The sequence below is a fragment of the Neomonachus schauinslandi genome, chromosome 3 (genome assembly GCF_002201575.2).
Source record: "Neomonachus schauinslandi chromosome 3, ASM220157v2, whole genome shotgun sequence".
NCBI lineage: Eukaryota > Metazoa > Chordata > Mammalia > Carnivora > Phocidae > Neomonachus > Neomonachus schauinslandi.
The window spans coordinates 71,350,038-71,494,216 of record NC_058405.1 but is presented as its reverse complement, the minus strand read 5'-3'; the positions used below and the strand labels follow the sequence as shown (position 1 = coordinate 71,494,216).

The following is a 144,179-nucleotide window of genomic DNA, read 5'->3' as shown; positions in this document are numbered from 1 at the left end:
AGCTAGATATATGCCTCCTGTTCTTCTACCTTAGGTCACAGTCCTGCCCTCGGGGAGTTACTTCCCATGGTTCTGTCCTCTGAATCACCCTTTCTTTGCTACAAGAAGTGACTCATGTTCACCACTGAATAGCTTCCTTAGCCTGCTTCCTGCCCATATAAGTGTGAGGGTCTAGAGGCCTTTTTTCATTTTTGAATCATCTCTGCCCCTCTTAGTTCAGGCTGATGGTGCAGTCACCAGCTCGAACTCACAAACACATTGTGGGTTTCCTAGGAATCGTGTGGAGTTTACAAAAGCCACACTCACAGATATTTTTGAGACAGGACCCTGTCTGGTTTGGGCTTAAAGTTCGGATTCTGTGTGGCACTGTTAACGTTCTAACAAATCTTTTGACTAGCTGAGAGGTCTAGGAGGCACACCCTTAAGTATTTCTGAAGTCTTAAAATAGAGCCATATCCTTGAGAGAATCGTCGGTCGTCCTACTTTGTGAATAACTTGCTCTCTGGGGAGGATGGGAATGTCAAGCAGTTTAATTTTGAACCTAGAAAGTCCTGGATTCTCTTCATTTTCTCTAAATTATATCTGAAACCTACCAATTTCCTCTTTTTGCTCATTTCTATCTGCCCCTTATCACCCATGGCTAAGAGGATTCAGTTGACACTTTCAACAGCCTGCCTGAAATCTCCTTAGCCAGTTTCACTATCCATTAGTTATAAATTTTATTTTCCACATAACTGCAGGTGACAGCCTTGCTGACTTTCTACCCGCCGCACCTCTTGGGTCTTTTCTCTAGCTTCCAATAATGATTTTCTCACTGTCAGTAATTTTCTCACTGTTCTTATGGGCCCCACTAACCATCTTCCTGAGACTCTGGAGGCCATGGCCTGTTCTAAAGCCAATGTCATCTGGTTCAAGTTTTTAATGTCAACATCCCCCTCCTGGTACCCATTTCTGTTCTGGTTATCTACTTCTGTGGAGCAAACCATCCAAAAACTTAGTGTCTTAAAGCAGCAATGTTTTAGGTTTTCTCATTCTGACTGGTCACAGATGAGTGGTGCTCCCTGGGGGTTTTCCCATGTGACTGCAGTTAGATGTTGACTAGAGCCCATATTCTGATGTGGCCGAGGCAGCATGTGTAAGAGAGGTGAGAGCGAAAAGTCAGGGTTGAATCTTGAAAGACTAATGTGCCTGATGAAGGAATTTAAACTTTACAACATAGTCAGTGGAGAGTCCTGGAAGGATTTTGAACAAGAAAGTGAAGTTCTCATATCTTTCATAAGAGAATAAAATGAGAAGCAGTGTGGGCCCAGGACAAGGGATAGGCCAGGTGGAGGCTTGTTAGAAGCCCTGCAGAAGGCAGAGGCAGGGGCAAAGGAGGGGAGTGAAGAGGAAAACCTGATGTGTCAGGACAAAAAGTCATGTTGAGGCTCATCTGTTTTTTCCATCACTTCTGCTTATCTTCTATGGGAAGATAGCTTAACATATCCTGAATAGTACTTTGGGCAGTTAGTGGTTTAAGAATATTTAAAATTATGTGTTGGGTTTTTTTTTTTTTTTTAGAATTATGTTTTAATAGCCCAAATAGAGTCTTATTTTATTCCTAAGTCTTTCAGAGGATACTCTTGCAGATCAAAGACCACAATGCCCTCGTGTCCTTGTCATATTCTGAACTTTGTTCATACCCTCTGCTATTGACTTACTGCTGGATTCCCACTTTTGACTACTTCCTCCCCGAAACACTCTCATCCTTTCATGGCCACGACAACCCAGTCTCACTTTTCTTCTGTCTCTCAGCCTGCATCTTTCTGTCTCTGTCATGGGTGGTTCCCTCCTCTACTTGGCGGTGACATGTTGGAGCTACCGGAAGCTCCGTCCTAGGCTCTCCTCACTTCTCATTCCATACTCTCTTCTTGGAAACTTGATATTAAATTCAGTGGTTTCCAGCACTTCCTTGCTCCCATGACTCTTGTGACTGTTAGGATGGGGTTTGACTAGAGGTGACAGTAACTCAAAATACTATTAAAGTGCATTTCTTTTCAGGGAACCAGTCTCCTTCTGTCTTGTTGCCCTGCCATTCTCAACACTGGACTTTTACCTCATGCTCCAAGATGGCGTCTTGAGTTTAAGCCACCACAACCACATTTCTGCCAGCAGCGAGAAATAAAGCAGGAGGAAGGACACACTCTATCTTGTTAGGATACTTTATGAAAGTCATACTTGACATTTCCTATATTTCATTGGTTAAAATTTAGCCAGGCTACTACCCCAGCTCCAGGGAGGTTTGGAAATGTATGGTGGCCAGCTAAAAATTAGATGTTCTAATACTGAAGAAGAAGGGGTAAGGCAGTCTTTGCTATCATCTCCCAAACGCATCCTTCCAGGTCAGGCTTCTCTGTAGCTCTTGCCACTTTGGTATCCAAAGACACCTTAAACCAAATATCCAAGACTGAGCACATAGTCTCTCCCAAGCCTTTTCCATTTCCTGTGTTTCCTTTCTCAGGAAAGGGCACCGCACCATACCTAGCCGGGCAAGCCAGAAACCTAGGAGCCCTCCTTGATTCTTAAGGTGGATAGCATTGTTTGTTCACAATTCATCCTTGCCATGGCTTCTCTGGGGCAGTTTAATTCCCTGCCCCACTGTCTCTGTGCTTTGTCACTTGGCTGTTGGTATACGAGTAGACACTTTCTAGGCCTTGTCCAGCTAGAGGCTTGGAATAAACTTGTGTGTTTTCTTCGCTTGGCCTCTTGCCTTTCTGCCATCTGCCATGGAAAAACTTACCCCCAGGTAACTGTAGGTCCTAGAATAAGAGACACACAGACCAACGGTGACCTGAAGCAGAAATGCTCAACTAATCTACAGCCCTCTAACAAGAAAAATTAAGGATTACTGTAAGCCACTGAGAATGGGGGCTGTTTGTTATTCAACATCCCAGTGGAAACCATCGTAACTGTTGTTCCATTGTGGCAGGAACCTAATAAATGCAGTTACCTTGTACTTCCTTATCTGCTGCTTCAAGTCCTGTCTCTTTATCTCAGGTACATCTCTGGAATCCAGTCACTTCTCTCCAGCCCCAGTGCAACCATCGTAGCCCATGCTATGGCCACTTTTTGCGTGGGCCACTGCAATAAGCTCCCGTCTGGTCACACAGGCATTCAGCTCTGGCCTCTTGGAATTCAGCTCTCCACCCAGCAGCCCGGTTAACCTTTGAAAATGGCCAATCTCACTTATGACAGGGCTGGGCTTCACCACTATCTCCATCTGAGTGATTCTGTTATTCTCACCCCGGGACAGATAATGAGGGGGCTTTCCCAACCACAGCTTCACTGTACCCCATTTGACTATATCTAGGTCACTGTTTTATTGTTCTCTCTCAGGGGAGGGGACCGACGTGTGTCATGAGCCATTGAGCCGGGGTGGGGGGGGGACAGTTTGTGTGAGTTGAAAGGTGATTATCACTCCTGTGGGGCCAAAGATGGGTGAAGTGCAGGCGTTGAGAAAAACAGCTCCTCAGCCCCGGCCACCCTCAGACAGCACGCTCTCTCTCTGACAGGTATAGACAGCCTGCAGCTGTTGCTAGGTTCCCCCCTGGCTCTCTGATGCTTGCTGGGGCAGACCTGGGGCAGTGTCTCCATGCTGACGCTTCCCTCTGTGTGGTTTCTGCCGGCCAGGAAGGCCCTCTGGCCTCAGCACTCCTGCTGCTCATCACTTCCCTCCTCCCCCCGAGAGTCCAGTTTATTATCTACTCATTTAAGTGAACTTCATTCCCCCAATCTCTTCACTAAAAGTTCTGCTCTTACAAATCAAAGCTTTGACTTTTATAACTATTATCTCTGAAGTGAAAGTCAGTGGCTGAACCTTGACACTGTCTTTGTCTTTGCTATCCAGGAAAGCACAGTCTTAATTCTCCCCAGGAATAGATGTGCTGATTTAGAAATGCAAAAGAAGAAAAGCATAGCAATACATGAATATATTTGAAAATGTCTCAAGGCAGGATAACGCCCCTGCTCTTCTCCCACTTAAAACTCTTCAACAGCTTCTTATTGAACTTAAGATAAAGAATACAGTCTTAAATATGGTCCCAAAGAGCCTAAATGATCTGGCTTTTGCCTTCCTTTCCAGCTAATTGTCCGCCTAGAGGATTGAACGGCAATCACTCCAGACTGCTTTCTCTACCTTCAAGGAGCTCCCTCTCCCATTGGGCCTTCCTTCCATCCACCCAAGGGCCTTCCTCTGGGAAGCACCTCTAGACCCACCCAGCCTCTGTGGTTCTTCTGTGTAACCTCCTTTTATCTGAGGTGCTTCTTTCAGTTGCTGGATTATTTGGTTACTATCTCTCTCCCTGAGTCTGTAAGTTGCCAGAGAACTGATATGGCCTTATCTTTCTCACCACTGGTCTTCAGTGAATGAATGAAGAATGAATGAATGAGATAGATCAATGAATGGATGGATGCAGGGATGGTAGTTACTTGTTAAAGACGATCTTGCAGGGTGCCTCGGTGGCACAGTCAGCTGGGAGTCCAGCCTTGGTTTCAACTCAGGTCATGATCTCAGGGTTCTGGAATCAAGCCCCACATTGGACTCTGTGCTCAGCATGGAGTCTGCTTGAGATTCTCTCTCTCTCCCTCTGCCCCTCCTGCTCATGTATGTTCTCTCTCCTCTCTCTTTAAAATAAATGAATAAATCTTAAAAAAAAAAAATGATCTTGCAACTCTGGATCCTAATCCAATTTGGTCCATCACAGTGAACAATGAGCAGACCTGGCCTTATGAATGGCCAGAATATATAGAGGCCTATTTGGAATAATTTGAGGTGGGACAATTAAGTCCTTCTAAATCACCTGCTCCCACCCTTTGGAAGTTGTTCTTTGAGTTCAAGAATCTTCTACCAAAATTCAGATAATCCTAAAAGAGCTCAGTCTTCACGAACTATACGTTAGGCAGCTGAATTCACAGCTGAGCCCCAGAGATCAGGGGGAGTGCAGGGCAGGGGGGAGTCAAAGAAACGGAGAGGTGGGGAGGGATGCGGAGATTGCACACCAGACCCTGGAAGAGAAGTCAACCCATCAAAGCTGTCATCAGCCTCACAGACCTGCCAAGCTCTGACGCTTTTACTTTCATGCTTCATGATCCAGCAAAAAGTCATTTCGCTGTTTTGATTTTCTTGCTCCCCAGGAATAAAGATACAAAAACAAATAGGGGAAACTTCTTTAGGGGTCAATGGAAGAACATGGACATAGAGACCAAGTGTTTAGCATTTGAATATATCCACTTGGAAAGCTTCACTCATTTGTCTGTTTATTCATTAAGGAAACACTATTGCCAATCCTGGAGCGGGCACTGTACTAGGCATTGGAAACAGACAATGAACAAAGCAGATACTGTTCCTCCCCCACAGAATAGGGGGGACTTTCCACAAGGGCTTTTAGAGCAAAAGACATATGTTCTTCTGGGTCTGCCTGGACTCCCATGGCTTAGAAGTGTTGGGACATGGAGATCTGGGGAAAGTTGGGGGATATATTGCATTCCTGGGAGGCTCAGGGAGCTTTGAAGGGGAAAGGACGAGACATTCTCCTTGCCCCTCTTTCTTCGTTTTGGTGACAGCACAGGGGACGATGAGGGGAGAGAGGGACGAGGGTTGGATGCTGAACTCCAGGAAATGTCATCATTGTGGTTTGAGTGACTCTCGTGGCCTGATGCCAGCCTGCAGCTTTGAAGCTTTGCTGCAAATAGAGAAAAGATGCCTGATCGGCCAAAGAGGATTTAACTGGCTGGTGATGAGCATCAGTTAAATTTGTGGCATCTTGGGGTGCCTGAGTGGCTCAGTCATTGGGCATCTGCCTTCAGCTCGGGTCGTGATCCCAGGGTCCTGGGATTGAGCCCCGCATCGGGCTCCCTGCTCCGCGAGAAGCCTGCTTCTCCCTCTCCAACCCCCCCGCTTCTGTTCCGTCTCTCGCTGTCTCTCTCTCTGTCAAATGAATAAAATCTTTAAAAAAAAAAAAAATTGCCTCATCTTATCTCATTTATTTCCTTTTGTTCCTGAAATGCAATTTCTACCTTTCTTCAGTTCTGTAAGAGCTGGAATCTTCATGTTCTAGCATCGTACCCTTAATGAAATTCCTTCCACCCCTTTTCTTAATTGCAGTACACATCCTTTCCCCCAGGCCATCACGGAGGGCACGGGCAAAGTAAAGCCATCCTGCCATTGTGGTAACAGCCATGTGATCTCTTCCTAAGGCGCTGCATTGCTCTGAAAGATCAATATTCCTCCATTGGCAATTTCTGATAACGTGGTTAGTTTAACCAAATACAATTTGAAAAAGAAAAATGTGAGAACAACTGCATACTTCCAAGTTCTCCTTCATTTTCCTGCCCTCTGATGTTTCGTAGGCTTTTTCATGTCCTACCTCATCGCTGGCTGAGTGAGAAAGCCAAGAAAAGCTGGCCCCGAGCCATGTAGGAAGAAAGGCTGGGTTAGTCAGGGTCTCCTGGTTGTGAGTGATAGAAACGCAACTTGAGCTTGCCCAAGCGAAAATCATGTGGAAGGAGGGTTGGGGCATTTTAGCCAAAGGAGGTGAGAAGACTTCTGGGCCAAAAAACAAGAGATGCCTGCCTTAGAGGTCAAAAGTGAGTGGTTCCTTCTCATGCCCACCCTCACCAGTGCAGTTATGAGGATGATGGTGATGAAGCTGGAGAAAGAGGTTCTTGCTGTTTGGGAGAGGTGTCTGGGCTGAGGGCTTGAGAGTGGTTAACTGGGAAAATGTCCTCTTGCCCAGTGGTATGGGGCCCTGTCTTGGACCCCCCTGCTTGGCAAAAAGGACAAGCTTTCGCAAGAGCCGTTTACACAGGCTGTACCCGCTTCCTCACCAGCCCACTGCCTGAGAGTTTCCAGCCACTCCTCATACCTGCCTTTACTCGGAAACTGTGTGGCTCAGTTACTGACAACCTCCATGTTGCCCAGTCTAATGGACTCTGGTCTTTATGTTGCTCTATCAGACACACTTGACCACCTCTTCCTTCTTGAAGCACCATTCCCTTGGCATCGAGGACCCCCCACTGTCCTTGTTCTGCTCCTGTGGCACTGACCCATCTGTCATTCTCTCCTGCTGGCTTCTCTCCTTTTTTTCCCTCGATGTTGGACTCTGTCAAGGCTTGTTCTGGATCCCCTTCCAGTCTCTCCCTGGGCTTTCTCTTTAAGTAATTTCATTTACCGACATTTCCACGTAGATGGCTCCTTGGTATCTCAAACTTAATAGATAAGACAGGCCTACAAGAACCCTTGATGCACCCCCCTCAGTCCACATCTGGCTCTCTCTCACCCCTCAGTATGAAGCATCTGCCATCATCCACCTGATTACTAATGCCCCCCGAGTTACTGGGGACCATCCTTGACCCCTCGCATTTCCGTTCTTCTCTATCCAACCTAATAGCAAGTCCTGTTGGCTGTCCTTCAAACAGATCTGCTATGAGCCTGTCTCCCTCTGGTCTCCACCACAACCATCTGGGTCAAAGCTACTATCATGTTTGTTGTGGTTAATCACGTGGCCTCCTAACTGGTCTCACTACTTCCTCTTTAGCCTCTTTCAACCAGTTTTCCATGGAGTAGTCTTTGAAAGGCAAATTATGTCACTTCACTACTTAAAATCCTTCAGTAATGGTCCATTGCCCCGAAGATAAAGGTCAATATCATCTCCAAAATCCCCAGGTGCTGCCTCTTTTATCTCCTCTTAAGTTTATGACCTCATCCATGCCTGTTTCTTGCTCTCTCACTCTGTCCCAGCACACGGGCCGTCCCTAAATTCTTAGAATGCACAAAGCTCTTTCCTGCCCCAGGGCCTTTGCACTCACTTTTCCCTCTGCCTGGACCACTTTCCTCTATTGCCTGTTCATTGTCATCTTTGAGTTGTGACTCAGCCAAAATGTTACCTCCTCAGAAAGACTTTTGCTGATCACCCTATTCTCTGCTCTAGCACTCAGTTGTTTCCCTTCACGTACAAATCACCATTTGCAATTATTTGTTCATTTAATTGTTTATTGCAGCTCACATTAGACCATAAGCATCACAAGGACAGGAATAATAACATCTGTCACTTATCCTTAATGCCTAGCGGAACACCAGGCAGATCATATGTGTTCAAGGAATGGTTTTTGCATGAGTGCATAAAAATTACATCAATGATAACTAACAGTATGTCACTGAGGGCTCTAGTTTTGACTACTGAACTATAGATACTTTTGCTGGTGGAGCTTTTTTGGAAAATATTTAAATGATCTGGAATTGGGATCATGCATTGTCTTAAGATAAACTCAGAGAATTCTATGCTGGATTAATTTTCAAGTAGAACAAATCTACATTTCTGTAGAAGACAGTAGCGCAGACGCCTCTTCTATGGGAAGACTCTTACTCCAATTACAAAAGTTTCTAGTAAGTAGGATATGTGTGGAATACCTTTGAAATTAATATGGAAACTGAATTAGATTCTCTACAGGAAACAAAGGGATAAGGGTAAAGATAAAACTGAGATTCTCTTTGGGGGAATAAAAGTATGACTTTGCTGTCAGCAAAACCTTTCAGTTGCTCACTGCTATCCTCCCCCCAAAGCCCAAAAAGTTATTTTCAAAAGAATCCTTGGAGTTATCAAACAGGGAACAAGATTATTTGAAGATGGAATCTGGTTCATAGTTATCTTCTGACAATTTCTTAGACTAGTGTAAGTTGAAAATGAGCTTTCCCAGTAGCTACAAAAATTTCAACAAAAATACGTTCACCATTCAACAGTGACATCATTAGACCATTTTGTTTCTTAAGATTCAGATCTGAAAAGAAAGATCAATTATTGATAATTAAAAGTTCTTCCTTTTACGCAGTTTTTGCTTATTTTCCAAACACTTCAATGTTCATTGAGGTTGCCTAATAATTTGATGTTTGAATAATAAAACAATAATTATAAGTGCTTTTCCTGCTACTTTAATATGTTTATAATTTCTCTGATGTGTATGATATAAAATATTTGTTTTCACTGATTTTTTTATTTAATCAATTTTGCAGTCATAAAAATAGCAGTGTTAATGCCGGGGTGCCTGGGTGGCTCAGTTGGTTAAGCACCTGTCTTCAGCTCAGGTCATGACCTTGGGGTTCTGGGATCGAGCCCTGTGTAAGGCTCTCTGCTCAGCGGGGAGTCTGTTTCTCCCTCTGCCTTTGCACCTCCCCCTGCTTGTGCACTCGCTTGCTCTCTCTCTCTCTCAAATAAATAAAATCTTTTAAAAATTATCAGTGTTAATGCCAATACTTGATTATAAATCTAAAGCGATATTGACAACGTTGCCCACATTGTTGTTTTGTTTCAGTTCTGCGATCACTATTCTTGCCTGGCCCCAGCACCCTACAGAAGTGAGAGGAGGAGAGTGGCCAGCCACCGGGCACCCTGTTTATTTAATGATGCTTCACGCTGATTGGAAAGTTTGACCTTGATCAGGTTAGTTGATGAAGGTGTTCATAGCTCACCTGCTCTGATCTTGACCAGGGTGGTATGTCTGATCCAAACTGAGGTCATGTGGCTTTTCATTCAGAGGAAGAGGCTAGACCATCATGCAACATGTGGCAGGTGTCTCAATCACTGCATTACCCTATGGTGTAGTGGCATTGGGACTCTGCTAGGGCTTAGAGGGGTTAAGTAGTTTCCCCCAAGATCCCCCAGCTACTGAGTGTAGGAACCAGGAGCTGAACCCCTGCTAGTCTGACACCAAAGCGTTTTCGGCTCTGCCTCCCTAGCTCATGGCAGGAACCACCAAAAATTGTGCTTTTGCAAGAACACAGCCCCAGCCTGTCTAAGAGAAAAGGAATAAGGGTCAAAATGATTTGGTGTTGTGCTAGAACCGTGATGGAACTTCAGAACCAAGTCCGGGGCTGCCGAGGGTGAAGAGTGATCGCAACAATGGAACTGCTACCATTAGGAGGCACCCTCCCATCTGTAGCTTGCTCTTAGCCCAGTATAAAATGGAGAAGGCTCTGCTCTTTCTCACGCTTGCCTCCAAGGATGGTTAACCCACTGGGTGGAGGGAGGAGAACCTCATCTATGGGAACATCCACGGAGGCTTTCCTCAAGTTCAAATTCCCGTAAAATTTTAATGGCAGATGTTCCCGTTATTAATTTGGGTCGTAAGTCCTCCTGCTCTTACCCATAACAGTACTACTGTCGCTGCTGCCACTGGTGAAGGTTTTCAGACGCCTGACTCAACGGTCTTTGACTGCAGCTTCGTGGTAGATTCACGATCTGCTGAGAACATGGTGGTGCTTCGGAGAGATCTCTGATACGGGAGCGTGCATGACAAGTGAAAATGAAAGCTTTCATTGCTTACAGCGCTCAGCACCACAGAAGTCACCTTTTCATTGGTACTCTAAATATTTAAAATAATTAAATCTAGCATGAGAGGGGAAGGGTCAGAGGGAGAAGCAGACCCCCCGCTGAGCAGGGAGCCTGATGCGGGACTTGATCCCGGGACTCCAGAATCATGACCTAAGCCAAAGGCAGTTGCTTAACCAACTGAGCCACCCAGGTGCCCCTTAAAATAATTAAATCTAAATGATCACTGTATTTAGTTAAAGTTGTGTATTCTAACTACAACCTAGTAGGAACTTACTACCGACTTGCTCTAGGACATGCTGTACATGGTTTGCCTCATATTGATTTTTAAATAAAACTCATAGATGTGTTTGAATCAGCACCCATTCTTTCAGATTCCTGTGTTGGCTTTTGTTGTAGGCTTCAAATAAAAGCTAGTCGCTGCTCAATTGAATGGGTAGAATGTGCAAATAATAATTGACAAAACATTCATGACGCGTTAAAGTAAAAACCCTTTGGAAATAGAATAAAACAATAGTATGCACTGAAACTGTTGTAAAACACAGTTAAATCTCTTCAAGGTAATGGTAAATCAGAGGAGCTGTCACTCAATGTCTGAAATAAATGATACCAGCCTTTCTTAACCTAGGAGTTGATTTTAATGCAAAACAATTTGGCTCCACACCAAGTTACAATAAAATGCAAATGGTCATCAGGCCTTGTACCTTTCCAAGATTGTAGCTAAAGCCTAAAGAGGTGGAGTCCCACAGGCTTTCCTGGCAACACTCAATCGACATTTTAGGGAATTAAGCACCAATAAACCTGAAATCAATTTGGGTTTGTGTGTAAATTGTACGTGTTGAAAAAAAGTAGCATTGCTCTATGGGAGTTTTGGTTTTTTGTTTTTTATCATTGAAACCATGACATTAAGGAATATGGCTCTGCTGAATTCTTAAACGGAGGACTTTGGTTATTTTTGCATTTGTCAAAGGCATGACAGTTTATTCGAGCTGATAAAACTGTTCCTGTTCCCTTACGAGTTTAAAGAAACCGGACTATATAAACTACCAACTAGATCCAAAGAGCTACTTTTTTAAAATGAAGGCTTTCCTAGCAAACACTGGAAACAATGTAAAAATATATCAATAAGGAAAAATGTTAAAATACAAAATATCTCAGAGACATATAATTAAGTAAAAAAAAAATGTGCAGAATAATATATATAATACCCTAAGATTTATAAAAAAGAATCTTCTAGATGCATACATTCACAGACCTCAAACTGTAACAAGGGCTCCACGGGTAGAGGAAATGGTGGTGGGGCACAAAGGGGAGGGATTCGTGTATTATTTTGAAGTCAGCTGTTAAGAAGCAAGCAAAACCAAGTGCAAACAAACAAGCAAACAAGAACCCTGAGGATCCTAAACTAGTGACAGCTGTGGTAGTTTGCTTCTGCTGCCCCAACAAAATGGCACAGCCCGAAGCTTGAACAACAGAGATTTGGTTTCTCACAGTTCTGGAGGCTGGGGTTGCAGGAGGCTTGGTTTCTCCTGAGGCCTCTCTCCTTGGTGGCATTTCTTCCCTTTGTCTTCCCGTGGCCTTTTCTCTGTGTGGGTGCTCATCCCCGGGGCTCCCCCTGTATGTGCTAATGTCCTCTTATGAGAACACCAGTCCTGTGGGACCAGGGCCCGCCCTATAGGCTGCCTCGTCGCTTGAATCCCTTTTCTGAAGGTCCTATCTGTCTGCAGTCACGTCCTGGAGTCCTAGGGGTGAGGACTTCAACAGACGAATTTTGGGGGGGACGCCATTCAGCCCGTACCACAGGATGTTCATTTTATTTTATTTATTTTATGGGAATTCAGGCTGCTTCTATCAAACGCCACACAATTTTAATAAACCGCACCAGGACAGCAATTCCTCATGAACATTTGAACGCTAATTACAGCCTTACTTCAAGACATTTCCTAAACAATTTAAATCAAAACTGTACTCTTACCGTGACTGATTATTTGAAACTTCCAGTATTTTCATTTTAAATCCCAGACCAGACTGTGTTCCACAGCCTATCGGCTTCAACGATGACAATGTAGTTTTACACTATAGAGAGGCCAAAAGATACGCCAGAGAGGACTTTAAAAATGTGTCCGGTGGGGCACCTGGGTGGCTCAGTCCTTAAGCGTCTGTCTTCCGCTCAGGTCATGACCCCAGAGTCCTGGGATTGAGCCCCGCTTCGGGCTCCTTGCTCAGCTCCCTGCTTCTCCCTCTCCCTCTGCCTGCCTGCCTGTCTGCCTACTTGTGATCTCTCTCTCTCTGTGTCAAATAAATAAATAAAATCTTTAAAAATTAAAAAATTAAAAAAAAAAATGTCCTGCTAAACAAAATCTCAGATACTCCAGTCCCCCTCAGCTTCACTAACATGCAACTTAGGGGGCCCCTAGATCAGAATGACCAGTGTCCTTACAAAAAGGGAAGATTTGGACCCAGATGTGCAGACAGGGGGAGCCCCACGTGACCGTGAAGACCACCCTGGGGGTGATGCTTCTACAAGCCCCGGAGCGTCAAAGATGGGCAGCGAAGGCCAGAAGCTGGGAGGGAGGTTTGGAATAAATCCTCCCTCATCACCTCAGAAGGAATCAGCCCAGCCATGCCTTGATCTTGGACTTCTGGCCCCTAGAACTGGGAGACAATCAGCTTGTGTGTGTAAGGCACCCAGTCTGTGGTACTTTCTGACAGCTCTGGGAAACTGATACAGTGTATTATCAATAAACAGAGTGAAAAAGAGCCCTACGGAAAGTGTCCTCAGGCAGCAGGCATCCCTAGGACACGCGGTTTTCCGTCCTCCAAGTATCTGTCGAATGTGATTCTCTTCAGTGGCTTGTCCCCTGGTGGCTGTCTCTCCACATGGGCCCATGCGTGAGAGGAAGAAGGCCCATCTCTGGTGCCGCCCAGAGCGCCTTGTTCTACCTCTGGCGAATCAAACGTCTGTGTCTGAGTGCTGCTGAAGTTGTCATTCGCTTCAAGTCATGCCTACCCCAAAGAAGGCTTCGGGTGAGAAGACACGAGCTTTATACCTCAAACTGAGCAGCGCAAACTTCTTTGCAGGCACAGATTTTCAAAGAGCACAGCGTGTGTTCAGAAGGCTCTGGGGCCTTCTGGCTCTCACGCTTGTTTATCAGCTCAGAGACCATTCTCGACGCTTTGTAGCCACAGCTACATTTCTTACTTGGGAGCTGGCTTTTCCCCGTAGCAGTTTTGGGGAACTGAGATAGAGGCCCAATTTGCATTTGTGGCTCATGCACTCACCCCGTCCGCTTGAGAGCTAGGTTCTGAATGTTCTATTGCTTAGAAGTCAGGCGTTCCAGCAGCTATGGGTCAAGCACCACGAGGTCCCAATTTTAGGGGTGTTTTTTTTGTTCACAACGGATGCCTTGCCAGTAGCTGCAAATGCACCCGTAAGCAAAACACAGCTAGGATGGGTTCATTTAAAAAGGAGAAAAGAAAGGGAATTCACATCTTTTGAGCACGTACAAGGTATGGGTTTCTGTGCAGATATTAGCTCATTGAACCTCGACAAAGATAAAACCCACTTGGAGACTAGGTATTATATCTCTATTTTCACATGGAGAAACTGATGTTTAGAGAAGTTAAATTGTGTGCCCACATTCATTTGACTCGTTTGTGGTAGGCCGGGGATTCAAAAGCCACATCTGTCCAACGGCGGGGCCTGCGCCTGGTCCACATTAGCGACACGGTTATGTCAAGGCCGGGCGGCCGTGCAGACACGCAGTAGAAAAGCAGGCTAGAGATCGTTGCTGTAAATGGGTATAAAACAGAGCTGAGAGTTTCCAGGCAACCAACCAACAGATTGCTGGGCTCTCATCTGATAAATAGGTCAAAGCAATTCATCAAGAAAAAAGAGACTTTCTGAGAAATTCACTCAATGATCTTTTGTAATTATGGCAGCGATATAATTATGTCCGACCTCTCCCACCGCTCAGGAACTGTCTGATCTCCGTCCTTTGGATAGCGGGGGCCAAGACGGAGTGGGTGCAGGTGTGGGAGGTGACCAGGGAGTGGGGGCAGTGCGGGGAGGTGGGTGGCAAGCACTGGAAGCAGGGTGCCACGGAGATGCCAGGCCAGAGTCAGAATGTGTGTGTGTGTGTGTGTGTGTGTGTGTGCGTGCACGCGCAAACGTGCAAACGAAGGAACCAGTGCTTGGGAAGGTCAAAGCAGATGAAAATGGGGCAAATCTGGATACATCCCTGACCCAAAGGCAATCTGCTTATGTGTTTTGTTTATTTTAAGCAGCCGCTTTGGGGTACACGTAGAAAGACGTAGAAATAAACAGTCATAAACATTTTCCAACTGGCCACTGTTTACGTCACGTTGCACCAGTCTAGTTCTAGGAAGCCATTCCTGTGGGGGGCTCGAGTCATGGGATGCCACCCTTGGATGCAGAGCCATCGAAGGACAGCTGGGGCAAATGGGTATAAAAGCAGCTACGCATTTGCGAGGTTCCCGTGCCCGTGGACGGCCTGCTGAACATGTGTGCCCCAGGCTCCCAGGTTAGTCCTCGGTGGGGGCCCGTCCTTCCGGTGATCACAGAGCCTCTGCGGTGGCCCGGGAATCGGAGCAGCAGGGCCGTTGATGGTGTCATACTGGCCTCGTGGCTCTCCAGGTCAGTCACCCCGGCCCACTGGGGGACGCTCCTCAGCACTGACCTTCACAGAACCACGGGGGCCAGAGCCCTGTCGTCTGGGCCTGGTCGGCCGTCTCCTGTGGAGCACATACTGAGAGCTTGTCCAGGACCCTCACCGGCCAGGCCTGGCCTGTGGCCTTCAGAGCTGGGCGGACAAGCTGGGTAATTGGACACATGCACGCTGCTCACTTTGTCCAGAACACAGTGACCGCCCCGAGGAGAGATGGCCTTGTTAAGAAAGAGGTCTGCTCCTCATCACTCGGTGCCTGGCTCTGCCAGCAGCAGGGGTTTCCTCCCAGCAATTCAAGTAAACAATCCCACATGTGCCCAGCCGGCCTTGGGGGAAAGGTGTCGGGAAATCAAGATGCCACAGAATTTGAAATGAAATGTGTTTAAGAGCAGCTTGGCTCTCTTGACTTGGGAAGTGGCTTTTCTGCAAGGTTTAGAGTCTTAACAACTTTGGGCTCTGCTCACTCGGTCTGGCCTCCGTTTGGCAGAGGAAAGTGAGGGCTAGTTTTTCTGGGATCACAACTGGAACAGAAGAGCCGAGACCGCGACCAGCTCTGTCGGTGCGGTGCTCCCCTGTCCAGTGAAGAGGACCAGTGGGGACCACGGCATGGCGGGGGGAGGGGGGCAAAAGCTTCAGGGGAGACCCGGCTAGCTCTGGATCTGGAATTGGAGGCCCCGGGGAGACGGTTAGCCCCCAGGCACAGGGCAGGGGCAAGTAGGGTGCTCCTGGGGGGCCGGAGGGGAGGCCAGCCTGGGGCGAAGGGAGAAGTCGAGCTGAGTGGTATTGCTCAGAGGTGATGACTGCAGAACCCGACGCCCAGGCTAGCTGGGTAAGCGGAGGGCATGCAGGAGCACGCATTACTCAGAGTGGAAAGGAGAAGCACATTGCTTCCAAGCCAAGCCTCCGAGAAGGACTCCCTCGGCCTCACTGTGACCCTCGGCTCCAGGAGACCTGAGGCCTCTGTCAGGATCAGAAAGCTGCCAAATAAGACGCCCCCCACACACCAGGCAGTCACTGCTTCCAAACCAGAACCCCCCTTCCCACCCCCCCAGCCGCAATCCGTGCCAACACGGTGGATGTCCGGGCCCTGCTTCTCTTTCCACGTACCTCACTTCTGCATGGAAATGCACCGGGTGCCTCCGACAGGGGATGCCTAAGTCGAAGTGGGAAGCCGGCTGTGCAGGAGTCAGGAAGATGTGGTTTTAGCCTTCATTCGTGCAGCTGATGGAGGAACGGTAGGAGGGTTTGGGATGGATGTTGGACAAGCCAGTCCACAGTGTTCACTCCAAATGGAGGGCCTGGAGCCCCAGGACAGAGAGCCGTGCCTGGGAGCTTGGGTTTATGTGGTCACAAGTAAGCAGTTGCTGATGAGTGCTTGGCCAAAGGGGAGTCAGGCAGACAGTGAGGTCTTTTTTAATTTTATTATTTTTCATTTATTTAAATTTTAGTTACTGAACATATAGTGCAATACTGGCTTCTGGAGTAGAACTCAGGGATTCATCACTTACTTAGAACACCCAGTGCTCATCACAACAAGTGCCCTCTTAAATATCCACCACCCATCTAGCCCATCCCCCACCAACTCCATCAACCCTCAGATTATTTTCTATCGTTAAGAGTCTCTTATGGTGGGCGCCTGGGTGGCTCAGTCGGTTAAGCGACTGCCTTCGGCTCAGGTCATGATCCTGGAGTCCCGGGATCGAGTCCCGCATCGGGCTCCCTGCTCGGCGGGGAGCCTGCTTCTCCCTCTGACCCTCCCCCCTCTCATGTGCTCTCTGTCTCTCTCTCATTCTCTCTGTCTCAAATAAATAAATAAAATCTTTAAAAATAATAATAAATTGGGGCGCCTGGGTGGCTCAGTCGGTTAAGCGACTGCCTTCGGCTCAGGTCATGATCCTGGAGCCCCGGGATCGAGTCCCGCATCGGGCTCCCTGCCGGGCGGGGAGCCTGCTTCTCCCTCTGACCCTCCCCCCTCTCATGTGCTCTCTCTCTCTCTCATTCTCTCTGTCTCAAATAAATAAATAAAATCTTTAAAAATAATAATAAATTGGGGCACCTGGGTGGCTCAGTCGGTTAAGCGACTGCCTTCGGCTCAGGTCATGATCCTGGAGCCCCGGGATCGAGTCCCGCATCGGGCTCCCTGCTCGGCGGGGAGTCTGCCTCTCCCTCTGACCCTCCCCCCTCTCATGTGCTCTCTCTCTCTCATTCTCTCTCTCAAGTAAATAAATAAAATCTTTAAAAAAAAAAAAAAGAGTCTCTTATGGTTTGTTTCCCTCTCTCCTTTTTTTGTTTCCACCGTTCCCATATGTTCATCTGTTTTCTTTCTTAAATTCCACAATATAAATGAGATCATATGGTATTTGTCTTCCTCTGACTGACTTGTTTCACTTAGCATAATACCCTCTAGTTTTATCCACGTTTTTACAAATGCAAGATTTCATTCTTTTTGATGGGCAATATTCCAGTGTGTGTGTGTGTGTGTGTGTGTGTGTGTGTATGTGTGTGTCTATACACCCCATCTCCTTTATCCATGGATTTCTTTATCGATGGACAGTTGGGCTCTTTCCATGGTTTGGCTATTATAGCTAATGCTGCTACAAACATTGGGATGCATGTGTCCTTTCAAATCTGTATTTTAGGAAGCCAGTGATTTTGAAAAGACTTATCTAAAAACATTCTCCAGGGGTGCCTGGGTGGCTCAGTCATTGAGCGTCTGCCTTCAGCTCAGGTCATGATCCCAGGGTCCTGGGATCGAGCCCCGCATCGGGCTCCCTGCTCAGCGGGAAGCCTGCTTCTCCCTCTCCCACTCCCCCTGCTTGTGTTCCCTCTCCCGCTGTGTCTCTCTCTGTCAAATAAATAAATAAAATCTTAAATAAAATAAAAAAAATAAAAAAATAAAAACATTCTCCAGACTAGATTTGTCTCCAAGAAGTCTTAGGTAAAAGGACTGTGCAGGAGATCGTTGCTGTAATATTCTAAAGTCAAAGATATTGAGGGCACAGAGTGGGGGCAATGGGGGAGAGAGGAGGAGAATAGTAACTAACAACAAGTTGAGAATATGTGATGACTGACAAGATGGGTAACAAAATGAATCCTAAACTGTGCACAGAGACTATATCACCTGTCCTTGAACTCTTCAGTGTGTCCCCCAACGCCTGGCTTGTAGTAGGTGCCCAATGTATGATTAATGAGTGAACGAGAAGGATAAGTCAAAGATGGTGAGTGATTGTCAAAAGGCAGGTGAGCAAATAACTACTTAAAACAATGAGTCAGGCAGTGCTGCTCTTATCCCCTCTTTGTAACCAGTAGCCTGAGAAGCAAATAGAAAGAGCACTTTATAATGAGTCAAGGGGGAGACTGAGGAGCTTGAAGGATAGAGAAAGAGGAGAAAGTAACCAATGGAGCTGATTCTGCAGGAGAAATGAGAATTCTAGGACTACATCTAAATTGAGAGAGCAGCCTGAACCCTGAGGGTAGCCCCACGTGGGATTGTACAGCACCCCCAGCCAGGTGGAGGAACCCTAACTCTAGACACTCAGCGACACGCTGGCAGAGAGGGCAGGGTGGAGCTTCTCCACAGGGACTGCACGCCGCTGCAGCTGAGCTTTCTTTCCTTGATCCCCTACACCCAACCCCCGTTTCCTGCCCCCTTCCCCAAACTCCAGAGCATCACAATTAGAGAACTAAGGTCTATGTATAAAAACCAAAGGACCAGACATAGCTGTAAATCGAAATGCTGACACGGAAGGAAGACTTGCGGTAATCTCAGCAAATGCAAATGGAGAAGACACAATGTTAAAGCAAACAGGGAAGATAATAGACGTGGCGCAGACATGAAGATAATCCAACATAAGAATAATTGGTGTCCCTGAAATACAGGATTGACAAATGAAGCAGAAGATGTACTCAAAGTTACAAAAAAAACTTCCCAGACAGAACTGATCCTGCAGATTAAAAGCAAACTCCATGTTCCTGGAGATTTTCACACTATAGGCTTTGTTCCAAGGTGCACCCTGGAGAAGCTGTTGAACTGTAGGCATACATGAAGAAATCTCCAGGCATCCAGAAGAACACCATCAACTATAACAGAAACGGATGCGATGGACCTCTGAATGCCTCATAGCCGTCAAGGCCTTATAGGATGGATTAGTGTCTGCCAAGCTCTGAAAGAAAGTGTGACCTAAGATCATTATAACCTGTCCAGATGCCATTCAAATGTAAATGCAACAGACATCTTTAGACAGTATTAGGAGTCTTCTTTTAAAAAATTTACATTAAGACCTTACCAACTGATACATAAATCATGGTTTCAAAACAAACAAAACCCATCAAGGGTAAGGAAGCTCTGATAAAGGACTAACAAGTCCTTTATCAAAACTAAATAATTATGAGAACACGTAATTATAGGGTACAGTGTATGTCTTAGGAATCTGGAAAATACTGAAATTATCACACGACCTACAGAATTCAGAGGGGGTTGAATGGAAGAAGTATGAACATTTTCATCTATTAGAGAAAGGAGTCGATCAGTCATTCTCTGAAACTGATACATAAAGTTACAGAAATAAACAATAATGCAGCCTCTTCTTTCTTTCTCCTCCGTAATTGCTTTCTTTAATCCTACAGGGATCTTTGGGAAATAGCCCTCTGGTGCTGAAAAACTTTTATGTGACCTTAGTAATTCCTCCAGCTTCACTTCAGTTTATTTTGTCAAATGCAACTAAAATTAAGTACCTTAAAAATTAAAGACAGCTTCTATGATACGATCCCAAGTGTGTAAAAGTGATTTTGCTCATTAACCATCTCCACCAACTATATAAATATAAAATACTCAGATCATGTTCTTATTTATGAGTCATGGGCTTGAGGTCGTCTCTGCATTAGGACTGTTTGAATTCTTCATAATAAAGCATTTTTTGTTTGTTTTTAAAATCTTTAAATTTGAGTGTAGTTGACATATAACGGTACTTTCGGGTGTAAACATAGTGACTGGACAAGTCTGTGCATTCTGCCGTGCTCCCCACAAGCGGGGCTCCCATCTGTCACCAAACAATGCTGTTGTAACGTCCTTGACTGCATGCCCTGTGCATTGCCCTTCGTCCCCAGGACTGATTCACTCCATAACTGGAAGCCTCTACCTCCCACTCCCCTTCACCCATTTTGCCCATCCCTTTTCCCCTCTGGCAACCATCGGTTTGTTCTCTGTATTTATGGGTCTGAGATCTGATATTAAGCATTTTTTTAAAAACAAAAACAATAATTTATAATTTATTACAATAGAAAGGCTGGCGGGAGTTAGGCCAAGATGATGACTGGAGTTCATTCTGGGTGATATGAATGTGGATGATCCTTAATTGTGCAACCATCTTCATAAAAAGTCCAAAGTCCTTGGGAGGGCTTCCCAGGTCCCTCATGTCACACTCCCTGCAGACCTTTGCACCCTCCACTTTCTTCATTCTCCATCAGAGTCATGCATTCCCTGCTCGAGGCATAGTGAGCCACTCATCATTTCCCGGCCAGGTGGCCCACTCTAGTGGCCTCTTCATTTTTGTTTGCTCTGCTTGCGGCCCCCTTCCGCCCTCCCTCTCAGACGCTCCACCATGCTCCTTTTCCTAGATTATGCTTACTCCTCATTTTGAAAATCCTTTGTTATTATTTTTTATTGTGGTAAAATATACATGAACATGAAATTTTTCTTTTTAACTATTTTTAAGTGTGATATTAAGGGGCATTCACACCGTTGTGCCGCCATCACCACCTTCACTTGCCAGGACTCTTTTCATCTCCCCAACTTGGATTTCTGTCCCCACCAAGCACTAACTCCCCGTTCCTCCCTCCACTCAACCCCTGGCAACCTTTATTCTACTTTTTACCTCCACGTATTTGCCTATTCAAGGTCCTTCGTGCAGTATTTGTCCTTCTGTGTCTGCTTACTTCGCTGGGAATGGAGCCTTCTAGGCTCATCCATGCCGTAGCACGGATGTCAGAATGTCCTTCCTTTTCAAGGCTGAATAGTATTCCATTGAATGGAAATACCACCTTTTGCTTTTCCGTTCATCTGTTGATGGACATCCGGATAGTTTCCACCTTTGGGGGACTGTGAATAATGCTGAACACTGAGCTCTGATGTACAAATCCTACTCATTTAAAGATTCTACTTGGACATTATCTTCTCCCAGAAGTCATCCCTGATTTCCCTATTTGGGAATGGTAAATAGGGAATTTACCATTGTGTTCTTGTGATATCTTGTGCATAACCCTCATACCTCTCAGGTTGTACCGTAATTGCGGACATATAAGTTCTGCTTGTCATCTTCCTCCACTAGACTATTGGCTTCTTTAGAGCAGGAATCATTCCATTTCACTCAGGATCCCTGGTGGCTCACCTAATGCTTAGGACACAGGCAACACTCAGTTATATATAGAAAAGGGATTTATTGGCCAGGGTTGCAGCATATATCAGTAACACAGCTGGACCACTGATGTCAGAGAAGATAAGAATCCCAGACTTTCGAATATGCAGACCTATCAGAGTTCAGAACTGCTAGAGAAAGGGGAAAACAAAAATAAAAAACTAAACATAAAAGAAACAGTGAGATAGGAATCTCTGAAGATGTCATATCCCTGGGAGCTATTATGGTAGCAGCCCCACACCCACATTGCTGAGTCTTTAACATTTTTAAGAATTATCAGTTGCATAGTATGTTGGAGTTCTCCAGAGACACAACCAATAGGATGTATGTACATGTAGAGACAGGGATTTATTATAAGGAACTGATTCATGCAATTAGGGAGGCTGGCAAGTCCTAAGATCTGCAGTTGGCAAGCTGGAGACCCAGAGAAGCTGATCAGATTTGAAACCCAGGAAGGACTGTTTCAGTTGTAGTCTGAAGGCAGGAAAACAGCTGATGTCCTAGTTTGAAGGCCATCAGGCAGGAAGAATTCTCTCTCACTCTGGGGAGCTTTTTGTTCTATTCGGGCCTTCAACTGATTGGATCAGGCTCACCCGTATCACAGACAGCAATCTGCTTGACTCAGGCTACTGATCTAAATGTTAACCTTATCCAAAACCATCCTCACAGAAATACCCAGCATAACATCTGGTTACCGCATAGTCGAGTCAAGTCGACACATAAAATTAGCCATCACGCACAGCTTCCCAAGTCATACACGTGCCCAATTTTCTGATCCAACATGGGGGTGAGACAGGGAAATAACATTAGAAGAATGTGTTTGTCCTTAAAACACACATACAAGAATCTTCACGGCCTCGTTATTCGTAAACAAGAAGCAACCCAAACGTGCACCAACAGTAGAATGGATTTTTAATTGCAGTATGTTCCTACAACACAGATGCCCTGCGTCCTGCTGCCAGGAGCTAGCGATGGGGAAATGATCTGGAAAGAAAACACGTAGAGGCTCGGCTCCTTACATTCCATGGCTTTCCTTTCCTCTCACTTTTCTCTAGTTTTGCTTAACTCAATTTTAGAATATGATGTTCTCAAAATAAGATTTCAAGGCAATAATAGCACTCAGGGCCATTTGTTTCCTATTTTTAGATATGCTTTCCTAGGCAGCTGTGCTCATGGGTCCCGGCCCCTGAGTGTGATGTGTGACCTGAGTACACAGCCCTGAGCGCAGACTGAGGACCTCTGAGCAGCTCTCTCCACCTCCAGAGGGCAGAGGTCTTTCCCTGCAGTGAGGTTGAGGACTACAAGGAAAAGAGGAGCAGATACTCTTGCCTGATGGCACGAGATTCACAGCTGGGGTGGAAGAACAGCCCCTCAGGGGCAAGGGGGACAGGGAGACAGGAGTAAAAAGACTCCAAAATCTCTCGAGAGGCTGCACAAGTAGCCTGGACCCTTCAATAATATCAATGTCCTGAAAGACAAAAACCACAGGGGAATCCCCTGGGAGAAAGAAGACTAAAGTGATGTGACCAATGAGATATGTGATACTTGAGTGGATCCTAGATTGGGGCGGGGGACAGCTTAAAGGGTGTTACTGGGACAATTGTGGAAATTTCAATATTGGCTGTATTATAAGTAATATACTTTAAATCAGTTAAATTTCCTGAATATGAAAGGAATTTCCTGAATACTTCTTAGAAAATAGGTGCTACAGGATTTCGGGGTAAAGAGACACGAGATCTGCACTTCCAAAGGACTCAGGACTCACCCCCAAATCTTTGTTTCGTTGTATTCCATGTACCTATTTCTCTCTATGGTTATATAGAGAGAAAGCACATGTGGCAAAACGGTAACAAATGATGGTTATGTTGACGAAGGATATATGGGTTTTCACTGACCGTTTTTGCAACTTTTCTGTAGGTTTGGAATTTTTCAAATATAAAATTGGGGAAATTTTTAAAATTTGCATTCTTCATATAGTCAAGCATTTGACATTTTCTTACTAATTTCTTTATTCTTTATTTTTATCTATTTATGTATTTTTTGAGAGAGAGAGGGGCAGAAGGAGAGGGAGAGAGAGAGAATCTCAAGCAGACTCCAAGCACAGCATGGAGCCTGATGAGGGGCTCAACCCCAGAACCCCAAGATCATAACCTGAGCCAAAATCAAGAGTTGGACGCTTAACCGACTGGGCCACCCAGGTGCCCCTCTTAGTAATTTCTTGTATTGGTTTATGTGTCGAAATGTTTGAAATTGCCTACATGTCCATAATTAGGTGACTGGGTGAGGTGCAGGAAGCTCAGAGGTGGCCTCCACATCCCTAGTGCCCTGTGTGTGTGTTTCCTGGCGCGAGGTCCCTGTGTGTTAAATATTTCTTAGTTTTTATGGAGGTGTAACTTACATCTCGAAATTACATACAGTCAAGTACGTAAACCTTAAGTGAATAGTGTGATTAATTTTTACCTGTGTATGCGTGCCCTTGTAACCATTTCAAGATACAGAACGTTTTCAGCACCGCTGAAGACCCCCTCATTCTCTCTCCTAGTTAATAGCACCCCTTCCCAGCAAAGGGTGACATTATTCGGGCTCTGTCACCATAGACTAGCTTTGCCTGTTTGTGAACTTTATTTAAATGAGCTCATACAGTATGTATTCCTACATGTCTGGCTTCTTCCTTTAATAATGTTGCATGCAGCATAACAGTGGTTTGTTGTTTTATGCTGCTTAGTGATATTCCCTTGTAGGAATATTCCATAATTTGAAAATCCATTCTACTGTTGATGGACACTTGGGTTGCTTCTTGTTTATGAATAAAGTGGCTATAAAGATTCTTGTACATGTATTTTATGGACAAACACATTCTTTTCTGTTGGGTATTTACCCAGGAGTAGAATTTCTAGGTCACAAGATGGTTGTATTTTTAGCTTTGGTAGCTACTACAAAATAGTTTTGTACAACAGTTGTTCTAAATTACATTCTCACCAAGAATATATGAGCATTGCTTCAAAACCTTGCCAACACTTGATACTGTCATTCCTTTTAATTTTAGCCATTCTGGTGAGGGTGTAGTGCTATTCCATTGTAATTTTAACATTATACATTAAATGCATACATGAAAATGATATGCCTATAAAATGGAGTATTATTACATAGCTACCAACAAATGTGTTTTCAAAGAAGATTTAATACTCTGGGGATATACTTATGTTAAAGAAGAAAAATAATATATAAACTTGGTACATAGTCTGTTGTTTTTATTTTAATAAAGTGTACATACTAAGGAGGACTAGAAGAAGTTCACCAAGATACTCTAGTAGTTGGCTCTGGATGATTGGATTGGTTTCTTTTTCCTCATACTTTTCTGTAGTCATGAGATATTCTACAATGAGCAAATATTAATTTTAGAAACAAAAGAGAACAACAAAGAATATTTTCAAGAATAGTCTCTGCTTCAGAAAGTGAACCTCGATGTTCAAAAAATAAACTACACTTCTCTGGGCCTGCTCTGTCACCTGTCACATGAGCCCACATCAGGACCCTAGAATGGTGCTTGTCACCAAGCGAGCACTCAGTCAATGGCCACTTTCGAAAACACAGTACTTCTAGGACTGCAGGGGAGGTAGTACCCTCAAGGGAAGGTTCGAAAATGAAAGAGAACTTCCAGGTTGTGACAATACGGCAGATTTCTGCTGGATCCTGACAGGGTTTCTGGAATGAGGAGAGGAAATGGGGCACACGGGGATTGGGGATCGCGGTGAGGACACCGAGAGGGCTGTCTGGGCCTCCTTGTGGGGGTGAGCATGTGCGAGGGTCAGCAGGAGGGAGGGGGTCTGGGGCCCCCCTCCACTCCTGACAACAGGACAGGAGCGGCCGAGCCTGTGTTCCCTAGAATCGGGAAACGTGAGTGGTCTGGGTTCTGGGGGCTTGAGACCACGGGAGCTGGCACCTGATTTCCTGCCTCCACCAGCTCACTGGGCTTCCAATCCCACTCGAACTGTACTTACTCCCAGCCCTCTACTGCGCTCCCTTGTATTCTTGCTATTTAAGTGGTCCTGTTTTGGGTCACCGGCAGAAATTCAGGCGACTCCTCCAAGCCACAAGAGTGCAGCCTTGATTTGGCTGACGTGAGAGGCCCAGGCATCGATATTAAAAATATATATATATAAAAAATTCCCTCGGTGATTCTAAGGTGCAGCCAGGGTTGACAACCAGTGGTGTATCCCTGCCTTGTTCTTTTTTTTTCGAACACAGCAAACACGTACTTTTTATTTTCTGTCAACTCCAGCTCATTCCAGGCCTTTCTGACACGAGGTGCAGGGGTGTTGGGACACTAACTATCCCCATCTTTGATTTATATGTCCAAACTCTCATTTTCTGCTTGTGCCTTTTTAAAAATTACGATTGGGGAGCTGGCCTGGGGCCATGATGGTGTCTTCAGAGGTCCCGGTTTTCCTTCACCATCAGGATAATTTGCGACTATCTAGTCAGAGATTTATTTCTGAGAGATGTGAACACAGAATCATCAAATTTCTTTCTCATCTTTTTGCAAGCTAATTTCATAAAGTTGGAGTGTGGGTTGTAGCATTCCCTTCTATGTATCATTAGGGATGTCTTTGAGTGGAAGTGGGGCAAAACCCCAATAAATGTATGAGATGGCCTCTCAAGTCTAGAGCGTGGGCTCCACACTGGGCAAACCCCGCAGCTCTGCCATGTCCCCAAGGGCCCGGTGTTTTTCTCTCTTTCTGCTCTGCAACCTCAGGGTGCCGGCTTTGCCCTCCAGGCCACAGTGGCTTTAGTCAGGACATCCAGACAGAATGATGTCCAGAGGCAAAAGTCTCTTGTAAGGTCACCTTGAGCGTGAGAACTTTCCCCAGAAACTCCATCAGCAGAGTTCCCTTTAAGTTTCATTTGCCGGGATTGGTCCCATGCCCGCTCCCGAACCCATCACACCAAAGGGAATGGGGCTTTTTAAGCCCTGGTGATGGGAACAAAAGGCACCCCTGGCCGGGCCCCCCCGGGGGGGGGGGGGGGGGGGGGGCGCAAATAGCGTAACAACATCCGAGCCCAGCCAGCAAGAGGGGAGTGTGCTGGAGAAGCACTGCACTGTCTGCCTTCCCTACTTTGGTCATCACAGAAATCTACGAGGGCACGGCTATGTGATGGCATTACCGGCAAGGCAAGAGCCAACAGAGTGTCTTAGCGAGTAAGAACCCCAGGGAGGTCCTGCTCCATGGGCACAGTAGCCAGCTGGCCTCAGTGGTTCGAGGTAGAATCAGAAATCGGTTGCCCGAATCTGAAGTATTGGCCCTTATTTTTGTCTCTGCTCCCCATCATCAGACACTCCTCACCCCCTTCACCGCTCACGTCTGTGAAGTTCCACGTATGTGTCTTCTTGACATAGTGCTGCTTCCCACCCTTACTAGACCTACCTCTTTTGGACAATGTCTATGTGTACTTTTACCTCTGGGTCAACAAATCCCATCGCAAGTTTTGACAGAGTTATGTCCTTGTGTTAATATGTCCAGTCCTGTGCTTACTGTCCAAGCTCTGGAACCTGGCATCCCTAGCTGAAGCCATGTCTCATCGGTGAATTACTGGGTCCTCTACATTTCCTCTAATGTAAGGCTTATTTTTAAGATCTCCCCACTTCTTGTCGTTTTAGAAGTCTCTGAACATAGAATTGTCCATGTCTTTTCTGACATTTTTGTAAGCTATTTTTGTAAAGTTTAGAGTACATGTTGATGCCTAGCACTTAATTTTTGACAAAGACTTTTAACAGTTTTGCCAGTTTGTCATAGAAGTTTTGGGGCAAAACAGTGCTCTAAATATTTTAAAATAATCCTTATGAGCCTACAAAATAGGTATGATTCTTATTCTATATATGAAAAAATTGAAGCCCACAGATTAAATAACTTGTTCAAAGTCATCAGCTTGAAGCCAGGCCGGACTCCAAAGTCCAGATATTCTCATGGTATTCTGAAATCTGAGGACTGAATATCCATCAAATGGACTGTTAAAATGATCAGAGTTTAAAAGGTGCCTCCGAGAAATGTGAGGGGAAGTGGCAAATTAGTGGCAGTCATTAAGCGATGCCCCCAGAGGACACTGAGATGCGGGGGGGGTGGGGTGGCTGAGACAGCCAGGCTCCAGATTGCTGGGAAAATTATCAGACAACTGAGAACTGTATAACCACCCCCTGCTCCGCACTGTATTGTTACATGGAATGTCTGGACAGTCTAAAAGCAGCACCAGTTGGAACCTTAAGGTTCCAGGACCACTTAGGGTCAGTCACTCCTCCCCTCCAGATTCTGTCCCCTCCTTGTGTTATTTGAATAAAGTTTCTCTTAATACACTGTAGACTTCTCTCACACCAAAATATGACTCAAGAAATGTAAAAAAGAAAAATGAGATAATGAATAATGTTTGAACACGCAATAACTATACTTTACACCCAGGTAGATTCTCACGACTCGAAAACAAATCATTTCAAAGCTACTTTAAGAAACGTGTGTTTACCTCTCACTGGCTGCATCATAGGAGACTGACACTCCCTTTGCTCCGCTGTTGATTGCCTAGGTCTGCGCTGTATTCTTTTTTTTTTTTTTAAAGATTTTATTTCAGATAGAGAGAGAGAGAGCACGAGCGGGGGAGGGGGAGAGGGAGAAGCAGGCTCCTGGCTGAGCAGGGAACCCGACGTGGTGCTCGATCCCAGGACCCCGGGACCATACCCTGAGCCGAAGGCAGACACCCAACTGCCTGAGCCACCCAGGCGCCCCTATTCTGTATTTCTTGAAAGTTGTGATTTTGAAAAAGAGGCTGAACATACAAAATAATATTAAAGGATGAACATTTGACATCATTGTCAAAGACCACCAAATAAGTGCAAGTTTTTCATGTTCTAGTGCTGGTTTAAACTTGACTCTCCAAGGATTACATGTTTCTCACTTAATTTTGCTGGTGAGCTCTTCCGGAAGCCATGCCCTCCCCACCCCCCCAAGTCTGTAAATGAGCTTCATGGGTGTTACAGTCTTGGGAAGAAAGCGCACCAGAAGGCTGGGGGAGAGGGGGCACAGTGGTCACCTGCTGCCACAGCCAAGAAGCCCACTGCCCCCAAGCCAGGGAGACCATGCTTAGACAGCAGCCAGAGGCCTGCAGTTCTCTTCCAGCCATAATTCTAGGTTATGCACTCTTCTCTCAAGCCCTCCTCTCACCCACTTAGTGTTCAGCTAACAAGCGACTGTATTACAAAATGGTAATGGAAAAAACGTGAAGACATGCCCGTGACAATGACTAGTAAGGATGGTGTGAAGGCATGCTAAATTTTGATTGATCATTTCTCTTTGATTTTGTTAAAATGAAAGAATAAAGGCTGGTGCAGTGTGATTTTACTGGAAAATGTAATAAAATAAATTAAAGGGAATAAAAGAGAAAAGCAGTAGAGACAAAGAACAGGGAAATACACCAAAATTACAAATAGAAGTCATTTAAAAGAAGAAAATATCCTACAGCAGATGAAGAAAGTTTTAATTTCTTTTCACATTAAACATTGTTTACCACAATCAGCTAACAGAAATTACTGCAACATTGGTCAAGATGACATAAAACTAAGGATAAATGTTTGTTATGAGAAAACCTCATTTAATGTGACTGGTGATGTTAGATACCCTATTTTTCATGACAGGATTTAAGATACAACCTATCTTGGAACAGAAAGCAAATAATTCAGATCAAGGAGACATGCTGAGATTTTAATAAAGAAGAAAAGCTTTGCCTTGTCCAGAACACTTAACAAAGTCTAGGATAATTTAGGTAAAAGAGGTGAATTAGACACCAAGCGCTGGGCAGGATCACAGGCCCACAATTCAGGCTTTATTTACATTACTGGATCTATGTAGCCTTTACCTCTCGGTAAGTGAGCTGTTATTTTTGGCAGAGGGATCTTTAATAGTAGTAGCCTTGGATATGATTAATCATATTTTAACCTCAGGCAGTCCAAGGAACTATTTTCAAAGGGACAGTTGAGTATTTTCATGGATATACTATTAAGGCATCTCAATTTTTGGTGTTTTCAGTATATAATTTTACTGCTTTTTTTTTCCACTTTGCACAACAATGTTATCAGGAATTAAGTGACACAATTCCTTCTCTACTAATGAACTGGTTTATCCATTTTGCAAACTTTAAATTGAGGTCTTGTAAAAGGGAAATTTATAACATGGGAACACACAGAAAAATATATTGAAAACCAACAGAGAATTATTTTTTAAACAATCATAAAAATTCAATCATAATTAACTGATAGTCTAACTTTGGAAAGACAGAGAGTAATTAGAATTAAAACAGGTATTAAAAATAATTACCAGTAGTTTGTTTTACAAAAGAAGAACAGAGCCATAAATGGCTTAATTGCCCAATTAAGTAACTATCAGATTCCTCTTTAGTCAACACTAGGAATTCACATTTGAGCTAGTCAACAAAGCATATAAATATTTAGCATCTGAATACAACATTTTAGTGATGACAGAGACTGCATAATGCTGTCCAGTGTTGCTCTGGGCACAAATTAACCAGGTTAAATATCAAAGATACACGGTGAATACTCTGAAACCAACAATAGAATATTAAACAAATTTCTTAAAGATTCAGAAACAAAAGTAGAAAACAAATTTTAACATGGATGAGATGGTGCTTAAACAACAATCGACCTAATCAAGACCTTTAAAATTACCACTGAAATGCACTATGATATTTTTTAGTTTACAGAAAGAGTAAGTACAGGTTGCAGAAAGAAAATCTTTAGTGCTATTTACATTCGGTTTAAAACTCTGCTCTATACAAATTTAATTCTGATCAGTATGAACAATATTTTCGTAGATCTACTGCATATAAAGCCTCTTCATCAAAGCATTGACAATGAACAAAATAACCTGATTACCTTTAGACAAAGCTGACCATCTGAAACCATTTACACTGAATGTTTTTAAGGGCCACGGACACTTACTATTTAAGTACAGAACATAATGTCAGCCTGCAACTTCATTTTTATAAAGGCTAAAGTTATTTATATGGAATACTGTTCTATATACTACACGCCAATCTATATTTAAGTTCTATAGTTAGGTATTTTATAAGTTTTTTATTAAATATATTCTACACATATTTGTAATTTCATCCAGGAAGAATTTCTTCCCAGTGAAAAAATATAAAATCTTTTATATTTTTACAGGTTTAGATGAAACTAGCTCATGCTTTAGTGCTGTGCAAATTATTTTAGCATATCAATTTTTAAATTATTGGTACAAAAGAATGGCATCCTTATTCATGTAGTATGCCTTAAAAGTCAACTTTTGATTTTAATACAATTGCAAGCACTAATACCAAATGCAAACTACATAAAGAAACAAAATTAGTTACTATGGAGAATTATTTAAATTTTAAGAATTCATCTGAACTCTAATGAATGAGTGTGACACTGGACACAGTTACAGATGAGCAATAATTATGGAAAAATTCAATTTGCTGATCTTCAAATACATGAAGCTGATGAGTAAATGAGGTTTTCTATTATCTCTGCGCGGCAATGCAAGTCTACGAGTATGGAATTGACCCTCCCACGTTAAGGCTAGGAAGCGCGCCCGCACCCCTGTTGTGCTGTGTGGACAAGCACTCGGTGACCGCGTGACTGAGGAGTGCGTGTGTGAAAGGAAAAGAAATTTGTTTCATCAGCTCTCCGCTGAGTGCTTTAAACAACAGGCACATTTTGTTTTCTCGTTTGTTGCAGTGAAAATAGTCACACTCGGTTTTGTATTCTGTGCCAGGGCAGCCCCCATGGCTGACTCTGATATAATTCACCCAACATTTCAGTTTCTTTTCCATTTTTCCCTCTCCAGTTGGCCCACTAATTAACTTCATTAACTGCTGAGTGTTTTCCAGTGTGGAATATTTGTATTTCTGAGCATTTCTAGGTGCCATAAACCATGCTGTAAATTCTGCTGATGAAGAAAATAATGTCAATCTTTTTTAGTGCAAACTATATTTGGAACACTTGATTTGTTAGTTCTGGTGATGAAAATTTCTGTGGTAGCAGAATGGCTTCCGCTAGGAAAGAGAACTTAACTCTGCCCCCCGAGATTGACAGCATTCAAAAACCAATATATTTTAAAACTCTCAACATAAAGACACTAGAAATAAAAAAATCGTAGTGAAAAATGTTCTTGGTTCTTTTTACTCTGATGCGAGAAGATGAGAGTGTTCACGAGATTATTCAGTTCCATGGATTTACAGGCAGACTCTTCCTAAGGGTTTCTGAAGCAATGTTGGGTCTCTTCTGTCCCAGCAGCATGAAAGACAAAGACCACATCACAGCACACCTAGCAGACAGTGTTTACAGGATTACACAACAATTACTCTCTCCAGTCTTTTCGCGATTCCTCTGACCTGGAGAAAATGCAGAAAAGCCTGGTTTATAAAAATCCTCAAATGGGGGGGGGTGGCATCCAAACATTATAAGAATTTTTTTTTTAATGTTTGCAATTTTTTAAATTAAAAAGCTATAATTATAATTATAGCCTGTTTTAATTATAGCCCTTTTCCAGGATGTCTGGTTATTTGCTTAACAAGCTCTGTTCATAAACAATGAAAACTTCCTTTCCCTCAGAAGGTCGAAAAACACAGAACCATTTTTGAGCACCTGTCTCCGTGGCTTGAGTGAGAAGCCTCTGCAGGCTGTGGCTTACCTTGAGAATTGGGCTCTGGCAATGTCTCTCTGGCCACCAAATGCATCACCGTTGTTTTGCCAAAAGGAAGTTTTAATGCTATGGGAAAAGCAGAAGATAGTCTGTTACATATATACTGACCTACTGAAATCACTAATCAGAATTGAAACCATTTAAAGAATTGATTGCTTTTTGTAGGACCTCCTCCACAGACTGAATTTCTGACCAGTTAGAGCATCTCTTACAAAATGAAATTAGGTTAATATTATCAGAGAAACAAGTCAGGAAATTATTCTGCCCAGCTATGGCCCTTAGTCTGACACCAATAACCATACTGTTGAAGGAAGGGGACAAGAGAAAATAGATAATTAATTAACATTGGAGATAACCTTCAGAGGAGAAAAGGAACTAAAAAAAGTTTTTGAGAATACCTTTTCTAGATTAGGGAAAAGTTTAGATTAAGAGATATTTGTTTCTGAATCTAATTATCAGTCTAATATGCAGTCACCTAATAAAATTACTGCATTGAACAGGCCACTATAATGTAGAAAAAGAACAAACAACAAACTTAATTTTAAATATTTATTCTCAACCCTATATTATTCAATGAAAAAATAATTTTCTTTAAAAGGTTACTTTAAGAGAATCACTATCTTGGCATTATTAATAATTACTGTTTTCTAATCAGGTCTTAATTTAAAAGGCTTTTCTCATTCATAATAAAAAATTTTATTATGAAATATTTCAGACATAGAGTGATATAACACACACCATGTATCCATGAACCACTTAAGCAAATATAGACATTAAGTTTCATGGTGAATCTCTGTTATTCTGTGTATAAAATTAGAAGCAGCCAGTATATCTAACTTATAAAGTTATTTCCATAGTTGAGATTTAACTACTTTCTCTTCACTAACTACAAACTTAAGGCAGGCTTAAGATCATTACTTAGCAAGTATGATCCTCCTGCTACCTGCTTCTTAAATCTTGCTCCATAGGATGATGGTTAACATGTAGTCCTAAATATCTTCAATATCATTCATATTTCATGTAATCAAGGTGAGTTTCCATCTTACTTAAAGTTGGCCAGCCATTATTTGGTCTATTCTCTTAACTTCTCAAGTTCAAATGAAGTATGATGGCCCGTAAATACATGCTCTGATGAAATAAGAGGAGGGCTTTTTCTGGATAATCTCCTAGGGCTGATTTAACATTAAAATGCAAATAAAACTTTATATTATAAAATTTTTCATTAAATGTACTGGGAAAGACTGACTGAACTTAAGGTTGCATATCACTCTCCTATCATCTCCTGGACTCCAGTAAGCCGGATCCGGGTTGAAATCACATCTCCACTACTTGCCAATGTGAGATGAGGCATGAGCGAGTCATTTACCTGCTCCCCCGGCCTCAGTTTCCTCTACCCAAATAGAGACAGTAATTCTATCACCTGCCCTTTACAGCTGTATTGACTAAATGAAACAATCCAAGGAAAGTGCTTGTCCAGGGCGTGGCACAAAGAAAACATGCAGTAAATATTACCCTCATCATCATCACCATCATTTTGAGAAAGCAAGGAAGATAGATCTCAGAAAACAGGTAAGTGAATGGAGCTGTACATTTAGAGAAGTGTGGACAGGCCTGGAAAGCTGCTGAGTGGCTTACCATTTGAAGCTAGGGATTATTATTTTCTTTCTCCATTTGACTTTTAACTGGAAATAGTAGATATGGATGCTAACAGTATCAAAGAAGGGAAAAGAAGAAGGATACAAGAATTTAAAAGGCTTTCTCTTTCCTTCACTGTGGAGGCTTCTGCTTTCTATTATGACTCTGTACAATATCTAGAACAGTTTTCTTTTAAAGATTTTATTTATTCATTTGAGAGAGAGAGAGAAACAGCAAGAGAGAGTAGGAGTTGGGGGGGGAGGGGCAGAGGGAGAAGGGGAGAAGCAGACTTCCTGCTGAGCAGGGACCCCTATGCTGGGCTGGATCCCAGGGTCCTGGGATCGAGTCCCACATCGGGCTCCCTGCTCAGCAGGAAGCCTGCTTCTCCCTCTCCCACTCCCCCTGCTTGTGTTCCTGCTCTCGCTATGTCTCTCTCTGTCAAATAAATAAATAAAAAATCTTTAAAATTAAAAAAAATCACGCAGGATTTCAATTCAGTAGTAGACGGGGAGATGGGGAAAAAGGGAGGGGAAAAAGAAAAGGGGAAGGGGAGGGAGGGAGGAAGAAACAGAAGGAGAGAGAGAGGGAGGGAGGGAGACAGTGAAAGCTCTCCTCCAACTAGCCAGCACACAGAAATCTGCATTTCAAAATAAGTACCTCAGTTGATTCCTGATTGAATGCCAGTCTCCACCACATTTTGGGAAAGAATGAACTGCAATGTATTGAGTGTCAAACTTGTAACTGATCTTCTTTATCCTTAGTAAGACTGTTATCACACCTGTTCTTTAGTAGACTGAAATTCTATGGAACTAAAAAGTTAGACCTCAAAAAAAGGGGATTCAGGGCTACGTTTTAAGAAATTTGGTAACAAAAAAATTAAACCTGAAACTTAACTGGAACCACAAAATCATAAGAGTGGCAAAGAATGCCCAGGTCTCCTGGTTTAACTAAACATCCACAAAATGACTGAACCCCACCCATGGCTGTACCTACCGCTTGTATGTAACCAATAAAAAGGATTTCACTCTTTTTCCTCAGTGGTCTATTCTTTCTTTAGACAGCTTGACATGCTCAAATAAATTCTTTCTTGTATTGAATAGTAATCTGTCTGCTTTTAATTCCCAGCTGTTGGTCCTAAGTCTAATTCAAGGTTATACAGAGCAAGTCTCAAGCCATGCAAAGCTAGCCTGTGCCTTTCTCCATACTAGCCATTCAAGTATTTGAAGATAGTTTACCATGACCCTGTGTACTGTCTCCTTTATTATTCACATTCAAGAACACAGGGAAACTGAAAAGAAAAATTGTGACCAAAAAACCACATAGTTGAATGTTATTCAACCTTTATCAAACACCCAGATATATTGATCAATTTTATTGTTAGGTTTAGAGAAAAAAGACTATATTTAAACAAAAATATTAAAGTAGATCACTTAATTTTAAGCCTATAAATATCTAATTATCAGAATATATTTGAAATGCAGGTACTAAAAACAAAACAAACCCTGCTGATGGTAGAGAATGTACCCCATAAGGGGGCACTATTGAGCTACATTTCTCCAATCACATATAAAGAGCAGTGATACCAAAGAAGTGTTTGTTCTAAGTGCTTTGAATATATAATTTAACCCTCTTAACCTAGGAGGTAGGCACTATTGTTAGCCCACTTTATCACAGAGGAAAATTAAGTAACTTCCCCGAGATTATACAGCAGGAAGCAGCGGAGCCAGGATACAACTAGGATAACTGGGTTCTAAATCTGCTCTTTTAATCCTCACACTACAAGGTCTCTCTAACATAACATTTACCTTCGTCCTTGCACGATGGGCAATTATAACAGAGTCAAACTGAAAACCAATTATCATAAACTTCGCCTACTCTGTGTGTCTGGCTTTAACTTAAAAATATTACATCGAATTTATGTTATCCAGAAGTACAGTAAAATTACATTTACAAAATAATAGGTAGGATTCCTACATCTAATGAGATAGGGTTTATTTCATAAGGGAGTAAACACTTATCACAGTGCTAAAATGAAATTTAACAGAATGCAAAATGTAAAGAAGTGGAGTTACCAAAACAGGCAGAATTCATGAGTTTGAAATAATTTTTGTAAAATCAGCCAACAGCATTGAAACAAATGAATGCCACTGCCATGAGACAGACATTAAATCCCATTACAAAGGTGACTATTACCTCCTAATGTGACATTTCCATGCAGAAATCGTCCTTGATAAATAAGTCGTAGAATATTTGGACTGCTGACCTGCTCTTCTTCCCAGTCTGAAAAGAAGCAGTGAACTTGTTAGGTGTATTTCAAGACAGAATTAAGGTATTACTGCATTGTTTATAGTCCTGAAGTTTAAAGATTAAGATGAATGAGTTGGGAAAAATCTAATCCTAGGTAAAGAAAAATGTCATTTGAAAATTAATTACTATCACCAGCAATTAACAGAGAATATTCTAATGTTCCAATATTTGTACCTGTTAAAATATATATTTGAAGCTAAAGACAATAAGTTTAACAAAGATTTTGATATACTGATACAGAGAATAACAAAAAAATTATACCTCAATAAAACTGGAGAACACAAATTTTAAAAATAACAAAAAAATTAACAATGTTTACTTTTGCATAACACTGATTTATACTTTGTCTTCTGAAGCCAAATGATAAACATTATAGAAGACACAACTTTAAGTTCACTTTACCCAAAATATTCAGAAGAAGAAACTTGAAAATAACATATATTAGAAGGTACTACACAAATGTGATAGGAAAGTACATAAAGAAAATAAAAAAACTGGTGAGTAGGATGGGTAGCAGAATATTTCATTTTGTGTACAACTTATGTTATAGTGAAATATGGAATACTACTCTGTTAAAATAATGATTTAAGGACACTGATAATGTGATAGGGTACAGGGTTAGTGATTTCACTAGCTGGTAGATATAATCATTTAAGCTCTGATTATGACAAAGATTTAAGAATTCCATTATCGGGGCACCTGGGTGGCTCAGTCGTTAAGCGTCTGCCTTCGGCTCAGGTCATGATCTCAGGGTCCTGGGATCGAGCCCCGCATTGGGCTCCCTGATCAGCTGGAAGCCTGCTTCTCCCTCTCCCACTCCCCCCTGCCTGTGTTCCCTCTCTCGCTGTGTCTCTCTGTCAAATAAATAAATAAAATCTTTAAAAAAAAAAAATTCCATTATCATCTTTCTCAAGAATTCTTGTATGATATGTTTATTTCCTAAAGAAGCTCCTATTATCAGGAGCTAACTGTCAATACAAGGATGAGTTTAAAATATCCTAAAGAGAAGTGACAGAAAAGAGGTAAGTAGAGCACTTTTCCTTTTGAGTGTTCAAAATGATGAATATGAATTTGATAAAAGCGTGCCTCCCAATGACTCAGCACAAGAGAAATGGGACAAGAGAAATGAAATGGAGTCCTTTCTTCTCTAGCCCCCTGGTGCTTTTTCTGCGGGTCCTTTCTCCCCCACTTGCACGCCTCTGTTGCCTTCTGACACTAGTGCTCCCAGGTCCCTCTTCTTCTAGAAAAAAGATCAACTAAACCTCTAACACTTTAGTATGGATTACTATGAATTCATTGCTCCCAAAATTACTGTTATTTAAATTTTTATTGTTATGTTAATCACCATACATTACATCATTAGTTTTTGATGTAGTGTTCCATGATTTATTGTTTGTGCATAACACCCAGTGCTCCATGCAGAACGTGCCCTCTTTAAGACCCATCACCAGGCTAATCCATCCCACCACCCCCCTCCCCTCTAGAACCCTCAGTTTGTGATTGCTGCGACATCTGTCACCCCATTGATCGCCAGGGTTGATTCGGCTGATCTGGCTGGCTAGGCGGGTGTCCCCTTCCTCCCTCACCGCTCCATGTGCGTCCCTCCCGAAGCTGTGCGCTCTGTCGAAGAGGACGACCTTCCCCGATAGAGGAGGACCGTTCTTCGGTCAAGGGTATACGAGTAGTGCGCTCCCCTGCTAGAACCTCCAAACAAGCTCTCAAGGTCCAAAATTACTGTTTAATAGACTATTTCTGGTCAAGATGGAAGTGTCCATACATATAAAGACAAATGACAGTGTCTAATTCACTGGAAAAAAAAATATTCTAAAAATCTTTAAGTATTGTTTTGAGATGCAAAAACTTGAAGCTACATACTTCATTATTTTATACAGAGTATTGTGATTTCCATGTACTTCACTGGGTTTAATATGCTATCTACCTTTCCAAACTCTCAAGATGATCTGAAATTTAGAGAGACCTACAGAAGAACAATGCTTTAAGGAGAAATTTCAGCAACTAGTAACATATATTTAGTGGATATTTTTTTGGACCTCTGAGCTGGTAAGAGCTATTCCATCTATTAACTATATATTCCATTAAACTGCCTAAGAGTAGACCAAGAAAAACTCTTTCCAAAAATATACTGCACCAAGTGTTTTCTTCTACCGATTTAATATTTACTATACTTTCATTATTAGCACCAACAAATATTTACATTTGCTGACCTATTATGAGATAAAATGTAGACTAGATTGTTAATTTAAATATTTTAGATAAAATAAAAAATTTATTTTTATTCCCTGCATTGTCTAAAATTGCTGGGTAGAAGTGGCAAAGAAAGGCTGGGCTCAAAAATTTATGTGTGAAAATAAGTAACGTGGGATAGATACAATCAATTTCCAATGCTGGTAGAGGGCTGGTTCCTTCATTTGGGACACCAGTTATGGCCAACACCTGCACTCGAGTCCTGCCTTTGGTTACTATTTATCAGGATTTTTAAGGAATTAAAAGTAATTTTCATATCTAAATCAAACAATTATGAAGGTAAAAGTTTTTCCTTTTTTACAAGTTATAATGCTGCCCCCCCAAAAATAAATTTTTGAGAGGAACTGCCCTTTTTTGTGTTGTGTAATCTTTTCTACAATACCATACATGTCAAAACTGATCTTTACCCTCTCCTCCCCAAATCACAAAAGTAATTTTCTAGATCGTATTTAGTACAACATCACTATTAGACAGGTATTTAAAAAATGCTTTTCCTACTGATGGGTACTGTCATGCCTGGCTATGAGGATAATCCCATATTCTAAGAGCCCCAAGTTTAGTCTATTTTAGCTTTTTCTGAAGGAATTTTCTGAAATTCCTTCTTACCTCCAACCTTTCGCTTTAGTCCCTCCCTGATTTAGGAACTAACATTGACTAGTCCTTTAATTATCAATGGAAGAAAGATCCAGTCATTTGAAAGTATTTGTCCAAATCAGTGTTTCTTAAATGCATGTCTATGAATCCTGAGCTCATGAACAACAGAGCCATGTTCTTAGGTTCTGAAAGTCCTCCTCAAGAATTTTTATTTTTATTTTTTATTTTTTTAAAGATTTTATTTATTTATTTGAGACAGAGAGAATGAGAGACAGAGAGCATGAGAGGGAGGAAGGTCAGAGGGAGAAGCAGACTCCCTGCCGAGCAGGGAGCCCGATGCGGGACTCGATCCCGGGACTCCAGGATCATGACCTGAGCCGAAGGCAGTGGCTGGCTTAACCAACTGAGCCACCCAGGCGCCCCAAGAATTTTTAAATCATATTTTCATTTTAATGATAATCTGGAAGAGATTATCTAGATAATTCAAATAATCACCTTATAACCAAGTACAGTCTTGGGATTTATTGCCCACATATGCAGTTTATGATTGTACTGGCACCAAGCAGTACTTCTTTAATTGTCAAGAGGCTAATAAGAAAAGAACAGTGGTTGACTAAATACATAAACAATGTAGTGAAGGCTAAATGACAATTGGGTACACTGTGTGAATGAAGGTTTTGTGGTGAATCTGCAGATAACTGGGTCCTCATATAGCAAGCAGGAACACAGGCACGCCAAACTCAACGGTACTATATTCATGGGGCAAGCAGTGAGTTGGTTTAAGCAAAAATATATCATCTGGCACATTAATGTTGTTAATTTGAACATTACTGGTTTTAGAGTTACATTTCCATTTTCTTTTTAGATCTGTTTTATGGTTGTGTATGAGTTAATAAGGATAAAGCATCTTAGTTGGGTTTCATGTTTCTATCTTTAAAAAAAAAACATTGTAATAAAAATAATTTAAGTCAGCACTAGGGAATCTACAAGAATTTTCTTCCTCTAAAGGAGTTCCATATATTACTTAAGGCTGAGAAACACTGATCTGATTGATTCATTTTGAATACACTGTGTTCTTTGGTGAAATGAGTCTTGTCCTTTAAAAGTCCAAATTGCTTTGGCTAGTAAAATTATGTTAAATCAGCTGACACATTCATATTACTACAATACATGCCCTAAAAAGAAAGTTCAAAGGAAAAACACAAGCCAAAGACTCACTTTAGGATGGCAAGACAAAGTCTTATTACATGGAAAAGAATCAGAGAAAGGAAGGAATACCACTCCCCTACTCCCTCAAATTTTGTTTGTCATGGATACTGGCTTGAAAATGCAATGCATAAATGGATTTTATACCTTCTTGCTCTTGTAGTTCAGAGGACACATGAAGTGACATGAATTAGAAATTAACTTTGTGTCAAACTCAATTTTAAATAGGTTATAGATAGGAGAGACTAATGAGAATGTATTTTAATTTGTTAAAAATAGTTTTTCTTTCCTTTTACTTTGTGTTTTGTTATAAACAGATTTACTGATAGGAAAGTTGTGTGCATGTGTTAGCTACTTTGTGTTTTTCTTTTAAAAAATAATTTTCATTTACATTAAAACGGTTCTAAGGCAAAAACAGATTTTGCATACTGGCTCCTTCCCTATTTTGCAATGAGGTAGCTGAAGAACAAAATCCAGGGACAGATATAGTGTTCCTTCCCCTTTAACTCTGAAGACTAATCTCTCAATTATTTGTTTTTCTCTTAAATCTTTATAACATTTTCAAAATGTTTGTGAAACAAGGTAGGGTATAAAGAATTAACATTATTCATTCTCAAGAGAAAAACACCACTCACCCATTGGCCAATTGTCATACACATGCTTTGCAATGTCAGAAGCAGAATCATTAGGAGAAAACAGGAACTCTTTTGTTTTCCCGCTTACCAAGATGAGGCGCAAATTTATCTGAAAGAAGACAAGGATTCTTTTAATATAAATCTTGAAATTTTGAAAGTAAAAAAATTACTCCTAGGCTTTTCATTTCAATCACATTCTAAATTATTACTAATGCTATTTTCTGTTTTTTTATTTATTTAAATTCTGTAAAGACTTTTTTTTAAAGAATGAGAATTTGGCATATGATTTCATTTCCATTATTTAACATATATGGGGGGGCATATATGTTTGCCTTAATAAATAAAGGGAAACCAAAATTCATTATGCTTTTGTATTTAACTACTTCAACAATGTTCAGAGTTGGACTTTTTATAGGTTATCACTATTACTTTAGTATACATTTTTTTCCACTAAAAAACTAACAAAAGAGGTGACACTGGTCACACCACTAAACAGAAGAAAAATTTAGTTGATAATCTACTTAGAAAAAATAAAGGGAAAACACTGAGTTATATATAACTCTTTATCCTACAAAATTATTCAAACCTAAACAAATTAACCAGAAACAATAAAGAACTTTACAATGATTAAAGGAGGAATCAATAATAGTTGTTATGTTAAACCCAAATGCAGGATCATTTATTTTGGGAGGGTAGAGGAGAAGCTGTGTGTGACAAAGGACATAGATTCATCCTCAGGGGATAACCTAAGGTAAATAATGGAATTAACATTTTTGAGATCCAATGAATTTACATTTCAAGTAAATATGTTTATTTATACCTTTTGTAAAACATTTCTAAGTGTTCACTTTTTAATTTTTTCTCTATCCATAATTAACTTGATGTTATTTTTAAAAACCATGACATCACTCATTTCCCTATTAGTTACAGAAATGCAAGTGGAATTTTCTATACTTCTAGGCCTCTGTTAAGAGAGCAAGTAAGACCTTCCCAAAAGTTGGGTCTAGACCAGAGCTGAGTCCTGGGACTAACCTAGCTTCTTTATATATAAAGAACAGAGAATATCATTGTACCAGTTTGACTTGTGCCTGGTCCCAGGTTAGCCAAGCTCTCTTCTTCAGCTACCAATACTTTTTTCTTCTAAAAAAAAATACCAGAACATCTTTAAGATGGCCAAGTCCACAATGAATAGATTGGTGCCTACCACAGCACCATTTAGAGACCAGGTCACTGATTTACTATCTACCACCAACATGGCCGCCATTCCCAGTGCCTCAGCACTTTGAAAATGTACTCAAAGTTATAAAATATCTCCTCTACAAAAATGCTAAGCACAAAGAATTCCTCATTTACTGGGATGAGACCGGATCCCATATTAGATGGAGTAGAACTAGATACCATACTAGAAATTAAATTCTAACTGTATGTGCATTTTATTTCCATAAAAAGTTTTTTAGAAGATAAAAGAAAAAGAAATCTATATTCCAGGTGAAAAGCTCTTTCTGTATGTCCAGTAAAAATTTCTTGCTGCCTTTTTTAACCAGAATGAAATTTGAAATTAGACCAAAGAGCATACGTAATACAGGAAGAGATCTGATAAAATCATACTGCTGTAAATAAGTAATACAGTCCAGAAACTTTTTAAGTTCCATCTGAACAAAATTCAAGTAATAGTTTATAAGAATGATTAAATTTTAAGAAAGCACCACTTATTTATTTCATATAACAAATAAGTAATGAGTGATTCTTAAAGCAAGGAATGCAATATCTCTACAATATGAATTTTAGTTCTCAGAGATACACTATTTACAGCTGTCTCTTTATATGTGAATACTGATAAATATATACTATATACTTTGAATTTATATGGAATCTTTTAATGGCTTCATACTATTGTGTAAGGGTCCTTCAGTCATTAATGCCCAAGAAATTATGCCCCTCATAATGGTTCAGCCACATGTGTTTAACGAGAAAAAAATATAATTAAATTCAAGCTTCCTAAGAGTTATGTAAATTATATGAATCTACTTTTTTCCAGAATCATCTTTAAAGTTTAAAACTAATTTCTATTGGGCTTTTATTCAAATTATAATATTTAAAAATAACAAAGAAAAAGGGGGAAAAAAGACTTAATTCTTAGAATCTGCAAAGACAATGCCAAAGCATACTTCAGACTTTCCTATTATCCATCAATATGGAAATGGAAAAATATATGACGGTATATCCTTACTAAGGAAATCTGTAGTTATTAAACAATATGAGGTATAGATCTATATGATCTGACATGCAAAGGTGTCCACAATATATTAAACTAAATAATATATACTCCCCATACCATAAATGGGTTCATGCAGCAAAGTTCCCAGAATTCCTTATTTTAAAACTAATATATACCACTGTCACCAGTAAACTGATAGTTCACCTTTGTATTTCAAAATCAATGGTCTAAAGAATGTATGTGCATCTCAATTTTCAGAATGTTGGAAACTTTTGGCCTCTAGCTGTGTTTGACAGGTTTAAAAACTTTTTTTTTTTTTTTAATGTTTACAGGGGGACATAAACTTTTTAGTTTGACACAGACCCTACTGAGCCCTACTTATTCACACTGGCCTGCTTCACACACTTATCATACCTGCCTGGCCCCAGAAAACATTAAAGTTTATAACTCATGGTAGAACTCTGGGCTACAAAATCAGAACAAGATGCAAGGTAAGATTTCAAAATCTATTGCGAATCTAATCACCCCTCCGGGTAGGGAAAAAAGAAAATATGAAAACTCTAAGTCTATAAATACATAAATCTAAGAAATCATCAAATATTACATTTAAAACTATCTAAAACTGACAATAACATTTAAAGACTACTTCAGGAAGAAAGTTTATGTCCCAAATTAAAAATAACAGCAATAAACCCACAAACTTAAATTGCTGAGTAAAGTAACACATTGCCTGAAACACTTCTGGTGCCTGGTACCATGGCTGGCATATAGTAGGTGTTCAATATTTGTTGACTAATATTTCAGTTTCTTTAGTTTCAGTATGCAAGTGGAAATGCAGATGGAAAGGTCAGCACGAAGATTCAAATAAAGGCTTCAGCATTCTGGGCATTTTATCAAATGGCCAGTGTGGTATGTAGAATGGGAATGCGGGGGCGCCTGGGTGGCTCAGTCGGTTAAGGGTCTGACTCTCGATTTCAGCTCAGGTCATGATTTCAGGGTGGTGAGATCGAGCTCTGCATCGGGCTCCATGCTCAGTGGGGACTCTACTCGAGATTCTCGCTCTCCCTCTCCCCCCCGCCTAAAAATAATAAATAAAATAAATCTTAAAAAAAAAAAAAGAATGGGAATGGTCCTTTTTGGTAGTTGTATGGACATGTGGATAGTTCCAACATGTAAACACCTCAGTGCTTAATTTGTCAGGCTCTGGATCTTCATTGTCAGTAACATGCCACAGTTTATATAAATACTATAATTTAGTAAGGCATTTTCAAAGGTAAAATTAATTCTGATTGTACTTAATTTTCAAATGAAGCTAAAGACTGGGTTATTGATATGGAAGATTAATGGATGAGTCTGGACTTGTTCCTATGTTTATCTCTGTGTGACAACCTTGCTCCTAGACTAGAAGTATACATCTGCCCCAATATACAGACAAGTGTATCTTAGGGCTGTAACAACAATGGAAGAAAACACTAAATTTCCATGCTTTCTTTAGAAAAAATTTTGAAAGCAATCACCCAGATAAACAACTGGATACACAGGTTGGTCAGTAGTTAATTACTCCTATATCATAGTAAGAACTTTCTCAAGCTTATTCAGATAAATAATGTCAATTATACCTCCTCTCAGTAATTGTATGGCAATTCCTATAAATGTGAGCTAGTTTCCTTTAAAAGATTATGTTCCATTTATTTAAATATTTATTAATGCAAGATCTTTTTACTTCTTTGAAGCCATGCTAAGTCAATCTATAAAATACCTTAAGAGAACTCTTGCTTGTGGGGTACTAGAATTCTTGACACATTGACAATGGATTAAAAACAACTCTTATTTACAGCTTAAAAGGTGATATACTACAGGTACATACTTGTCTAAAAATAAAACTGTTAATCAAGACTCCAAATGACTCGATATGAGATGGAGCTCCTATTATAAATAAAATTCCCAAGAGATGTTCAGATTATCCAAATGAATGATACATTTCATAGTTACTTTTGAGGCAAAACAAATCCAAACAAGACTCTTAGTGAGGTAGCAACCTTAATCATTTCCTGTAAGGCCAATGGAAATGACAAGAACTCTTCTATGCATGTAATTTCAAGTTATCTCTATTTGTCAGATTATAACAATTTGGAGAAATCTCATCTAGAACTTAATTCACACAACAATTTGTTTTCAACTCGTCAGGGTGAAAAAAGAGGAAGTAAAAAGGGAGACTGGAAGATGGAATTAATTGGAATGGTCTTTGGAAATAAAACAGACAAGTATGGAGATGGACCATGCCCTTTAAAAGAAATATGGCTGTTTTTACCAAGAGATCAACAGGTTGGTCAGAAAAGAAATTCTGCTCCCTCCCTGCTTTTGTGTTCTACCAAATAAATAAATAAAATCTTTAAAAAAGAGAAAGAGAGAGAGGAAGGAAGGAAGGAAGGAAGGAAGGAAGGAAGGAAGGAAAGAAGGAAGGAAGGAAAGAAGGGGGGGAAGGAAGGAAAGAAAGAAGGGGGGGGAAGGAAGGAAAGGAATTCCCAACTTCTCCTCTGTCTCCTAAGCTTAAAACAAGTGACATTCAAGTGAAGAATCTTTTTGCCTTTGTAATGCTCATTCCTGCCTTTTTTGCTAAAGGGCAAGCGCAAGTGGCCAGTGGAAAGATGTTAGACTTTCTTTGCAAGTCACTTTTTAAGAGCTCTCAATTTATCTCAAGGGGATCATACAGAGTAAATAAAGCCAACCCCAAAAGGTTACATACTATATGATTCCAAATATATAATATTCTTGAAATGACAAAACTATGGAATGGAGAACAGGTTAGTGGTAGCCAGGTTTTAGGAAGAGGGGAAGGGGAAGGGGTGGCTGTATCTATAAAAGGGAAGCACAAGGGATGCTTGTGATGGAACTGTTCTCTTACTGGGGTGAATGGTCACATGAATCTGCATATGTGATAAAAAGGCACAGAACTAAATGCATACACACACAAACAAGTGCATGAAAAACTGGAGAAATCTGAATGAAGTCTGTGGATTTTATCACTGTCAATTTCCTGCTGTGAGACTGTACTACAGTTATATAAGATGACGTCACCAATAGGAAACCCAGGTGAAGGGTACACGGGATTTCTCTCTACTATTTCTTATAACAAGGGCATGTGAATCTATAAATTTCTCCAAAGAAGATATTTTAAAAAACTAGCACTCAACTTGCTAAAAATTTATATGGTATTATATGTCTGTCTTATTCTTATTTGCATTTGAAGATGAATAATGCTTTTTTAAAAATAACATATGAAAATAGAGGTTTGATCTAGAAAAAAGTATGTAAGTCTATCAGTGACTTATTTTAAGACAATATGTATAAATTTTAAAATCGATAAGCATGTTTTCTTGTTCCTAGAGTTACAGATTTTAAATGGCATATTTTCAATTTTTGCTAAACATTACAGAAAAATGGAATGAGGGAGAAATGTGCTCATTTTTTTTTTACATAGGACTGATTTAAAACAAATTATTCTAACAATTGCAGTGCTAAAATATGGTAATCATATATTTCATAAACTTTCTTTTAGTTGTTCATTTATTCAAACATTTTCTGAAACAGACACTGTGCTTGGTGCCTGGATTACAAAAGATTTAATATGAAATCCCTAGAGGATTTTGTAACCTTGAAGCTATGAGACATAAAAACATAATTATGGGGGAGGGGGTAGCTAGGATATAAAATTTTAAGTGCTCATAAATATTAGCTGAATGAGTTTTTAAAGCAACAAAAGGAAAACCTGTGAGTCTGACATTCCAGAGTAGGGTCTATATGGCACAGTGAATAAAGAAGGAGAAATGCTAACACTTGCCATTTATTGTATGGCTTTACTGTATCTCCGGTATTGCTCCTTGTTACTACTCACCTAGCCCATTTCTGAAGCAGGTATTACTCCCCTATTTCAGAGTTGTAGGAATGAATTTAGAGACTTTAGCAAGTGCGTAAGCTGAGATCTGAACCTGGGTGTGCTAACAACACAGTATTTGATGTTCACCACTCAGGTCAAGTGAACCAGGTGGTCCCAGCAAATTCCTTACCATGGTCTTCATATTGTTCTCCATCACCATCTCAACCACTCTTGCCCTCACTATGGTCCAACCACAGGTACCTTTTCTCAGTTCCTCAAAAGTGCCAAGTTCTTACTTGCCTTAAGGCCTTTACACAGGTTGTTTCTTGTGTGTGGAATGCTTGGTGCCCCACACTCCCCACCCCAATCCACACACACTCTGGCTTACATGTATTTGAGATGGGATGGCATAAATAAATCCTCCTGAGCCTCATCCTCCTGGATGAGATAATGAAACTAAATTTTTGAAGAAACAGTAGAAAAAGAATTTCAAAATAGAATTAGAGAAGCCAAGAAAGCATTCCTATTCCCCACTGGAATGAAGCAGGAATCCTATTTATGAAGCAGTTATATGAAGCATCCATAGAAACAGATTTTTAACTTCTAAGAAAATATACCTGAATTCTTGTCTATGAATTTACTTGTATTATGGAGTCATAAACCAAGGTACACTGAAATTTGCTAAATGGACTGAAACTACAGGATCTTTTTCTATTTTCTTTTTAGTACTCAGCATGATGTTGATTCTAATATACATGAAATATAAAATCTTTATAGGTAAAAACTCAGTGGAATCCCTTTTTATTTGTAAAAACACTTACCTACCCTGAATGATAGGCAAAAGGGAGGCTAGACAGTTCTCCAGTTTAAGTTCCCAAGTAAAGCTTTTATGACATCTCATTTTAGTTGGAATGTGAATTTCCAGAACATTTAACTCACCTTAAAATGTAGATCGAGAATGACATTCCAAAGCAACATTTAATGCTTTTTATATAAACCTGTCAACTATTTATTCATTAAATGATTTTTTTGATCACTGAACACAAACAAGAAACTGCTGAGTTATACAAATGAATTAACAACAATATTAAATTAGCCTACTTGCTTTCTAGAAAATATAGATTGATTTTTTTTCCTCATCAGTGAAGAAACAAAGAAACCATTGGGTTCTTATAAATACAGTTCAGAATCAAATAATGTAGCTCAAAATTTATAAGGCTTTGGTGCCTGGCACACAGTCAGTGCCTCATTAGCTATTATCACAAATTATCTATCATTGTCATCATCATAACCATCATTAGTTATAGTAGATCACATTTATACTAACTATATAATGCTCTCTCTTTAAATACTTTATAACACACATATAGCTTAAAATAAGTTTGGGAGACTTTTGTAAAATTAAAATTCCATATGAAGACTGAACAATATATTTTCTTGAGAAACCTTGCAAATTATTCTTAAAATTATAATTTTTCAAGTTCCAAATCCTATAAACTTAGAAAACATGTTGGTTCTGAAATTGAATTACAGTTCTATACCACTTTAAAACTTGACTGTAAGATACAAACCAGCTGCTTTAACCAGATTTCAAATATGCAAGTGTAGTAGTCTAATTTCCTATACGTACTATCAACTAAATAGCGAATTTGAATGAAACCAAAGTAGTCTCTCTGGGACACTGGATCTGTATCTAGGGAAACCTTTGTTTTGAGAAAGACTTTCAGGTCTTATGACTCACTTAATTAGGAACAACAGTTCAGTACAACTGTTTGTCAACCAAGCACTGAAGATATTAAATTATAAATAGGAGAAAGGGAACTGGCAAAGGCAAAGCAATAAAGAGAACACTGGGGAAGGGAGAGAGTAGCCTTTCCTATATTCATAATATTATGTTCACATATTTCAGGAGGATGACAATTTTCTTTTCTCTGCCCATCTCCCGTTAGTAGAAATAGGATGGTGTACGTTTTTTGGCTAAAAGCCTGAAATCATGGGGAAGAAAACTAGTATTTATTGAATATCAACTATGCACCAGAAGTTTTCCTTACATGTAGTATCTCATTGGAGTAGTTTTAGCACACATCTTATTTTAGTATCTACTATATAGTTCTTTTTCTTGTCTCTAATCACCTAGCTACTCCGATAAAACAGGTAGAACACAGGATGAATCTTTTAGATGTCTATATCTCTTATATTTGTCTTGGCTTGCCATTATTTGAGCCTTGCACCATATTCCCCTTGAGGTGAGTGCTTGCCCTTTTGCTGGGGGTATCAATTCCCAGATTCTTTCCCTCCTACTTCTTCTATGCTATTATCAAATTCTCGGTACTACTTTAAATCTCATGTCTTTTACAATTTTCCTCAAACATTCAACTTTTAAGACTTTAAGACTTGGGGGGAGTCTCAGAATTCATCCAGTTCACAGACAGGGTATAGACAAGGGAAAAGAGGCCGCCGGGTGGCTAGCTAGTTAGTGGCGAAACAAAATAGCACTGCCCAGGTTTTCTCTCTGAAGTCAGGGTTTGTTCTAGCACACTTCAGTGTCTCCCCAAACACTCTCCCAACCTCTCCCTACATCCTTCTAAATACTGGACTTATGTTTTATTCAAATAGCCACTCCAGAAGGGCTTGCTTTTCTCTTAGGATTCACACAACTTTTGAGACAAAATACTCCTTAATCTGCTATATGCTACCTGAAAACTAATTCTATTTCTCTGAGTGATAGAACTTCTAGGGAATATAAATGTTGAGAGGAAAAAAAAAAAAAAGTGTTCCTATATACTGTAAAATAAATTTGGAAATGCCAGGTTAAAAAATTCAAACAAGGTGTCTGCCAAGAGCCGGGAGGAAGGGAAATGGAGAGTTGATGTTTAATGATTACAGATTTTCAGTTTTGCCAAATGAAAAGAGTTCTGGAAATGGGATGGTGGTGATGGTTGTGCATTATGAATGTATACTGTACATTTAAAAACGTTTAAGATCACAAAGATCTTAAGTTTGTTACAAACCAACAAAGATGGTTTGTTAAAAAAATAAATTCCCATTAATAATTAATCTTGATCCTCTGATGTTTTAAAGTATTGAAGTGTAATAAAACAGTTGGAGAGTAATCTCATCTTGGTAATTCTGATATAATAAAGTATTTCATTTTATACAAAGTATAAAAATGGTGAAGATGGTAAATATGATGTATATTTTACTACAATCAAAAAGCCATAAAATATTTACAAAAAAATTCAAAGTTTCTTCACTGCAGAAGTTCTCAGAATCTTTCATATGCCAAAATGACTTTGTGAATCTTTAAGGGGAAGAGGGACCTGTGAGTCTACTTTCAGTTGACACTTCAAACGACTGAACACACAGAAGTCTGGTAAACAAGGTACTAGGCTAGATGCTGTAGGAGATACAAAGATGATCAAAACATAATCAATCAGTACTTATAATTTGCTATAAAGCATTCAACCGCCTCAGGAGGCAGTGGGGCTAACATAGGCAGGCCACTGAAAAAGTTTATTTACTGAATTTCAAATTTGTTGGGCATAATATGTTGATGTGGAACCTCATTTGCATGTAATGAAAAATCAGTAATCAGTCTTATGGCATAATATTTTACCATAAAAAATGTTGAAATGGTTGTAATTAAAATAACCTATTTATATCTATTGTTAGAGGACGTCAAAGTGACTTAATTTTTTTGCAGTATAACTGTGAATTAAATATTTGCATCACTGCTGTATGAAAGGATAAGATATTCCCGGAGATGGTCTTTAATGTTAGACTAAAACTCACATTAAGATGGGCATCTTAAAAACACACATTTGAAAAGGCTTATTTTTCCATAAACTTTTTTTTTTTTTTTTTTTAATGAGGAAAATGGCTTAGACTTGATGCCATGGCTGTGGCCAGAAAACAAAATAATTTTAATGTGTGCCTTTGCCCTATAAAAGTGAAACTAATGGTTCTCTGAGGGACTGTCCTAGATGACTGTTAAAAGTCCCCTCTAGCTCTAATACAAAAAGGGCATGTTATTTGAAATATAATAATTTTATTATGTATGATAAAAAATATGCATAGGATATGTAAGCATTCAGTAATGACCACGTTATTCCAATCAGTCACTTTTTCTTTGAATTAACAGAGGTGGAATGATGCAAACCCAGTGCCTTCACTTCCTCATCGCTAACTCTGATCTTTAATTCCCTATAAATCTGCCTACTGAAGCCACACTACTGAACCATACTCTTGAAAGTCACTTACGACCATCTAATAAAAAACATCAAATAGCTTCTTCTCATTTCTCATCTTCCTTAATCCCTCTGTAAACATCTGACACAGTTTATTCCTTCCTTCTTGAAAGTCTTTCCTCATTAGGTTTCTGTAATTCCCCAAATGTATTTTCTGAAACACTAGCCTCCATGAAGTATTCTGGGAGAGGAAACAGTTCAGCGGTCAGGTGAATTTGCAAAACACTGCTTCATATATTCCTGTCTTGGAAATCTGCCATGTATGTTAACATATTAAAAACCCAGAGAATTCTTTTAGTGAACAAATTCATCTAACTTTAACACAGTTACAGTATTTTTTTTTAAAGATTTTTTTTTTTTTTTATTCATTTGAGACACAGAGATACAGAGAGAGAGAGAGGGAGAGAGCATGAGCAGGGAGAGAGGCAGAGGGAGAGGGAGAAGCAGGCTCCCCGCTGAGCAGGAAGCCCGACGCAGGGCTCTATCCCAGGACGCTGGGATCATGACCTGAGCCGAAGGAAGACGCTTAACCATCTGAGCCACCCAGGCGCCCCTAACACAGTTACAGTATTTAACCACAAAACCAACTTTTCTTTCCCATATTACCTATTACCCAACCCACAGATCTAGTTTTTGGTAAAACATACTTTGGGGAATACTACTATTCCTGCTTTTGACCCTCTCTTTTAGTTGTTCTTTTGCCTCTTGTACTCCAAATATGGGCTTTCCAAGGTTCCCTCATCAATCTTTTCTTTCCCCAACACTCTATCAGAGATCTCATCTACCCCTGAGGCTTCAATTGCCACCTATGTGGGACATTCCCAAACTAATTCTCCATGGGGCACCAATTTCATTTCTCCAACTGCCAGCTGACCATTTCTAATTGGATAGCCTGCTGTCTCTTCAAAATCGATCTGTTTAAACTTATTTCTTCCTAAATAAGAGGTATCCCTCCCGACTTATTTATTTCTGCTAAATTCTCCTGGTCTCCCAGTTACTCAGGCCTGAAGGCTCAGCATCGTCATTTACTCTGCTCTTTTCTTCCCCTTTACTAGGTCACTAAATTCTTTAAAATTCTCTTTGCTGCCTCTCTCACCCCCAAACCATCTTGCACATTGCCAGACAATTTCGACAGTTTAAAATTTGTCATTGTGCTACAGGTAGCTAACATTTACTATCACTTACAAGTAGTATACAGTACTTTGCATGAAGTATACAGTTAATTGTTACACAACCCTAGGGGCTAGGTACTATCACCTCTGTGTTGTAGTAGGGATGCTGAGGTTAAGTAACTTAAGATCTCATAGTTCATAGTCCAAACTTCTCAGTCCAATCCAATTACTACTATTTCCCTACCTAAATTTCTATTCCAACCAAATTGATAAATTCATTATAAATCCTATCCTGCCAAGAATCACAAGAATGAATTCCTGCTTCTGTTCATTCAGTTCTAATGCCTCCTTTGAAGCCTATGTGACCACTCTAGCCTCCACTGCCCCTTCCCCACTCAGAGTTTCTATCCAATCATGGGCATGTGCTGAAGCAGTCCTATATATCCATGTTTGCCTGGGACAATTCTGATTTACATTTGTGGTATTACTATTCTAATGAACAGTGCTCCCTTTTATTCTCAAAAGTATCTCAACCTACATAATAAATTATAAGGTCATCCTACATATATCATATCATTTACTGTAGCAAGATACATTATATTTATGTCTTAACTCCCAAATTAAATCATGGTCTTTGAGGGTGGTAAATCAATCTTAGAACTTCTTAATAGTTCTCTTCTTTCAGAAGTTGCTAACTTATATCAACAGGAACAGTTGTGGAGATGAGGCGCCTTTGGCTGTTTTTTGTTTCCCAATTTAATCTTCATTTTAGATCAAAAGAAGAAAAAATGCATATTAAATTAATTCATATAGTTAACCTCATATGATTTACTGTGCCTGAAAAATAATACGTACTTAATATGCTGGAAGATGAATGAATAATGTACTAGAATATGGCAGACGACAGACAATATTCTTAAAATATTTCGATAATGTACATGTAACACTATAACCAGGAAGCAGATCTACCAATAATTACCAAGAAAAAATTTATTTTAGTATTTTTTACTGTTATAGTTAGGTGATAATAGACTCACTATTTTCCATACACAACTATTATGGAATATAAGCCCTGAAACAGACCACAGTGATAATGAAAAACCGTTGCCCTGAAAAGGAAAGAAAGAAAGACATTTAAAAAATCATTCTATTCTTTACAATATGTTTGTCAGTCAACTCATTATTCAAAAGTGATAGCAAGCTCTCCTATTTAAGAAGAATACATTTTGTCTGTCCATGAAGAAAACAATTGTTCCAGGCTGCCTGTGCTTTGCAGTCCTATTCAGCTTGCACAGACAATTTGCATCAACCTGTGACTAGTGATACTGTCACTTAGTGGTGCCCCAGATAGCCATGACCTCATGTGCTCTTAATATGGAGGTTCTCATTTATAAATTAATGTCTCTGGAATACTCAGGGATTCTTACTTGAATATAAGTGTGCTTTAATTATTATTTATTAAATTTTGAAACTCTAATAAATAATGTATCAGTTTACTTAGGATGAGGCTGACGAATTATTCAGCAGCAGAGCTCTACATAACAAACAGGGAATGAAACAAGCAACTGTGATAAATGCATCCACATAGGCAGATAACATTAAATACAATTATTAGTAAAATACAGCGTAAGATCTATGCAGGATATACTATCTAAGAATGTTAATTAACACAATCATTGAGTGCTAGTCATTGGAGGTGAATGCATTATACCATTCATAAAACACACACACACACAAAACCCTGAATGTTCATAAAAAGTTGTTACAGAATATAAAGCCAGCAACACCAAAACATCTAGTATTACAATACAGAAAGCAAAACAAATGACAGCAGATGGTTTCAAAGAGGGGAAATAGAGAACTGCAGTACAAATTACAACTAAAAGGGAAATGTTCACAAAGAAATAGTTTAGGAAAAGGTCAGGTGAACTGGGGAAAAGTAAATGACTGACAGCAAAAGAAGAAATATTTATAAACAGGAAAAATTGTTACGAGCAGATTAGATAATTATCTGAATACATGGACAAGAAAAGAGCAGGAAGCATCGTTGCCAGAGAAATAATTCAAGAACTAAAGGACCCCGGCACTGAGCTGAAAATACCACATTATACTTTTTGCAAATTTAGAAACTTAGGTCCAGAGAGAGTTAAAGAAGATTCGTGTAAGGTTATGAAGAAACCAGAAGATAGAAATCTTCAATTGATGCAATTCAGTTAAGTATGACAACCCTCGGACTTGGACTATATGCTGAGCAATGTTTTGGGGTTTTTTTTAAACCAGTGAAATAGCTTATGTTCGTGTCTATTAAACACCATCTGCAAGAATATGTGAGAAATTTCAGAAGTTGCTAACTTATATCAACAATAACACAGAGTAACTAACACCATAAAACAGATATAAAAGTCTGAGAAAGATATTTAATGAGTCTCTGGACCTCTTATTATAAGAACTAATGACAGTGTTCCTATCACTTTCATTTCCTAAATTAGATTTCTTTTTTTTTTTTTTTAAGATTTTATTTATTTATTTGAGAGAGAGAGAATGAGAGAGAGCACATGAGAGGGGGGAGGGTCAGAGGGAGAAGCAGACTCCCTGCCGAGCAGGGAGCCCGATGCGGGACTCCATCCAGGGACTCCAGGATCATGACCTGAGCCGAAGGCAGTCGCTTAACCAACTGAGCCACCCAGGCGCCCTAGATTTTCTTTTATTTTCGGAATATTGATGACATTAATGTTTGAATAATCCCTAAGGTACTGTTCTTACTTTATCTTCAAAGTTTTATAAAGTATGACTATGGCATAAAAGCTGCTATCTTAGGTAATATAATAAAATAATTTTTTCCCAATTTTCTGCAGAAGCAATTCAACAATGCTAAGAGGCACTCCCTATTAACAGCCCCACCCCTCCAAATTCCCCATCTCTCTCTCTCTCACACACACACACATGCCCACTTGTATGCTGACCTTTTCTGGCCTAGCTTAGTTCTGTTTGTTAGGTGAAAAGTAAGTATTCAGGTAAAGGTTAATGTAGAGAATATGATAATGAATCTGAAAGTTAGAAGAAGATATGAAGAACATGGATGCCTCAACAAGGGAGGCTGCTAGTGGATATGATTTTAAATGTTATTTTGGTCACAATTATTTTTTCCATAGCTGCTCGTTACAAGGTTTTATTAATTTTTCTTCTGCAGTGTTTATTGCATCTATTCTTTCTCCATCCCTCAACCCCATTCCCTCTGTCAACATTCTAGTTTAGACCATTATCACTAGTTATCTACTAACTGGTCTTCCTGGGTATTCTGTGCCTCCTTCTCCCATGCTTAATCCTGTGTATGATAACTCATCCATGCAACAAATATTTACTGGGCACTTACCATAGGCCTACTATGTGAATCCACAAATATTTAAGACCTACAAAAGCAAGAGAAATTAGCAGGCACACTTTAGTATGTGCTTCTAAGATCATGAAATTGCCTTATGCACGTGATTATGTTTTCTGACAGCAGTTTTGGGGAAGAACTAAATGCATCAGGCCTACAAAATAACAAAGGTACAATTCTACCCAAAGTTACTGTTACAGTTCTTACCTACCTATTGAAGCCAGTATTTTTTCTTGGCACTCTTAAACTTTGAACACAGCAAACATTCATTTCACATTCAAGTATTCAGGCTATTCGCTCATGAATGGAGTTAGTGATTTTGATCACATATACATAAGCTTTTATGTATACAGGACCTCATGCCTTCGGGGAGAACAACTACTATTAACGGCTTTAATTTAGCAAATTCTAAATAATTTGGATCCTAACCAATTCTAATTTATAAACTTTTATGTCCCAAGGTTTCGTTTGTAAATCCACTGTTTGTAACCTAGATTACATTTCTATAGAAAAAAGTCTATATATGGCTTGTCAGTTTCCCAGAGAATTCCTAAGAGTCTATTTTATATAATAATATGACTAAGATATACCTAATATGCAGTGAAAAGTAGTAACACTTCTAATAGTCACAACCACATATAACTTACTATGTGCAAGCTCCTCTTTTAGGTGTTTTACCTATTTCTACCGTTTACTCTTCATAGCAACCCTATAGGAAAGTTACTATCATTATGCCCATGTTTTACAGAGGAGGAAACTGAAGCAGAGACTCAAGAACCTGCCCAAGGTCCAACAGCTAAGAAGTACCAGAACTGGGTTTCAATCCAACCCTGCTTTTAGCCACTATGTTAAATTGCCTATAACTATTAAAAAGTTTTAGTTAGTTTAACCTGCAGAGCATTCAAATTTTTTAGAGTACAACATGGTTTTACTTCATATGACTCATCTGATATTTCAGGTTCTTCTGAAGTTGAATGGTTTTATTACTTCCCTCATTGTTATTTATTTACTGAATTGCTCACATACATACATATATAAGAATTTACTTCAGGATCACTCTATAGTCAAAGCCTCTGGGTAAGCTGAAGCTCTTGGACTGCCCCATTCACCACCAAAACATATGCTTCCTAAATAAATAAATCTGACTTGTTCTGGCTTTAAAAACAAAAAACAAAAAAATCTGTTAGGAAGTTAACTGTAAGGGCAAATATTGCCACAACTTCTATAAATCACTCTAGAAATATACCGAATTAACTTTTGATTCCAATTCTTAGTGTTGTCTTGTATGTTATATTTACTGGAGGCAGGGTTATAGCTTGATATTTTCATCTGTTCATTTTCTGTAAATCTCCCTCCACCACTGACTGCTCTTGGTGATACAAATCTTGGTAGCATCATCTCCTCAGCCCAAGAAACAGAGATTCAAACAAATTACTAACATAGGTTCAAATCAGAAAGATTTATTGCTATGCATATGGGATTGTTTTGGACTAGTTTTTCCATGAAGACAAGAAGACTGGGGCAGGGGTGAAGGGCTGGAAAATGTAGAGAAAGCTCAGTGAGGATTCAAACTAGAGAAAGAAATGAAGACACAGAGTCCCCAAATGAGAGGGAAAAGAAATCGCTGACTCAAAGATCAGGGGTGTAGTATGGAGTATTTGTTGATCTCATAACTCATGGACAATTGAGTCAACAATCCTGGATACCTGGGCTACCTTGTGTGGAGACCCAAGTGTGAAATAAAAATCTTGTTCTAAACCCAAGTGAAAGTGAACAGACCAGTGGGAAATTTCCCTCCAGGTGGAACAGCAGTGGACACATGACTGATCACACTATACGAAGCCTCAAATTAGGAACAATGCCTCTTTCTCCCTTGCCATGAGACTTGATTTCAGAGTAATCAAATCTATCTAAAAAACAGTATGTAATTCCTTGGGAATCATACTGGTACTCTTGAAATTGCACTTCTTTTAAGTAAATACAGTTGTGATCCTTGAACAACACAAGGGTTATGGGCACCAATCCCCTCACCCCAACATGGTCAAAAATCCACATACAACTTTTGACTCCCCCCAAAACTTTACTAATAGCCTGCTGTTGACCAGGAGCCTTACCAATAACATAAACAGTTAATTAACACATATTTTATATATTATATATATTACTGTATTCTTACAATAAAGTTATAGAAAAGAAAATATTAAGGAAATCATAAGAAAAAATACATTTACAGTATTGTATTATATTTATCAATACTGTAAGTTTATGTCATCTATTTATAAGATGAATCATCTGTCAGTACCTACATCACTACTACCTTACATGATACAAAACACTGTAGAATTTGTATGTATTACTAACACTAGATATCAAAAATGGAAAGATAATATGAAACAGGAGGTAGCTACAAAATGATTACAGTAGCATAGTATGTACTATAGTTAATTTTATGCAGTTATGATTTAATACTGCATCTTTATGTTTGTTTACATTTCTCTTAACTGTGAATGGCACCACATATGGTCTGTGTTTGTATGCCTAAGTTTTGATAAATTTTAACTTTTTATAATAGATTTTTGTATATTTTCTGATAGTGAGTGATAAAACAGAATAGTATCTATATATATTCTATGTATTCATGGCAAAGGTAATTTTTTTTTCTTTTTTTTTTATATTTCTAGGCTATGCAGTTCATCTGCAAGTTTTTTTTCAAACTGTCACAAATCTCCAAAAAGTTTTCTGATGTATTTACTTTTCTAAAAAAGATTTTATTTATTTTTAGAGATAGAGAGCATGCAAGCAGGGGGAGGGGCAGAGGGAGAGGAAGAAGCAAACTCGCCACTGAGCAGGGAACCTGGACCCATGCAGAGCTTGATCCCAGGACCCTGAAATCATGACCTGAGCCAAAGGCAGACACTTAACCAACTGAGCCACCCAGGCGCCCCTCAATATATTTACTTTTTAAAAATCTGCATATAAGTGGACTCATGCAGTTCAAACCTGTGTTGTTCAAGGGTCAACTGTAACTTATCCAATATTGCCCCAAGCTAAATAATTGGGTCAATGACGAGTTAAACTAAAATTCCAAGCTCTCTACCAAGTCAAAGCTTCCATTTAGCTATAAAATTAATACTGAGGACCATTTTTTCAAAGTGTGGTAGCAGTGATAGGTGTTTGGGTTTTGTTTTGTTTTTAAAGTCTTTATTTTCAATGACATCAAAAATAACTTAGTTCTGCTGTTCAATTCTCATGATAGAAAAACACAGAAAAGAAAACAGAACATAAAGCTTAAAAAACATCCACTGCAAAGGAAGAGGCATGTTAGAGCTGGCCTAATAGAAATAATTAGATGATAAAAATTAAGCCATGTACTAAAAGGCTAAAGATTTGAGTTGCTTTTGTAACCCTCAGAGGTCGCTTCTGTGACAGGGGTAGTTTTTGTACACAGAAAATTCTTTTTAAACTTTACTTCAGTTTTGGGTTTTGAAATTCTTTTTAAACTTTACTTCAGTTTTGGGTTTTGAAATCAATCAGTCGGTTAAGTGTCTGACTCTTGGTTTTGGCTCAGGTTATGATCTCAGAGTCATGGGATTGAGCCCCACTTTGGGCTCTGTGTTCAGCAGGTAGTCTGCTTGAGATTCTCTCCCTCTCCTTCTGCCCCTCCCCCCACTTGCACACTAACGCCCACGCACGCGCTCTCTCTCAAATAAATAAATCTTAAAAAAAAAAAGATAGTTATCTGGTGAACATTGCTAATCTTCTTTAAGGTCTACTGACACATTTATGTCCACTGGCCAGGGCAGTGCTGGAGACAAACTATTACTCTTTTAATACCATACAGACATTCCCCAATATATGTTCAAATCTACAATTTAATTCACATTACATACATTACCTACATGCTTTAGGGAAGCACTTTAAGAACTGTTACTTTACCTTTTATGGCTATTGCAAAGATCAAATAAGTATGAACATTTACTGTAAATTCTAAGACCTTAAAGTGCTATTAGTCTCATATTTATATAAAAGAAATAAGCAGCTTCGATCAAATAAAAATGGCAGTCCTCGATTTATCCTTTTCCTAACCTTGCTCAGTTATTTCCTACCTTATATGTGAGGTCTGACATACATTTAAGGCCTATAAATCCTTTGAATATTAATTAAACATGAAAATAAGTTGTATCTCCTCAATTAGATTATAAACTCCTCAAGGGCAAGAATCACAATACCATCTGTTGCTTTTGTCTTCATTCTACTTCCTCTTACCATTAGCCAGTGTTTCAGAGTGGGTATTTTTGGTAGCACTATTAAAGATCCTTAATGAAGGCATGGTACAACTACTGAACCAGCTGATTATCTTCCCCAATGTGCGTCAATAAAATCATCAGGGGGCCATTAGGGAGGAAGAGAAAAGTATCACGATTACCATGATCACCAGTGCAGTCTCTATTGCAACCACTGAAGAGGTAGCTCTAAAATGAAGCAGCTACAGTCCATATGCTTAGTAACAATCCTTACTCCAAAGACTAGGGTCCTCTGAACATCTACAATCATTCTATAAATTTTTCAGTCTTTAAACCATGATTATTCTGATAATTGAAATCTGAATAAGGCAGCCTGAAGCACATATAATAAGAAAATACATGGAAAACAAAAACTGTTAAGTATATAGCACAGATTACACAGAGAATATATAAATGAATTACTTTTCAAATGAGGGAATTCAGCAAAGAAATTGAACTATATGATCCTCATTAAATACTCATCAAACTTTACCATTTTAGTAATTTTTGACATGCCTGATATTACTGTTGGTGGTGCTCATAATAACAATTATAAGATTTACTGACTGCTTACCGTATGTCAGAAACCATGCTAATTACAATTACATGAAACAGATATTATTTTTATTTTCCAGATGAGAAAACTGAGGCTTAACTGAGGTTAAACACCTTGCCAAGGTGAAGTGGAAGACTGAACACAGCTCTGATTACCTCTGAGCCCAAGACTTAGGCTAAGCCAGGATTTCTTAAGCTCAGCATGAATGGCATTTTAGAATGGACGATTCTTGGTTGTGAGGGGCTGTTTTGTGCACTGAAGGCTGTGTAGTATCACCACTAGTCTCTCCCTACTGGATGCCAGTGGTACCTTGCCTTCCCAGAAGTAATGGCAATACAAAAAAAGTCCCCAGACATTGCCAAATGTCTCCTGGGGGGGGGTGGGGGCAGTATCACTTTGGTTAAGGAACACTTGACTAACCACTTTAACTTGTTGAATCATCAAGACCACATTCTTGGAGAAATCCAGGGCAATGGAATAACTTCATGTTTTAAACTACACAGCAAAAAAGTCTATTTCAAATCATTTGAAATAGACCAACTGAAAAAAAAATACTAACTGAAGATATTCTATGATTAAGTAAAAATGTTTTAATGGTATTTAAACTCAATAAATTACACTATTTTATTTTCTCTGCTTCCATATACAAAGACCATAAAATTATGAGTAACAAACAAAAAAAAAGAACTTTTTAGATGCAGATGAGTGTCAAGTCGCCCTTTAGATTGAATATACACAATTGCTGCCATTGGCGGGGGGGGAGGGGGGAAGAATCAAAATGTTGGAAGTATTTTCAGACCCAGTTAAGGACTACTCTTCTTTTTGTTCTTTATCACCTCCTTTCCATATATGTATACAAATTTTGCCCTATTATTTTACCTATCATGTTTGGCTTTTTCTTTTAGGCTAGAGAAATATTATACAGTTTATTATCATTTTATTTCAGACTTTGTTTTGAATGACTTTTGCTTGCTTTCAAAATAAGCCCAAATCTTAAAGGACAAGGTTTGCCACAACTATGGATACTGAAAGAAAAAGTCCAAAGAGTAAAAGTATTTAATACAATGGCAGAATAAATGGATTGAGGATAAAACTTCCTAAAATGATTCTGGGATGAGGGGGAAGGGGAAGGAATGACTATACTAATATCCAAAGGTTTCAAGAGTTTATTTCAAAATCCAACTGCTGAGTAGTCATTCCTTGTCATGTTTATATTTATGATCATAGGAGGGTTTTACTTCTCCAAATACCCTACAGCCAATTCAAATAGATAAATCATTGAATTTCACAAACAATTTTATAATGTCTTTTGAAATACTAGTTTTGACATCTTCCTCTACTATATATATGACAAGAGATACCAAAAAAGTAATACGACTGACAGGTTTAAATTTCAGCTTCTTATTTCCCCTTCTGACCCTCATTGAATGAATGAGAAGAGGTTTAAATTTCAGCCTATTTCCGCTTCTGACCCTAGACGAATGAATGAGCTCTGATGGCCAATGGTTGGAAAATTTTAGGAGAAAGAGGAGTTCAGACGGTGTAAACCCTTCTGGAAAGTCATTTGGTGATTAATATCTTAATCTGTAAAAAATGTTCCTCCTCTTTTACTCATTGATTCCACTCCTATAAATGCATTTGATATAAGGCATTAAAAAACAAAAGAAGCAGAAGAAACAAAGATATGACGTAAAAATCTTTATCTCTAAAAAACCTTAAAAATGAAAAGGAAAGTCTGGGTTTAATACATCAAAAAAAAAAAAAGAAAGAAAAAGATAAAAATATGGTAGACCAAACTGATGGAATATTATACAGCCATAAAGATTTATAAAATACAGGAAAATATGGATGGAAAAAGTCAAGCCAATCTTTTGGTATGATAATACATGCCAGTCTGTCAAATTACTGAAGCAACAATGCCCTTCAGACACACATTCACTCAAATAAATAATGTTCTTTCAATTAGCACACTGACTGGCTGAGGGGAAAAAGCTCACACACACCAATCTCTCGGCAGACACCAAAGAACCACTACCAAAAAAATATTATCATATATTATATGATATATTTTATGTTTTATGATATATTTTAGTTATAAAACTAAGTTTCTTTTTAGTTTTTTGCTTTAGCTTATGACCACAGTTAACTGGCATTTAGCTATCTGGGTAAGGAGCATGTGTTAGAAATTATAACAGATGATGGGGCGCCTGGTGGCTCAGTCCTTAAGCGTCTGCCTTCAGCTCAGGTCATGATCCCGGGGTTCTGGGATCGAGCCCCACATCGGGCTCCCTGCTCCGCGGGAAGCCTGCTTCTCCCTGTCCCACTCCCCCTGCTTGTGTTCCCTCTCTCGCTGTGTCTCTCTCTGTCAAATAAATAAATAAAATCTTTAAAAAAAAAAAAAAGAAATTATAACAGATGAGCAGTCAGAAATCAACCTAAACCTGTGACCAAACGCCGCCTGAACTGGATGGTTACATTGTATATGTTTAGGCAGCACTATTTTAAAAATTTGAATGTAAAAATTCAGTGACTAGTTTATTATTATGAGTTACTACCATATAGGATGAAAAAAAAGAGTTAAAAACACTTTTTTTAACTTTCCATGAATGAAAAGGCTAGAACTGTTTCAGATTCATCTGGTACTAGAAAGGAAAATGCTGAACTTGCAAAATTTGTATTAAAATTGAATTCTGGTATGTTTTAATTAATTCTTTAAAAGTAAAAACTAATAAACAGCTATAGCTATTAAGCACTTAGATCTTTTAAAGTAAAAGTTAATTATGATTTTTAAAAATATGTATTCTGCAAAGAAAGAAGAGTAAAATAGAAGGGGAACCCCACAACTTATCAGAATTGGGATCAAGTAGAATATTAAGTTATGATTAAAATTATCTAAGAATAACTAAAACCTTATATAAAAGAAAAGATCTGTTGTGGAAAAAGGGAGACTGGGTTAACTGACTTTATTCTGATTTTTAAAAAATTATGTTTATAAGTAAAATAAAAGTTAGAAGATGGGAAAACAGATGCAAAAATAGGGGAAAGCAGACATGAAAGCTACCTTCATACAGACTTGAACATCTGTCACCGAGGAATGTATATGGATTAATTCTTGGTAGTTCTCAGGGCATTCCTGGGACCAATGGGAGGGGATTATAGGAAAGCAAATCATCAGAGCCAGAAATAAAAGAAGCAGGCTAGCCTTTGAAGAAATGAGTTTCCCTTCCTGGTAAGTATGCTTGCAGAGGGCCATATAATAACTACTTGTTTGATGTACTAGCTAGAAAACTGAACCAGACTCTAGATAACCTGTAAGACCTTTCCAACCCTAAGGGAACTTATATTTGTTTGATGTTTATTAATGTGTCAAACACTATGTTAGACAGTATATATATATTCCCTATGAAAATAAGGATCAATAATTGTGTTCTTAAGAATATTAGTATCCTGAAAAAAATGAACATTCCAAAATGCTAATTTTAAAAAGCAAAACATGGAACTGTATTTACAGCATGACAGAGAGACAAATAAAGAAACACGTAAAATAGTAATAGCTCATATTTCTGGGATACTATGAATACCTGTGTACTATCGATATCTGTGATAAGATAATGAGTGATTTTGAATTTTTACTTTATCCTTTTTTTGCATTTTCCCAAACTTCTACAATGAGCATGGATATACTTTTATAAACAACAAAGATTATGGAAACAGAGTTTATGATATATTCAATCATTCTACATTGCATTGACCTGACATACAAAATGTATCTGGCCTCACAAATATATGTATGTATACACATAACAACTTGGTTACATATAATCTCGTATTGCAAGCATCAGAATTAAAAACTGTCATCTGATTCAGAAGCACAGGACCATTTCAGTTAAGCTAAACAATTAAAAAAAAAAACAACCAAATGATTAAAAGATATTTAAGATCTCAGAAACACTAATATTTATGTAAAACATATATGTCAAACTAAGCATATGTCTGCTATTTCATGACAACAGAACAATTAAATGGCCCAGCAGCTTTCCACAGTAATTCTCACCTTAAAATTCTACCTGAAAAACAAACTCAAATTTTAATTTTCCAGCTAGATTTTTAAAGTTCCCAAATCTCAGGAGTCCCTCAGGCTGTAGAGATTTAAAATCATCTGGGGAGCTTTTTAAAATTATATTTATAGGCTGGACCCCCTCTTGAGAAATTCTCATGTGTCCTCTTGGATGAAATCCTGGCCATTTCTACTTTGAAAAAGGCCTTAAATACTGCCTTCTTTTTGAGAAACATGACTACATATTCTTTGCATCTTTTCATAAAAATTAGTCTCTTTTAATTTCAGAAAGAAAATCACTCCTTCAGTACAACTGAAAGAAATATTATGAATTCCATTGCTCTTATACTTCCAGATATTTGTTGTCCTGCCATAGTTTGCATTGTATGAATGGTTGAAACCTCACAACTTTCAAGAAGTTGAAATGATAGAGCATGTTTTAAATACTCATTGTATACCATTTTCATGCAATTAATCGAACATTAAATTATACACAGGCTCGATTTATAAATAAATTCCTAACAAGCAATTCTACTTTTTAAAACTATTAAGGGTTTACAAAAAACTAGGGACATTAGAAATCCCCTTCTAGAATAAACTGGTGGGCATCTTAAGTAGCATCTTGCATCCTATGTTAGTAAATTACATGGAAGTCATTCAATCAGGTAAAACTGTGTCATGAAGGAAAAAAAAGTCTTTTGCTCAGTGGGTAGTTATTTCCTCTTTCATGGTTATTGATTGACATACTAATCTTTACATTAGTCTACTTTAGAAAAGAAAATAACCAGAAAATATCTAACGCCAGGCTAGAAAATGGGGTTTATAACTCTTGCCAATTCCTACTAATTTATACCAGATGCCAAAACTGCTCCATTAAGAAGGATTCTGAAGCCATCTCTGGGCTCAGTAGAACATGAGTTGTGACTGATTACCCCACATCTGTCATAGACAAAGGGTAGGGCTGGGGGACCACAGGGGTGGACAAAGCTAAAATGCAAGGGTGCCATATATTTACTGATCTCAGTCTAATGCCTTTTTTAATTGTACCAAAATATTTGCTTCATTATAAATACTAAGTGAGGAGTTCTTTAGCTTTCATACAGCTACTGAATAAAGCATTACCGATCACAACACAAAAAAAATGAATTATGAGTATGCACATGTATCACTGGGTCAGGAAAGATGACAAAGCCAAGGACAATACATCTTTTCAGGCAATGGCCATGTTTTACACAGAAGCAAATTTTAGAATGAAGAAAGTGTTTTTCAATACTTTTTAAAGTAGCTTCTGTGTCACTGAAGCAGTTTTAGGCTTTACAGTAATAACCTCTACCTTTTTTTTTCCTACTGTGGAGCTGCATTTCTCAATAATATTTAATATATCCCATATTATATTACCTCAGTTATAATTATCAATGTAAATTTTATGAAATCTAAATACAGACTGAGCTATTTCTGATGAAAATTTAACATCTAAATTGAGATATACTATAAATAGACTTCAAAGACTTGGTATGAAGAAAATGTAAGTACCTTTAATAATTTTAATTATCTGTTGAAATGATAGTATTTTTATATATTGGGTTAAAAACATTATTAAAATTATTTTTACCCCTTTACTTTTTAAATGTGGCTACTAGAAAATTTAAAATTATATATATTTGGTTGCATTGTATTTTTACTGACAGTGCTGCTCTTTAAATAATCATTTTTAAACCAAATTGTGAATAGGATTTATGACATTCAATACTCCCTATTATATTTACTTGGAGAGAGCTACTTACCATATTACTTGATGTCTCTTTTATAAAGGCCTATGTAAGAAATTTCACACTTAGTGCCAGGAAAAACAATTTCCTTTCCTAAGCAACTGGTAAAGTTTTGCTTTACAACGTTAATCTTACTATAAATGAGGTATCCACTTTTGCTTTGCCCATAGAAAGCTCAGAGCCAAATAACAGCCAAACTTTGATAATTGTAAAGAATCTACAGGAACATGACTCTACCTAGCCTTACTTAGTATTCTCCCTCACTTTTTCTTTGCTCAGATTTTATTTTTCTTTTTGAAAGACACACATCTTTTGTTGTTGTGATGAGCTAAGAAGTAACCTTGAATAAGAATCAAAGCCTGGATAAACACTAAAAACAATTCAAGGCAAAGGCAAACTCAGTTAAGGAAAATATTAAAAAATTGTATTCAATGCCTCAAAATGCTATTTCTCATTTTCTAATTCACTATGCATAGTTCATTCACTTCAGTGAAAATAAAGCAACTTTAATCAACAGACCACAATACTCTCATATATTTTGGAGAAGGAAAACCAAAATCACTTTTTGAAATAAGATGAAAATCCTTAGAGGAAAAGGTGTCATCAGTGAATATTAGTGACACTGTTCTGCCTATCTAATGAAATCATGTTTACGGTAACAAAAGAAAGAATCCAAATCAGGCTCCTCAAATTTATTCATGGGAATTCATCCAACCTAAGAGGAAACAGGAGTTTTGGGTCTAACTTAGAAGCTTTAGGGGAAAAAAATTACGTATTGTTATTTGGATACAGGTTTTGTGAAATCACTTATTTTACAGCCAATATGAATAAATATGGACTGATTTAATTACTTCAAATGTCATTATGTAGCAACAAAATCTTTACATATTCACATTATTTTACTCTTCAGTCCTTAGCTAAACTGGGCCCACCTGTCTTAACAAAGAAAACAAATTTCTGTGGCACGTGGGTGGCTCAGTCCGGTTAGCTTCTGCCTTAGGCTCAAGTCATGATCCTAGCGTCCTGGGGCATGGAGTCCCGCATTGGGCTCCCTGCTCAGCGGGGAGCCTGCTCTTCCCTCCTACTTGTGCTCTCTCTCACTCTCTCTCAAATAAAATCTTAAAAAACAAAAAAGAAAACAAATTTCTATTCTACCAAAAAGAAAACTTAATCTTAGAAAAGAAACTCTTGATAAAAACCTGAAAGTCTGCTCAAAGTTTTCTATTCTTCACATGAATAGATCATTTAATATACAGATACACTAATATGTAATGAGAAACAATGATAAAAATTTTACTTCTGAAATTCCAAGCCAAAATTTACACAGGGTAATGGCAAGAAAAACTAATACTCTTTCAACAATTCATCAAATATTTACTGAACACCCACTCTTTTCTAAGATACATGTGTCCCATGCTCTCACTGGAGAGGCCCGAGTCTGATGAAAGCATGGCCCAGGTAGGCTGTTGTCTGGGAATTCTGATCTGTAGGGGACACTAAAGCACCACTGGAATACACTGGCCATATTTGGCTGCATCAGCTCAAGTTCCACAACTGGACAGTATAGAGAATTTTTCCAAATTTTAAATGCCCTTTAGAAAGCTGTCTGGTTCAGAAAAATCGTAAATTAAAACTACCAAAATTTGGGAAATGTTTTATCTAAGTATTTTTATAAAATTGACCTTGCTTCAGCCAGTAGAAATGAATAAGGTATTTGTTCCTATATAAAAACGTTACAAAAAGTTTACCCTTTTCCATTAAATATATGTTGAGCAAATATTTAAAGAATATTATTAGTTCCCAATCCACATAAGTTGGCCTAACTCTGGGCAAGAAAAGTAGCAATTAAAATGTGACTCAACATTACAACAGAAATCTTGTGTCATCAGGCACACAGAAAAAGCACCAACACAGGCTTAAAAGGGTCTAGAACAGTACCCCAAAGAAAGAGACTCCTAAACTGAGACCTCCAATAGGAGTTAGTCAAGTGGGAAGTGGATTGGGGTGGAGAGAGGGGGAGAAATGCGATGGGATACCTCTTCAAATAAACCTGCCTCAAACTTCTGAAATCCTAAGAGTGAAATGCTATAAAATTATAAATACACATACCTCACAAAATTGCCATGAATTATCAATCTGCCATGGATCAAAGGGATCAAAAGATATTAACATTAAAATTACATCACCAAGTTAGAAATTTCCTGAACAAATAAACATGAGAGGGCCAGAAGCCTAGGAATATATATATAACCCATAGCAAAACTAAAAACATCCTCATTTTATTTTCAGTCTTCTGAATGCCCCAAATATGAACTATCTTCTCAACCCAGAACCATAAAACAAAAATTCCGGTCAGGGCACCTGGGTGGCTCAGTTGGTTTAATGTCCAATTCTTCATTTCGGCTCAAGTCAGGAGCTCAGGGTCTTGAGATCTTGGGCTCCGTGCTGGGTGTGGAGTCTGCTTAAGATTCTCTCTCTCCCTCTGCCCCTTCCCACCCCCTTGTGTGCATGCACACTCTCAAAAAAAAAAAAAAAAATTTCAGGCAACGTTACTGGGATATTGTGGAAATTCTCAGTTGTGCTTCCTGAACCACAGTGAGATCTATCTCTAAGTTACAAGATGAGTTCGATGCATGGCCAAACAACTGACTTTATCATTCACAGGTTGATCAAATGGATTCCAATCCAGACAGAAAAGCACTCAGTGGAAGATGTCTGAAGAAATCCTTTAATGCAATGAAGAAAAGAACCCATACATTCCTATCTCAGCTTTATCTTCTGAAGTCAACTCAAATTGTGAACAGTTGCATAATCTATACATTTCTAATGCAGATAAGCTTAGCATCCTTCAATATCTATCAAATAATCAGTCTGCATAGCCATTGTAAATATTTACCATACAATGATGCGTTTAGGTAGGTGTTCAGGGATATTTTTCTTAAACTTGCAGTGATGCTATGCTAGGAATTCTGCCACTTTCTAGGATTTCTTTTTTCAGTCAGACTTAGAAGAAATAATCTATTTTTAAATAAGACAATATGAATGAAAGCATTTTGTAAACTGTAAAACACTCTGTAAATATACTACAATTTTATTGGTATTACTTAATAGTATTAATGTTACTGTTATTATGTTATTTTGTATAAGGTCCCTTCTTCCCCTCAGCTAAAGCAATGTGGTACTGAAGAAACTGACTAGATTACGGAATATAATCACAGAATTTAGGGAATTTACTTTTGGAACCAATGAATAATAGTAAGGAGTTTTCTCACAGAAGATGCCTGTTGTGCAGCATGCCTGTCTTACCTAGAGAGCGTATCTCTTGCTATGGGCTGAGATAATCAGTTTTAAACTGTGTCTAAAATGAGAGCAACTATGCCATCAATGTTGAACTCTGAAATCTTCCAGTAATAAACTTTATCAACTTGGTTACAAGAATTGGTGTGATTTTTTTGCTATTTGGAGACCTTTCCTGCTCTTTTCTTGGTCTTGACTAAGCTGTAGGTAGCAGAGACTGCTATAGAGATAACCACTAGGCAAATTAGGGATCATCTATCCTATGTTGCATCATTTCTTGATTCAAGATATGGAACACAAGTTATCTAGACGGCATGCAACATCCTCAGGAGCAAGACAAAGCCTGTGGTAATGCTGCTATGCTGTGTCCTCTTTATCCCTGGACATTTTGTGCTGAGGACTGTTCAATTCCAAGCTACAGTGCCAAATGCTAAACCATTTCCATCTTTAAAATCATGAGTAGAAGGTGAAAATATAAATTTAATCTGTCTGCTATACTGCATGCATTCTGGAATAAAGGAACAAAAGTATTTTCTAGTTTAGATTTTCAAAGTCAATATGAGGAAAGACTACTGGTTACTACAGTAGTATACTAAATTCTCAGAATGAAAATATAAATTGTAATAATTAAATTTTAGTGTCCCTGTTTACTTTGCCTCCTCTGTGGCAGGCATGTAGAGGCAGCAGAAACCCTGACATTTTAAAAATATGATTTAAGCCATTTTAGGCTTGTTCTCATATTTTAGTCATTGCTTTAGTCCCTTGCCCACCTTTGGGGGTGGAAGATACAGGGTTATGATGAAAAGGCTAGTAGCAGTGATGGGAATGAGAGAACAGCGTCAAGGGAGGCACAAGAAGGAGCAAGCTATAAACAAAATAGTTCAAATGTATTAGGACAAGGTTTCTAAAGGTTTTTAATTTTGTAAATGTCAATGAGTGATTCAACTCTAAAAGCAGAAAGTAATCATAGAAAAAAATTATCTCTAGTCAATGGAAGATCAATTTTGTTAAATTCACATGTATATGCGGCCAATCCCTACTCCAGTCCAGAAATGGGTCAAGGTTTTGAGAGATGAGAAAGCAGGAGCCTGGTAAATGGCAACCAGACATAAAGAACTGCTTTCTCTATAAGCCAAGAATTGCAAATTAAATTTGATTCAGAGAATTTTTTAAACACTTGCTTTTATTCAGTTTAAAGTTATACAAAAAACAACTTCTAACTTGAGCTGTTTGCAAACATTTATATTTAGCTCTCCATTCACCCTTAACTGCATCAAGGAGTGAAAAAAGGAAGTTAAGAAGCAGAAAAAGCAAAGAAATAAGAATACAGACATATTTTACCGCTACTTCACATACATTCACAGGCTTTTTAATTCATGATCAAGAAGTCTAAATTTAGACTGACTAAAAGTAAAAAAGATACTATCATGCACATCCTCTTCAGTCAGGAAGAGAAAGTTAATAGTATCTGGAAAGCCTTCAAACCACAGGAATTCAGGGACACTTAACATCAATTATTTAAATAAATACTAATCTGTTAGAGAGCAAAGGAAAAAGAGAACAAACTATTTAGGTCACTTGACCAGAGGTAAAAATACTATTTATTTTCTTCCTTTTCCTCCTCAATAAAAAAGGAAGACAGCAACCTAATGATTTCCCAAATTAAAGCCAATCAATCATCAGAAAGAAATTTCTCTGTTCAAGAACTATTTCTAAATATTGAGGCAGTTTTTTTAGCCTTTCAAAAAGTTTGTTACTTAAAAAAAAAAAATCCTACTTTACAAAACACGTATGTCACAAGTTTGTATGTGCATAACATTAGTGGCCAATGTATATATTCTGACAGCAAAGTCTAAAATACTTTTTTTTACTTCTTTCTGATGTAAGATAGAAAAACTGAGAACTCTAAGAATAGTGTCTAAAGTGGGATTAAAAAAGAACTTTCCTATGTATTTTCTATTTCTCAGTGTTCGTAAGACACAAACCACTTTAATGCTAAACACATTTTGAAATGTTAATTTTTCAGTGGTTTCAGTTCAAATTGCTAAAAGGTAGCATTAAAATTTGTCTTTATATGTTTTATATCTGTAATGTTTGGTAATATTAGGTAATTATTGCTAATTCTGAAGCTGTGATGAGTACTGTGGTAGTTTTTAAAGAGTCATTATCCTATATCTCATATGTGTATATATATATATATCAAATATCCCACATAATATTTGGGATTTGTTTCCAAATAATCCAGGAGGAGCAAGTAGAGCAGGTTTACAGATAATACATTATTGACCATGAGTTGCTAACTGTTGAAGCCGGGACATGGATACATGTGGTTTTATCATACTACTCTCTACATTTCTCTCAATGTTACAGTCTTAACGAGTTGGGTCAAACCGTATGGTTGATCACTTAGCTTTGGGACAGAAAATGTGCAGTCACTCTACGATTGAAGAGAAAGGCCAAGCAAGGCCAACTATATTGTTGCAGTATGTATCCATTCCAGAAGTCCTGGAATAAAGAAACAGGGTTATAGAGTTCAAAAGAAATACAGCCATCTGGGAACACAAGATTCTGCCAAGTCCATAAACTAAGGAGATGTTTTTTTTTTTTTTTTTTAAAGATTTTATTTATTTATTTGAGAGAGAGAGAATGAGTACATGAGAGGGGGGAGGGTCAGAGGGAGAAGCAGACTCCCTGCCGAGCAGGGAGCCCGATGCGGGACTCGATCCAGGGACTCCAGGATCATGACCTGAGCCAAAGGCAGTCGCTTAACCAACTGAGCCACCCAGGCGCCCTAAGGAGATGTTTTTAATAGGACTACAAATTTGGAAAAAATTAACTCACCTATTCATAGAATTAGAAGACCTGATATAATAAAGCAGTTACATTTTCGATAACCAATCCTGAATAATACCGCTTACTTATAATAATAAATCAAAATACTAGGGCGCTGCAAATTAAGTAGATTTCTTTTTTATGAGCAGTTTTCTAAAGTAAAATGTGCTCTTCTTCCCACCAGAACAGACACCATTTTAAAAAAAAAGGAAAAAGAGAGTTAAAAGAGAATTGTATTAGCAATTTAGAGAGAAACAATTTAGAAAGAATACAAACCCCTCAAAAGAATGAGTAACATTCATTAATGTCAAAGGCTAATTAAAAGACCAGAGACTTCCATTACAGGGAAGGACAATGATCCCTTTCCCCTCCCCCCTCCCCCTAGATTTTTCTATAGACAACTGCAAGAATGAATATCAACCACTTTGGAAATATAAAAGATTTGACGACTAAACTTAATAGAATGATTTATGGTGTTTGGATAAGCCTAATAATGTCTCTTAACTTATAATACTTCTAACACATGGCATTTTATTTATTTCTGGAAAGAAGCTTCCTAATGAAGACCCTAATGTTAGTGTAGGGACTCTGCAAAAAAGAGGTACCAGAGATGAGTTGCATCTCACTGAGAGGTCCTCAGACTTTTTATAGTAACATAAAATGAATTCTAGATTTAGGCTACTCCCAGATTCCTTGCAATCCTGGAGTTTATTTTACATTCATGGTTCCTATATTTGAAATGGTATTAGACATTTTAAAACATTATATTAAAGGGTTTTTTTTTTTTCCCCTTGAGTTATCTTCCACCCTACTTTTGTTCTTCCAATCTAAAAAATCAACTATGGACATTGCTCAAATCAACATGTTAGGTTACAACCATGATCTAAACAGTAAACTGCATGCTAAAGATAATAAAGTTAGCCCTTTAGCTTTGTAAATTTAATTGTATACTAAAAATATTAAAGTCAACCCTTTAGCTTTTTTGCTATTATTTGTTGAATCAATGCTGCCATATTGTTCTGTAATATTACCACATGCATACATAAAATGAACTGCTTCATTTCTAATATATGTAGTATTTAATAATACAGCACAACTTCCCAGAAATCCAGAGATGTTACATTGTCACATAATAGGCTCTAGAAAAAGAAGCACTGGGTTTGAATCCTGACTCTACCAGATACAAGCAAACTGCTTAATTTCGCCATGTTTCAGTTTCCTTATCTTTAAAATGAGGATAACAGCAATACCTAGCTCATGGCACTGTTAGGGAAATTTTATTGAATTAACATGTGATGCACTTAGAACAGTGCCCACCTGGCCACTCAATACATGCTAATCTAAATTGTACTTACATGGGCGCCTGGGTGGCTCAGTTGGTTAAGCGGCTGCCTTCTGCTCAGGTCATGATCCCAGGGTCTTGGGATCGAGTCCTGCATCAGGCTCCCTGCTCTGCGGGGAGCCTGCTTCTCCCTCTCCACCTGCCTGCTTCTCTGCCTACTTGTGCTCTCTATCTCTCTGTCAAATAAATAAATAAAATCTTTAAAAATAAATAAATAAATTGTACTTACATATTGAAAATAATACAAACCAGACAAGAAGGCTTATTGACTGACTTAGCCTCCAAAAGACTGAAATCTGAGCAATGTTTCAATATATCTGAGGCCTGTGTGCTTTTTAAGCCTATTATTTGTAGATTACATATCTGATTTATTACACTAAACTCATCACAGAGAAAAAGAAAATACTTTCCTTGTGACATAGCAAAGCTGTACACATATCAGGACTGAGTTTATGTTTACTCTTTATAGCTCTACTATGCCATTTCATAGTAATCAGTTTTTGGGTAACTAATCAAATTGCTTAGAAAGCCATTCTGCAAAAGTTTATTGATAGGCCTAACTTTAAAACCTTTCAAATAAATATTGTGCTACTACTACTTTGCAGATCTTAAATTTCACCTGGAACTTGAAGACCCTGTCCTTTTCAAAAGAACATGCTAAGTTCTTTGGCTGAATTTTCTACCATCTTCCTTGTTCATTCTTTAATTATTGAATGTATCCTTTATTTACTGAATATATATTCCACAGATAGCAAGGTTTACTATGCCAATTTTACTTGCTTAATATTTCTTTAGTACAAGGCCATATAAAAACTTGAACTTTCTTTAAACTTGCTTTTGGTTAATTGTATTGTACTGACGTGATAAAGAAATACATAATCTGGATTACCTGATTGCACATAAATTTCCAAAACAGAATCATTAACAAACATGCTAAGGAATTTAGATGTAACCAAAAGTATTTTATAAGTAGTCACCAGGTGACTGCAACTGGTCTTTTTAAAGCCGTTTGTTAAGTTACTTCAATTAGAAGATGTAGAAATCTCTCACTTCAGGACTATTGAGAAACAGTTCTGATGTTATTGATTTTGCTCTAATTAACAATACCACCACTGGAATAGACTGCTTTGGATGAATATATCTGGCAAGCAAAGTAGTTCATATACTGGCAGGAACTAAACTCGGTAAGTCAATGACCTTTATGCAAATTGATTTCTAAAAAGTAAACACAATGTATAAATTTTGTAAATCATACCTTTAGAAATTTGTTTTCACTTTATTTTTGACAAATGGGGGGTAAATAAACTATAACAAAATTCAAAGTATAAGATTGTTTTAAAAAAAAATCTTGTGTACTATAAAGATGTATATAGATCTCATCATATACCGTATATGTATTTCCAAACTAGAAATAGGATAAAGCGGGAGCCTGGGTGGCTCAGTCGTTAAGCGACTGCCTTCGGCTCAGGCCATGATCCCAGGGTCCTGGGATAGAGCCCTGCATCGCATCAGGCTCCCTGCTCCGCAGGAAGCCTGCTTCTCCTTCTCCCACTCCCCCTGTTTGTGTTCCCTCTCCCGCTGTGTCTCTCTCTGTCAAATAAATAAATAAAATCTTAAAAAAAAAAAAAAAAAGGATAAAGCAAAGTACTAACTGGAGGGGGTAAAAGCTTTAAAAAAAAAAAAAAGTTGAGTCCCTTTATTCCTTGGTGAGATCAGAAAGCCTTACGAAAGCATTTCTGCAAATCTCAAATATAAATAAACTCGAACTCCTCCTCCTTTTGATTCTACTAAAATAAAGTACTTCGGTTTAGGTGAATTTTTGCTTTGATTTGACTTCAGGGAAATTACTGAATTAAAATTAGCAAAATGTTTCTGGGCACATTTATACTAGACTCTATAGAATGCCCAGAAAGACTGCATCTTAAAAAAAAAGTAATGGTACAGATATGATGTGTTAAAAAGCTTACCTATTCTTTGGACAAACTCAAAGACTGAAAGGTTTTCTTACGAGTCAATGTAAACTGCCTACACATAGTTAAATTTGATCTTTAAGACCTCCCCAAATCAGAACATTCTAAAATGAATCATCAACTGTATACACGCACACACACACACCCCACACACAAAAAGTCTAGAGGGTAGAAAGCAAAAACATTAAGCATCTGTACTAAATAATGGTTTATAAATGCATTATTTTCTTTAAAATTTTGTTTGTTAAAGAATTAACATGTTTGTTAATGTTTAAAATGTTTTCTATTTTACAAGTTTTTACGATAATTTTACTGCTTTTCTAATCAGGTATAAAATTAGAATAAAACAATGAAATTCAGATTTATAAATGCAAATACATAAAATAAATAGATTATGTCCAAAAAATGGCAAAATAAGACAAACCAAATAACACCTAGAAACCACTGGTCAGGTAAATCAAGAGATCACAGAAAGGGGGCGCCTGAGTGGCTCAGTTAAGTGTCAGACTTGATTTCGGCTCAGGTCACATTTTCAGGGTCCTGGGATTGAGCTCCGCACTGGGCTCTGAGTTGTGCTCTGTGCCCTCAGCAGGGAGTCTGCTTGGGATTCTCTCTCCCCCCTCCCCCCCCCAGACCTGTCCCTCTACTTCTGCTCCATGTGCGCATGCACACACTTTCTCTCTCTAAATAAATAAATCTTCTAGAAAAAGAGATCACAGAAAGGATAAATACCATTTCATTTTACTATGTAAGATGTTATATTCATTTATTGCTGAGGGACAAGCTCATTAACCTACTTGATAATGCATAATTATGATTACCTTTCCTTCTAAATAGTTTATTTAAAAAAATAGATGCTAAGACTAACAAAACAAGGGTGGTCAAATTAGGAAAGTTATTCTTTAGCTAAAATTAATATATGTGCTGTTTTCAAACAGAATGGAAGTGGTAGGCAGTACTCTTCTTGCCATTTTACTATCTGATGTACCTGTTCTCAGACATTTCCCTTTTGTACTTGTAATTATCTCTGGTGCATTTCTCAGGTAACTGTAACTTACATAAGTTATTCAAGTCACTTGGGAAACAAAAAGGTTTTACAATTTCAGGACAGACTGCTCTCCCTTGCGTCCAACAGGGATGGCTACTTGAACTATTCTAGGAAGACTTCAGCTGTATAGGTAGTGGTTCTAATTGAGAAACAAAGATTTCAAAAATTACTCATGTGTTGGCATAATTTGAAAATAAAAATACAATAAGCTTACATCTGCACTATGCACAACCTAAGAATGAATCCATCTCTACTTCAGAATAAAGATATTTAGGAAAAATATTTTCCCCATTGTTTTTCCCTTGGTTGCCTGTCCTAAGTCACAGAAGAGTAAGGTAGACAAAACTCTGGGAAATGAAAGAGCCATTTGCTTGCTTCCTACGCCAGCTGGAATCCGACAGCACCTCTAAGAGGCAAGATGCCCCAATTTTTAGCAAAACTGTCTTTCTCTGGGTATGGAGAATTTAACAAGAAACAATATCTATTAGTAAACCCTGCATCAAAGCATGAACTGAATGATCACTACTGAAACAACAGCCCTACTATTAGGTAACAGAGAAATTCACCTGTACAGGATTAGGAAAGAATCAATTTTAGAGCAAAAAGTACTACTAATGCCTGTCCAGATTATATAGTAGCAAAGCAAAACACTTTGACAGATAGAAAGGGTTGAGAAAAGGTAGATGTGGACACAGAAACTAAAAAATAGTAATGACTTCAAAAAGAGTAACCATTTTGAATCCTTCCATCCCTAGCACTTCAATATGGAAGACTTACAAGGAAAATACTGTTTTAACCACATTGAAATACTTGACAATGAGTTAAGATCCATTTAACCTTCAATACATTTCCCCAAATGGACTTTAATTAGTCCTTATTCTTCACCTCCCTGCAATACCTGCTGTTGCCCACCACTGTTCCTCTCTGAGTTTTTCCTTGTATGGCTTTCATAATAATCAAACTTAAACAAAACTTCCTTTAACTCTGTTCCTGTTCTCACTTTTTAAATTCTCCTATCTCTAAATAGAGGCATTGTATTTTTGGGCTGTCCCACCTCCCCCTTGGTGAATTCATGTATGTCATATTGATAGGATTTTTTCCTTCAATTGAATGTGCACACTAATTTACATTTTTAGCCCTCTCTTCTTTCCTAGGGGCTAATTTCACATTCTTACTGGGGTTAAAGAGAGGTCAAAGATGACTCCTAGGTTCCTACACTATTTGCTCTTTTTAAAGAATGCTATAAGCTTGATTACATGTCTTTCTATGCCACTTAGACTAAAATCCAAAAAACTAAAAGAAAGGCTGATGACAGTATGCATAATGGTAATAGCAAAAAATGAATGCTGACACTGAGAGAACAGAAAAATCACAAACAGTAAAACCAAATGCTCAGTAATTTGGGACCATTTGGAAGACAAGCCAAAAAAAAAGAAAAAAAAAAAAAGGAAAAAAACCCGAGATCTTTTTAACCCACTGAATTAATTATGTAAACTGTATATAACTGCACTGCCCAATACAGTACCCATTAGCCACACATAGCTATTTACATTTAAGTTAATTAAAATAAAATTTTAAAATTTAGTTCTTCAGTCACACTAGCCACTTTGCAAGTGCTCAAAAGCCACATGCATGCAGCCAGCGGCTACCTTACTGGACAGCACAGATAAGAACATTTTGATCAATGCAGAAAGTTCTATTGGACAAAGCTGCAGTGCTAATTCAACATTCACTGAGTATTCTCTACATAATAGGCACTGTGCTAGGTAGAGGAGTATAGAAAGATGAGTAAGATAAGGCTCCTCTCTGCCCTCAAAAAGCAGATTGTCTTGTCTAGTGGAGGAAACAGATAAAAATATTTATAAGTACTAGAGTAGAGGTAATAAGATTTATTCCAGCCCAATTAACTAGGATTCCAATCCTTTTACCTAGCTTTTCTATAGACTTGGCCTTGTTCATCTGGTGTAATGATGGTACAGCAAGAAATGCTGAGACTCACCATGACCTAGAAATCTCTGGACTCAGAACCAGAGATGCTAAGCCCTAAAAAGCATTTAAGCCCCATCTCTCTGGACTTGGCACTTTACAGTGCTGCCAACCCTTGACGGAAAAAATCCATCCTGCCACTCTGGCTATCTTCCCTAGTCCCTCCTAGAAGGCAGCTTTGCCTCAACTGTCACTTGGTTTGGAGCCTCCAGCATGTGCTATACTTATGGTGACTGAGTGCCTAACAAAGTTATAAGATATTACCAAAGAATTAGCACTGCAATTGAGAACAAGTCTCAGGTACAAATGGAAAATGGAGCAAGAAGGGAGAGGAACAGGCATTCTATACAGAAAGAGAAGCCCACGCAAGGTTAAAAGAGAGAAGCATAAAAGTTAACAGAAAGATGTGTAGCAAGCAGGGGGTTCATCACAATTCATGAGGATGGATCGAAGCCAACTGCTAAGAGCCTTAATGCCACCACCTAGGGAGCTTGGCCTGGATTGGCCTGTCAGTGATAGCCATCTAAGTGATAGACTATTAAGAAGAATAGTCAAAGGATGAGATCTGTATTTTCAAAAGACAAACCTGGGTGAAAGGTGGATAGCAGTGGATAAAGGAGACCAATGTCTGGATGAAGACCTAGTTGAAGGTAACGGAAGATAAAGAAGAGGAAACTGACTTGAGAGACACTAGAGAAAACTGATTGGCTCTAACTATTGACAGAATCTATCTGGCACAATGGAGTCCAATAAATGTTTGTTGCAAAAAAAATTGCGAGGAAGTTAATAATCACTTAGTTCACACAGAAGGAAAGAAAACAAAAAACACGAGAAAAAAATTTAAGGTAAGGACTGGCAGAAGAAATAGTGAGACAAACAAAAAAATAACAAAGAAATAAAATGAGGTAGTATTCCCACAGCCTAGAATGTGAATCCTTAAGATATCTGGATGGCTTGTTCCCCATCTCCTTCAGATCCATATAAAAATGTCATTATCCTAGTGACCTCTCCCTGAACACAATATTTAAAGCCAACCGACACAAGCATACTCTCTTAGCATTCTCTAACCCTCTTTCCTGCTTTATTTTTCTCTGTAGTACTTACCAACACCTACTATACTCTATACTCTACTTTTTATTACTTACTTGTTTAATGTCTGTCTCCCTACTACCTAAATGTAAGCTCCATTAGGGGAGGAACTTTGTTTCATTCACACTGTACACCAAAGCCTAAAATAGTGCCTGGCATACAGCATATGCTCAACAAATACTTGATTAACTGAATGAATAATGCAAGGAAATAAAAAGAGCAGGGTTATTATATCAGACTAATAAGTATAGATATAAAATGATATCTAACATGGAAATTTTATTATTATTTTGAGTGTTAAAAAAATCTGTATAACTGAATAGTCCTTTAAGTATAAAAGACAAAATATTTTCTTTAAAGTTGTATTTAATATATAATATATTCAAATATATGTAATTAATTGTAACAGTCTTTCTATTTACAATCATAAAGTGAGAGATTTTATAGCTTGAAAAATCACTCACCATACTTGATAGCCACACTGAAAATCCACCACTTCAAGTATTTAAGTCCTATAAACATTTTCTCAACTTCCATTATAAATTACTAATTTCTTTTCTAATTTTGGCGATTATTAAATGTTAAGCAAAGGCAAAAAGCTTAAGTTAAAAATACCTGAATATTTGTATAATCACAGCAATTAGCTTTAAGACATAGTGAAGAGGATATGCTATAAGCAAGGTAATAATGGTCCAAAAGTTAGAGAAGTAAAAAACGATCCAAGAACACAAAAAAGCCCACCTAGCTGGTACTTCAGGAAAATTACCAAACATCTTAAATCTCACTTTCCTTATGAATTAAATACAGCTAAAACTAGAACCTACCTACCTGACAGGCTTGTTCTGAGAGTTTTCTTAGAAGATTAAATCTCTCGAGTGATAAGCTTGGTACAGTGCCTGTAACATTCATTTATTCCTTTAATCCACAACTATTCACAAAGAACTGACTATACAAAAGGCACCATACTAGATACTAGCTATAGTGACAAATGAAAGATATATATCTACTACTCATAGACTCTATCTATGGTCTACTGGGAAAACTGGGAAAGACAGACAAATGAATACAAGTGTGACAAGTTCTATGGAGGAAGCTATGAGTCCAGAGGCATAAACCAAGAGAGCAAGGAAATTCAACTTTAGATATGGTCAGGAAGTATCTCTGGGGACAGAAAAAATAAGAAGGCATTAGCCATATACAGAGGGCACTGTTTTAAGCACAGGGACTGAAATGTGCAAAGACTCAGCCTACCTGTGGAAAAGAGCTTATGGCTTCTGAGAGGAATCCAGTATTACTGAAGCCTCATAAGTCAAATGAGAGAAGATCTCAGGGACAGGCAGGAGCCAGATGATGACTCTGAACGACCATGGCAAGGTTTCGTGACTTTATTCTATGGGAATTTATTCTTCAGTGGAAAGCTGCTTTAAGTTTTCTGTTTTGCAGAGGGAAAGATAATGCAATTTATGTCTTATAAACATCACTCAAGCTATTTTTGGAAAAGTATTTAGGGGGATGTGAATGGAAGTGGAAAAATGAACTCTAAGACTAATGCAGTACTCCAGGAGAGAGAGATGATGCTTGCAGCACCAGAGTGGCGGTATGGAGATGAAGAGGAGTTGATGGATTCCAGATATATTTTGTAATGGACTAGATCTGGGGGTGAGGGGAAGGGAGGATTCAAAGATGATTCCTAGATGTCTGACTTAAGCAATTGCTTGGCTGATGGTGGCATGGTAAGTAACATACTTAAGTATTTAATTAATTGTAGCTATTCTTAGCTACTTGTAGAATAAAAGAGAGAGAGAAGTGGTGAGTGTATAGCCAAAATTACAAAAAAAAAAAAAAAAAGAGCAATTACTCAAGCTATGCGGGAACAGCAGCATCAACCATATTTCCCACTGAAAACTATAAAAGTGAGTAAAATACAAAACAAACAAACAAACCCAGCTATTTGAAGGCATAGAGAGAGCAACCAAGAGAGCCAGGACGTTAGGAGCCAAGAGCCCACAGAGAAGGAAAACACATTGGTATCGCCACTTTTTCCCCTTGAGTTATTTGTCAACTACCAGTACAGGGCATAAAGGCCAAGCAGAAAGCAGCATCCTGGAGTTCGTATCAGTCTCACTGGACTGGGAAGACAAAAAGTGAAATTCTGTACTACCAAGTAGCCAGGAATTGAGGATCTCAGATAAAGAGGAATTTCAAAGAATGAGCCCAACATTCTGCTCAGTTTTTGCCCTCCAGAAATGTGCTGAATCATAAACAACATGGACTGAAATGCAGGAAAACTCAGCAAAAAGATGTTGCAAAGAGACTAAAAAGCCAACAGGGCTTTCATCAGCCTCACAATACAGGTGACCCTTGAACAACATGGGGTTTAGGGGTGCTGATCCCTGTACAGTCAAAAATCTGTATATAACTTTTGACTCCCCAAAAACTTTACTAATAGCCTACTGTTGACCAGAAGCCTTACCAATAATTTGTAAGTTATTTGTATTATATATGTATTCTAACAATAAAGTGAGCTAGAAAAAAGAAAATGTTATTAAGAAAATCACAAGGAAGAAAAAAATGTATTTACAGTACTGTACTGTAAAAATGTGTATGTGGACCTGTGCAGCTCAAACCTGTATTGTTCAAGGGTCAACTGTAATTAAAATTGCCAAGGCTTGCCAAAAAAGAAGCATCTTGGTAATTACTCCAAACTTTCAAATGAGATCATAGAAGGGCTATGCACTAGGAGTGAGGCTATTTGAATTTCCTGATAGCCCAGAATTCAGCCTCATGTCATATCAGTCACTGATGAATCAAAGTGACCAATGTTTTTCTAACTGCCTGCCAGAGAATATTAAAGCCTACCTGGAGAAAGATAACAACATTCAGATTCTCTATAATTTTTCATCACAATCTTAATAAAACACTACCAGTTGTCCTAGAAAAAAGAATCAAATGATCGAAAACCAGGCAACAGAAATAGGCTCACAGGTAATCTAGGTATCAGAGTTATCAAACAGGAACACTACAATGATTAAGATACTCAAGAAAATTGATGAAAACGTTGTGAGAACTTGAACCTTTGTAAATTTGGGGCCTGAAATACAAAATACAAAACTGAAATTTAGAACTCAAAAATTGGGTATAACTGGACACTGGACAGAGAAGATATGGTAAGTGAACTTGAAATCAGTAAAAAAAATATCCAAACTAATACACAGTGGGGTGGGAGTAGAAACTATGAAATGACCTAACATACATATAACTGTAGTCTCAGAAGGAAAGCAGAGAACTGGATAGAAGCAGTATTTAAAGAGTATCAGCTAAGAAAATTCCCAAAGAAACAAAAGATAACAAGCCATAGACTCAAGATGCTCTACAAACTTTACAAAGAATAATTACAATAAAAGTCATATATAAGCACACAGCAGTAAAATTGCTGAAAACCAAAGACAAAGATAAAATCTTAAACACCATCAAAGGAAAACACATTAACTTCAAAGAAGCAACAGTAAAACCAAAAGCTGACTTAACAGAAACAGTGGGAGCCAGAAGTCATAAAATAACCTGAAGGTGCGGAAAGAAGAGACCCCTTAAATATGAAGGTAAAACAAATACATTTTTAGGGCACATGAAGACAGAATTTATGACCAGAAGACCTGCACTAAAAGTAATACTAAAGGGAGTTCCTTATATCAAAGGAAAATGACCCAGAGGTAAATGCAGTGAAAGAGTAAGACATGAAGGCTTCCAGAAAGGGTAAGTGTAAGGATAAAGCGAAATGAATAATGGCGATTTTAGTAACAACATTATTATTATGACTACTACTACTGTTATTATTATCTCAACAGCAACAATAATGATGTCTTTGGAGGTTTAAAATAAAACAAAACATGAAAGAGAGAATTGGGATTCAAGTATTTAAGGCCTTCCCATTTTCCTGGAAGCGGTAAAGGAAGTAACTTATGGCAGACTCAAGTCAAAGATGTATATTGTAATCTTAAGGTTACCCGTAAGGAGATAATAAAAGAATTTATAACAAATAAGCTAAGAGGGGAAAAAAAAATTGGATTAATCCAAAAGAAAGCAAGAAATGAGGGGGGATGTTATAAAGGAATGACAGTACTAGTAGAAAACAAATTGTAAAATGGTCAATCTAAACCCCAAAAATGTACTAAAGCAATTAAATGTAAAACAACACAGAGTATCAAGTTTAATAAAAAACAAAACCCAACTATATGATACTTGGAAGAGATTCATCTTCACCTCTAAGGACAAACAAAGGTTTTAAGAAAAAAAGATGGAAAAAGAAGCCAAAAGAAAAGTATACTACATCCAAAAAAATAAGCTTTAAAACAAAGATTACTAGAGCATGACAATAAAAGGATCAATCCAACAGGAAGATATAATTGTACATTTATTTGCAGTCAATAACTTAGCCTCAAAATATATAAGGCAAAATTTGAGAGAACTAAAAGAACACATTTGGAGATTTTAATACACTTCTCTCAATAGAGTGAAAAAAAGAAAAAAGTCAGTAGCAATATAGCAGATTTGAACATGATTAATAAGTTTGACTTAAGTGACATTAAGCACAGCACACTCAAATTTTCTAAAACTTGACCAGAAAGCAAGTGTCAATGAATTGCCCACAAATAAAATCACAGAATAATCCTAGACCACAGTTGTATTAAACTGGGTAACAACAACAAAAATATAGCTAGAAAATCCCCAAATGTTTAGATAATATGTAATATATTTCTAGATCATCCATGGATCAAAGAAGAAACCACAAAGGAAATTCTAAAATATTTTGAATTGAGTGATAAATAAAAATATGACATATCAAACTTACGATATCCAGCTAAGTTGCATTTACAGGGAAATGTCATAGACTTAAATGCATACATTAAAAAAAGAAGACTGATAGTTAATGATTTGAGTATCCATCTCAAGAAACTTGAAAAAGAACAGCAAATTAAATTTAAAAAAAGAACTAGAAGGAAAGAAATAAAGCTAAAAGCAGAACCAATTAGAAAATAAAGAATATTTTTAATCTGAAAATTGGCTCTCTGAAAACTGATCAAGATAAAGAGGAAGCACAAATTACCAGTAAGCAGATTTTTTAAAAAGCAGGTATCACTAGATACTATGAACATCAAAATAAATGAATAAAAAAGACAGCGTGTAGAATTATAAACCAAATTGGATAATTTAGATAAAATGGACAAATCTCTTGAAAAGCAAAACTTGTCAAAATTGACACAAAACAGAAAATGTGAATAGTCCTATATATATGTATGTAAGAAATAGTTTCAGCAATCCCCACAAGAAAACTTCAAATGGCTTCACCAGTGAATTCTTCCAAACATTTATGGATGAAATAAAATTAATCTTCACAATCTTTTATTCCAAAGAATAAAAAACATTTCCCAGCCCATTTTATGAAGACATCATAAGCTTGATAACTAAATCTTTACTAGTCAATCTTTTTCATGAACAAAAATGCAAACATTGTAAATGAAATATAATATAGCATATTAACAGGATAACGCATAAAAAACAAGTTAAGGTTATCCAGAAATTCAAGGATGCTTTAAACTTAGTTGATACGACATCATCCCCAAATTTTAACACATATCCAACACCGAGCAACTACATTCCTAAGATTTTATCCTAAGAAAATAATCAGACAGGGGTGCCTGGGTGGCTCAGTCGGTTAAGTGTCGGACTCTTGATTTTTGCTCAGGTCATGATCTCAGGGTTGCAAGATCCAGTGGAACTGCCAAAACTGCCCGCTCCTCCGGCTCCATGCTCAGTGGGGAGTCTGCTTGGGATTCTCTCCCCCCAGCTGGGCACAAGCTCAAACGCTCTCCCTCTCTTCCTCTCAAATAAATAAATAAATCTTAAAAAAAAAAAAAAATCAGGCAAAGCATAGAAATATGTTTTTAAATATTCATTATGTCATTTATAATAGCTTTTAAATGCCCATGGGTATGGAATTAGCTAAACAATTTATGTACATCTATCAGAATCAGTTCAAAATTATAATATGGTTCTATACTTATTTGTATGGATAGCTGTTCATGATATACAACTAAATGAAAAAAGGAGCATACAAAAGCAGGAATATTTCTAAGGCAAAGACACCAATTTTATATGAAAGTAAAGAAAACTGAAAGTAAAGAAAAAGTAAAAAATTCTCCTATATCATGAGAACATTTTGTCTAGACACAATGAATTGCCATCTTAATTTAAGTTCATAAACAAAAGATATAATGCCTAACTTAGACCATTTTCATCAGCAGAAAGAACATTTTCTTCTCAAAATCTAGTCATAGAAAGTTGCCCACATATATATTTTATTTAGACCATAAAAAAATGCTACTGGATTTGAATCAATCAATAGAAAATCTGCACCATACGTAAGTAGCTAGAGTATAAAAACAAAAACAAAATACTCTGAAAGCACTGAATCCATTAAAAATCCGTGTTATATATATAAAGCAATAATAGTTTCTACATTCAAGTGATAAGTTTATAGGAAAAATTCTATTGTACTGTATTATATTGTATATACATAAGAAGACTCAAAGTTCCAACAAGTTTAAAGAAAACTCCCTTTAATTCTAGCAATTAATAAGATAATCCATGCTAATTAAAATCATTCCAACCCAGAGGTTACATAGTATTTTGCAAAGATATATAAAACAGGTGTCATCTCTGCCATGCTAGCTCAGACCAATCAGTGGTGAATGCCTGGAGCAAGGGGTTGGTAAGGAATCTAAGGTATTCTGCCTCAGGGACTTAGCAATGTTTGCTCAGGTATGGTAGGGGGAAAGGGCTTAGCATGTTTATCACTACCAAATTCCTATCCTGGCTCTACCTTTTACTAGCTCTATGACCTCCTTATCCTCTCTGAACCTAGACTGTGAGAAAGTAAAACTCAGCTGTGCTGATAATCACACTGTGATGTCTCTAAGACACAGACAAGGCCAACAGAAGACCAACAGGCAACAAAATTTCTCCCACAGCCACACCAGAGTTCCAAAATGACCAACATCTGCCCCAGTCCCCTTCATTTCTCCTGCCTCCTAAACAAAGACTACTGACAGATCCAATTACTAAACCCACCTCCACTTCATGGCCCGTAGTATACAATCCAGAGCTAGTCTTCACTTCTGGTTTCTCATTAGAATCATTCAGCATAACCCAAACCCTACCCCAAACTTCTCGCATTTCCTGTTACTGAGGCTAAGCATGGTTCCTCAGGCATGTGCTCTTCCTTGCTAGAGCAAGTCAATGACCTAATTTGTTTCACTACAGATGCATTCCTGGTGGTCTCCTCCTGGTAGGTAGTAGCAGCTTCTTTACCTATATACCAACTATATTTATTCAGGGTCACTGTGAGGATTAAATAAAGTATTATCATGTAAAATGCCAAGCAGCTGCTTGGTATAACAAGTGCACAACAAATATTACCTTCTCTCTCCTATGCACTCAAAATAAAGCTATACATGTAATTTTATTTTTTAAATCATCTACCTAGTTCTTCACTATCAAAAATCTCCATCTGTGCAAAACACACTTAAGAGCCAGAAAATAAGCCCTTCAAGTAAAGAGAACTCTAAGCAGCCAAAACAGACATGATGAAGTCCATGAAACAAAGATTATGCACTTTACTATAGGGCAACTCCTGAAAATCCTTTGTGGACACCATTTGGTATTTTTAACATACTTCAATAAACTTTAAAAATCTGGTTTCCACACCCACAGCAAATTAGAATTAGCAACTGTAAATTGCTAGCGAGGGACAGGTAGGCATACTGACCACAGAAAAATATAACTGTTCAACAAAGCAGGAAACATTAAAACTACGCATCAAGCACAAGAACTTAAAATGCTCAGAAATCTGAAGTCGTCTTATACAGCGACTTTTAAATTTTTTTTTATTATTTTTTTTAAAGATTTAATTGTTTATTTTAGAGAGAGAGAAGCACACATGCGGGGGTGGGAGAGCAGAGGGAGAGTGAGAGGGAAAGAGAGACTCTTAAGCAGACACCTGGCTGAGTGGAGAGCTCCACACGGTTTTGATCTGAGAACCCTGAGATCATGACCTGAGCTGAAATCAAGAGTGGGACACTTAACTGATTGAGCCACCCAAACACTCCTAAATCTTTTTGACTGAACATCCCAACTATAAAACACTTGAGCATATACCTCCAATATATGCATATTCATTTGTAAATCATATTTTACGTGTACTGTAAAACAAATACTAAAACACAAATTAAAAGATTACAATATTGTTTTAATTTTAACTATTAACTATGTTAAATATTAATTTGTTTTAATCTTGCAATCACTAAAAATGCTATTACTATTAACATTTTAAGTGACAGCACTGTTATTCAATATGTCTATTTTTTAAAATCTTGCTTTCCTAATTTGTGAAGTTCAATGTATTTTGACATTTTAAGAACTGTTGTTAAGTCATAACTGAAAAACTTAGTTCACAAAGATGCACAGATCTTTATGGAAGACTATGTCACTTACTGGTTTACTAAATCATATCACTTTTCTATTCTATCACCAACTTTGCACAAGTGTTTGTTAAAAGTCAGTTACCAGATGTCAGCGTTATGAAAATTTTATTTTTCCTGCTGTCAGATATTTTTGCAAGCTCAGTAGAATGTGTTGTTTTTAGGTTTCTAACAAATGGGTCCAAAGTCCACTGAAATTCTCTGTAAGATTTTTCAACGGACTAGAAATGTCTAAACATGTTTTCAAAATGTTCTCTCCATAACATTAGTTTCTTCTGAAAAGCAGATACTTTCTCACTTATTGATTAAAATGTCAATTTTGCCTTGTAGAGACAACTTAGTGTTTGTTTTCTCAAAAATATCTGCTAGGTAGCATAATACTGATAGCTTCTTGTCATCATGGAAAATATCAGCATCTATAATATTCCTCTTTTGAGAAATAAAAATGTGTAATTCAGCTTTGAGTTCTACAACTCCTTTTTTTTTTTTTTTTAACAACTCTTTTAAATACTGACAGTGAACCTCTGCTCCCCTTCTCAATTCAAAGTATCATAGATTCTTTTAAAAAGCATTTTTTAAAGTAACTATATAATATACTGTAACAGAAAAACTACAAAAACTTTGAGAAAGTCAAGGTGCTATTGTTGGCCTCCACATGACAGAACGCCCACAAGTTCCCTCAGCAAACCACACTCATTGTAACCATCTGAATGTGGACCTAGAAAAGCCTCAGAGCCAATCCATATATTAATACAAAAGCTCCCACTTTTTGGAGCATAAAATAAATAAAGAGAAATTCTAATATTTTCATTCTCACATCTCAACTGACTTGCCTCATGTCACTTTGTAAATTACTGACCTAGTGAAGGGGCATAAAGCTTCACAATCTATATTAGGTGCTCAGGGTTTGAAGTTGTAGCTTATAGAATAATGACATGTTTACACAGAGAAGTACTCAAGGAAGAACATACATTGAACTGAATCAATATTACTCAAAGTATGGCTCTAGGTCATCAAAAAGAAGTTAAATTATGTGCAGTATATCACACTCAATAGGACAGTAGTCCAACTTGTTAGATTGGGGTATTTCCAAAATAACTTCATGTATTCAGAAAATTTACTGTTTCAGAATGATATTCCTCAGGGATCCCAGTTACCATGAATTCTACAGTCACTTTCAGGTTTTTCCCCCAGAATGAGAGGAATTCTTAAAGAATAGAGTTAAGAAGCATATACTTCAGTTTCCTACAATATATTTACTGTTCCATATTAAGAAAATTAAGAGCCATCATTAACCAATCACCAATTTAAAAGAATTTCAAGCCTTAATATTAAAAATACATTTTTCATATTCAAAGTAGTAACAGAAGCAGACATCATATACTTCATATTTAACAACCTAATCAGTAGTAGTAGTATGGAACAATATTTACTTTTCTGTAAGTAATAGAATAGTGCTCTATGAGTCAAGAAAATCACTCATTGGCTTTTAAATGTGTTTTAAAAATCATGGGAGATGTAATATAAGACACATATCCATATAAATTTGACACTGTATAAGAAGAATCTCAAACACACTGACAGAAAATGGTTCACACTTGAGCGCTAGAAATGAACTAAAAGCGGTTTTCACAGGAGAGGGACATGAGCTGGAGTAGGATTTAGAGCCAGATAGGAAAAGGCATTCAAAGCTGAGGTAAATTGTCTTTTGTTTTTGTTTGTTTGTTTGTTTTAATTTTAAATGTTTTTTTTTAAAGATTTTATTTATTTGACATAGAGAGCACAAACAAGGGGAGCAGCAGGGGGAGAGGGAGAAGCAGGCTTCCCTCTGAGCAGGGAGCCTAATGCGGGGCTCGATCCCAGGACCCTGGAATCATGACCTGAGCCGAAGGCAGACGCTGAACGACTGAGCCACCCAGGAGCCCCCGTCTTTTGCTTTCTTAATGAAAAATGTCTAATTCAGAACACCAAATGTAAGACATATTCAAGTAAAAACAATTTAGAAGAACATGCCATTTGAGATATATTATTTATTAAACTGTTCACTGTCACGTACTTACATATGTAAACGTACTTGTCTACCCTTTAGCTTCATAAAACTTCCCCACTTATACTTGAAATAAGAGCTCCAGCAAAATAAAAACTAAAAGAAGCTGTAAGTAAACAGAGCATTTGGGGCACTAGATCTTAATAAACTCTTTCTTCAGAGTTAAAAATTTTCTTTTGTCTGTACCTTTTTCTAGCATGACATCTTCCCCTGGTATACGTTACATCCGTCATTTTACTTTAACTTGGAAAAGTGATAAAAGTTCACTTTGAAAGGAAATTCATTTTAGTAATTTCCTGTCCACCAGAGGGCTCCCATATTTCTCCACAAATAAAAGAGATCTAACATTACAATAAAAATAATCATTAAGCACTGAAAAAACTCAAATTATCATTATCTTCTTTAACCCCAGACTAAAAATTATTATATCTATTACAATTTCTACATTAATAGCTTAAAAAGATAAAATGTTTCAAATACCAAAATTGCTTTGCTATTTTTCTCACACTGTCAATTTCTTTCCTAGGTAGGGCTTTCAACTTTATAGATATCATAAAATATAATTTTAGTCCAAAGCTCTAAATAGTAGCTCAAATGTCTTCTATAATACTCATATAAATAATTTATTTCTTGATAATTTTCCCAGTCCACAAAACAAAATTACCACCTTATCTATCCAGCCTTAGGCCTTACGATTAACAGAAAGAGTAAACATTTTCTTTCAGAAAACCTACAGTCATTAACATAATTCATCCTACAATTATTAACAATGAATACTGCCCCATCATGAATTATGATTTGGGCTGGGGAAAAAAAAAAAGGAAATGAATCATTTAAATACAATGTATTACAATGATATTCTGTTCAGATATTTTTAGGTTTTTTTTCACAAGTAAGTTATTACACTGGAATGTCAGTATATCTCTTAGTTCAAACTCAATCACTTTTAGCAAAAGAAAACCAATATTTTATGTAAATACACTTATATATAGGACATATTTACAGAATGTTAATTGCTAAAGTACCAACTGTAAATTTTTTTAAAGAGTACAGCAAATCCATTCACTAGGGGTGCCACTCCCCCTCCAAACAGATCAACTTGCTAAATTCAGATTATAAAAAAGAGACTCCTTATGGTAAACACAGAAATTTACTGAATGTTTAGAAATAAATTTGAAATGTGAGTTATATTTACAAAACAAAAAAAGATGCTAAAAAATCGGTTTTAAAGTCAGTCACAATCATTGCCATATGAAGACTTTACCAAAAACATCAACTGATCTAGCAATTACTGTAGCTCAACAATGAATTATCTCTAATGAAAAAATGACAGAGGTTATAATTTCACTGCCCCACCTTATCTCCCAACTATGATTTTCCTATACAAGGACAAGCACCATTAACATGTAAAAGAGGGTAACATTTGTTTCTACATAGCACAGACTAGCTGACACCACTAAGAAACTTAAAACATTTTACTACACCTTGCAAAAATGTATGTATTCATATTCGGAGAGTACATATCCTAATCAATTAGGAGTTATGTTGCAAAAGAAATGTCAGCTTGTGGAAGGAGATGGCGGGTAGGGAAGCTAAGGTTGTTCAAGATTCAAAGTGGTGAAACTGTTCTCACTTTAAGCCATGAATGTAAATGCAAACTGTCAATTATTGATATGAAGAGTTTAACAAATACAAAGCATTTAATCAACAACTTCTAACCATATTTATCATGTTATATTTCAAAAAGTTGAGAATTGTAGGCACTTATCAAATAAAGGCACTTTTTAAGCAAAAATGCAATATAAGTAATAGCAAATGAAGGTTTAAGAGGTTGTGACATTGGGAAAAAAACCTCAAGACTTCCAAGAAGTTGAGCAGTTAGAAAATGAGACATAAAAAATACTGAGAACAATCTAATCTGAGCTGTAGATTAGACATACTCTGAAACAGCATCATCAGGGCATTATATGTTTATTACATAATACTGCTTTGCCCTTGCATATCACCTTTAATCAAGGGATCTCAAAGCACCACCGAATCAAGGCCTTAAAATACAGTCTAAAACAGAAATAGTTATATTTTATAATTGCACCTCTTAATAAAACCTTGCCACTACTTCCTGTTTCCCCGATCCTAACATTAGCTGCCGAACCTTCTTTTGACTTGGAAATGGTATTCCCCAAATCATTTCAATTTGTAACTGGTGCTACGCACATTCCAGCTTTTCTTCAACACTGGGCCTAAAGAAAGTAGTGGCACTGTTTTAATGACACAAATCTATTTCATTACAATTCCTATGACAGAATAGAGTGAACATATCTTGCACCGTGCATGACGATAAAAAAAGGGAGACTTTAGAGAACAAATCTTTGCTGGAAGCGATGAGCCCAAAAAAATACTCATCAGACAGGGGAAATAGCATTTTCCAACTCAGTCCAGACACCTTTCCAGGCAACTTCAAAAGTAGGGTAGAGGAAACCATGTCCAGCTTATCCTTAAACGGGCAGGAGACTATTCTCCCGTGGGCACACCAGGAGGGAAAGGAAAACTAAAGGGACAATGCAAGAGTTTTAAGACTCAGGAAGGAGAGTGTAAACTGCTGTGTGGCCACACGACAGACTGAATATTGTGGTTCCTATACATTAAAATAGTACATCAAATGGCAAATCAAACATAAGCAAAATGTCTTTAAACCAAGGTCAAAATATGCCATTTGCAGCTATTTAGGTTTGTCTTTAAGTCTGTAAGTGAGGTTCGCTCCTACAGAAACATCTGATATTTTAAAATTTAATCAGCAAAGTTCAATTTTGTTTTTCCACTGGAATACATGAACACTCAAATCCTAATGTTATGTTAACTTCAATTCTTTCATAAACAAGATCTTTAATCTTCCTGTTAATTGCATTATGTTTGTCCCTAGGACTGCAAAGTGTAATTTCAACTCACACAAACCCACCACCTCCCGGCACTGTAAGCCTACAGGATTCCTGTTAGTCAACAGACTCATATTAACTAACATTAACCTTTAGAAACAGAAGAAAAGCATCAATAAACAAGAGTACTTTTTGTTTCAAGTTCTCAACATTCAAAGATCAAGGCTCAATACTGTGTTTTATTAGCTTTTAAAAGTCCAATGATGTAGTACTACTAAATGTCTGGTACAAAAAGTCCTGGAAATTCATTAGTAGCAATATACGGTCAGTCTAGATTTGTGAAAATTCCAAAACATCTTAATATTTCTGTTGCCATAGTTGTTCACCCAGACATTTCAAAAAGCAAAATTCTAGTAGACTTTTTCTTGAAGACATACACGTCCCTTCTCTTGAAAATACCAAGTTTGTATCTACTGCATTAATGATCTCGTCAGTATCAAAGAACAAGATTCCGGTTTCCCCGTCTACCTCTGTATGTAGTAGGGACACCCGTCCTCAGCTCGGTCTACTGTCATTGACGTTTTCAGAAGCTTTAAGATACAAATGTTCAAACGTTTCCGGCAAAGAAGGAGATATTTTCTCCACTTCGAGCTACACTGCCACATTTCCCCTACTTCTCCACTGTCTTTAATGATTTAGAAAACACAACCAAATGAGAAAAGCCATATTAAAAGCGGTACTTCCTAAGAGGGGGAACCAGAACCTCCAACTTCTCCAAATCTCCCAGCACCGTGGCTTTTCAACAGTCCCCTGCAAACCGTCACCCCACGCCTGCATCCTGATTAAATAAGACTGGAAACAATTAAATCAAAGAATGTCGTAACTTATCCTTCACTTACCATATCTGCCGGAACATTACTGGACATCTTGCCGTTTGACACACACCCAGATATTTACCGGGGAAAAAAAAATACAACAACAAACAAAAAAGAGCAGAAGTTTTCAAGGTACAGCAATCAGCCTTAACGATCTTGACTGGTTCGTGATGTGCTTTCCAAAAAATAAGTTATTTCAGAGCCAAAGTGCCGAGCTGGCCGAGGTTCCGAGCGAAGAGAACAATCCCCAGGAGCTGTGTGGCCGGAGCCGGAGAGAACTCCCGGGATGGCAGCAGCAGCAGCCCCCGTCGTCGTCAGCGGCAGCGGCGGCAGCAGCAGCCTCAGGACCGGCCGCGCCAGGTAGACCGAGCCGAGTGACACACGGACATGGAGCGGGGTGGGAGGGGGTTAAATCGCCTTCCTCCTTTCCCAGCCCGGCAGTGATTCACACTTGCTCCCGAGTCAAGTCCTCATTAAGCAGGAGGAAAATGCCCCGGCGTGGATGTACATAGATAACTATGTGGCTACACATGGACGCGTGAGCAGTGAGTGGCGGCCGCGATGGGGCCGGCGCCGGCAGACGGCGCGGGGCAAACGGCTCAACTCGCGCTGCCGGGGCTGGCGGCCGGGCCGCGGAAACCCGCGCTCAAGGGCATTTAACTAGTTGGGAGCCGAAGCGAAAGGCCGGGGCGGCGAGCGGGGGGCGCGGGGCGCTCGGGCCGGGCGGGAGACCCCACGGCCCCTCGGGGCTCAGGCCGCGGGCGCCTCCGGGCAGCGGCGGGTCTCGGGGCGCATCGTCTCCGGCTTCTCGGCGCTCCTCTCCTGCCTCCGCCTCCCCGCGTCGCCACCTTCCCCTCCCCTTCGACGCCGACTCCGGCTGGTCCCCGGAAGAGGCCGGGTCCTCCCTCTCCTCAGCCAGGGAATGGTTTCCTCTCGGAGCTTTGTCTCTCCTCCTCCTCCACTTTTCAGTCCCAAACGCCGCAGCCGCCTCCTGTCATCGCCTCTCAAGCCAACATGGCGGCGGCGGCGGCTGCTTCCTGAGCGCAAGTCGGGGACATGGGGAGAACACTGCCCCTCCTCGCAGCCGCCTCCACCGCCCCCGCCTCCCCCCTCCGCGGACACCCGGTGCGTCACTACGGAGACCACCCTCGAGCATCATGGGAAGTGTAGTCTACGCCGTGGGGGGGGGCGGCCTAACGCGTCCTCGCTGGACTCCCTAGCCACGCCCCTCTTAGCAACAGTTGCTGGGAAAGAACTGCTCGCTTTAGCCAAGCTGCCGCCCAGGAGTTAGGTGATACCCGCTACCAGGAGTGCTGTGAGCGTGCGAATTATTTGGAGAAAATAATTCTGGACAGAGAAATTCCCTCATGCACAATACACATACGGACTGAAAATACGGTTTACCTCCAAGCAGAATCATTCATTTTAATGACAGCACGCTCTCCACATCCTGCAATCTCAAAGCACTTTATATAGTGATTTCATCTAGGTCTTTTCAACATTACATTTGGAAGATCAGAAGCAATCATTGATTTCCAATAAGGTTGTAGAAGTTCAACAGGAACAAGGATCTCATTAAGCAGGGAGAATGTTTGAACATGTGTTTTTTGAAGACCTAGGGCCATAAAGCTACAATCTAGTTGATTGAAATTACCAAAAACTGTATTAGGTACAATAGTATATCATGCCAAATCTATATCAGGAAATAGCTGCTACAAACTACATTGGGATTCACCAGTTTACCAGGCTAGCCCCTAAATTCTATTTAACTCAAAATGTAATAAAAAACCTACACACCCACAGTGATTAGCAAATAGCACAAAATCATACTATGGGTGAGACTAGACTTAGATGAAGAATATGTCTATTCCAAATTTAGGAACAAAATTCAGAAACCACCAATGTCTATCTGAATCCATATTCAGATCTCTCAGGGCTTTGGCAGAATATTTTAGCTAGGGCAGTCTCAATAAGACACCTGTATGAGAATGCCAACGGATTTAGAGTCTGAAGACCAACCTACAGCTTTGTGACCTCATCTGTAAAACAGTCTTGCCTACCTTCCAGGGGTAAGGTAGGAGCAGTTGCAAGGATGAGTTAATGCATGGGAAATAAATCACTTTGTAAATAATAATGCATCACCTGATAGGAAATGTTACTACTCATTCATTCAGCAAACACATGATCCAGGCACTCTGCTAGGCACCAGGAGCTTAAAAATGAATAATCCAGACACTGTCCTCAGGGAACTCATTGTCTAGAAACCTATGTCATTCCCCAGAGCAGTCTCTCCAGTCAGGTTTGTCTCATTAGGATGGAAACTCACAGGACGTTTAGAGTATTTGCCTCTTGAGTAGCCTGGATGAAGACATTCCAAGCACTCCTAGTGATCTACATCAGCCTGTAGTGAGTTAGGGTGATAACCAGGAAGGAGGAGGATAGCTCAAATTTACAGAGAAACAAGAGGACAGAAGAAAAGAGAGAGAGAGAGAGAGAGAGAGAGAAAGGCCCATATCTCACAATTAGGCTCAGGACTTGGTCTAGAAATTTCCAAATCTACAACAACATGATTTTCCATGGCCTCTGGTACTTGGGTGCTCATTCTCCATCGTTAGCATCCATAGAGCCCTCCCCACCAGCCCTCCTGGAAATCAGGGCAGTTGAAAATGCTTGAATTGACCAATGAGTTCAGAAGGAATATTGGAACACATTTGGAAGGCTTTCACTGACAAAGTTAGTTATCTACCACTCCCCTAACCCCAACTTTTATCCAATGACTGCCCTGGCCAAGCCTGTGCTGGGTCTACATGCTACTGGAAGCAGAAGAAGACAGGACTTAGAGAAACTCCAGCTCCCACTTCCTCTGCAACTCTCCCAACAGCCAGACAGCAAGGGGCGTTGTGACCACCACGGCCAGCCCAAGACCTTGGAATTGCTGACACATGACATTGCTATTTGTTGCCAGTTAGCCCTGCCACCGCTACAAAAGGCACATCCTTCAAAAGTAAAATCACTGCACCTACCTGTGTTTCCAATCATTCTTCTAAGAGAGGCTGAGACATGATTCTCATTATAAAACTCGCTATAACTCTTCCCTAACAGAATTAAAGCATTAGGGAGCATTATTGAACACAGTTTCGAGTTTTTCCACTATACTGTTTTTACTCTCTGCTTTCTAACTCGGGCAGATGCAAAGGGAGGCTGAGGAAAGAGCCCCGTTGTCCTCAGCGGGGAACAGTAATACCTCCTGATACTATTCATCTACCGTAAGCACCAATTTGAAGAAAGGGAGGGACAGCATTTTTGTAGCAGGACAAAGAACTTCCCAGAAAACCAAAAGACCTGGCTCTGTCATGAATTGTCATGTGACCTTTGCCAAGACACTTTGCCTATCTAACCCTCAACTTTTTCATCTGAGGAGGTAGGACTAAATCTCTCAGGTTCTAAGAGTATTCTAAGAGTCTATGAGTGTTGAGTGACACCTATGGCATGTTAAAAATATCTTCCCCAAGTGATTGCTCATGGGTATGCGGAAGGTTTTGGGGGGAGGAGGGGCAGATGATGAAAATGTTTTAAAATTAGATTATTGAGATGGTTGCACAACTCTGTGTGTATACTGAAAACCATTAAATTGTACACTTTAAGTTGGGGTGAGTTTATTTTTTTTATTTTATAATTATGGTAAAAGACACATAATATTGACCATCTTAACCTTTTTTAGGTACACAATTAAGTGGCACTCTATACATTTCCTCTGTGGTACGGCCATCACCACTATCCATGCACAGAACTCTTCATCTTGCAAAATTGAAGCTCCATCCCCACTGAGCATCTCCCCACTTCCTCCTCCGTCCAGCCACTCTACTTCTTGTCTCTATTAATTTGGCTCCTCTTGGTACCTCATATAAGCAGAATCATATAGTAATTGTCCTTTCGTGAATGGTTTATTTTGTTTAACATAATGTCTTCAAGGTTCATCCATGTTATAGCATGTGTCAGAATTTCCTTCCTTTTCAAAACTGAATAAATATTCCATTGTACGTATGTACCACATTTTGTTTTTCCATCCATCCATTGATGGACATGTGAGTTGCTTCCGCCTCTCGGCTATTTGCAAAATGGGTGAATTTTATGATATGTAAATTGTATCTCAATGAAGCCGTTAAAACTATATCTCCCCCATCTGCCATGTAAGGGGTCTGAAATGATTTCTATCTAAGGATCATTCCTTAAGGGCCTTCTCAAGGAAACTCATGAATTTTAACTAGACAGAAGTATTACTTTCTGTGAGACCAGTAACCTTTAATCAAGTATTACTTGGGTTGATTATCTCATTATTCCATCCAGTCTCAGTTATTAAAGATCTGGGACTAGGATAATGCCACAAGAGGCAGAGAAAGGTCTGCAACAATGCCTGGGGGAAAGGGGTTGGGGGCAAGGGGGGAAAGATCCAACAGCATTGCCGAAAGTGGAAGCAAGAGCATTGAAGACAACCTTTGCGACCTCTGTCCAACTTTGCCCAAGGCTGGCCTGGTCCTCTTTAGTTCCAGTGGAAGAATCATTTCAAAGGTTAATTTTGTAAGATTAGACATTTCTTTCTCTTGAGAAAATCTACAGGAAGCCCCCTAATACCCATATAAAGACCCCCAACATAGAAGGGGTCTCAAGAAATGTTAATTCCCTGCCACAACTGTTCAAGGTCTTTTCTCCCAAAGTAGAGATAATTTGCTTACTGATTTAGTAATGGGCTTTCCCCACTTTAGTCTTTATTCTTTCCGGAGCAGAATGAATGTATGTGTTCCTCTGGTTTGAGAATTGTGATCTGAAGGAGTTTGGGATCTGAAGAACAGAATTAAATTGTGTAAATCAAGGAAAAAGATGGGACACTCTGGCTGACTTAATTTTACTCCCAGGAGCGCCCCCCCCCCCCACACACACACTGCAAATATGGCCTGCCCTTTTAACACTACACTTCCCTAACCAGAGATTCTTTTTTTTTTTTTAAAGATTTTATTTATTTATTTGAAAGAGAGAGAATGAGAGAGAGCACATGAGAGGGGGGAGGGTCAGAGGGAGAAGCAGACTCCCTGCCGAGCAGGGAGCCCGACGCAGGACTCGATCCAGGGACTCCAGGATCATGACCTGAGCCGAAGGCAGTCACTCAACCAACTGAGCCACCCAGGTGCCCCTAACCAGAGATTCTTAATATGGTCCTCTTAAGAGTCACAAGGAGCCATTTAAAAAGACAGATGCGGGGCGCCTGGGTGGCTCAGTCGTTGGGCGTCTGCCTTCGGCTCAGGTTGGCCGGGAGCCTGCTTCTCCCTCTCCCACTCCCCCTGCTTGTGTTCCCCTCTCTCGCTGTGTCTCTCTCTGTCAAATAAATAAAATCTTTAAAAAATAAAAAATAAAAAAAAAAATAAATAAAAAGACAGATGCCTGAGCCCTACCCCAGCACAACTAAGACTTTCCAGGGCTGGACCTGGACCTGGTATTTTTCAAAGCTCCCCCACGTAATTCTCATGTACAACCACGGTAGAGACACTATGTAAGCTAAATACCTTCAAGTCCAGCTTCCCTCCTTTTCCCCCATCAAGTTTCCTTTATAGGACTGATAACCTGAAGATACGGTGATTTGTCCAGGTGGCTTTGGCCACAGCCATAGTGGTTTAAGGAATAATCTTTCACACTTCTCTCTCCCACCCCCCACGCCCACCCCATTGTACTCATTTAGCAACCAGAGCATTGACCTCACCTTCCTGATATAGCCCAAGTCACTCTCTCCCAAGACATTTCTCTCCTTTGCTCAGAGTCCGGTAAGAGATAGAGAAAAAAGTCTAATGGTGCCTTTTGTCTGTATGTTTTGGGTTACTGTCCTGTTGTGTGTCCACTTCGATCCACGTAATTTAAAAACTCTTAAGGGCTCTTGGAGCTTGTCCAACCCCCAGCTCTTCATTTCACAGATCAGGAAGGCACTAGTTTCATGGGAGACCAGAACCAACTTCTTAAACAGTGCTTGTCTGACTACTCCCTGTCCTGCCAACAAAGTTCCACAAAAACAAATTCTTTCAGTCCAGGATGTATTTTCTCTCTGCCTTTTTTTTTTTTTTTTTAAGATTCCATATATGTGAGATCATACAGTATTTGTCTTCCTCTTGACACTTTCTTTTATTCCATTGTAGGTATTTTAGAGCTAAGTGTTTTGCAAATATATTCCCCAGTTTGTAGGTTGCCTTCTCATTTTCTTAACAGTATCTTTTGATAAGCATAATTGTTTCAGTTTGATGAAGTCTTAGTTACCAGTATTTTTCTTCAATAATATTCTGTCTCCCTGCTTACCTCTAGGTCATGAAATTATCTTGTTTTCTACTTTGTTTCGGCTCTTATATTTATATTATTATATATTTTTATAGTTGTTCCAGCACCATTTGGTGAATTGACTTTTCTTTTTCCATTGAATTTATGTGGCATCGTTTCTTAAAATCAGCAGACTCTATGAGAATAGGTCCATTCCTGGACTCGGCTGCATTGGTCTATCCATTGATCTCTTTGTCTATCCAAGTCTTGAAGTCAGGCAGTGTATGTCCTCTAGATCTGTTCTTCTCATCTAATATTGTTTTGGCATTCTAGATGCCTAGCATTTCCATATAAATTTCAGAGTAGACTTATCAATTTCTATTTTTAAAAAGCAGCCTGCTGGTATTGAGGTTCCATGGGTTCTATAAGTCAATTTGGGAAGAAGTTACATCTTAACACTATTGAGTTTCTGCTCCATGAATGTGATATTCCTCTCCATTTGTTTAGGTCTTCTTTAATTCCTCTCAGTCATGTTTGATAGTTCTCAACATAGACACTCTACATGTCTTTTATGAAAGTTATTCTTGAGAATTTTATTATTATAGACACTATTGGAAATGAATTAAAAATTTTCCCAATTATTTACTGCCCATATGTAGAAATACAATTAGTGTTTTATATGTTGACCTTGTATTCTGAGACCTTGCTAAACTTACGTTTTAGTTCTAGTCATGTTTGTTTATTTGTTTTAATTCCTTATGACTTTCTACATAAACCATCAGGTTGTCTACTATTTCTAAAATAAAGAGTAATATCAATATTATAGAAATACAGGAAATTAGAAAATTAGAAAAATTTCACATTTTTTAAAAAAGATTTTATTTATTTGACAGAGAGAGACACAGCAAGAGAGGGAACACAAGCATGGGGAGTGGGAGAGGGAGAAGCAGGCTTCCTGCCGAGCAAGGAGCCCAACGCGGGGCTTGATCCCAGGACCCTGGGACCATGACCTGAACCAAAGGCAGATGCTCAATGACTGAGCCACCCAGGCCCCCCACTATTTTCACTCTTTATGTATTTCCTTCCAGGTTTTTTTTGTGTATGTGACTTCATATATTTATGTAAACATAAATTTTTCTTGTAAATATTAAATGAAAATTCATTTCTTAAACATAAAAAAAATGTGCATGTTTACAAATGGCTACCTAACCTTCCTATTCCTCACTTTTAAATACTCCATGCTATTCTGTCGCATCAGTGTGCTACAGTTTAGGAAATCATTTTCTTTTTGGAGGACTTAAAGATTTGCTCCCAATTGTTTGGTTTCTGTGCATATAAATCTTTCCACATTTTGAATTACTTGTTCAGGCAAGAGTCCAGAAACTGTTATTACTGAGTCAAAGTCTGTGAGCGTTCCTCTGGTTCTTGAACTACAGAGCCAAGTTCTTTTCCTACTCAGAAAGCTACCTATGAATGAGAATACTGACCATGTTAGCATCTCCAGCCCTTACATGTATCTATAGCTGTATCTACATGTTTCTGATACATACATATTCCCTTGACACAGCTGCAGTGCACAATGGTAGCAGGGAGAGTTGTGAGCCCCTCTTGGATAATCTCATCAGTTTCCTCCCCACTCCAAGGAAAGATACACTCCAAGTAAAAAAGATACGCTCCAAATAAAGCAAAAATACACTATAAATTGCATAGCAAACACAGTTTCACACACACACACCCACACCCACTCCAACCAGATAGAAAACCCATCATATTTAGACATTGGGGAGCTGGCCCTGCCTATGTATGCTAGTTTATTAAGCTAAAACACACACACACACACACACACACACACACCAAAAAAACCCCCCAAAAAACCTGTGCTTTGTGGTTGTTCATTTTACATTTTGAGGATTTCGATCTTTTTTTTGTGCCTAAGAAATAAACATTTTTGAGGGACTGACCTTAAGAAAGCAGAAACAGTGCAGCAAATGCAGTGATGTCTGCGGCGGGTGTGGGACTAAGCCCGGAAGGCCTGCCTCACAGCTGGGGCGTCCCCCCCCCCGCCCCCGGTGTGGGATGCGATGGGTACCCTCTCCATCCCGCAGGACCTGGGAGAGAGATGCGGGATGCAGCACAAGGACAGCGGCAGGACTTCCGGTTCACCTGTTAGTTCCCCAGAAGACCACTCATTTAGGAGCTTGCTTCTGGACTGTAGACTCCCTGTCTCAACCCTGAGGGGTCATTTTAGAGCAAATACCAATTGATAAAATTCTGAAGTTATGTTCTTGTTTACAAAAATGTACTGACATAACACAGCCTCTGGGCCATGCAGCAGGGATGGAGGAGGTGGCACCAAGTTTTGCTACAGATAGGCAGCTTTGTTATTTATCTCATAGGCTGCATCCACCTTTCCATCTGTGTGTGCCATGGGTCTCTATCTACTCCAGCTACCAACTTCTGAAGGGCCAGAGCTGGGTTGTACTCATCTTTGTATCCCCCAGAGCCTAACAGTGAGTTATAGCACCCCAAAAAACTTGCCCGTACTTACACTGAAGAGATGAATTTTTAGAATTCTTTTCCTACTCTGTGATTTCTGTTAAATGAGGGATGACCTTATATTATCTTCAGACCTGGAAGTGTGTCTCATTCACACAGAAATGATACTCAAGGCTTAGCTCAGTTGCTCTGCATGACTAAGAGTATATGCCAACAGAAAAGAAGACAATTTCTGTGTGAAGGCTGGAGTTCACTTCTGACAAAAAACAAAAGTTGTATTTTCTAACAGTAGCATGTTTCTAGCTCTTGCTTGCTTGCTTGCTTGCTAACATACAACAATATGAATTGGGCAGTCTAAGAATTCATAAGCCACCAGAAAAGTAGTGCTTGTGTTTTGCCTCCTACTGATGTCCCACAGTGCCTTCCTTCCTGCCCTGACCCTACTTTTGCTCACATGATTGAGGCATCCAGTGCTAAAGCTGAAAGGGACCTAGAGATGATATCATCTCCATCTTTTTTAACAAATGAAGAAATAGAACACTCTTGAGAAGCAGCCACATTTTCTCTATAATTTTCAAAAATGCATAAGAATGAGTTTCCTCCAAGATGTTCCAAGAAACAAAGAGATGAAATGGTTCCTAGTGACATTATGTAATTGTTGAATTATTTTATAATTTTGAGTTAGGTTATGACAAACACACCAAATAAGTATAAGATGTATTATTGAATTGGTATCAAAAAGCACAACATTATTCTTCGTTTTCATTGTCATACAAATCAGCCCACCATCATAGGGTTATTCAACGAAAAAAAAAATTTTTAATGACAAAAGTAGTAAAACTCTATCCAATTAAAAAAAATCCTAGGGTGCCTGGGTGGCTCAGTCCATTAAGCATCTGCCTTTGACTAGGGTCATGATCCCAGGGTCCTGGGATGGAATCCAGTATTGGAGTCCCTGTTCAGTGAGGAGTTGGCTTCTCCCTCTCTCTCTCCCTCTCGTGCTCTCTCTCAAATAAATAAATAAAATCTTAAAAGGAAAAAAAACTAAAATCTTAAATCAACATTATATTCCCATCAGTGTAGGCAAGAGAACTCTCCTTACCACTAATCTTATGGCATGAACTGTAAATTCAATTCCTTTTTTACCCCGGTAACCTCTACCGTTAGTCATTTTTGACACTAGTTTTTTTGAGTGATTGATCCATAATTATCCCACACTGTTCACATTGTTTTCCTATTCACCAAGGGAGACAGTGACACTGTCTATTAACAAATATGTTGCATATTATATTAATATTTAAGAGAGCAGAATAACGAATCAAAGACATCTCTCCAAAGCCTCATGTTTGCTCTTGAACGCTTCCAGCGCGCGTCACATTGACAGGGAGCTCACCACAGTTGGAGAACGACTGGAGCCAGAGAGTGGCCTCTGTCATCGCTGATTCAGTTTTCAAGTCAGGCCTTATTGGGCAACTGCCCACATGGCTGGATTTCACGACCGTGTTTCCTAAACTGACTAATCCAGTTAGCGTACGCTTCTTCCAGCATGCCGATCAGACTTTGCAGAGTAGCCAGGGCCTGACCGTCTCAAAGGCCTAGCAACCATCAAGGAACGGATTCCCTCTTTAACAGGGGATCTAGTCCCGCGTGCCAGCAGGCTTCACGTCAGATTACTGTTTCATCTCTTTTGGGGGGAGTCAGTGGTCATTTGTATCATAATGCCAACCTTTGGTTAATGCCACAGATAAAGGAGAAGACCTGAAATGAACTTAAATCAACAGATTATAATGAGAGAGAGCAGGGGGAAGGTAACATATTATGAGTGTGAGCCCTGAATTTAAATATTGGTTCTGCCATTGACTAGGTGAGTGAACTTGGGTGAGTTACTGGATTTTCTCATCAATTAAAAAATGGGGGAATCATAAAAAATAGAAAAGTGCATACATTTATAATATTACATGAAAATATAGATTTAGAATAGAACTCTTCCTAGCACATAATAAGCTTTCAATAATAAGCTGCTGTTGTAATGACAATGAAATAGGATAGATGCTTTTAAGCATTCACGGTGTAGATTTGTCTCACGGTATTATGCTGCTGTGCTAACATTTTCATGGGCCATAGTAGCACGACTAAATCGCCTTCTCTTAGGGCATGTGTTTTCAGCTAGTGGTTCATGCTCAGCTCGGATATATCCACACTGTCTGCCTTTTGTTATGGAGACCATTGGAAATACCTATGGGAAAAGATTGGCTTCACAGCGAACAGACTGAAAAGCAAATTGAACATGAATGTGAACACTAAACTGTGACCCCTTGGCCGCTCACTTCACAGAGAAAAAAGGCAAGCAAGAAATCTCACAAATTTATATCCAGCCCCTGACCCATTAGCATCCACACTTACTCATACCTCATCGCTCTCCTGCTGCTGGGGGAGGGCGGGGGGGGCCCCTATGGCCCTCCTTCCTATGGCCTCCTACTTGCCCAGAGCCACTCCCTCTGTCTCCAGAACCTTGTTCCAACAAACAACGCTTCTCTCTTCTGCCTCTCCCTCTCAAGGTTCTGCTACCTAGGATGACCATATAATATGTTGTCCTATCCAGGAAAAGCTAGAGGAAAGGGGGCATGGTTGACAATTTTACGGGGAGGCTGGGACTATCCCAGGCAACTCTTCTTTACCATGGTAATATGCTTACATCTCTCCCATCTTAAAAAACAAAAAAGAGGCTCAGTACTCTTTCTAACTCCTACCCTCTCTTGTTTCTCCCTTAACATCAGCTTCTCTAAAGTATACAGGAGTATGTCTTGTCTACTCTGTCTAACCCTCACTCAGGGCTGCTGCAAGGGGCTGTCACAACCCCAGAGGAGTGACGCTTCTTGTAATGGAGGTGACACACATTTTTCAAGACCACATATGGCAACCCTATCCACATCAGTGTGGCATTTGTCCTTTTTGCTTTCCTTCCCACTTCCCCCAGACTCTGGAGCTAAGATATTGAACTGCCAAATACCTTGGACACGTTTCAGCCTGGTCATCCTTGACCAGTTCTCTGAGTCCTTAACATAACTGGCTGCTCCCTCGCTCTTGGATGGGTCTGGAGCCAGACCTGGCGGGACTGGATTTCAACTCTACCCCTCATAGAATTGTGAACAAGTTTACTTAATCTGAGCCAAATGTGAGCATTTCAACTGTAAAATATGGTTAATAATGGTATCTTCTTCAGAGGGTTGTTCTCGGGGCCAAATGAAATCGTTTGTGAAGCACTTAGCACAATGTCTGAGAGATAAAAAGGCACTCTAGAAACGTTCACTATCATTATCTTTTAAAAACTGACACACAGTTTGCAACAATACCACCCTTCCCAGGTTTTCCAACTACTACTTTGCTCCTTCTCCATCTTCTTGCCCAGTTTCTCTGCCATATCTGATCCTTAAATATTGATTTTGGTCTTTGTTTCCTTACCTGGGTGGGTGTACTTCTCACCTCAGAGTATGATTGCAAAAATTCAATAGGACAATATATGCAGAAGAATTTTATAAACTTTAAATCCCTCTACAAATATGAGGTGTTCCTATCAAAGTTTAATATCTCACCTGCTTCTTTTTATGATGCTTTTCTCTCCTGACTGCTTATTAAAATTCCCTGGGTCAGGGGAGCTTAAGAAAATACCACTGGTTCTTCTTACCCTGCTCTTCCCTCCCCCTTCTGCACACCCTCACTCCAGTGGTTTCAAAGACCTCCCTGAACCTGATGGCATCCAATTTTGTTTCTCAAGTATTGACTGCCCTCCTGGGCTCCAGATTCATGCATCCCAACTGCCTGCTAGACCTGGCTACTAGGATAGCCCACAGAAACTCACAAGTTAACACGTTACAAACCAAAAAGCATCACATGCTTCTCCACCAAACCTCCTCCTCCTCCTGAGTTGCACCTCCTTCCCATAGTCCATCCTTGACTTTTGCTATCATTCACCTCCAATATCCAACTCCTACTGATTCTGTCCTCTAAGTATTTCTCGAATCTGTCACCCCCGTCTCCATGCCCATTCCCATAATCTTGGTCCATTTCTTCACAAGTTCTTCCTGGGACCAACTGCCCCCCAGATTGCCTTCCTGCATCCAGGCTCACACCCTCTCATAAAGTCTGAATGTCAGAGGTTGCAAACACCAATGCAGGATAAAGTTTTCATTGATCTGTGGGAAACTGTTGAAAATAATGCAGTAAGTTTTTCCATAAAGTAATATATTCCAGTTTAAACATTTGCCCTTTGTTTGTAGAGAATATTCTACTAACTTTTCTTTGGCGTTAAAACAATTTCTTTTGAAATGGTCAAAAGTAGGTCATCATTGTTACATATTTTTTTATAAATTAACTTTCTTATTTGGTCTCCAAATACTCTTAAAATGTTTTGTCAAATAATATACTTAAAATGTGCAATTTGTTGTGCACCAACTATACTTCAATAAAGTTTTAAAGAAACAAACAAATGAACTGTTTTTCAGGTCATGAGATCTGAAAGCTTATCACATCTAGTCTGCACTGATTCCAGAGGGCTCTTTCTAAAATGTACAAACAATTTTGTTGTCCCCAGTAATCATCATCCAAGCGTAAAGTGATTGCACACTTTTACATGCCTATCACAAGGCAAAGTAACTTTGCATGCATTAACCTTCAAAGCAGGTGTGTGAGGTGGGTTCTAGTCTTATTCCGAGTTAGAGATGGCACAGACAGTAAGTAGGTCACATGGCCTGTAAGCAGTGCAACTGGGGCTTGGACCCAGGTTTGACTCACTCAGGAGCCTCTGATTAGTCTTTGCCACTATATTTTTTGCTTCCTTGCTTAAAAATGTTTCAATCACATCCCAAATCCCCTCGCTTGTCTCTCTCCGTGTCTGGCCTCTGCTTTCTTGATTTTCCTCATTCTCCCCCCATTAATTTTTTACTTGTCTTCACCCTTCAATGCCTGTTACGGTTGCACAAAAAAACTTGTAAATCTGGGGCGCCTGGGTGGCTCAGTAGGTTAAGCGTCTGCCTTCGGCTCGGGTCATGGTCCCGGGGTCCTGGGATAGAGCCCCACATCGGGCTCCTGGCTCAGCCTGGAGCCCGCTTCTCCCTCTCCCTCTGCCTCTCCCCCTGCTCATGCTCTCTCTCTCTCTCTGTATCTCTGTGTCTGAAATGAATAATAATAAAAAAAAAAACCACCCAAAACTTGTAAATCTGAGAATCTGTAAAGTTCTTTCAGGGGTCCTCACCCTTGTGTGAGCTCTTCCTTTGGTATACCTTCCCCCTGTCGTCACCCAGCTAACTCCTGCTCATCCTCTGAAACTCAGTGTCTCACTAGAATTAGTCCATGCACTTCCCAAACCTCAATCATAGTTTCGGCCTCAGAAGGAGCAAGGGGAAGACACTGGGGACCACCTTGTCCGAGTGGCATCGCTTGAATGATACTGCCTTAGTAGGTTTGTACTCTGCTTTTGCCCTCATTTTCCTACTAGTGGCAGGCCCCTGGTGAGTACGTGGACAGGACAGAAAAGGCCCAGCTCTCATGTGGCTTGTATTTTAGTTGGGGAGATAGCCAATATACCCAAAAAGTAAAACACATGAGTATACAAGATAATTTTAAGTGGTCATAAATGCTCAAAGAAAATAAAAACAAAATGAAATAATGAAATGAAGAGTGACAGGTGCAGGGGGCCGGGGGCAGTTCTAGGTTGGATGGTCAGAGGCCTTAGAAAAGATGACATTCTCAGAAAAGATCTGACAACTAAATGAAAAGAAGGGACCACCAGCCAAGTGAAGTTCTGGGGGGCAGAAGGTGGCAGGTATTCCTCACTTAAAGGAAATATTAGAAACGTCTAAATTCCTAACTTTACCTGATATGCTGTCACAATCTGGCACATAGTAGTTGCTCAATAAACTCTATGAGGTGGATTGTGAAGCCAAAGAAACTAGGAAGTCTAGGTAACTGGGGTCTGCATCTCTTAGGACTCTTCTAGCATCCGCCCTGTTGGGAAAATATTGCTTTACAAGATTCACTGGATTGTCTTGGGTAGGCAAAGAAAAAGGTGTCAGTGGGGCATTAGATGTTTCGGACTTGCGAGCTAAGCTGCCTCTGGCTCTAGGGTATGGCCAGTTCTGACTGTTTCAAAATTCTATGGGGATTTGGAGATGAATTCTCTATTTTGCCTTTGTGGGTAGGTTTTTCATGAAATGTTTCTCTGTATGTTTCCCACTGTTATTTTTTCCTTTGTCACATTTCCATCCCTGATCTTATCCCCAAGTGACATTAAAGTAGGAATAGAAGTACTTCGGTGAGATCAGGATCGCATGGAAGAGAAACACAGTAATTTTGTCCATTTGTTAGAGCCCCAGAAGAGCATTTCATAAATCTACTTGGTGGAATTTGTGTCTTGCCATCTTTAAACAGAAGTGAAATCATAAACACTCCGAAAAAGCTTGAAAATTAAAACATGCGTGGGTTTTAAATCACCTTCAAGGTTGAGGAAAAAGGTTATACCCTACGGATAGACAATCTAACATGGGATTTCCCTACAATACTTTATTTTGTGAGGACTTCAGAACACTGCTGGATACACAAGGATAGTCTGAAGATCTGAATAGTGAACCCCAGCAGTTTTCATTACTGAAAATCTCCATGACTCATTATCTTTTAGCAAAGTCATTTTTCCCCTAAATCCTAAGGAGCTCAGAGCACACTTTGCCCCAAATACTTCTATGTGCTACATAAAAAAGTCAAATATAGGGGCATCTGGGTGGCTCAGTTGGTTAAGCGACTGATTCTTGATACTCTTGATTTCGGCTCAGGTCGTGATCTTAGGGTCCTAAGATCTGGGGGTGAGGGGGTGGAGGGGGGCGTGGGCGCTCAGCAGGGAGTCTGTTTGTCTCCCTCTCTCTCTGCCCCTACGCTCTCTCCTTCCTCTTTAAAATGAATACATAAATCTTTTTTAAAAAGTCAAATATAAACAGAAGAAAAATAAAAGAAACAGAGCTGTACCCCCAGACATAAAGTTTGCAGAAGAGTGAGTTAACTGAAACACAGGAGCGACAAGCACAGAATGCCCTGGGCAGAAGGCAGAGGATGGTGGCAACCCCCTTTAGTGGTTCTGCTTCTCCCCTGAGGAACCAGGCCAAGTGTCCTTGACCCTCTCCGTCTCCTCCTAGCTCTCAACACTTACATCTGTAAATTATGCCGGAGCTGTTCGTTAACTTGCCCAAGGGGATTCATACCAATTACAAAGTCATGGACATGAATGAATTTGTGAAGCTCTTTTACTTGCAATTTTTCATACTGCATGAGGCTTTAATCAAGTAGCAGAATGGGCAAAGAATATGGAATAACCCCTCATAAACTCTCCTGGATTCTACTACCACTTCTCTGCCTGTCTTAAGCATACAGAAGGCAAGGACAGGAGAAGGAAAAGACAAGAGGAGAATCGAGAGAAAAGGGAGCAGCGGGAGAAAGACTGCTGGACGGCGCCAGCCCTCCCCACATGACCTCTGTTTGTCAGGCATCGTTTAGGACTTTAAGAACCTGAGCTTTTGTAATCTTTATGACAACCCTGGAAAGTCACATCCCTCTGCCCATTTTTTACAGATGAAGAAAAGAGCTCAGAAGTTAGATAACTTTGTCAGGGTCACTGGGATTCATATGGAGGTCTGTTTCATTCTGAGCAGGATGAAGGAGAAGAGTAGGTAACAATTAGACATTAACAATTAGATGTGGTTTGTGTGTGTAACAATTAGAAAAGGTCCTGTATGACAGTTTGCACTAACTCACTAATGCCGAGCGTAGCTAAAATCCTAGAAGAACATAAGCTTCACTCTCCTTAGTTCATGCATATAGACTTTTCTTCCATAAACAGCAAAAACGGTTAAGTAGCTTTAGGGACCTGGAAATAAGTTACTGGCTTAATAAAATGAGGGACTTTGACTTTCCTTTCTTATAAGGATATAATTTATCCATCACATTTACTCTCGGGTTTGTCTTATTCCTGGAAGGGTGTTTCTACAAATAGGATTGCAGGTAGCTCTGCATTATAAAGCAGTAAATGGGATCAAAATAAACATTCACCATTTATTTAAAACCGAATCACAGCACTAGCGTTTATTAGAATAAAATGATGGCAAGCTTAAACACATCTGCTGACACTGTAAAATGCTTGAAGGCCTGGACAGATCTTGTGACTTTTTGCCCTTCTTTTTCTGGTAAGCACTATCCTGCTAGGATGCATAAGCAAGTGGCCCAAAGCTCGTTTTTTTTAGAGTATTCTAAAGAAGTCTTTGTCAAATTTCAAATTCAAGTTTTCTTCCAGGCTGCGCATTGAACAAAGCAAAGGATGATTCTGTTGGAAGCCTGAGTGTGCTTTACCCCTCATCCGGTGGTTCTTTGGGGCTTATATTGTATGGTCACTAAATTAAGAGACCAGTTTACTCTGAATAAAATTATTCCCTTGGAATATGCCAAATCACAGTTATAATAACACATTTTTTTTTTTGTTGTTGAGAGAGTTTGTTGCTGGAGGTTGTTGTTTTTTTTTTTTCCCCAAGAAATGTAAACTCCGATTATATGAGAGAATGTGTGTGTTCTTTTTACGTGGGTGTGTGTTATTTTGTCCTAGTTCCTGTGGCAATCAAATGTGTGAAGTCTCAAGTTTACAAAGTGCAGTAGCGATGATTCTTGTGAGGCTAAGTATAAAATTAAAATCTTTCCTTATAAACCATCGGTACCTCCATTGCCAGGGGTGGGCTGTGCTTCTGCGCACAGCTGTCTGGTGATCCCCCGTGCTTTCGTGGGTTGGTATGCCTTTGAGCTGGCTCCCGATTTGCCCTTTATTTATAGCACCACGGGTGTGTTTATTTTCATTCTTGCAAAAACTTTTTGCTGACTGCGAGGTATGACAAAGCATTCAAAGAATAGGGACCTACCGTTTTTGAAATGGATCATTTTTTATAGGATGATTCCCCATGGATTCTTAAGCTAAGTGGATGATTTCCTTTCAGCCTTTGTTTTTACCTCAGCTAAGCTGACTGGGAGAAGGTCTGGAATTCACTATGGTTTAACTACCATAGACATGGGAAAACATGGTTCTGATAGAGGGTGACATTTTCAGGTTTTGGTCAATTGATGTAACCTACTGTCCCATAATCAGAGAAATTTAGAGCAGCAAAATCCAGAAGGGTTAATCCACTGGGTTTCCGGCTTGGATTTCTTCATGCCAGGGAGCTGACAAGATGGTGATGAGGAAGAGAGGAGGGAGCAATCCTTGAGATACTTTCAACACTTTAAAAAGGCTAATAGAAATTGTGTATTTATGACTGACAAGGCTGCTCAGGGGACTCAAATGTCAGATTTCTTGGGTCTGGGCTGGAACGTGATGGCGTTGATTATCTCATGGGAAAATCTATTAATAAAAACTTAACAAATGCATTTTAGGAGATAAAAAGCTTTCAGAAAAATGGGGTACAGGGGCGAAAGGTAATAAAAAATTATGCAAAACCACTGACTGTTCACCGCTTTAGTACAAACACTTAGCACTTCGCATGAAATGACATGGGGTTAGCATCATGGCTGCAGCTGAGAACGAAAGATAAACTGCTGCCCTTGCAATGTTGAAACTCTAGTATGGGAGATAAAAGTAAACAGGTAAGCAAAAAAGCAAATAAATCATTGTTAAGGGCTGAATCGGGTTCCTCTCAAAATTTCTATGTTGATGCCCTAACCCGTACCTCAGAATGTGACTGGATTTGGAGATAGGGCCTTTAATGAGGTGATTACTTTAACATGAAGCCGTTAGCGTGGGGCCCTATTGCCATCTGACTGGTGACCTTGTGAGACGAGAAGATTAGGGCACACAGAAAGACAGAAGGGATGCATCCACCATGTGGTGACCACGTGAGGAAGGCGGCCGTCTCCAAACGGCCACATAAGTCTGTGATATATGTAAGTCAAATCATTATGCCGTATCCTTAACCTTCTACAGCGCTGTATGCCAATGATACTTCAATAAACCTGGAAAGACCTTTCTGTTGTGTAAGCCACCCTGTCTGTGGTAGTTTATTATGACAACCCTTGAAAAGGAATACGGTAACTAAGTAAGTATGACCACCTCAGATTGTGTTAAGTGCTAGGAAGAAAATGACAGGGAGACAGGAAGTGATGGGAGGAGGTTAACTTAAACTGGGTGGCTGAGAAGGCCTCGCTCTCTGAGGAGGGACATCTGTGATGGCGAGAAGAAAAGCCACGTAAAGAATTGAGGGAAAACTGAAGTCCAGAACCTGGATTTTGGTAAAGTTACCAAGGAGATGTCACCATAGAGGCCTCTTGGGGGGCGGGGGAGCAGCCAGGTGTGTTTTTCCCCAGTGAAGAGCCCTGAGCCCCCCTCCCCGCCCACCTTACTGTGCACTCAGGCCGACTTGGACATGGTTGCAAAGTTCTGTGGTCACATAGCAAAATGTTATGATTTTACATAGTATTTCTGAACGATAATTGTATTTGAAAACCTAGTCTTAAAAAACATCTGTGATGGCAGTTCTTGGCTGGCTCCATTGGTAGAGAGTGGGACTCTTGATCTTGGGGTATGAATTTGAGCCCCACATTTGGTATAGAAATTACTTAAAATAAAATCTTAAAAAAAATATATCTGTGATAAAAGCAAAATTAAAAAAATGAGAGAGAGAGAGAGAGCTAAGAGTTTTCCAAACAAAGGTATCAGGAAATGGCAAGACCCTGGGATGGGGACAGGCTTGGGGCTTGGTGAGTCCAAGAAATAGGGAGACAGGTGGAGCTTGATAGAGTGTGGGAGAGATGGCAGAGGATGACATCACAAGTAGTTTGTGCAGGTTTTTAGAGACCCAGCAAAGAGTGTGGCTTGAGGTTAATGCACAGGGAAACCACAGAGGATTTCAGCAGAACAGTGTCAACGCTTGGCTTAGGTTTTATATAAATCGCTCTGACTACTATATAGAGAAAGGATTATAGAGGGGCATGAGAAGAAGCAGGGACATACATCTGGAGTGTGTTTTTTTTTTTTTTTTACCATCATCTGGGTAAGATAAGGTAATGACTTGAACTACGTAGGTGGGAAGGAGCAGAGGAGGACGGGGGGTTGGATTCTGGGTATGTTTTAAGGTAGAGTCTATAGGACCCACCAAACGACTCCCCTTTAACAGCCATGGCAGGTGGTCAGATAAGGAAAAGGATTATTTTAAAAGACAGTGATAGTATTACAGAGACAAACTCATATGTCAAAATATGAATGTCCCCAGCAAACTACAGAAGTGGCTATAAGGAATGTCAATTTAATTAGCGTTGCTGCTCGTGGCAGGACAATCCAAGAGCATGGTGCAGTAACAGACCTCTGTGTCCTTGCTTTTATCTCCTGAAGAGCTTGAAGTTCTTCCTCCTCCCTCTGGCTCAAAGTCTACCAGCCTCCCTGTACTTTTCTCCTGGGGAGGTCACCCTCATGCTAGCACCACGCACGCAGGTCAGGTTTTGTGAGCACAGTGATGAAAACAACTTTCCTCCAGATGGTAATTGACAAGAGTGCAATCTGTCCAAGGGTGGGTGGTTCTAGGTAATAAAATAGAGCCTAGTTTGGTTCAGGTGACTCAGAAACCGTGATGTGGAGAGTCTGTCCAGCCTCATAAGTCAGGTCCATCTTCATCCACCGTCATTCTGACTTCTGCTTGACTCCAGCAAAGGATCTTTGTTCAGTCCTACACTAGGCCGAGCTGTTCTTCCTGAATACCAAGGCAGGGTTTCTGCTGGGCCCTCGATTCCAGTCCCAGTTTTGGCTGGGCTCCCACTTAAACTTCTCTGACCCCAAAAAAGAGTTTTCTCTTCTGATTCCCAGCTTCCATTGAAATAAACACCAAGTCTCTCTTTTGGAACCGTCCTCTGTTCTCTGCCTATATTCCCTTTGAAGCTGTTGCTCACTAGACTCTAAGCCATCTGGTTTTTCCTAGAGGAATAAAAAGAGTATCTTTTGTTTACCCATTAAAAGGTAATCCTTATTAATCATGACAGCCATTTAACAGATATATACACAGTACCATGTACTGCATCTAGATGGACTCTGCCTAAGGCCTTCTGATCCACCCTGTCTGTGAAACTGGGTCATACCTATAATGGTCCTTTGGAATCTCTATTTGTATCTGTACCTAAAGACCTTCTTTAACTCCAACCTTTGCAAAAATGACGAAAGGATTAATTAAGAATGACTGAGTCCAGAAAAGGTACAGACATGAATTTGTCCTTTACAACTTTGTTAAGTATCCCACAAATGTGATATAGCCTTACTAGAAACATTTGAAAAGACATAAAGTCAGAAAAACGAGTTCCACCACCACCCTAAACCTCACCTCTACCCCTGTTCCCCCTCCATCAGTTTTGTTTTCTCCATTTCTTGTAAATGTTTGGACTTATACTCATGAAATTTGGACTCTTGCCTGTTTTCACTCCCATAAACACTTTGTCAGTATCATAACTCTTTGTAAATACTATAGTGAAAGACTGCATATTGTTCTGTCATAAGGCCATGTCACCACATATGTACATTTTTATATTTATATTTCCCTCTAACATTTTTATCTGAGCTGGAACAGTTACCTGCATATGAACTTTCATATCCTCTCTCTTGCCAAACCCAGGATCTTGGGGAGATCCTAAGGAACAACGGCCTAAGTTCCGGGCATAATCAGGAAGAAAAATAAAAGGTCCGGAAATTGCCGAATTAACTCTTAAACAGTGAACTTTGACTATATTTCAAACGTTCATTAATTTTCTTACTTTTTGCTATTTCAAGCTCAGTCTAACATCCTTAGGTGCCAGGCCTTTGAACTCTTAGCAATTAGCAGATTTATATTTTGACTATGTACACAGTAGAATAAATACATTCATGTCATGGGTAATTGATGCTTCTACCTCCAAAAATCCTTCATGCCACCTGTCTGTCTTTTCAATGTGTATTAAACTTTATTTAGTTTTTTCTCTCTTTTTTTTTTAGGGATTTCACAATAACCATGCAGTAGTTGGAGTTGCCCTGGAAATATTACATAACCAGGGTCTCAGAGCTCTGACGAAAGTTATGTTAATAGCACGCTTACATGACAGGAACAACATTCCTCTTGTGTGTTGACAGAGCAACAGTTTTGAGGAGCCAACAGGAAAAAAAAAATGCCATTGTTTGCCTGGCTGATTTTAAAGTCTCATTTCATGGAATGAAATTCATTTAAATTTCATTATAAGGCAGTTTTTAGTTATTATATTCTAGTAATGGAAGAGTTTGTAATATATTCATAGAAATAATTAAATGCTCATAATAGTGCTCCTATTCACGATTTCTGAAAACAGCATTCTTTTCAACTATAAAAGCTCAGAACCCTCCTATTACCTTTGATTGATCCCCTGAAATGCCCTCTTGCTCAATTTCAAGCAGTAAAGCACACTGAGGATTTAGAGAACCCAAAAGGGAAGTTCAAAGAGGTTGATTGAGCTGAGCAGTCAGAATTAGAGGTTTCCTTTTGAAAATGCATCACCTTGAAGAACATTCAGTGAAAAATCTTGAGAAACATTTAGATAGCTAGAGAGAGGGGCATTTAGGTGGAAAAGATTTTTTTTTTCTTCCTAATTCCTACATTGCTTGGCAGAGAGTCCCAGAAAGGAATCCTTAAAGCATATAGGGTCTAGGCCACCAACAAATCAGTATTTATCCCAGAGGAGATTACTTTAAATATATCCTATCTTGGTTGCAGGAAGGAAAATTCTTTTTCTGCAAAACCTGCCCCTACTCCCACCATCAGATTTCCTCTGATTTGTAGAAACTGTATCAGCATTTTGTGAAGGTGAAAGAGCTCTGAAACAAAGGGCTACGTTTGCTTTGAAGGTCTTGCGGGGACAAAGCAAGATTCTTTTTCTCCCCTGAGGATTGCAGGGCAGTAACAGAAGACAGAAGCATGTGAGTGAGGGGCACAATAGGTGGAAGGTCTGGCTCTTTGGTTTTCTATTCTCCAGGTTAGAAAAACATACTTCTGCAACTCATTTTGTCCTTTTCCATCTCCCTGGTTTTGTTTCACAACATTCAACTTAGATATTTCCTTGCTCTGCCTACATGTCTCTTTGTGCTGGATTCATCCACTCTTGTTGCTACTACTCCATGAACAGAATCAGCTGTAGATTTATTTCCACTTTTTCAGCTATGTGGAATATTGGGTTTTGCGTTCATCTGTTTGTTTTGCAGGGTGTAATTTTTTCCAAACAGCCTGATAAATTTAAAAAGAAAATCAAAGATACTCAAACTTTGGCTGTGCCAGGACCTTGACCTTACAGTTCTGTGTCATAGTCCCCCCTCGCCCCACCAGCCCACCTCTATACCTTATGTTCCCTTCCATTGACACCAAATTACTACTCTTTGTACATGAATAATCAACCCTGCCAAAACCACAGCATGATTGGAGCTATGTGGTCTTGATTCTTTTATTCTTTAAGTTACAATTAAGCCAATAGACCAACTCTCAGAGTAGCAAATAAAGAAGGGGTCTACCTGTTTTAAGTAAATCTGATGGATTAAATTCCACATTTGCAAAAACCCATGCATTAGGAAGTGATTATTGGGTTTGTAAGAGAATCCTTCACTTTGCAAAGGTGCAACCAGAGGATTTGTTTGAAAGCTCTATTGCATTTAAAGTAGTTTGGTTTACCTACATTTCATTTATACCAAGAATCCTTCTGTTGGGTAAAGCCGGCAATGTCCAGCAAATGGCCAAAGATGCTAACCACTCACTAAAGAAAGTCTGAAAGGTAATAGCTGTTAAACTACTACACAGATCTACAGCAGTTTCTTTAAATATGAATGGCCCACAGACATCCACCGCATGCATATCCACAAAAATGTCCCCACTTTGGAGAAGCAAAATCGTTTTGTCAGTCAATGAAGACTTGTTTGATGGGTGAGATAATTATATGTTGCAGCTTTGAGTTCTTGGCTAAGAGAGCATGGTTACAAAAGTGTACAAGGAATAATTAGTTCTAAGGCACGATCTCGAGCTAATAGTTTCAGGGGTCCAGTATAATCTACAACTATGAACATTTTCAAACATTTTCCATTGTGCACTTTAAACTCATCTAAATGGAAAAATACAAGGTGAGTTAATGAGAAATTTGGAGTACCCAATAAATTTGTATTATTGCAGAGTATAGTTTATGCTGTTTTGTTAAAAAGTAATAAATTAAACATTTATTGAGCACCACACACCACGGTCAGCCAATGTGTGAGGCATTTTTTTCTCTACCTCATTTAACACAGAGTCATAAACTGATGAATTCAATCATTTAAACCATGTTTAAAGGAAACCGTTATTTAAATCTAGAATTAGAAGCAAAATCTTACTTTAAACTGGATTTTTCTTCCTAATGGCAAGAATTTTACATTTGCAAAGGGACAAATTAAGTTGAACTCATGGGTAATTAAATATTTACTTTAGGGCATCCAAATTATCGCTCATTTACAAAAAGATTAGAATTAAACATATATGCATAATATGGCTTAGAAGTAAGACTAAAACCTCATTTCATTTTCACTGACTTTCCTCTAATAGCTTTTTAGTGGAAGTGTTTCTCTTTCCTTCCCTTCCTCACATCCCAAAGGATTTCGCTGAAGAGGAAAAGCAAGCTCTCCCGCAGGTGGGTACAAAAGAGAATGAAGGGTCATTCCCATGCAGTCACCTGAGTGGCTTTCCCTCGAGTAGAGAAGCAAGAAGGGGCATACATGAGAATCTTTTTCCTTTTAACCACTGCCAAGTGCCTCAAAACTGAAAATTCTCTTTAGACTTACTGAAAAAAAAAAAAAAAAGAAGGAAAGAAAACTGAAAATGCACGAAGACCTTCACAGGATCAAGTTCTGGCCAGAACAATTGCCTTCAGCAGTGTTGCAAACTCTCTCTGAAGTTGGCATGGCTCACATTGCCCTCACTGGACCTTTCCCGTTCTGACACCTCTCCACCCACCTCGTTCCTGACTCACCTGAGCTCTATTTTTAGGCATGTACATGTACATTGTTTCAAGGACGCGTTTATAGCGTGACATCATTGTTCATTATCTTTAATTGACATTGTTTTCTAATTGTTTCATCCATTCTGTCTCGTCTCCCACAAGGCGACCAGAGGACTCATTATGCCCCCACAATGCCTAGGGGAGGGCCCGTCAGTCAAAAGGTGTGCGTCTAGCGCGATACTCTGGGTTGGGGGTCCTGGCAGTAAGGGCCTAAAAAATAACAGCAATTATAGAGTCGGGGACATTTCTTAAAATGGAAAATAAGAGGAGGAGACGGTAACTAAAACAATTTTTTTTTTATTGTGGGTAACAAGATATTTTGATAGATTTTTTTTAACTCATTTCAGGCCGGGGCTCCACTGTCCTAAACAGTAGCGGGATGAAAGAGGGGGAGAAGGAAGACGGCTGCAAGATAAGGGGTGCTGAAAGGAAAGATAAGAGGTCACCGGGAGGTTACTTGCTACCCTCCTTTCCAAGGGCTGGCCTCATGTTTCACTGCAATCTTCAAGGAAGTTGGTTTACAATTACAGGTTGGTTAGTAGCTGTTGCTGTGGGGTCTAAGACATGGGCTCAGATTACTGTAGTTCTAGTGGAAGTGAGGCCAGTGGAGTCTAAGTAAGAGTGGGTGTTTACTCAGTCAGCATTCGATGACTCAGGTGGTCTCCTGCATTTCCTCAGTATATAGTTCCCGGTGAGCTAGCTCGAGTTATAAGAAGCTAGAGAAAAGCCGGTGAATATAAGGACCGTAATAACTGCAAATCACTACTGGGTCGCAGGTAATTAGTAAATTTGGCTTTGATGGTTTGACGCAGTAAAAAAAACAATATTGCATCAATCTGTGGTAGCTCTGTCTTCTCCAAATGGAAGGGTGTTGGGGGGGGTCATGGTTTTCTTGGAAGGCCTGGATTTGTCTAGAAGGGGTGTTTCCATATGGCACGTGTTTCCACTCAGATTGTATGCTTATATTGGGTGGTTGAGTGCTAGCTGATGGAGATTATGGGAGGAGCCTGAGGCTTCCCAACACACCTTGTTGCGTTGGATGTGGGAGTTTTTCAAACACTGCCAATTTCCAAGGTAGGAAAATCAAAAGAATATCATTTCTGAAAACTTGAAGTTCTCCAACTGTTAACTTCCACAATGCATCGTACCTAGGCTCCATGTATCTTGTTTTGAACAACATTGGTGTGGTTCTTTATATGGGTAAGCAGTATAAGGAGCAAGTAGAGATAAATATCTGGGAACCCTAATTGAATCTGACATGCTATGTAAACTTGCAGCTGCCTGACAGTTTGCAGAACCATATTTCTTATATCAAATGTCAAAAAGCCTGCCTGCCTGACAATACCTACCATAATTACCTGCTAGGGTATCCATGTTTAGTTATTCCTCCAGTCTAGTCACCCAATCCCCTATTAGAATGCTGTATTGGAATTAAAACACTCATTATTTCACATGAATAAGTTAGTATAAGTTTAATTATCACATTACCTAGTCAGATCCCAAAAGAATGGGATGTAGGATTGGTAAATCTGGATAGAAAAAGAATGATTGGAAAAATTGCAGAGCATGAGCACTTCATTGGAGGGCATTCAGAGGCAGACAGAAGGCATCAGAGAACAGGGGACTCTGGGAGAAAAATCATAATAGAGGGCCTAGAAGATGAAAAACCAATCCACCTAGTCGCTATTTTGAGTATGGCTAGCTCTTATTTGTAGCATATAGTTAGGATTAAATTTGGCTGCAAGTAACATGTAACAGTGACTTCAGCAAAATAGAGTGCTTTTCTTTTATGTTCTGCAAGTCCAGAGACAGTTACTTCTGAGATAGACTTACTTCATAGTGTCAGGAGAACCTAAACTTTCTTTTGTTTGTTTGGTTGTTTTTTCATATACAGTTTCGATTCTCCAGGTCATCTCATGGCTCAAGATTGTTGCTGGACCTCCAGCCATTGCATTTATATTCTCACCCACAGAAAGGAAAAAGGGTAAAAAAAAAAGGGGGCATGATTCCTTTCTTGCATGTTCACTTATATCTCTTTGCCCAGAACACAGACGTGTGCTCTTACATATAAATGCAGAAGATGCTAGAAAGTATGGTTTTTATTTTGTCCTGTGAAAATTATGGATTCTGATACTATAGAAAAAGGGGGAAAAGGATACCGGGAGACAAGAGTCTCTGCCACAAGATTACAGCTCCCATGTATGCTCATCCCATTGCTTGGTTTCAGTCATGCCGTAGCTTTCTACTAATTTTGTAGGTAGTACTGGACAGGAATCTATGATTTGTGTCAGTGAGGTGAGAGGCTGGAGAGCCTGTGAGTGACCAGCAGAGCTAGCAGGGTGCAGGGGGAGCCCCAGTGCTCATGGACATGACCACCAGTCCCTGACTTATAGGTGTGGCATTCTACTGGGAGAAAGGAGGGTCAGGATACCAGGGAGCCTGAAAAAAACAAACACCACAGTTGCCTTTTGAAATTCAACTAAGCTCTTCCACAAGCACAGGGAGCACATGAAGTCTCAGAAACATTTGGAGACAAGAGAAGGGGATTTTGCTTTGGGCGGGAATCTGACATTAACCATTGGGGCAAAAGCAAATGAAGCTTGGGCTACAAACAGTTAAAATCTTCAATAAATCACAATTTATTTACCTTTCTTTTTTAGATTTTATTATTTGAGAGAGAGTGATCGAGAGAGAGAGAGAGAGAGAGAGAGAGAGAAAGAGATAGCACAAGCAGGGGGAGGGGCAGCAGGAGAGAGAAAAACATTCTCCACTGAGCAGGGAGCCCAGACCCGTGCCGGGCTTGATCCCAGGACCCTGGGATCACGACCTGAGCTGAAGGCAGACACTTAACGGACTGAGCCACCCAGACGCCCCAATAAATCACAATTTAAAGAGACGTTCTTTCAGTGTATTTAGAGTATGATTTGAGCAGAATTTAGAGAAGCATCGTTCTTCTCATGAGAAAATGCCTTTCTTCTCTGCTTGGGAAACCTGGTGGTGGTTTAATTATCCCCAATTGAATAACAGTAGCAGGTGAGGTCTGAACTGGCTCCCCGCCCTTCTGTTTTAAAACTCTGTCATGTATTAACATCAAAGCCTCCATGGACTTTGTCTTTGTATTACACAGGCTAGTGTTTTTCACTGTGCTCTGTTTCTTCCTTTTATGTGTAAAAACTAAAGACACGGAGTTATTTCAAAGTTATGGTCTAAAAAAATTAGGGTTCTCTGGGTAACATTAATTTACTTCCCCATTTTCCATGTCCTATTCTAAGATATTGCAATTAGCAGGATAATTGGAAATTTAAAATACCATGGTCAATATGACCAATTTAATGTTTTGTTTCATTTTTTATAAAAAACTTAGATGTTCTAATTTTATAGCTTTTCGTGTTTTATGACTTTGTTATTGCCTCTGCAATGGTTTTGTCTTAATATCTATGAAAGGTTTTAGTAGTTGTGTCCACTGACATCCATTTTACTCTTATTTTACAGTAACAAGTGTGCAAAAGATGAGATTGGAATTTTGCAATATACACAATTGAAAGAAAGTTGGTGATGTGAATAATATCATTCAAGGTTAATGACTTTTGTTTCCATCACCAGAGGGCATGGATTATTACCTTTGCATCCGAAGGCAATGTGCTTAGATGGGACAGTGCCTTAGGCACAGTGTGTAACAGGTGGCAGATTGTTAGGTGCCTACTCTAGCACCCTGTCCTATTTATTATTATTTTTTAAGTAAACTCTATACCCAACACGGGGCTTGAATTTACGACCCGGAGATCAAGAGTTGCATGCTCTCAATGTTCTCTTTTGGAACAGAAGCCTGATGGGAAAAAGATGAAATTTCCCATTCTCTTTTGTAGCAAGGTGCAGCCATGGGATTAAATTCTGCCCAATAAGATTAAGAAGAAGCCTCCCCCCAAAGGGTAAAGGGATGGGGCGCCTGGGTGGCTCAGTCGTAAAGCGTCTGCCTTTGGCTCAGGTCATGATCCCAGGGTCCTGGGATCAAGCCCCGTATCGGGCTCCCTGCTCAGCGGGAAGCCTGCTTCTCCCTCTCCCACTCCCCCTGCTTGTGTTCCCTCTCTCGCTGTGTCTCTCTCTGTCAAATAAATAAATAAAATCTTAAAAAAAAAAGAAAGGGTGAAGGGATGCTCTTTTTCCGTTTCTCTTCTCTCTATCACCTGGAATGCATATCTTAGATCATGAAAGGGTAGAATAAGGTTGGTGAAACAAGAAGACAGGAGCCTGGATTCCAGAAGAGCTGCCATGCTGGTCCTGAAGTCTAACTCTGGTTTTTTACCTAAAGAGAAATAACGTTCCATCTGGCGTAAGCCACTACTATTTAGACTGTCCTCAATTAGTCACCCAACTGAATTCTAACTGATAGGCTGGGCTGCAGGAACTAGGGATGGAAGTGACAAACCTGGGATAGCAAAGCCAGGAATCTTCTCTTCTAGAAGTTTCAGGTCCAAATTGGGATTGTATAGTCACCCGTCAAGCTTCTAGCCAAGTGGTACTATTCAACTTTGTATTCTCTGCAGAGACTGGACAGTGTTTGAGTATGTACACAAAATAGCAGCTGAATGAATAAATAAACAAATGAGGGAATAAAATGAAGTTTTGTTTGGGGTAGGCGGTGCGAAAGAGATGATTTTTGCTCATTAGACCCAAAACGCATTGAGAAAACTTGCTTTGGGTACTTAAGGAATTAGTTTAAAGCACAGATCACTTCTTCCTTGTATGTATATATTTTTGGAAAAACTATAAAGCACAACGACAAGAGATCTCAGGCTCTGTAGAGTCCATCCCAACTGTGCAGGTTAAGGGTGTGTGTGTATGACTTAGCCCTGTTCCTTAACCTCCCTAAATCTCACTTGTCTTGCAAAATGGAGAGGCCAATATATACCTCACAGATATAAAGATTAAATGAAGTTCTCATGTATGACAGCTTAGCCTCCTTTTTCAGGCATAGTGAATCTCAGCATTCAAGAAATGTTTACTATTACATTTATAGAAATACATAATAGCATGTATACCAATATAGTGTACACTGTAAAATGTTTTTTTAAGCTTAATATTCCATAATGGACAGCTTTGCAAGTCAAAACATGTATTTTTATTACCCAGTGTCTAACCCAGCACCAACACCTACTATGTGCTCAGAATATATTTCTTACATGAATAAAAAAAAAAAAGAAAAAAAAGAAATTAGTTTAAAATTTACAGTGGATAAAAGTGCTTCAGAATGATTCTAATGCTAAATTAATCTTAAAACTATTCTTAACATTGAATATCTATCAGGTATGTGTTGAATATCTATGGGCCCAATGCTATGCAGAGTATATAATAGGTAACATTAAAACGTAATTTCTCACTTATCATATATGATATATGAGGAGGCACTCTTGGACCTCATTCTTGCTCTCTCTCACCTGTAGGGTTGATTCTAGGTGGCAGTAAGTAAAGAGAACATCAACAACTACCCCTATTGCACTAGAGTTCTGTCTCTTTCTCTCCTGCCCACAGTGTAGTCCAAGTAACCTGTCCCAGTCTAGAGACTAAAGAAGATACCTGTAAAATCCAAAGGAATAAAACGCTAATGGTGGACTGTCAGGCACCTTACCAAATAGATAGACAAGTAAGCAGCTGACTAATATTGTCTGGCTCTGCCCATCTGTGTCATAATAAATGTGGTATTCCACTGTTCTTTGAATCATCTTTTCCACGCTGCTCTGAGTTCCTCAACCTAAGTTTTCTTCACTGATGATCTAGCTACACCATGTTTGAAGTGTTTAGGTATCTAGATGGCCAAAGTGGTGCTATAGGCATTCTGGAGTCATCTGAAGGAACTTTGAGCCACTGCTGGAACTATCTCAGGAGGATTCCAGACTTCAGTGATTTCAGTTTCATATTACTTGGATTAGGGGCATTTGGGGAAGATGCTAAGTAAAGTCAGATTGGTCCCTTGGGGTTGGAATGAACGTAAGAATATCTCTAAATCCACACTGTTCAATAGAACTTTCTGCACAGAAGGGAACGTGGCTACTGAGCACTTGAAATATGCCTAGTGTGACTGAGGAACTGGATTTTTACATTTCATTTAATTTTAAGTTATTTAAATAGACACACGTGGCTAGTGGCTACCATCTTGGATAGCATAGCTCTAGAAGTTTTCATTCCTTGTCATCATAAATGTGTCTGGAGAGCAAGGATTTAAAATTGTATCCAAAAGAGAATACTGAGGTCAGCCAAGAAAAATGCTGCCAAAATGCGTGGACATGCACGAGAGGTCATGGCAAGGATTCAAAGCTGAGTGCAGGGGACCAGCTGGGGCCAGAGAGGGACAAAGCCAGAATGAGAGACTGGGGGCAGAGTGTCAGATGGGATGCAATGGTGCTTTTCCCTACACAGGGTTCAGGGGTCCTCAGCCTACAGCTGTATTTTAAGAGCTCCTCACTTACATCTGATTGTTTCAGCCTTCCTGGAAGGTTCAAGCCTGATGTCCAGAGCAAAGTAAAGTCGTTTGGCAATAGAGATTTTAAGACTACATCTCAGAACACCAGCAGATTATACGATGTTGCCATATTTAAATCCTAAAATAGATTAAGTTAAAAAAAAAAGTTATGTTTGTTGGTTTTTTTGGGTTTTTTTGGCTAATATGTTGCTTTTGTGTTTTTCATGGGGTCTTTTCTTTCTCCTGATTTGAGAAATTTTATTTTGCCACAGATCAACAAAATGCCAAAAAAGAAAATTTGGGATTAAAGCAAAGATATATTTTTGGTTCAAAGTATTCATAATTTTATCTAAATACTTATGAGTTAACTTTCCCATATTTAAAATAACAAAGTATGTGGAAGTCCATTTTAAAAGATTCATCAGAAAGCCCACCTGACGGTGACTGGCATTTTCAGTTGCCCTGGAGACAGGCTCAAGACTCTGCTCCATTGTTTCAACTTAATGGGACAATACAATAGTCTAGTGTCTTTGGGATCCCGCTGCTTCGGTGTCTTTAAATTTATCACTATAGATACTGGGCACAATTAACAAAGACTTTTGGAAAGAGGAATCCTGAGAGCATTTGACATCACTGAATCATGCCTTTCTAGTTTTCCTCAATGTGAGGCTTTCTTTGGAATTGTAGGAAAAAAGTCCAGGGAAAACATAAGCAAGTAAGGAGTTGGTCTTTGAAAATCCTTAAAGAGAGAGGACTCTACTTGAAGAGTTCTTATTCCTCAGGCCAAGGCTCAGAACAGCTAGATTACTGGGCTCAGGGCTTCAAGGGAGAGAAAAAAACTTCATCCATGCTCCTTCAGTCTTATACTTGTTAGACCAGAAATGATTTTGATCCTTTCCAGAAAGGCTCAGATTTATGCCTATTGGCTAAGCTGACACGTGACAGGAGAATGAAGTCTGTGGTTAAGAAGCTGTGTCACTGGGGGTGGGGTGGAGGCAGGAGAGCCAATCCTTTGCACGTGCACTGTGCGATTGGCAGAGAAGTGGGCCTCTCCCGTGCGGTGGGGAAAGAAGAAACATTCTGGATGAGTATTCACCACCCACAAATTCTGACTTTGCTAGCCCGTTTCCTGGGTGTTGTTAGGTAGATTACCTGGGTAATGGGTGAATTCAAAGGATAGACTGATTATCCTAGAAACAGCAGAGACTCCCTCTGTGCTTACCCCCCGCCCTGCTCCTGCTATACTGGATCAGACTGCAACTGAGACAAGAGTGTTTTTGTGTTGAAAGAGCTCCCCAAATAGTTATTATATTCAGCTTTGGTAAGGGGCCCTTGTCCTAATGAATGCAACCACAGAATAGGTCAGATTTGAACAGAGAGGTACATTTAGGAGTAGACCTGGCAGTGGTGTGCCTGGGAGGGGACAAGGGATTTTGGCAGCGGGAGAGAAAGAAACGGATTTTGGCAGACAGATAACAATACAATGTAGCTGTAGTATAAAACGTCATCACCCGATACTGACCTCCCACGAACGCTGAGTCCACCGGCAAGATGCGTGGGTGGGCTCTGGGTGCCTCAGCTTCCCCATCTGCACACCGGGACAAGAACACCCCTGCCACACTCTGGGCTAAAAGAAATCTAGATTTTTCCTTCAGATGGTGTGGTGTTGAACACGTCTCTTCACCCCTCTGGAACCTCAGGTTCCACACGGAGAACATGAGGACAGTAACCAGCCGCTGGGCTGTGGTGAGGGTTAACAGGTACTTAAGTGTTCTGTGGTCTGTAAGCCCTTCTCCGGATGTTAGGGTGCTGTTTGTCAACAGCCTGCCAGAGGAAGGAGGACAGATACGAAGCCAAGGCTTCCAGCCACTCCTGGCAGGAAGAGGACCACTGCGGTTTCTCTGAAGCCCCGGGAGAACCAGACCACCCTCAGACCCGGGGTAAGGTGAAGGGTCAGTGGGCTCAAGTCGTCATAGTGTCTTTGTCTTATTCTCTCCACCTCACCTGTGGCCCAGATCGGACCACCCATGAAGGGACGTTTGCTCAGTGCTGGCAGGTAAATGACATCTTTGTACAGGACTGGCTGGTGTGAAGCAAGGAGCAGCAGGGGGTACCACCCCTGAGCTCTGTCCTACACAGCCCCCCATCCCCAAAATCCCCCTTTCTTTTTTGTCCTAGACCATTCTTGAGTAAGCTGATGACTCAGACTTCTCACTCCTCTCTTCTGACACCTTTGTCCCTTTTGTAATCCTGATTTTCCTCTGGGGGTTGCGGCCGAGCATACTGGGATACACTTCATGATTTGCAGGGCCAAGCGCCAGCTAAAATCTTTCTCGCACTCTCTTCCTGTAGCTTGCTTAATGCCTAAGGGGCAGAAAAGTGGACCCCAGATTTACTGCCACTGCTGGGAGATGTTGAAGGTTTCTGCAGGAAACATCACATTTTTTTTTTCTCCACCGTGCCTCCGCTGGAAGGAAGCACTGTGAGTCTCAGCCCAAGTGCCTTGGTACATTGTCAGGGCCAACATGGTAATGCAGCCACTACTGGGGCCCCTGGAAGCATCCACAAAAGTCTAAGAATATGCCCCAGTTGGGAAGGAAAGGAAGCCATGCCTATTCATACCCAACTAACTGATTTATTCCTGGTCCTCTGCCCCGTGTGTTACCGCCTGCCTTTAGTGTTGAGGACTGAGTCCATAGCAATTCTTTCCTTGTCTCCCGACACCTCTAAGGCAGCTTCTCTGAGCGTCCCACACCATCTAAAATTACAGTCGTGAAAATCTAAAACCCAGGTCAACACTTGAGAAGTGTAAGCCCTGCCAAGCAAGTCTTTGCTTTTCCCTTTACTGCTCTGTGGCCACATCTAGAACCGTCTGTTGAAACTTTTGACAGCAGAAGTCCCCCCCACAGGAACAGTATACAACTGGAGTTTAAGCAGAGCAGAGATGCCAGTCCTGACCCTCTTCAGTCATCCAGCCTCCCGAAGGAAACCCCCACCCCGCCCTGCCAAGCTGTCCTAGTGTGTCTTTTGAGTTGGGCAAAGGACTTTCTGTCTCAGGAACAGTGTTAATTACTGTTCGGAGTAATGCACATTTGTGATGCTCCAAGATATTAAATAACAATGCCCTGCTTCCCCTGACATTCTGGGAAGACAGAGTTCCAAAGACGGATCCAAATATTTACTGCGTACTGTGCAGAGGATGAATGGGTCGCCATGGAGAAGCAGCACCCAGCTGGACCCAACCACTGGGGCTCCGTGGTGCCTCCCTGCTGAGCACCTGCAGATCATCTTACTTTTCAGCAAACAAATGGCACGTTAGGAAAGTCGGTTCTGTGGCAGGGCATTCACCTGTGTGGGTAGGTCCATCTCTCCAAGGCATCTGCTAAAAGGATTCCACGTCAGAAGGTGAGTTCTCAGAAGGAAGGAGGTAGCCGTGACATTGGGCCCAAGTCACCGACTCAGAGCAACTGATTGGCCCCCGTTTTTCAGGGAAGTGCAGCTTCAGATTCTTTCCAGGGTATGGGGAACCCTGACCCTGACCCTGACCCATGCCGGGGGACCCTGGGGTCCCTATCAGAGTGGAGGAGGAGGCTGGGACTCCTTCCCAGCACAGTAGTTCAGCCGCTCTGAGACAGTTGCGTCCTTCAAAACAAGTGTCCCTTGATTTAAAAGAAAATGCTAGTCCCAACGTTTTAGTTCACTCTTTGTGGGTCACAAGCTTCCCATTCACTTTCCAGAGGGTCTTTTTCCTCAGAGAGGGCCTCATTGTTAGGAGACTGGAAACTGAAAATGTAGGACAGTGAGGTCCCGTGCTGTGAGCTCCTGTGGCACTTTAAATACGTTGGAAACAAGCCCCTCCATCTCCTTTCAGATAGAGTCCTGTCCAGGTTGGAGACTCAGAAACTTTCTCTCCTGTGATGTAGACTCTTTTGATCTACCAACTGTATCATTAGCTTTTTGTCAGACCAGGTGAAAAATGACCACAATAAAAGCAGCCTTGGTTTTCCTTATTTATGATACATCCTGTCACCTGGACTCAAACAATTAAGTCTTCAAACCCCCAAGACATAGTTCTACAAAGACTACGGGAATCATTTGAAGGCTGGCTCCTCACAATGGAAAAGAATGTGTTATTTGGATAAGAGTGAAGCTTCCACTCATCCCTCTTCTGCAAGGGGAGAAAAGGCTCCAGGTTAAGGTCTCTTTAAATCACTAAAGCTGACAACCAGAAACATGGGTACAAAAAAAGAAACCAGTTTTGGAAAGGAATAAAAGCACTAACTTTGAACTGTACCTTCCGAGTCCCGTTCTTTCAACTATCATCTCTCTGTAGGTGACACTAATACCTGTATCTGGATACTTCTCTCTAGAGCTCCACATCTTCACAATGGCCTGTTGGATTTGTCCACCTCATGTGTACTTCGCTGTGTCCCAGGCTGGACTCAACTCTCCCCTTCAGAATGGCACCTCCTCTTGACTTCCCTATTTCTGCTGACTGGCCTCAACTATCATTGCTAAATGTCGTCGATTCTATCTCTGTAGTGATTCCGGAATCTTCCCCCTCTCTTGCGCTCCCACCACTAACACTGTAGTGAAAAATTGTATTAATGCTTCCTTGGACAATTGCAAACAGGATCCCAGCTTGTCTTCATGTCCAGCCTTGTCCCATTCCAATCCTTCCACACAAATCCTCCTGAATTAATTTTTCTAAAGCACAGCTATGGTCATCTCATTGCTAGAGTGGACATTTGTCATTAGTGGCTGCCCAACATCACTGAACATCCTCCCACCATTTGGGTCAATGGCTTCCTCAAGTAGAAACCTCATATCCCAGACTCCCTTGCAGCTAAGGTTCAGCTTTATGATTTCAGTTCTGTGAATCTCAAGTGCCTCAGGTTCCTGCAAGAGAAGCGAAACCAAAAGTCAGTAACACGAGGAGGTGACTGCATACTGGGATCCATTCTTCTGTCAAAGGCAGTGTGGGAGGTTTCTGGATCTTCAGGAGGGTTGATGGTGTTTTTATGACAGTAGCTCCTGTTAGCTAGTTTTAGAGCCAGACTCCTTGGCTCACTTGAAGATTCTATAAGCTACCTAATATTGTTCAATAAATTCTCCTTCAGCTTGGGTGAGGCAGAGGGCATTTTATTATTGGCAACTAATAAAAAATTAAAAATAAATATTGAATGGTTCCCCAGAGCTCCTGAGCCTGGCCTCCAAATTTCTCTATGATAACGCCTCAAACCCATGGACCTTTCCAGGACTGTGTGTCATAGTTGTGTGTCTCTATTTTCCTGTTTCTGTTTCCTTTGCTGCACACATTTCCTCCTACTTCTTGATTTTTCTCCCCCATAAACTTTGTTTTCCTGCTTTAGTTTCTCCTTTGGTTTAATGGCTTATTTTCTAAAATAACCACCAGGAGCAAGCTTTTTACGATAAGGACATTCCAAAACTCAGTCTGTGGCTCTCTCCTCTTTGATTTTTGATTTTTAGACATTGAGATCAACAGTTCCTAAAGGCCAAAAAATATGTTAATGTATGTCCTATATAAATATCAAACCCGTCAAATCTTGGTTGGAAGAAAACTCTAAAATATTAAGGGGGAACTTTATTATCATCAAAAAGCATTTTTGATGATGTATTTCTGCACACCTTTCATTTTCTTCTCATATTCTCCTATCTGTGACTTTGTCCATAGAACATCAAACACATGAATGAAAGTGAAAAATTCAATCAAAGAAGTTTTTCATGTTATGCAGATAAAACATCTGGAAGACATAATTTCTTCTTTTCCACCATATGGTTGGTCTTGTATAGACATAGTCTATGTCATTTACCAAGATGATAAGTACTTCCTTGTCTCAGTCCATCCTTCACCTTCACCTGAATTTTTAAAAGTCTTTAATTTTTGAGAAACTCTTTTCCACACTGGAAAGACAAAGACAACCTTTGAGGATGCCAATAGAAAGGGATGCAATATTAATTGCTAACCTGCCTCTTCTCAGGGTTGCTTTAATAATGTTGGAAATCATAAACTGAAGAAAAGGGTGGTTGGATCAGGACAGGCTGCCCCATGAATATGGAAGCAATTGTTCAAACGAAGTCCTGGACCCTCTGCTGAATGTGATTTATGTGAAGCCTCCATAGGCATTGTTGTCCATTATCTGCTTAAAGGGCCTAATGCAGCTGGTGACGTGGCCTCAGACCTGGCGGATGGCATATTGCTCACGTTGACTCCAAGTAGAAACCACTCTGGTTTCCAACTTCTGGTAGTTAGTTGCACTGTTCACTTCAAGTGGATTTTCAACACTCTCTATGAGATCTATTCACACTTTAATAGCTTCCTTTTTCTTGGCAAAGGAAACTTTTTCTAAGATCTATGGCCATCGTTGATGCCAACTTCATTTAAACTCATTATCCTTATTTTTCTCCCATTCTCACTCCCCACGTATACCACAAATATCGCTGCAAACTGGCAGAATCAATAGCACAATTAAAAACGTAAGTGTACCAAAGGATGTACAATGAAAACCAGGAACTTTCACACGATCAGTTGACAACTTTCTGGATTACAGTGTTTAAAAATTTAACTATAGCAGCCTTTTATATAAATGGCAAACACCACAATTCTACTGCCAACATTTTCTATGTTGTCCTTATTGATTGAATGTTAAAGAGAGAGAACAAAAACTGTTTTTGTTTGTTTTACCTAAATTAATTCAACTTTTCTTTGTTCTGCATAGATTAACTGCCATTACCATAAATAGATCATTGGTTTTATCTTCATGAAACTTCATTGTGCATATTAAGGGGTAGGTATTTTATATAATTATGTAATAAATTACATATAATATATATTACCTATGAAAGAGAATTTATATATTTAAACATTTATAAGTATATGTTATAATTAAATTATATTAATTATATATAAAATACACATTTTATATGTATTTAAATAAAAAACCACTTAAAGCTCCCTTCCTAGTGTGGTAAATGAAATATTTATCACCAAGCCTTATAGAAAGATTACTTATTGAGTAGAAGGGAATAATATTTGCATCCTACTCCAAACTTAGTCAATCATCTGTCTCATGATCATCGATGAGCTAAGCATGATAATTTAGGGTCTATTGGATTCAATGCTATTTTACAAAGGAGGTGTTCACCATCTTTGAACACATTTCAGGGATGGTTAGGCTTGACCACACAACCTGGACAACCATGTTGCTGAGGTGGATCTAATTTGTTATGTGGTTAATAATCTACCTCATACATACTTGAACAAAACTGGAAAATCTTGTCATCTGGTTGCCAGATGCACTAGAGAAATTTGAGGTGAAACCACTGAGGTTCAATTAATACTTTACTATTTTTAGTTCTATTATTTTACAAAGCTTTCTCAGTTAGGGATCAGGTATGTATATATAGTCTGACTCCCTCTTGAAAAATACAACTTCTTTCACCGTAAGGGACTAGAGTACTACTAAAGATGCCATATCTTGTAGCCCTAGAACAATCAGCGGGAATGAAGTAATTCTTAGCATAGCCCTTTAATATTAGAGATTCTATTGGGCTGATCTCAAAGGTATCATAAGTATCAAAAGATTGAGGAGTAACTTGGGGTGAACTCTATGCATATAACCATTTGTATTCTTTTTTTGTTTGTTTTAAAGGTTTTATTTATTTATTTGAGAGAGAGAGAGAGAGAGAGCGTGTGCGCAGGAGGAGGGGAGGGGCAGAAGGAGAGGGAGAAGCAGACTCCCGGCTGAGCAGGGGGCCTGAGGTGGGACTCGGATCCCAGGACCCTGAGATCATGACCTGAGCTGAATGAAGGCAGAGGCTGAACCGACCGAGCCACCCAGGTGCCCCACCATTTGTATTCTTATCATGAAGCTAAATTACATCAGAGATTGACTGTCAGGGCTGAGGACCTGGTGCAAGACAGGCACTCATTGATCACACTCTGGTGGTGATTATGAGCCATCTGTAAGCTAGAACTCTTAGTGAGGTGGGTGCACCTTCTCCTTCTTTTATCAGGCCATCATGAACTTTTTAAAGTGCCTGCTAAGTAAGGATCATGATGATACAGTGAAGGTCCCTCCACTGGACACCCCCATGTGAAGATGAGCCACACAATGGAATGGACTCAGATCACATGGCTGGAGGGCCTGGGCTTGGATACCAGTCTCCACTCATGAGCAGTTTAATATTGGACAGATCTCTTCATCTCTCTGATTTCCATCTACACGTTGTTTCTGGGCTTATTGAAAGAATGAAATAATATATATGAGTACATTTGGCACCTGGTAGGTCTTAATAACCATTAACTGAATCTGAATCTAGACTCAAAATCACCAAACAGTGGACCAAAGTTACTGTTGCCAACACTGGACCAAAGGAGTATGCCTGTATCCTGGAAAATGCAGGGACTCTCTTGATTCCTGGTTTACTTTGGAAATTCCAGTGGAAAGCCCTGAGACATCAAGTTTTAGGGCAACACAGTTAGGTTTGGAAGTTTCTGGGAAAGCTTGGAAGAGGAACTTGCTCTGCCTTCTAGAATACCCTTCAGAGTGGACCGGAAACTCCTCATACTGCCCTTCCAGAAATCCTTTTGGATTGGGCAGGACTTTTAGGACTCTTTACAGAGAACTAGAATCTCTTGGGATGTCTTCAGACTAGAATGAACTTCCAAGGACAGAGAAATCTTCTTTGGCCTGGAATTGCTGGAGTAACATGCATTCAATCACACAAGATCACCTCTTGCTTGCCAAACATCAGGGAGCATGCTTCTTACTCCTCAGTAAGTCACCACTTCCCTAGTCCAAAGGCCCCTTGAGATCTGGGAAGGCGGGGCTGGAAGTGGAGGGTCCGGGTGATGAATGTTACTTCTTTGGCCAAGGGTCACTCACCTAATTGCTATGCACCTTGACCAATTGCTATGCACCATGTCTTCAACATGAACATGCCTCAACTTCTTCATTTGTATAATGGGTAGAATACCACTTATCTCACGGGGTTATTATGAAAATTAAATGAGATCACAAGAATTAAAGAATCTACACATAACAGGCATTTAATAAATCTCTGTTCTCCTCACTGCTGCCCTAAATAACTCCCTCATTTTTTCTCTTGGTGGTCTCACACTGTGTGTGTATGCCCAAACTCCCTTCTTACTCACTATTCACTTCCATTTTCCCTGGGCTCCATGATGACAAGTCTTGCATTTCCCACCTCGTTTCTACATCCTGTTTCTTTGCCCTTTGGTTCTTGAGGTGCTCCTCTGCTAGTTTCTCTCTCTCCTCCTGGGCACTTCCCACCTAGTGTTTTTATGGGCAACCATTCTGTGATGTTTCTGCTCTTTTCTTCCGGTGGCCAGTGAGCCTCTGTGGCGCTGGCATATCTAGCCTCGTGGGTCCTCTGTAAGTGAGTGGCAGTGCTAGGCAGAATGTCAGCTATTAGGGAAGTGTGGTGCGGACCCACTGTCCTTCTGGCCAGGGAGGACAGCACTTCCTGTCACTTGGCTGTCTGTGCCTGCGGGCATGTAGATGAATCCACTAACTATTTGTATGTCTTACAGCAGCAGCAGGAGGAGGAGAATGTGAAATAAAGTTCTAGCTCATGCCTACAGAGTGCCTTCATACTGTGACCATGCAAAGCAGGAGAAGCAGAACAGAAAGAACCATATAAAATAAAGAAAAACAAACCGGGGGTGATGAGTGAGTTGATTTGATTTTATATACATTTATATCAGCTCTTCCACCCAAAGGCAGAACGGTATCAGAATGCGGTAGCGATGAGAGCCATGAGCAAATTTAAAGAAATCCAGGCTGGAATAAGAAAACACCGTTTAATACTTGTGCCCTTCCTTTCCAGGAGGGAACTTGCTTTTGGGAGGGATGCTGAGCTATATCTGTTTTAGCACTGTTCTTCAAACTGCAGTTCCCAACGCATGAGAGGATCATGCAGTCAATTTAGTGGCTGAGAACCAACATTCTTTAAAGCTTTTTTATTGAAGTATAATATATATGATAAAATATACAAATCTTACATGTGTGGCTTTGTAAGTCATTTATATATGTATGTACCCATAAAGCCAATATCTCCATCAAGATATAGAACATTTCCAGCACCCCAGGAATTTCCTCCATGTGACTTCCTGGTCAATACTCAACCCCCTCCAGACACAGCCACTGTTTGACTTTGATAACCAGAGGTTAATCTTGACTATTCTTAATCATCATGTAAGCAGAATCACACATAACAGCTTTACTCTTTTTTCTGTCTGGCTTCTTTCACCCAGACATTATACCCATATGGTAGCAGTTCTTTTTTTTTTTTTTTTTTGGTAGCTTTATAGTATTTTATTGTATGAGTATATTGTACTTAAAAATTTTAATCTTATTGGTGATGAACATTGGTCTTATTCTTGATTTTGTGCTATTATTTTACATGTTTATTATATGTCCTTTGGTGGACATAGGCACTTATTTTCCTTGGGTATGTTCCTATGACTGGAATTGCTTTAGTAAATGTTTACCTTGAGTAAATGCTACCAAACATGGAGAATGATAGCCACTGGGCAGAGACCACCCTCATAGCTATTTAAATTTAAATGTGGCTATTTAAATTTTACTTGAAATAAAATATAAAATTCAGCCCTTCAGTCACACCAGCCATTCCAAGTGCTCAATAGCCCTGTGTGGCTAGTGGTCACCATATGGACGGTGTAGATATAGAACGTTTCCATCATGTTCTTTCTTGGATGTTCCAAACTGCCAGCATTTTTCTAAAAAATGAAATAGAAAGGGTCCAAGTACATTCTATAGAGTAAGGCTAACCTCTCTTTCATGGGTCTTTTGTTTCCATAATACATATGTGGATATGTGTACTTGGTCATAGTGTAAAATGTATTTCTCACCACGTGTCATGATGAAGCCTCTGAAAAAGACAGGTTCTTTTCTTTGGCTAGAGATGTGGAGAACAGAAGAGGGAAGGGAAGATTGTTAGAGGAAGAAGGATAAATAAGTCCTTTTGCGGACGAAATGGGATTTTTGTAAACCTAATGCTTCTTAGTATTTTGTGTGAGACTGCAGAGAGCACAGATTAGTTTCTATAGGTGTATACAGCTGTCCTGCTGGTTTATTCTTCTCAATGAGTTGGAAAGACCAGCGCTGTACAGCTGTAGATGTTCTCAGCTTTCCATATCCAACCCAGCCCAATGTATCTACTCCCTCAGTTAGAATTTCCTGGCCCTGCATGGGGCCAGTTAGGAGGATTACTTCAGTGATCCATTGGGTACATCCAGGATGTTCTGCAAGACCAGTTACCCAGAAGAGAACTGCCTCTGGAAAGTCAATATTAATGATCATGAAATGTCAAATTAGCTTTGCAGGCTTTCAAACTACAGTTGTATGCCATTTGGTCACCCCTTCTTCTGGTAGTAAAAAGTACATTGCAGATGTACTTTGAAAGCTCATTAAATATAAACAGTACCCCCAATTATTTTGAATGTATAAGATGTTCTCAATATGAAATTATTTCTTTAATCAGTGAACAGTAACTCTGGCATAGTTGTAACAGTTGAAAGTATTCAATAGATAAAGAAACAGAAAATCAAGCAATTTTTCACAGTATTCTGAGCAAAGTTACACAAGACTCTTGTAAATTCAAGCATGCCTACATAGATAGCTTCCAATTCCAATCTGGTCCCTGAGAGCCTGTCTCAGGTGATGGTCCCAGAGGGGTTGGGGAGGTCCCAGTGGTATTGGGCAAGCCTTCCACCCTGAATCACCTGCAGTCCCAAAGCCCCTGGGGCTCTGATTTGTTTCCAGATGTAAGTTTGCTGCACATGTGTCAAAGTTTCCTGGAGATGTTGGATTACACCAAAGATAGCATCATCCTTTCTGAGCTCATGCTGTGAAGATCAGCCTAACTGAATGGACTATGAGGATTTGGTATCAAGATCTTTCCTCATCCACTGACATTTTCCTTCTCTTCAAGAATATTGATAGCTAAGACGTTCTTTGACAGATCTGTTCTTGAAAAGTCATGTACATTAAATTTTGATACACTGAACATGGTTCCCCTTCTCTAATACTCCAGTCTTAGTTTTGTAAGTGCTCATTCTCGACTGCTCTCTGATAAGGAATGTCTTCTATTTGTTTTTTTCTAAGATTTTATTTATTTAATTGACAGAGAGAGAGAGAGAGAGCATGAGAGGGAACACAAGCAGGGGGAGTGGGAGAGGGAGAAGCAGGCTTCCCGCCGAGCAGGGAGCCCGATGCAGGGCTCCATCCGAGGACCCTGGGATCATGACCCGAGCCGAAGGCAGACGCTTAATGACTGAGCCACCCAGGCACCCCAAGGAATGTCTTCTGACAGTTAAGCTTCTTAGCCTGCTTCCCTCTCCTGGGGATTGTAAATAACTCTTGCAAGTGTTGGCATGGTGGTGGGACACTACTGTTTAAAAGCATCCTAGCAATCCTTTTGTAAAATTGAGAACCTTACTATTTATCATTTTGTGAGTTCAGGTTTTCAAAATTAGGTTTCCTTGAAATGAGGCATGCCTGTATCATTAATTCCAATCTGATCTACTGTGGTGTTTCATTGTCTCCAAGTCACACAGAACTGGTGAACACCACATTTTATTGAGCTCATCTTCATAGTACCTCATTATGCGTTAAATATTATTGACTCAGCATATAATCTAAATTCAGGGGCTGAGCCTACATTTTAACACCCCTGGCATCCTATCAAAGATAGGATGTATGTAGTAGCAGATTCATTGTCGTTGCTTCTCTTGAGGCCAGGACAGATATCCCTCATGCATTATAGCATTCTTTGCCCCTGCGCTCACATATGACCTCTGACTCCTTCTCAACACAGCAGGCCAGGAACCAACTAACAAATAATCAGAATTAGTGAGGCGAAATTTATTTGCCAGCTCTGGAATCTGTCGTTCATTGGCAAATTCCCCTTTGATTAATCTCAGGCTGATAAGAAATCTCAGAGATGTAGTCATCAGTTTAGACTGCTTTGTCTGAGCCCTGGCCAGAGCACATTTATAGAACACAGAATCATGTGTTCTTCAGCCAAATGAGTCGTCACGTTCTACCCCTTCACTGTAGGCATATCAGAGAGGCACCGTAGCACGAGGGAGTCAGACATGAATTCAAATCCCAGTCCTGTAGCTTCCTTGTCGTATAACCTTGCACAAATCATTTAACCTCTCTGAACTTCAGTTTCCATAACTGCAAGGTGGGCTAGTAAAACCCACCTCAGCGAGTTGTTGTGAGGTTATATCGGAAAATACTAACATCATGCCTCGCACGTTGCAAGCACTCAATAAATGGTCATGATTAATTATTTTCAACTGCTGTGACTAGCTGTAGGTATTAAGTTCTGTGATGGAATTTAAAGAAAGACATGCAAGAGGAACCGGAAACAGAACCTCAACCCTCCAGTTGAAACCTACGAGGAGGACACCCACTGTATAGGCAACAACAGCGACTTCAGTTGGATCGTTTTGCACTTTCTATCTAAAACATGGCTGGTTGGAGGGGATCCAAAATGAAACCCTTAGGAGGTGATGAAGGAAGCAGCCAGCTGCCACAGCATAGCCGTGTTAACCTCGCAGCCACGCCCCTTCGGGCAGAGAAGGAGAGAACATGGGAGACACAACAGATTCTGCAGAACAAGTCCCTTTGACCCGGGAGATCAACGTGGCTCACGACACAGGCAGGCTTGCTTCCCACACAGCTGGGCCCAGGCCTGTTAAATGTGATAGGAGGGCTAGTTTGTAGAATTACCCCTTTCTCAACTAAGGCTGGTGCAGTAAGGACGAAAGAAGACAAGACAAAAAGAGAGAATAAGTGGATGTCATTGTAAGTGAAAAGTGTTTGTTCTAAGGGAGTCGTGTGGCTCTAGCCACCTATCAGGTGACATCTCTAAGAGCCATTTCGAGTTCCCAGAATACCTTTTGGCAGACTTCCGCTGGGCCGTGAGGGCTGGACTGTGGCCATTCCATAAAAGCACAGACATTCTGATCGGAGAACATCAGCAAGAAAGAGTAGAGATATTTTTATTTTGGGTCCTTTGACTTCATTCTAGAAGTAAATTGAAAAAATACTTCAAATCAATACCATATTGGATTGAGAAGATCGCATATTGTCTGACATTTTGAGAGACTGATATTACTGATTCTCAGAGAAATAAACACTGCAACTGCCACCGAATCAGGCATTCAGGGCCACAAAACGACTTTTGGAAAGCCCTGTCCATCGGGCAAAGGACTGCCTCACACACTGTGCTTCTCTAGAACAGGGAGCTCCCTCCACGTCCTATTCCTGGCTCTTTTAATTGAAATACGTGTTAGGAATTCCTCCACCCTATAGTAACACACCCACGCACAAGACCAGTGGTCCTCAAACTTGAGTGTCCATGGGGATCGTGTGGCGGGCTTGTTACAACACAGATTGCTGGGTCCCACCCCCATGACTGTACTTCAGTAGTTCTGGGGCTGAGTCTGAGAATTGGAGAATCTCTGCTTTAAGGACTAGGGCACACAGCTCCTGTTAATGACTGGTTGCATGAATGAATGAGTGAGTGAGTGATGAATGAATGAATAAAAGTCCTCCTTAGCAGCATCTTTATTTATTTTCAAAAATTTTTTAAAAGAGAGAGGTGGCAGCGGGGGAGGATCAGAGGGAGAGGGAGACAAGCAGACGCCCCACTGAGCAGGGAGCCCGACGTGGGGCTCGATCCCGGGACTCTGAAATCACGACCCTTGCCAAAGTCAAGAGTCAGATGCTTAACCGACTGAGCCACCCAAGCGCCCCTAGCAGCATCTTTAATATCCTTTGGATTAATGTTTCTGCCCATAGGTATATCCTCTGCAAAATGTACTTCCTACAGTAAAGGAAGGCAGTTTATTTTTTTCTATTGGAAGACAATCTTTTTCATCCTGCCAGTCCAAATACCCTATGATAAATAGTTTAGTCTCTCTTGCTAATACCAGGGCACATGAAGTTCTCAACTGTGAAGGTGCCAGAAGTTCTCTGGATTCAAAGTGTGTCTATCCAGATGGACAGATTGGGGAGCCAGACTCTTCATTGCTTTCTCTGCTCTAAAAATTCTCAGCATTTCATCTGAACACATCAAAGCAGGCTGGGATTAAAGACGAAATGAGCTTGACGCCACAAAAATGGTGCCAGTTGGACACCATGACACTCCAGCCTGGAGAAGGCTGGTCTTAGGCCATTGGCCAGCTGGGACGTCACCTGGAGAGCCTGCTGCTGCTGGCCTGTCTGTTGGCCTTGGTGTGAGCATTTTTCACCCAAATTGGGCCACTCTTCATCCTTGAAAAACAGTGGAACAGCAGGTTCTGTCAACTGTGGTTGTTTCCCGGCTGTCTGTAGACATGTTTCATAGCATCAGGTTTGCTCTTAGATCATTTTAACAATTAATTATATTATATTTTGCCATTGTCATACAATGACATCTTTCTGTAGAAAATACAGAAGAGTAGATAAAAGGGCGAAATCACTCTTATTCCCAGCACCCTAAAATAACCCTGTTGACATTGACATTATGACATTGACATTGAATATATGTCAGTTTCTATGCTCAGGATTATTTGTCTTTTATACAGATATATGTTGAATATGCAAAACACACTTTCTACAAAAAAAGAAAGCTATTTTGTTTTTAAAGCCTATCTTTCTCATTCTGCCAGGCTACTGACCAGCAAGGGTAGTTAGTCTCTCTTGTTAATTCCAGAGCACATAAAAAGTTCTCAACTGTGAAAAGGCCAGAAGTTCTCTCTTTCTAGTTCAAAAAGATTTTTAAAAGTATATTTGAAATTTTACATTTTAAAAAGCTGATTTTAAAATGTGTTTATTTAGAATCATAAACTGATTTGTATTTACTTGCTTCATTTAAAGGAATATTGTATGTATTTCCCAGTGATAATATGAACTCTTGTAGGATTACTTTTAAAAGCTCCCTATTCTTATTTAGATCAGTTATAGCCAGAAAAATAAACAAACAAAAAAACCCAAAAAGCCAAAAATAAAACAGTGATAGGACAGAAAGTATGGAAAGCAGGATTGAATTCCATTGAGTCAGAAGTCCATGGCTGTTTCAATGAGCCAGTAAAAAATGACATCGTGACAGAAAATCAGACCGGTCAGTTAAAAAATTAATCCTTAAGCCCGATCATTAAGTTTAAAAGAAAATTAACTTTGAGGTCCAGATGATCAAGTCGGGTGAGTGTTCATTTATGCAAATCACCGAACCATCATCAGATGTCTATATCTTTTTGGGTAGCAGAAACCAAATGGGTGAGTGTGGCCTCTGGTTTGGATGGAGATGTGCAGTTTCCAGTGGATCTGAATCTAAGTCTTAAGTCTCCCACACAGGGGATAATCACTCTTCCTCAAATTGCCTTAAAGAGAGCGGGGCCCCCTGGCTGGGGGTTGGCTAGTACTCTTAGAGGATGTACTAACACTGCACCAGAGCTGTTAAATATGATGTTAAAAATGTAACGTGGGTCACCTTCTTTTGGAAAAATGTATTAATTAATTAATTTCCTTATAACAAGAAACCCCCTGGATATATGTATTTTTTAGATGAAATACAACTGAGTAGGTGAATATATGTGTGTGTGCACGTGCACGCTTAATCTTTTTAAGAGTACAGAATGCATATTCATCCCCAAAACACCTAGTAAAGAATGTCAAGGACAATAATCCTCTCAAAATAAAGTTGCCATTGAGACCAAAAAGGGTTCCCTTGAAATGGAAAGGATCTAATTAAGCTTGTTCCAGTTATGTTGGCCTTCGTGTGAGATGGGGCTAGTCTGCTGGGGCTGCTCTCACGTGGTACCACAGGTTGGGGGGCTTACATAACAGAAATCTATTCTCTCATGGTTCTGGAGGCCAGAAGTCTGAAATCAAGGTGTTGCTTCTGGGATGACACAGGGTTCCCTTCAATAGGAATGGCAGGTTTGGTTCCTTCTGGAAGCTCTGAGGAGGAATTCTTTCCATGCCTGTCTTCCAGCTTCTGGCAGTTGCCAATCTTTGGTCTTCCTCAGCTTGGAGACGCATCACTCCGAACTCTGCCTCATCTGCCTACCCCTTTACATGGCCTCCCCTCTGCCTGTGTCTTTGTCCAGATTTCCCTCATCTTAGAAGGATGCCGGCAATCAGCTAAAGGCCCACCCTAATGTGGTATGACCTCACCTGAACTTTATTATACCTGCAAACATCCTAGTTCCAAAACATGTCACAGATACCTGGGGTTAGAACTTGAGCATATCTTTTTGATGGATACAATTCAACCCCAAATGACCACTTACTATACCCTGCCATCAAAGGCTATCACAAATGGGTTGGAGCAAGCTCATCTGCAAAGCGGAGTTTTTTTGGATGATTTTATTTTATTTATTTCAGAGACAGAGAGCGTGAACAAAGGTAGGGGCAGAGAGAGACCAAGAAAGAGTCTCAGGCAGACTCCTGCCCAGCACAGAGTACGATGCAGGGCTCGATCCCACGACCCCGAGATCATGACCTGAGCTGAAATCAAGATTCAGATGCTTAACTGACTTGAGCCACCTAGGCGACCCTGCACAGCTGATTTTTAAGCATGTGATGGATGATCACTTAGAATCATAAGCTAACAGACCCTTGCAGGGGGGCCAGCCCGGCATGGGGGAGGAGACCAGGACAAGCACACACAGTGCTCACCCTTTACCCAGAACATTCCCAGTGTGTCCTGCTGCCTTCCCCATTCTTTAAGCCAGTGCTGAAGCAATGCTATCAGTGCTATGGGAATGAAGAAGAAAGAAGAAAACCAACAATATACCTATTCAAAACTGTAAGCAAACAACTTTTCTAGACTTACCCATCTGTCTTTATTTTGACCTCTCTTTAACTCCAACTCGTTGCTCCTTCAAAGTTAGACCTTAACCCCCTTTGGACTGGTTACCGTTTCCAAACACTGGTTACTATTCCCAAACACATTTCACACATATTCCAGCTTCCCTGGGGGTGGCGCAACCCAAATCAAACCATGTGACAAAAATGAGGCAACATTCCCACAGCAGTCCAAATGGAACCTATTTATGTTAATCCTACACATGGACTTTCTCCTAGAGCAATAGCTAGAAGGCTCTAGAAGCTCATACTGACCGAATCTACTTTATATTTGGGTTTCTTAAATTTTTTGGAATCTTTTATGTTATTGATTTATTCTTGGTGTGTAGAATGAAGAGTTTATCTTGGTCTGACGCTCATCTAACTAGCTGCAGGTTATCTAACATGACTATGTATGCCTTGGTGGTGGGTGGATGCTTAGTAATTAGCTTCTGATTAAGATTTATGGGGAGAATAAGAGTTGTGATCCTTTAAAGATGTACCCCCAAGAGAGAAGGCTTTCCATAAGCTGTGTGGCATGAGACCGAATCACCTGCCTTTCTGCTAACTGGTAAACATATCTTCCTGCCTTCTCAAATCTGAACTATGGGCAAGAAGAGCCCTGGCAGCTGCCATCTTTTGCTTCCAGAGGTGTGGTCAAAAGGTAGTGGGAAAAATCACATCCAGTCTTATGACAAAATGACTGAGG

At 39.6% G+C, this 144,179-nt stretch overlaps 1 protein-coding gene across 1 annotated transcript; it reads right to left on the bottom strand.

Annotated features, from left to right (window-relative positions):
* Positions 1–28,967: 28,967 nt before the first annotated feature.
* Positions 28,968–95,332, bottom strand: UBL3 (ubiquitin like 3). The gene is made up of 5 exons (XM_021678343.1): positions 94,268–95,332; positions 40,850–40,958; positions 36,036–36,122; positions 32,196–32,273; positions 28,968–31,896 (listed from the first exon to the last, which is right to left on the bottom strand). The coding sequence occupies exons 1-5, from the start codon at positions 94,292–94,294 to the stop codon at positions 31,844–31,846; spliced, it is 354 nt and encodes a 117-aa protein (XP_021534018.1). The 5' UTR covers positions 94,295–95,332; the 3' UTR covers positions 28,968–31,843.
* Positions 95,333–144,179: the final 48,847 nt, after the last annotated feature.

Excerpts from the sequence above, each read along its gene's own strand:
- UBL3 (XM_021678343.1), bottom strand. The coding sequence starts at position 94,294 with ATGTCCAGTAATGTTCCGGCAGATATG. Across the intron at positions 40,959-94,267 it reads GTAATGTTCCGGCAGATATG|ATAAATTTGCGCCTCATCTT; the intron begins GTAAGTGAAGGA and ends GTCTTCTTTCAG. Across the intron at positions 36,123-40,849 it reads GTATGACAATTGGCCAATGG|ACTGGGAAGAAGAGCAGGTC; the intron begins GTGAGTGGTGTT and ends GCTTCTTTTCAG.